Source organism: Ovis canadensis, chromosome 2 (assembly GCF_042477335.2).
Source record: "Ovis canadensis isolate MfBH-ARS-UI-01 breed Bighorn chromosome 2, ARS-UI_OviCan_v2, whole genome shotgun sequence".
NCBI lineage: Eukaryota > Metazoa > Chordata > Mammalia > Artiodactyla > Bovidae > Ovis > Ovis canadensis.
Window position 1 is genome coordinate 135,346,077 of NC_091246.1, and position 144,179 is coordinate 135,490,255.

At 38.5% G+C, this 144,179-nt stretch overlaps 1 protein-coding gene across 5 annotated transcripts; it reads left to right on the forward strand.

Annotated features, from left to right (window-relative positions):
• Positions 1–55,240: 55,240 nt before the first annotated feature.
• Positions 55,241–121,162, forward strand: CWC22 (CWC22 spliceosome associated protein homolog). Of its 5 annotated transcripts, none has more exons than XM_069574263.1 (20): positions 55,241–55,452; positions 75,095–75,230; positions 79,928–79,995; positions 81,355–81,465; positions 83,952–84,191; positions 89,680–89,808; positions 92,693–92,861; positions 93,126–93,179; positions 95,328–95,463; positions 95,554–95,760; positions 95,854–95,916; positions 100,631–100,735; positions 102,012–102,093; positions 105,613–105,673; positions 110,313–110,390; positions 110,998–111,150; positions 112,705–112,832; positions 114,523–114,624; positions 114,721–114,941; positions 119,701–121,162. In XM_069574263.1, the coding sequence occupies exons 2-20, from the start codon at positions 75,204–75,206 to the stop codon at positions 120,267–120,269; spliced, it is 2,703 nt and encodes a 900-aa protein (XP_069430364.1). In that variant the 5' UTR covers positions 55,241–55,452; positions 75,095–75,203; the 3' UTR covers positions 120,270–121,162. The 5 variants fall into 5 exon arrangements, with proteins under 5 accessions (XP_069430364.1, XP_069430369.1, XP_069430366.1 ...); XM_069574265.1 differs by having other exon boundaries at positions 55,438–55,564; XM_069574266.1 differs by having other exon boundaries at positions 55,440–55,575.
• The last annotated feature ends 23,017 nt before the right edge of the window (positions 121,163–144,179 follow it).

Sequence of the window (144,179 nt, forward strand, 5' to 3'; positions counted from 1 at the left end):
AAAAAAAGACTGGGAGCTGACTGTGGCTCAGATATTGAACTCCTTGTTTCAAAATTCAGATTTAAATTGAAGAATGTAGGGGAAACCACTAGACCATTCAGGTATGACCTTAATCAAATCCCTTACTATTATACAGTGGAAGTGACATATAGATTCAAGGGCTTAGATCTGATAGCCAGAGTGCCTGAAGAACTATGGACAGAGGTTCATGACCTTGTATAGGAGGTGGTGATCAAAACCATCTTCAAGAAAAAGAAATGTAAAAAGGCAAAATAGTTATAAGAGGCCTTACAAATAGCTGAGAAAAGAAGAGAAGTGAAAGGCAAGGAGAAAAGGAAAGATATACCCATCTGAATGCAGAGTTCCAAAGAAGAGCAAGGAGAAATAAGAAAGCTTTCCTAACCCATGGCGGATTCATGTTAATGTATGGCAAAACCAATGCAATATTGTAAAGTAATTAGCCTCCAATTAAAATAAATAAATTTATATTTTTAAAAAAGAAAGCCTTCCTAAATAACAAAGCAAAGAAATAGAGGAAAACAATAGAATGAGAAAGACTAGAGATCTCTTCAAGAAAATTAGAGATATCAAGGGAACATTTCATGCAAAGATGGGCTCAATAAAGGACAGAAATGGTATGGACCTAACATAAGCAGAAGATACTAAGAAGAGGTGGCAAGAATACACAGAAGAACTATACAAAAAAGATCTTCACAATCCAGATAACCATAGTGATGTGATCACTCACCTAAAGCCAGCCATCTTGGAGTGGGAAGTCAAGTGGGCTTTAGGAGGCATCACTATGAACAAAGCTAGTGGAGGTGATGGAATTCCAGTTGAGCTATTTCAAATCCTAAAAGATGATGCTGTGAAAGTGCTGCACTCAAAATGCCAGCAAATTTGGAAAACTCAGCAGTGGCCACAGGACAGGAAAAGGTCAGTTTTCATTCCAATCACAAAGAAAGACAATGCCAAAGAATGCTCAAACTACCACACAATTGCACATATTTCACATGCTAGAAAGATCATGCTCAAAATTCTTCAAGCTAGGCTTCAACAGCATGTGAACCAAGAACTCCCAGATGTTCAAGCTGGATTTAGAAAAGACAGAGGAACCAGAGATCAAATTGCCAACATCTGCTGGATCATAGAAAAGGCAAGAGAATTCCAGAAAAACATCTTCTTCTGTTTCACCGACTATGCTAAAGCCTTTGACTGTTTGGATCACAACAAACTGTGGAAAATTCTTCAAGAAATGGGAATACCAGACCACCTTCAGAGAAGGCAATGGCAACCCACTCCAGTACTCTTGCCTGGAAAATCCCATGGACGAAGGAGCCTGGTAGGTTGCACTCCATGGGGTTGCTAAGAGTCGGGTACGACTGAGCGACTTCACTTTTTTCACTTTCATGCATTGGAGAAGGAAATGGCAACCCACTCCAGTGTTCTTACCTGGAGAATCCCAGGGATGGTAGAGCTGGTGGGCTGCCGTCTATGGGGTCGCACAGAGTTGGACACGACTGAAATGACTTAGCAGCAGCAGCAGCAGCAGACCACCTTACTTGCCTCCTGGGAAACTTGTATGCAGGTCAAGAAGCAACACTTAGAACCAGACATGGAACAATGGACTGGTTCCAAATTGGGAAAGGAGTACACCAAGACTGTATATTGTCACCCTGCTTGTTTCACTTATATGCAGAGTACATCATGCAAAACACAAGAATGAATGATGCAAAAGCTGGAATCAAGATTGTCAGAAGAACTATCAATAACTTCAGATATGCAAATGACACCACCCTACGGCAGAAAGCAAAGAGGAAGAAAAGAGCCTCTTGATGAAGAGTGAAAAAGCTGGCTTAAAACTCAACATTAAAAAAACTTAGATTATGGCATCCAATTCCATCACTTTGTGGCAAATAGATGGGAAACAATGAAAACAGTGACAGACTTTTTTTCTCTTGGGTTCCGAAATCACTGCAGATGGTGACTGCAGCCATGAAATTAAAGGACACTTGCTCCTTGGAAGAAAAGCTAAGATCAACTCAGACAGCATATTAAAAAGCAGAGACATTACTTTGCCAACAAAATTCCATCTAGTTAAAGCTATAGTCTTTCCAGTAGTCACATATGGATGTGAGAGTTGGACTATAAAGAAAGCTGACTGCAGAAGAATTGATGCTTTTGAACTGTGGTGTTGGAGGAGATTCTTGAGAGTCCCTTGGACTACAAGGAGATCCAATTGGTCCATCCTAAAGGAGATCAGTCCTGGGTGTTCATTGGAAGGAATAATGTTGAAGCTGAAACTCCAATACTTTGGCCACCTGATGCGAAGAGCTGACTCATTGGGAAAGACTCTGATGCTGGGAAGATTGAGGGCAGGAGAAGGGGGCAACAGAGGATAAGGTGGTTGGATGGCATCACTGATTCAATGGACATCAGTTTGAACAACTCCGGGAGATTGTGAAGGACAGGGAAGCCTGGCATGCTGCAGTCCATGGGGTTGCAAAGGGTCAGTCACAACCAAGAGGCTGAACAAGAAAGGAACAATTACTGTGATGCTAAGATTGAATAAGATAGAAAAAGAGAAACTGCTTTAATTGACCTCCCTGCAAATGTGATAAATTATTAGCAAATTAAAACCAAAAGTATAGATTAAAAAAATTTAATCTTGATCATTTGGGTTTTATCCCTTAATGCTAGGGTGATTCAACTTAACAAGTATATTATTGTAATCCTTTATGTTATCATATTATAGGATCCAAAATACAATCATGAATCTTGTAATCAAATCAAGGAAAGACCTAAACAAAAGGTCTCAGAAAAACTCTTGCTGTTGCTTAGTCTCTAATTCATGTCCAACTCTTTTGAGACCCCATGGACTTAGCCCACCAGGCTCCTCTGTCCATGGAATTTTCCCAGCAAGGATACTGGAGGGCTTGCCATTTCCTTTTCCAGGAGATCTTCCTGACCCTGGGATCGAATCTGAGTCTCTTGCATTGGCAGGCGGCTTCATTACCACTAGGTAACCAGGGAAGCCTGTAAAACTCTTAGTAAAATATAAATTGAAAGTCCTTAACAAGGTGAATTACATATGAATATATTATATATAACATATATGTATATACATGGAAATGTAATGATAATCATTAGAAGCATTCTTATTAAAGTCAACAATAATACATGAATGTCATCTAGCAACTCTGCTTTATAGACTGTAGTGGAAGTTGTAAGTGCAATAATTTTTTCTTTTAAAAAGACATTGTGAAAAAGAGACAAGCATCATTGTTTATGGAAGAAATAATTGATTCTCAGAATATCAACTGAGAAATCATTAGCAGTAATAAAAGGTCTGTAGGGGGTCAATATAAGATCAAAATAAAAACACTAATTGATCTCTAAATACAACAATGATCAGTTATAAAATAACATAGAAAAGTAGATTCCACTAATAATAAGACAAATACAAAAATAAGATATCTAAAAAGATTCTAATAAGAAACACAAAGACGTATCACATTTATATTTACTTCTCTGTTATATCTAAAATTTAATTTTTAGTGTGACATGAGGTTAATACCTAACATTTCTTTACAATTGGATATTCAGTTACATCAGAAACATAAATGGATTGAAATATGCAAAATTTTTAAATGGAACAACTCCTAATGTCTTAAATATGTAATGTCTCACCAAATTGACATAACAATTGACGCAACAGCAGTAAAATTTCAATAAGATTCTTTGTAAAACCAAATAGTCTAAATGCAAGATTCATGTTGAAAGAAAAAGGTAATAAGCTTTTGAAAATATAATACACTTTTGAAAAAGAACAGATAATACGGATGTGCCAGATATAAAAATCTATTTTAAAACTACGATAATTTAGATCTTGAGACAATGGTACCATATTCAAGTCAGTGTGGGAAAGGTAAGCTATTTAGCAAATATTTGGCCCATTAGCCTTTCATCAGAGGGGAGAGGAAGCAAATAAAACCATAAAATATAAAAACACCGGATAATAGTTCTATAGCAAGGGAATGGGGAGGACTTCTTTGAGGAAGACAGCTTTAATAAAGGGAAAGATTAACATTTTAAAATATAAAAATATGTGAAAGTGAAGTCGCTGAGTCGTTTCCGACTCTTTGCAACCCCATGGACTGTAGCCTACCAGGCTCCTCTGTCCGTGGAATTTTCCAGGCAATAGTACTGGAGTGGATTGCCATTTCCTTCTCCAAGGGATCTTCCCAACCCAGCGATTGAACCCGGGTCTCCTGCATTGTAGACAGACACTTTACGGTCTGAGCCACCAGGGAAGTCCCTAAAACTCATTCAATTGTGTTTGACTCTGTAACCCCATGAGCTATACAGTGGATGGAAGTCTCCATGTCAGAATACAGGAGTGGGTAGCCTTTTCCCTTCTCCTGGGGAACTTCCCAGTCCAGGAATCGAACCCAGGTCTCCAGCATTGCAGGCAGTCTAATAAAGACCACAAAAAACCTTTTTAAGTAGACAAAGAAAATATTTACTATGTATAAAACACAAAAAAATTAAAATGTAAGTATAAAAAGAATTCAAAATCAAAAGTGAAAGACAAGAAAGCTCAATATATAAAGGGACAAAGCTATAGGAATAAGCAATTTGTAGAGGAAAAAACATAAAAGATAATTAGATGTTAAGTTTCTGGACCTCTCCAGTAATCAGGAAAATATAAATTAAAACTACAAGGAAATAAAATTTTTCATCCAACAAATTGGCATGAAGTATAATATTAATAGGAGAAGGCAATGGCACCCCACTCCAGTACTCTTGCCTGGAAAATCCCATGGATGGAGGAGCCTGGTAGGCAGTAGTCCACGGGATCGCAAAGAGTCGGACACGACTGAGCGACTTCACGTTCACTTTTCACTTTCATGCACTGGAGAGGGAAATGGCAACCCGCTCCAACGTTCTTGCCTGGAGAATCTCAGGGACAGGGGAGCCTGGTGGGCTGCCGTCTATGGGGTCCCACAGAGTCAGACACTACTGAAGCGACTTAGCAGCAGCAGCAGCATAATATTAATATGATTTGACTTTGAGGAGAGTATTGGGAATGGACATGCTTTGTCAAAATACAAACATGTAACAGCTTTTAGGTGAAGGCAATGGCACCCCACTCCAATACTCTTGCCTGGAAAATCCCATGGAGGGAGGAGCCTGGTAGGCTGCAGTCCATGGGGTCACGAAGAGTCGGACACGACTGGGCGACTTCACTTTCACTTTTCACTTTCATGCATTGGAGAAGGAAATGGCAACCCACTCCAGTGTTCTTGCCTGGAGAATCCCAGGGACGGGGGAGCCTGGTGGGCTGCTGTCTATGGGGTCACACAGAGTCAGACACGACTGAAGCGACTTAGCAGCAGCAGCAGCAGCAACAGCTTTTAGGAGGTGATGTAAATTGCATCTATCAACGCTATATATATATGCATACCTTTTCATGCAGTGGTTCCAAATTTTAGGCACCTATCTTAGACAAAATAGTCATGAATGTGCTATAAGAGTTATATAGAAATAAATCATCCTTGTATCCATTGTCACAGTGAAAAAGAAGAAGTATCCTAAAGGAACACCAATAATGCAAGAATTAATCATAGTATTAAATAATATCATGAGCGGCTTTGCAACAACTAAAAAGATGTAAGGAAAATCTATACACACTTGTCTGGAAAGATTTTCAATATACTTCTAAGTGAAAAGAAGCAGTCAACAAAATACTTACAAATCTACTGGTCAATATGCATACAAATATGTATAAATCGATAGAAAATAGAATAAATGTATATATAACACACTGTTAACTGTTTATTTCTGGAGAGAAAATGGGATTTGATCTGGGAAAAATACCTCTAACCTCTTAATTTCTCATACGGTTGAAAAAAATTAATGATGGAAATTTATTTATTTATTGCTCAAGTTAAAAAAATCTTAACTATGTAACGCTTGATTTGTGTCATATTTAGCATACTTTATACTTACATTTCCCTCTGAGTAACTTCTTCAGCTCATGTACTTCCAAGTACAGAGTGCAAGAAAACTCATTTGACTTTTTTCTCTTTTGGGACTCTTGCACAATGCTTCCCTGGTAACCCTAGTGGTAAAGAACCCACCTGCCACTGCAGGAGATGTAAGAGACTTGGGTTTGATCCCTAAGTTGGGAAGATCCCCTGAAGGAGAGCATGGCAACCCACTCCAGTATTCTTGCCTGGAAAATCCCATGAACAGAGGAGCCTGGAGGTCTACAGTCCATAGGGTCACAAAGAGTTGGGTACAACTGAAGCAACTTAGTATGCACGCACAATTCTAACTCACAATTTAAATTTACCAACTTAAATGAATATCAGTATAACATAGGGAAGTGGATGGGGAAAGAGTGGAAACAGTGTCAGACTTTATTTTGAGGGGCTCCAAAATCTGCAGATGGTGATTGCAGCCATGAAACTAAAAGACGCTTACTCCTTGGAAGGAAAGTTATGACCAACCTAGACAGCATATTCAAAAGCAGAGACATTACTTTGCCAACAAAGGTCCGTCTAGTCAAGGCTATGGTTTTTCCAGTGGTCGCGTATGGATGTGAGAGTTGGACTGTGAAGAAAGCTGAGCACCAAAGAATTGATGCTTTTGAACTGTGGTGTTGGAGAAGACTCTTGAGAGTCCCTTGAACTGCAAGGAGATCCAACCAGTCCGTCCTAGAGGAGATCAGTCCTGGGTGTTCATTGGAAGGACTGATGTTGAAGCTGAAACTCCAGTACTTTGGCCACCTCATGCGAAGAGCTGACTCATTTGAAAAGACCCTGATGCTGGGAAAGATTGAGGGCAGGAGGAGAAGGGGACGACAGAGGATGAGATGGCTTGACGGCATCACCAACTCAATGGACATGAGTTTGGGTGGACTCCGGGAGTTGGTGATGGACAGGGAGGCCTGGCGTGCTGAGATTCAAGGGGTCGCAAAAAGTTGGACACGACTGAGCAACTAAACTGAACTAAACATGTTTCATGAAACAAAGATGTAAATATAGAATATGGAGCTATGAAGTTGCCATAAAGCCCAGTTTGATTACTGATTTGAAAATTCTAGTTCTACAATTTTGGTAGTGTTACTGCTCTACTGACTTCTGAACATCTTACTAGTCAGTACTATATAGTAGAAAGGGCTCAGCATTTAAGCTCAGAAGAGCTTAATTGTACAAGTTTTTGTGTACATTACTTAGCTTTCTTTATGTTCTTACAACTGTACTTTCTAATTGTATTAACTTGGGTAAGTTATTCACTATTTCTTACATTCCTTTTTTTTCTTCTATAAAATGGGAAGAATAACAATAATACGTCTTCTTACACAGTTAATCTGAGGACTGAATGAAGTCCCATCGTCATCTTTAAAGCACTACCATGGATCTATTAATATTATAGTAGCATTTCTTCCAGGTAAATGGTGTGCAAAGACCAAAACAAAGTCACAAAGAGCTTTTCACTAAAGACAGACTAAAATCTTTCTAAAATGCAACATTTGTGTTGCTCCTTATAATACTAGATGAAAGAAACAGTAATACTGTCTGTATTTTTCTGTTAACAGTTGCTAACGTGTAAAGAAAAGTATTATACAGAATCTACTATTTTGTGTTGTCTCTAAAAAGGATCTGTTATGTTTAAAGAGAGTTCAGAGAATTTACAAGATTTTCTTCCTAAAAGTACTGTTGTAAAATTACTAAAATTTAATTCTTAAAATTACTGTTGTACCACATTACAACACCAGGGGGCAGTATTTCTTTTAAAAAATCCCTTTGTCAAAGGCATACTTTATAATTCACTGAGGTGGTGCAATGGAATATTTTGTAATAAAGCGTTAAGATTAAAATAATTCAGCATCCATGTCAACTGTAACTCATAGCCATTGGGGAAAACATCATAGTATTACATTTCTGGAAATACTTGAATAATTCCTAAATCAATAAGCTCGTGGGTTAACAGATGAGATGAAGTGTCTGCCAACCAGAATAGAAAGAACAGATACTGCGTTCCAATCCCAGCCACTCAAGCTGCCTTCATACTAGAAGCAGATCAGCGATCACACTGCGGTTCTGGCAGTAGCAGCAATCAGTAGGTGCAAGAGAAACAAGGTAAAGTTACTTTTCCCCTCCAATAGGGTGCATTTGGGAAAGATCAAATAAATGAAATGGCTGTTTCCCTGGAAACAGACAGCAAGAATCATCCCAAAGAATTCTCTACTCTGTGCTTACAGGACTGACTTATATGAACTTCAGTTTAATACATACAAACTACCAGAGATATACAGGCCAGTGTTTCTTTTCACTGTGGACCTAATGGCTTTTTACTCATGGGTCAAGTCAAAGGTCAACAGGAATAACCTCCCTAATGGTCTGAAAAACTAAAATATAACACTATAGCATGGGCTGAAACTCCTAATGGCCGCAATAATTCTAAATATAGGTCAGGTGGCAGAGGAGACCAGCCTCCTCAAGGCCAGAGGTGTTAATAATATCTGTGGAGTATTCACAAGCCAGGCTATCTTAAACTTCATTTAATTTATTTAATCTTTTAATCAACACTGTTTGAGATGGGTACTGGTACAGAGGTTAAGTAAATAGCGAGGGCTGGGTTGAAGCCAAGATTAAACCCAGAAGGACTAACTCCAGAGCCTGTGCACTTAATCAACGCATGATACACTGCTTTTCACCAGGCTGAGTTCTGCACTAGCTTTCAGGCAGCCTGGACTTCAGTCTTCCACTGACACTACACCTGTGATGCTGGGAAAACTGCATCATTTCTGGGCCTCATTCATCCCTGCCCACCAACCACCCACTACCATCACATCCATAAATAAAGGAACTGGGCTAGGTAATGTACAAGGTTTTTCTTCGACTCATAATTCATGATGATATTATGAAAGCAGCTATTAAGTTGATGCAAAATGTGAGATCTTATATGTTTAGCAACCTATGTGCAGGTCAAGAAGCAACAGAACTGGACATGGAACGATGAACTGGTTCAGAATTGGAAAAGGAGTATGTCAAGGCTGTATATTGTCACCCTGCTTATTTAACTTATATGCAGAGTGTTGTGTATATGTGCGCTCAGTGGTGTCTGACTCTGCAACCCCAAGGACTGTAGCCCACCAGGCTCCTCTGTCCATGGAATTTTCCAGGCAATAATACTGGAGTGGGTTGCCATTTCCTACTCCGGGGGAGCTACCCTACCCAGGAATCAAACCCATGTTTTTTGCATCTCCTGCATTGGCCTGCCTTCTGTGATCTTTGATAGCAGCAAAGAAAATTTGTTTTCCTAACTTTTCATTCAAAAGCGTACAGGCAGTCAGTCATCAGTTTACCTGTCTGAAAAACTTATGGCTATCTCTTATCTACTCTTTTTCTATAAACAAGTTTTGACACAAAAGGCTATATATGAACAGTGTACAATATATGAACACTGTATATCTATAATTAAATGACAACTGAGGGGTACTCACCTCAAGAATATAAAAAGGACACTGAATATGGAAGTTCTGGACAATAAATATGAATTTCACCCACTATACTTCAAAACACCAACTATACCTGGCTATAATCCTTCCACTGAGAATTAAACAATTGGCAGCTTTGAGAAGCTAAGCATAACATAACAGAAATTATATGAGCTTTAAAGATCCTCTGACTGCAGTTGCTGAACTTCTCATTAATATTCCCAGAAATTTAATGCAAGACACCAAGGTCCTATTAGGTAATCTTACAATCATTTTAAGAGGTCTTTAGATATTCTGATAGAATATCAATTCAGCATTCAATTATACTGTTTCACATTCATCATGAATATTAAAATCACTTCTTAAAAGCATAATTTCAAACTGACCATTCTTATAAACTGAAGGAAATATTTCTTTTAAAGCATTTTGGCTGTGAGTATTTTAAATACTTTGAAATTTTCAGACATGAAGTCAATTTATTTCTGCTGTATTCTCAGGCTGATCTTGCCAGAGACTTATTGGGGAAAAAGTTATTATTTTTAAATATAAAAAAATTAGAACTCAACTAAATATCAAAACTGCTAAATTTTCAGATTTGAAAAAAAAAATGCCAGAAGCTAAAAAATTCAGAGAGTAGTTTTCTAATCAAATTTAAAATGCATTGTATTTAGTACTCTGTTTATTAAATAGCAATATCATCCTTGGAGATTTTATAATTCTTGATTCATGAATTAATTCTGCCCTTTTCTCCCATAAGGTAAGTGATACAGAGACATCTATAAATTTGAGAATAAGCTTCATTAAAGCTGACTGTGTGGATCACAACAAACTGTGGGAAATTCTTAAAGAGATGGAAATACCAGATCACCTTACCTGCCTCCTGAGAAACCTGTATGCAGGTCAAGAAGTAACAGAACTGAACATGGAACAAGGGGCTGGTTCAAAATAGGAAAAGGAGCACGTCAAGGCTGTATATTGTCACCCTGCTTATTTAACTTCCATGCAGAGTGTTGTGTGTGTGTGTGTGCTCAGTTGTTTCCGACTCTTTGTGACCCCATGGACTGTAGCCCACCAGACTCCTCTGTCCATGGAATTTTCCAAGCAATAATGCTGGAGTGGATTGCCATTTCCTACTCCAGGGGATCTACCCCACCCAGGAATCAAATCCACGTCTCTTGCATCTCCTTGACTGGCTTGCGTCTCTTGCGTTGGCTGACAGATCCTTGACCGCTGTGCCGCTTGGGAGGACCTATATGCTGAGCGCATCATGCGAAATGCTGAGCTGGATGAATCACAAGCTAGAATCAAGAGAAATATTTGCTGGGAGAAATATCAATATCCTCAGATATGCAGACGATACCATCCCAATGGTCGACAGTGAAGAGGCTCTCGATGATGGTGAAAGAGGAGAGTGAAAGAGCTGGCTTAAAATTCAACATTCCAAACACTAAGATCATGGCAAATAGATGGGGAAAAAGTGGAAGCAGTGACAGATTTTATTTTCTTGGGCTCCAAAATCACTGTGGACAGAGACTGCAGCCATGAAATTATAAAATGCTTGCTCCTTGGAAGAAAAGCTACGACCGGCCTAGACAGCATATTAAAAAGCAGAGACGTCACTTTGCCAACAAAGATCTATCTAGTCAAAGTGAGGTTTTTGAGTAGTCATGTACAGATGTGAGTTGGACCATAAAGACTAAGCATCACAGCCCTGATACTTTGAAATTGTGGTGCTGGAGAAGACTCCTGAGAGTCCCTTGGACTGCAAGATCAAGCCAGTCAAGCCTGAAGGAAATCAACCCTGAATATTTACTGGAGGGACTGATGCTGAAACTGAAACTCCTATACTTTGGCCACCTGATGTGAAGAGCCACTCACTGGAAAAGACCCCACTGCTGGGAAAGACTGAGGGCAGGAGGAGAAGCAGATGGCAGAGGATGAGCCGGTTGGATGGCATCATTGACTCTGGACATGAGTTTGAGCAGACTCCAGGAGATGGCGAATGATAGGGAAGCCTGGTGTGCTGCAGTCCATAGGACCTCAAAGAGTCAGACACGACTTAGTTAGTGAACAACAAAAGCTAAAGAACACTTCTTTTCTTAATAATTCATTTCTTGTTATCTAGTACCTACACAAATCAGGAACTCAGGTCCTGATAAGTTGAAGGACTAAAATTATTATTTCAGAGGCTACGCATTGCTGATAGAAATTTGCCTTTCACATTAGTTATTATAATTAAAAAATACTTTTTTCTAATCAGATAGATGAGAAATGATATCTCACTATCATATTACTTTTATTTCTCGCCTACCACCAACATTTTGCTCATAACATTTGTCATATATAGTTTGCCCATCTTGCTGTTTTCTTTCAATTTTTTTATAGAATTTTGCCATAATACTTTACAGTTGTATGAATTAAGTCTACTTGATATTTTGCAAAAAAAAAAAAAAAAAAAGTTTTGCCATTCAGCCTATTTTGTCTTTTCCTACCCGGAAGTAAGCAAGTTAGCATGGTATCTATAGCATAAAAACTGGTCATTATATCATATATATCATTACCATTATAATCTTGCGGTAATGCTACAAATGTTAGAGATAGTGAACATAATTCTAATTATCTTAAAGACTTACATATATATCAGTGTATTTTTCAGAGTAATAGAGAGCTAAAATAATAGTCCAGACTTTCATAGAATTCTTCCTTGAAATCCACTCAAATCTAATATTTCTCAAAAGGCACATTAGATCAAACCAAAAACTTCTTCCAGAGTCATAAACAGACTACAGGAATTCAGACAGTAATAACATAATGAGCAAACCAGCTCTACCTATGCCAAAGTTAATTTTAAAAGTTGTTTGGATTGATTATTAACTTGATTTAAGCTACGTTTAAATAACAAAAAAAACACCCAAAACTATATCCAGTCAAGAGTACTCAACTTCAATAAACTTCAAAAGCGATTTTGAAGTTTATTATCTTATTCTCAATCTGTAGATTTTTATTATATTTTTTCTTAAGTTGCCATGTTTGAAAGGAGAAAAGGAAACTACCATTTATTATGTTACAGTAAAATGCCTTTAGAAACTGTGAATTATCTAATTTAACCTTCATAACTTCTCTGGAAGGAATACATTATTTTCCAGAGAATTTAGCTGAGGGCCTTCAGACTTGAAAATAATGATACTATGCTATTTATCAATGTGCACAAAACTACTGACTTGGGAGCAACAGTCTTTCCATAGCATGCTTCTAATCTCTTTATGTGGAAAAATACTTGAACTCAGTGATTAATTTGAAGTTTAGAAGACACAGGATTGGTAGGCAAGAGCTGACCATTCAACAAATGTATAGTGAGGGCCTACGGAGGCCACGGCTGGGACCTGCCTTTAAAGGGCTGAAAACTTAGGGCATCTATAGAGTTACTTAAGAGCCAAACACTTACTTGGGTTTCCATAAAAATCTGGTCCCATTCTCTTTCTAACCCAAACTTTTCCCAAGTGCCTTGTAAATATAGGTAACTCAGACAAATCCCTGCCATGCTTCTGGTATTTGATGACAATAACTAGATGTCTTACATCCCTACATGAAGCAGCTTCTCTTTGAGCATGGTACTATTCTTCAATAGCACATTTTGGACCTCTTCCCCAATTGCATATTGGCAGGATCCAGTTATAAGAAACCTAGACTTTCCAGACTAACTGCAAGAAGGCTTGTGCTGCTGCTGGTACTACACACAGTGTGGAGATTACATGTAATTTTGACTCTATGGTACCATTTGAAGGTACCAGAATTGGTTTCTTTCCAGTTCCCTAAAGAGCTCCTTTATTTGCTTTTAACAGCGCTTGCAACTGCAGTCATAATCATTCTTTCACCATACGGAGCAGAGATACCCCCAAGATGTGTGCCTACTTGTTTCTCTTGTGTGATGTGTTGCTCTTGGTCACTCAACCATGTCTGACTCTTTGTGACCCCATGGACTGTAGCCTACCAGGCCCCTCTATCCATGGGGATTCCTCAAGCAAGAATACCAGAGTGAGTTGCCATGCCCTCCACCAGGAGACCTTCCTGACTCGGGGATCGAATCTAGGTCTCCTGCATTGCCGGAGGATTCTTTTTCATCTGAGCCACCAGGTCTCAATTGTCAATCAGAATATCTCTCCAGCATCTTTGGGTGTTTCCCAAAAACAGCATTACAGCCCACGTACTGAAGGAGGCTGGCAGGCACACCCCTCTTCTAGAGACTGTATCTGCGTACCACCTACTTACTGGTCCTGGCTGAAAAAGTTCTCTTAAAATTCAAATATCTAAATTCAAAATTGAATTGCTGTGGTAGATTCCAATCAATTCTGTTGCCAATTAAGAGTAAGAAGTCTCTGATGTGAAAACTGATCCTGGGGCAACTTTGGATGGGTGGAGGCAAAGATCAACCTTAGAACAAATTCCAGTGAGCACATTGGGAGCCATTACAAGAAGCAGTGACCCCGCTTTTGGAAAGCAAAGAAAAATCTCATTTGCCATAAAAAGTAGGCAATGCATTGTAAACAGTTACCACCTACTCCCAATTCCACCCTGCTTTACAGGCAATAAAAACTTTAATCCATCAATATAAAAATGTTAAAAATGTAAAATTTCTCCTTCGGGACTAAAATTTTGATTAGAAAGTCATGATATTTTTGCAGAACCAATTGCAATTCCCACTAATAGAAATCTCCACATAAGGATAAGCAAAGAACAAAATAGCATATGAAAATCTTCAGTAAATGAAAATTCAAGTTGCTGTTTTGATTATCTCTCTTAATCTTTCCTGTTTGCTCCAGCAACATTGTTCTCCTTGTTCTTTGAAAATAATAGAAACCTTCCTGCCAGAGGCCTTTGCACTCTGAGTGTTCCTCTTAAGCCAACTCTCTCTCCAGGTATTCACATGGCCCACTGCCTCACCTCCTTTCTGCCTTTGCTCAAATATATCACCTTCCCAAAGAAAAAGCTATTTAAAATAATAATCTATTTGCCAATTACTTCCCCACCTGGCACCCACAGTCCCCCTTACACTGCTCTATTTGTTGATGGTATTTATCATGTTATATTAAACTATGAGATTTATTTGTTTACTCTTGTACAAGAAATTGTTCACATAGAAGGTCTGATGTTGGTCTTTAAAGAGGCCTGCTTAGGGGGCGGTCCTTGGCTGGGCCTGAGATGTTTAGAATCTTCCGTTTTACTTACTAATAAGGTTGGTTGCCAAGGCTACAGGCAAACCTCAGAGATATTGCCAATTCATTTCCAGACCACAACAATAAAGTATTATCAAAACAGTGAGTTACAAGAACATTTTGGTTTCTCAGTGAATATAAAAGTTGTGTTCACACGATACTGTGGTCAAATTATGTGTGTAACAGCATTGTCTAAAGAAAAGTACATACTTTAAAAATTCCTTATTGCTAAAAATGCTAACCATTCCCTAAGCCTTCAAGCAAGTTATAATCTTTTTGTGATAAAAGCATCAAAGATTATTGACCACAGGTCACCATAATAAGTATAATAATGAAAAAGTTTGATATATTGGATAATTACCAAAATGTGACACAGAGACATGAACCAAGCAAATCACAATTGGGAAAATGAGGCTAACAGGCTTATTCCACACGAGGTTGCCACAGATCTTCAATCTGTAAAACACGATTATCTGCAAAGAGCAATAAAGTGAAGCGCAATTAAACAAGGTCTGCCTGTATTTGTGAAAAACAGCGTGATTTACAATGAACACCTGCTTTCCTTCTGGGAGAATGGAATTTGGTAATATGATGCTGGTTTCACAGGCACAGAATGCCTATATGACTGGCCCCTAGTTATAACTCTGGATGAAGTCTCGAGTGGACTTCCCTGGGCAGAATCCGTGGCATTGCACACATGTACTTCATTTGATCACTGGAAAAAGCAGCCAGTTCTCTGCAACGTGCCAATCCCTGGGATGAGAAAACTTCAAAGGCTGTGCCTGGAGCCCTCCAGACTCTGCCTGAGGAGTCTTTTCCCTGAAGATCCTGATGTGTGGCCAGACCTGTGAGTACAAACTCCTCTGAGTCCAATGAGTATTCCCAGCAAGTCACCAAACATGAATGATCATGTGACCTTCAAAATACTATGTTTGCTGTTGATCATATTTCCTTCCCCTAGAATGTAAGCTCCCCAAGGCAAGGGATTTAAAAGTCCCTTTAGCTCACTGATGTATCATTTATATATATACAGTCTCTTTAGCTCACTAACATATGCCCAGTGCCCAGAACAAGGCCTGTTGCATAGCAGGCATTCAGTTAATACTTATTGAATGAATGAGGGATAAAGCAAATGTCCTGAGAGATTTTTTAAAATAACTAAAATATCAACCTATATTGTCAAAGATCTTTAAGAGAACATTGTATTTATAAAGAGGGAAAACTACCTGCTAGCAGGAAATACTGCCTTTATGTGAAAGGAAGGAGATGAATTACAAACATTAAGTTGATAACAAATAGCAGACTGCATACTGCAGAAATATCACAAACGTGAATGAGAACAGCTCAAGAAATTCTCCTCAAATTCAGAAGAAAAGGATAAAGAGGTAAACGTAGCAAGTGAAAATGAATTGAAATTTCAACAGTCAAAATTATAAACACTCAAGCAGGAGAAATCAAGTTACCTACGTTGCATATAGGATGCTTCCTGTAACTGTTGAATGAATTGAGTGAATAGAAATCATATTGGTATCAATATATCCTCTTCAGGTTTTCAGTGACAGATACAGAGGTGTAATGAGCTCCAATTTGTCCTCCTCCTCTTTTGCTCCATGTCTAGCACTTTTTCCTGACTGCTAACCCATGCTAACCAACACTGGTTCTAGCCCATTACCAGACACCCAGATCCTCCCCTCCCTGGGTATACATGTTGCCCCTTCCATCAAAAGGTGGAATATGTTTCTCCTTCCCTTGACCCTAAGCTAGACTTGTGAATTGACTAACAGAATGCAGTGGAGGTGGCTTCCACCGCTGCAGTCTTGGAAGCATGCTTCCATGCTAGAAACAAGTCCAAGCTTTCTACCTGGAGAGAAAGGCAATGTGGAGAAGACCCGAGGCATCCAGACAACAGTGAGCACTAAGGTCTCACACATGAGAGACCTTCTCGGACTATTCTAGCCCAGTTGCCACAGAACTCGCAGGTGAATAGGATGACATAAGCAACCTCAGCCAATACTACATGGAGCAGAAGAACAGTCCTACTCAACCTAATTGACCTACAGAATTGTGAGAAATAATTCACTGTTTCTGTTTCAAACATCAAGTTTTATGGAAGTCTGGTGCACAGCAGTGGGCTTCCCAGGTGGCTCAGTGGTAAAGAACCCACCAGCCAAGGCAGGAGATTCAGGAGATACGTGTCTGATCCCTGAGTCGGGAGGATCCCCTGGAGGAGGATATGGCAACCCACTCCAGTATACTTGCTGGAAAAATCCCAGGGACAGGGGAGCCTGGCAGGCTACAGTCCATGGGGCCCCAAAGAGTCAGACACAGCTGAGTGACTGGGCACACATGTTGCACAGCAACACGTAACTGAGACAGAGGGGTGACTTATACTGCAAACATGATAGTGTTATTCTCTTTTCCTTATACCCTTTGGGCCTTAACAAAAGCATATTAAGGTCATCTTCGTGAATATTAAGGGATAATAGATAATTTTTTTAATTTTTTTTAAATGAGGGGATACTTGGCCTACCAAACACTAAAGCACCTCTAGACTTTAATAATCAGAAAAAGAATAGCAGTTATCATTTATTGCATGCTTACAGTGTCTTGCTGCTGGTGCTGCTGCTGAGTCGCTTCAGTCGTGTCTGACTCTGTGCGACCCCAGAGACGGCAGCCCGCCAGGCTCCGCTGTCACTGGGACTCTCCAGGCAAGAACTCTGGAGCGGGTTTACAGTGTCTTAGGCATCGTTTAAAGAATTGCCATGACAAATAAATAATGCTATTATTCTTCACATTTCCAGATAAAAATCTGAAAGTAACTTTCTAAGCTTTTACAGTAACAATTATAGGGCATCAATGCTAAACCAGAATAACAGGAAAGATAGCCAACAAAGCTACACATGTATCAAGATAGAGTAGGACAGACTGTCTGAGGTTATTAAGATGAATTACATATGTAAAAACATTGGGCCTGCCCATGCATTGTACTGAATAAATAATCATTGGAACTGAAAAGCCTTTGGCCTTCTGAAAAGTCTCCTAAGGGGTCTGAGACAACCATGACTCTCACCTACGGGAAAGAAAGGTCATGAGAAAAGAAGGAATGCTCCATGATTTCAATCACTCTGTCATCTTGCTCTGTATAACTGGGTGTGGCAGGGAGAGAATTATCAGGGGAGGGTCAAGTAAGACCTCTGCTTGGCACAGAAACTTTGTTTGGGGAGGAAAACTCAACCCTTAGGGAAAAGAGCAGGTCTCCTTCATTTACAAATTAAAGCTGAATTGCAATCAGAGAGCAATACCTTCATTCCACAGAAGAAAATGAGGCCCGGTGGCTCATATCATTTGCTCAGGGTCGTGTTTTGGTGCCAGAGCTGTTCCCTTTTCCCCTTGGAGTAATTCTTTCCCTATATCCTTTCCACTCCAAACCCACCTGAGAAGCACCATCTCCAGCCCCAACCCCTTCACTTTCATGAACTGATAGCAACTTACAGAAGCAATAGCACCAAGGCAGTGTCTGTCTCGTTCACCTGTGTCTCAGCACCCAGCGCTAGCCCTCTCCAGGAGCATTGAGCTAGGGAAGAATGGGAAACACATCAGTCAATAGTTATCTCCACCTCTCCTCAGCAAAGGCAAGCTACAGCATTTATAAAAGTAATTTTGTTGAATATATCAATCATCCATTAACACACAAGTATTCATTTCTACCTATGATTTCTTCCTGTAAGCTCTGTGGCAAAATATTATACTTTGAAACCAAAGATTTGTTCTTCCAGCATAATCATGTTTTGCTTTCACAATGAATATAGTCATTAAATAAGAGTTGATTCTTTTCATTTCTCACCAAGAGGGCAAGATGTTTCCTTATAATTGATGTTCTGAAGTGGGCAGCCTGCACTTTGCCTAAAGTGCCGTTTCATCTGCAGTAATGAGACTCTCGGTCCATAAAGCCACATAAAAACCAAATGTTTCTTTATTTAAAGACAACTGTTCACCAAAGGCTATGCCAGGATGATGCTGAAATTCAAAGGAGATCAGAATGTATGACTAATGAAAGGATTCGTCAGGATCATGAGTTTTTACAACATTCTAAACAAAGAAAACTCTCCCTGAAGCCTTCAGACAGGTTGAAATACATACCATGTCATAATACTTTCTTCTCCAAATAATCCTTAAACTAAAGAATTAATTGAAAAATAAATAAATAAAAATTTAAAAAATGTTAAAAAAAAAAGAATTGATGGTATGCTGCTCATGTTTTCAGGAATTGTTGTATCATCAGCATTCCAGTGTCCTTCCAGTAGAGAGTCATGAATATTCCCTCACCCATTCTTGGCAGAGATCACCCACCAATATTTCTCCTCAGTGCCACTTGCACAAATTGACTAGGAAGAGTCTTTGTTCTTCAGGAATTTCTCATCAACTGCTGTCCTTTAGATTTCTACAGCATCCCTGGCCATTTGTTGTTGTTTTGTCACTAAATCGTGTCCAACTCTACTGTGACCCCATGGTCTGTAGCCCACCAGGTTCCTCTGTCCATGGAATTTTTCAGGCAAAAATACTGGGGTAGGTTGCTATGTCCTTTTCCAGGGGATCTGCCCAACCCAGGGATTGAGCCTGTGTCTCCTGCATTGCAGGCAGATTCTCCACCACTGAGCCACGAGGGAAGCCCATAGAGACAATAAAAACATCCTCATTTTTCTCAGCTTAGACCGTCCACCAGCCTACTCTTGGGTTCTGCCTGCCAGCACACCATGGTCTGGGAGCTCTCTCAGTATAGTCAGCTAGGGCCATAGCAGGGCTCATCTCATTTATTCTCTGTTTCTTGAGGATTAGTGTCCTTCACTGTCTGATATTTTGAAAACTACTGTTTCATGTATTTTGTCCACTTTTTGGTTTGTTTCAGGCAAAGCAAAAGTCAATATTCAGGGGTATTTTTAAGTTTAGTGTGGAGGTATGATTCTGACCTTTTTAAAATCAAGATACAGACTTTGATGGGTAAAAGAAAGAAAAGTGACCTGAGGGAGTGTCTGAGAGGAAGAGGGCACGAGGGGTGGAAACCAAGAACAGGAAGGCATCAGACACTATACCTACTCTACCTTCCAATGTGTCCTAGGGATGACCTGAGAGAAGAGTCCAAGAAACTCTAGATCCCAGTGCTATGTCTAGGCTTATATTCATGATTCAGCATTTACAACAATAAAGAGGCAATTCTTTACTCTTTAAGGTGACCTAGCCTATGATACTTATGATTCTTGAGAAACCTGTATGCAGGTCAGGAAACAACAGTTAGAACTGGACATGGAACAACAGACTGGTTCCAAATAGAAAAAGGAGTACGTCAAGGCTGTATATTGTCACCCTGCTTATTTAACTTCTATGCAGAGTACATCATGAGAAACGCTGGGCTGGAAGAAGCACGAGCTGGAATCAAGATTGCCAGGAGAAATATCAATAACCTTAGATATGCAGATGACACCACCCTTATGGCAGAAAGTGAAGAGGAACTAAAAAGCCTCTTGATGAAAGTGAAAGTGGAGAGTGAAAAAGTTGGCTTAAAGCTCAACATTCAGAAAATGAAGATCATGACATCTGGTCTCATCACTTCATGGGAAATAGATGGGGAAACAGTGGAAACAGTGTCAGACTTTATTTTGGGGGGCTCCAAAATCACTGCAGATGGTGACTGCAGCCATGAAATGAAAAGATGCTTACTCCTTGGAAGAAAAGTTATGACCAACCTAGAATGCATATTCAAAAGCAGAGACATTACTTTGCCAACTAAGATCTGTCTAGTCAAGGCTATGGTTTTTCCAGTGGTGATGTATGGATGTGAGAGTTGGACTGTGAAGAAAGCTGAGTGCCAAAGAATTGATGCTTTTGAAATGTGGTGTTGGAGAAGACTCTTGAGAGCTCCTTGGACTGCAAGGAAATCCAACCAGTCCATTCTGAAGGAGATCAGCCCTGGGATTTCTTTGGAAGGAATGATGCTGAAGCTGAAACTCCAGTCCTTTGGCCACCTCATGCGAAGAGTTGACTCATTGGAAAAGACTCTGATGCTGGGAGGGATTGGGGACAAGAGGAGAAGGGGAAAACAGAGGATGAGATGGCTGGATGGCATCACAGACTCGATGGACGTGAATCTGAGGAAACTCCAGGAGTTGGTGATGGACAGGGAGGCCTGGTGTGCTGCGATTCATGGGGTCACAAAGAGTCAGACACAACTGAGCGACTAAACTGAACTGAGCTGAGCCTATGATACGCAAATAAGAAGCTTACATAAAGCCATCTTCTTACAACTTGTGTTCCGTAAACTATCCTTAAGTCTATACTTGCTGATGGGCAGTTCATTGCAAAGCATTAGGACTCCAACATGGAGATAAGGGCATCAGCTCCCACAACAGACAAAATCTACAGGAACACCTGTGTTGGATATCCCATTTCCCCACCACTCCTCCCATCATCCTCTTCAGTCTCATTCAAGTCACAGAGCACCTAATAGTTATCTGACTGACCAGAGTCAATCCCTGAAGGATGCCTGTCGTTCTAACCTACATAATCTTTTACATCTCTTGAGGAATGAAGCAGCTATGTGGATGAATTTAGGCAAACTTCGTGATTTTCAAAGAGATTTTTCCAGTGCAGAGAGCAGAGGAGACACTTACTGAAGTTTTTCATTATTATCCCAGTAATAAGAAACAGTATAATTTGCACGTCCAGTGATGTTTTCCTTATAAAGGTACCAGGACGCTGGCCTGAACATATGGTAGGTTAGATGGAAAACCTTTCGTATAAGAAGTCACTGATTCATTCCAATGAGATGTGAATCTTCTCTAGTGGCTGCTCATGGTTAAAACTGTTGTTTCTCAGTCACCAAGTCATGTCCGACTTTTTGCAACCCCATGAACTGCAGCACACCAGGCTTCCCTGTCTTTCACTAACTCATTGAGTTTACCCAAACTCATGCCCATTGAGTCAGTGATATCATCTAACCATCTCATCCTCTGTCGCCCCCTTCTTCTCTTGCCCTCAGTTTTTCCCAGCATCAGAGTCTTTTCCAATGAGTCAGCTCTTCACATCGGGTGGCCAAAGTATTGGAGCTTCAGCATCAGTCCTTTGAGTGGATATTCAGGGTTGATTTCCTTTAGGATTGACTGGTTTGATCTCCTTGCCATCTAAGGGACTCTCAAGAGTTTTCTCCATTACCACAATTTGAAAGCATTAACTCTTTGGTGCTCAGCCTCAATGAACCAATCCTATCTCTTTATTTGAATAAGAATTAGAATTCTGTCCTCTGAATATTAATCCATGCAAATCTCACAGACATTATTTGAATGAACGGAAACTGTCAGCATGGCTCCATTTAAACAGCATGTTGCTTGGATTTTTATGCATGACAGAGCAGGGCTGAAATGTGGCAGGTGTGAATAGGCCAGATGACACACTGAGTCAGACTGTGCTCAGGGGGATGAGTCTGATGATGCAAACTATTTAGAGGGAGGAAGAAATACCAAATAATAAATATGTTCTCCTTAAAGCAGAACCTCATTTACTGATTTAGAAGGGAGAAAATAAAATAATGCTTAAGAACTGGGTTGACACAGAAAGTCCACTAGGAAACAGCATAATATAATGAGATCTAATCTGCCCTTCACTGAAGAACAGCAGTGCTTAAGGTATCATTTCTATATGAAGAGGCTTTTGTGTGGTCTTCGGTATAAATGGTAATTGCTATTGCCACACCTTCTACATACTTCTGTCCAAATTCATGTCCAGAAATAAAATGTGCAGGCGCAGATAACTTCACATTTTTAGCCATACCTAACTACAGTCTCTTTATACACAAGTTTGTGTTCAGAAGTTTCTAAGACAGTTATAGCCAGGGTATTAACTACAAAAAAGAATCTCTTTGATGGTTATAAATTTAGTCTGATGCTAAAGGTATGGTGTTTGACAAGCATGAGCTCTTAGCTCCAGTAGGCCCTCCGAGTAGCATATACTCTCCAAACCCCTACTGGGATAGCTAGCCCAGGCTAGAAGTTGTTGTTCAGTTGCTGAGTCTTTGCAGCCCATTAAACTGCAGCACACCAGGCTTCCTTGTCCTTCATATCTCCTGGAGTTTGCTTGAACCCATGTCCACTGAATTAATGATGCCATCTAACCATCTCATCCTCTGTCGCCCCCTTCTCTTCTTGCCCTCAATCTTTCGCAGCATCCAGGTCTTTTCCAATGAGTCAGCTCTTCGCATCAGGTAGCCAAAGTATTGGAGTTTCAACTTCAGCATCAATCCTTCCAGCGAATATTCAGGGTTGATTTGCATTAGAATTGACTAGCTTGATCTCCTTGTTATCCAAGAGACTCTCAAGAGTCTTCTCCAGATGTGCCTCAATTTCTTGTTCAGTACTCTAGTCTGAAATTATGGCTGTTTTGTTTAATAAGGATTGTGATCCTTGTTAATTATTTGAAACTGCTCATTTATGGAGAGATGGAGCCCTCTCTCCTGTAGTCTCAGTTGTAGTCTGGAGTCTGATTTGGAATAATGTGATGATCTGGAGAATTGGTTACCCCTAGCTTTGCATGTCAGTTTTGCCTAAATTACCTTACTTCTACCTATCATCTTCCAGATTGGGCCACCATCAGGCCAAAGTTGGTTCTGGACATTATTGCTAATTACCCAACTTGAAGGAAAACCTTAGAGACAAAGCTCTTATCTCTATGCCCACAGAACTCTGGGTAACACATGGATGAGGTTCTGACAGTCTATGAACCCTCAACACTAGTTTTATGTATAGATAGTTTTGAATATATGCAAATGAATTTTCTTCAAAGTTTCAAAGGATCCATAGCCCAGAAGTTTAATATCCACCATCCAGAAGAGAAGCCCATTCTTCCTGTTCTGGTCTCTCATAGTTTTAGTTTCTTTCTGCTCCCTACTGATGCCGCTGCTGCTGCTAAGTCGCTGCAGTCGTGTCCGACTCTGTGCGACCCCATAGACGGCAGCCCACCAGGCTCCCCCGTCCCTGGGATTCTCCAGGCAAGAACACTGGAGTGGGTTGCCATTTCCTTCTCCAATGCATGAAAGTGAAAAGTGAAAGTGAAGTCGCTCAGTGGTGTCCGACTTTGCGACCCCACGGACTGCAGCCTACCAGGCTCCTCCATCCATGGGATTTTCCAGGTAAGAGTACTGGAGGGGGCTGCTGTTGCCTTCTCCGCCCTTCTGATGAGTGTCACTGAAATCCAGAATTATAACTACTTCAGAGCAGTTTTATAAGTCAACTACAGCATTACAAAATGTCTTCTTTACTCCGATTTCTTCTTCACATATCCCATTTGCGGTTAAGCAAAATCAGCAACTTCTATTACTTCATGATACAACATTATAAGACAACTTCTTAATGGATATTTAATTGATTTTCATCCAATTAAAACATTTGTTCAAATTGCACAGGATGCCAGTGGAGGGTATCAATTTCCAAGACTATTCTCTGCCACAAGTTTCATTTTTGTTTTTTTTTTCCTTTGCTTGACTGTTCCTGCTGTTTTGATTAAGCTATCATGGTCTAAAGGGGTATTATCCAAACTTATTCACAGTTGACATTGAAGAACTTAAACACATACTAATTAGTTTCTTCATTTGAATATCCTCTCATACTGACTTTGTGATCTTCTGAAATTAAAACTCTCTTATCAAATCACAGTTCCTGGCTTGTCTCATTTTTTTACTGATTCCTTTTTTTCTTCCACTAGTTTTTTATTGCAGTAAATACAATAATGTAAAATTTAATATCTTGACCATTTTTCAGTTATTACTGGTGGCTTCTTACAATTCTTACTATGGCTTTCCAGGTGGTGCAGTGGTAAAAAAATCCATTATAGGACATCACTCATTAAGTATTAAAAAATACACTATTTTTCCATCAGATTTCATTTTCACCTCAAATAAAAAAACCTATTGATATATTTTTATCTGACATTTTTCTTCACACTGTGTCCAGCTCTTCCCCACTCCTCCCTGGAGGTGAAGTTAAGACAGTTCCCTGCTTGGTTGATTCTGCAGGGAAATTACAAAGAAGGAAGAAAGTCTTCTTTTTAAACTTTTCTAAGATTTTTTTTTCTTTCAGTTTTTGATTCTTTATAGCCAGAGAGTCAAACTATCCACAGAACCTACCAGTAAAACACAGCAGTAAAAAGAAAATGGATTTCATTGCCAGTTACAAGAATGAGGTCAAGGTTTGAAATTCCTTACAATAATACTTTTCTATTTCTTTATATCAAAAATTATTGGCTATGCATTAAGATAAGCCATATGTATCTGATTCCTAATTAATAAACATTATCTTTTCATTTAAATTAAATTTAAAACAGTAACTTTCAACAAATGAATTTCGTCTCAATTGAGCTATTTTTGCTGGAGAGAAAAATTACCAAAGTCAAGGGTATATGGGTACATGTATCAGAATTTTGCTCTATTTTGTTGTTATTGATTTGTCAAGAGAACAAAGAATATACACACATACATTTATATTGCTGCAGGGAACTGTTCAGTATTTCAGCATGAACACTGTCAGCACAGAGCAGAATGGAGGTTTATGTGTGAAAGAAGGTAAACAGTGGTGGGGAAGGCAAGTCTGCGGGGCTAGCTTTAAAAGTGAAGTTCAAAAAAATTAAAAATAAAACAAATAAACAAAACCATTACAGAGCTTCAGAGCAACCCAAGATCTGGCCATAAAAGACGTTAAGAAGGCCCCAAGTCCTGGGAAGAAGTAAGAACACACCTCTGCATGCTCCATTTCCAGCGATGGAATTTTAATCAAGATCATAAATGACTTTAAGCTTGAGTAGCCACGTGAATAACCGAAGCTGTGTGCATTCAGTAACCAGGAGTGGCGGCAACAGTAGCAAACTGAAGATCCCCATTTGAAAGCCTTCCAGTGCAAAGGCAAAGGTGAAACGCTGAAACACTCAGTTATAGAGATAAGGACAAACAGCACAGGGTGCCACCTACACGTAGAGTCTAAAACACGACACCAGTGAACTCACCTATGAAACAGGGACAGACGCACAGACATAGGGAACAGACTTGTGGTTGCCAAGGTGGGGGTGGCGGGGAGGAGTGGACTGAGAGTTTGGAATCAGCAGTTGCAAAATATTGTATATACAATGGATAAACAAAGTCCTACTGTATCGCGCCAGGAACTCTATTCAACACCCTGTTATAAACCATAGTAAAGAAGAATATGAGAAAAAAGTGTGAGTGTGTGCACGCATAGCTGAATCACTTTGCTGTACAGAAGAAATTAATACAACATTGTAAAGCAACTATATTTCAAAAAAATGAATTTTTAAAAGAAAGAAGAAAAGATACGGATGATATAAGTGATAGAGGCAGATTTACGCAGTAAAATTTGCCTTGTATTCAAAAGAACTCTGAAGCATTTCATAAGAGCCTATGGGGCATAGTCTTTTGGTAGGAAGCTGAACAGAAAAAGGGGTATGTTTGGGGAAATGGTGGGAAATATTCAAACAATCTGAGATAAGCCCTGAGGCTGAGAGATGACAAGGGTAAGAAAGAGAAGAGGAGCTCCCTCTGAAGCATATAGCCTTACTCTCTCCACCTCTCTTCAATCGTTACCCTCCTATTCCCATAGAATCTGTATTAAAAGATGGTGAAGGAATGAGCAATGGATGAGAAGGTTTTGAGGAAGCAAGAGAAAAGGAAGCACACTGGTGAGAAGATCCTGGGCTGGAATGGATAAAAGGAAGGGTGCAGCCTGAGGCCAGGGAACTCTCTGTATGATCATTCTGATGAAAGGGAGATCCATTCATTACCTGTTGGGGCCAAGTGTCAGCCAAGCAACTCCATGGTCTATCACCTGTGTTCATGGAGGTTACTCTGTAAATATCATAGCAGTGACGTGAACTAAGAATTTCCAAAGAAATATCCATGGTTAGCCATTATTTTAATGATGGTTTCATCCTACTTCCTGCCTTTGTTACATAAGTTCAGTGTCATGTAATACTAGACTCAAACAACTGAGAAAATATTTTAAATACTCACTTGGTTTCAAATACAAGGCTATGTGTGTGTGTGTGATTTCTGGTTGGTTTATGTTACTGAAATCAAGAGGAGAACTTCTGTGTTCTTTAAGGAAAAAAAAACAAAAAACGATTAACTAAAAGGCACACTCTGTTAACCAATAAACAAATGAATCCAGAAAAAAAGAAGAGAAAGAGAGGGCAGAAGTTGGTTTCTAGCATTCATTTTTGTAAAACAACAAAATCATGTTAACTGAAACCTGTGACCTTCACTATTTCAACACAGAAAAAAGAAGTCAGCATCACTAATTGACAATTCTGCTTGGAAGTCTCTCTTACGATGTTTAACTTGGTTGGTACAAATGTTTTTTGCCAATTAATGTTGTGCAATATTCTCAGAGACTAATATATTCTCAGCAACTACATCTTCTTGGGAAAAAAAATAGTTGGGTTTTTCAAGTTCTTAATTTAAGAACATTTTAAGAAGGGCTTGCCACTAAGTATTCATTTTTTTAATATCATAATTATTTTCTAAATTACTATTTGGGGATGTTGAGAATGAAGACCCAGAAATTTCTCCATTATCAAAGCATGAAATGTATTAAATAGTTAGTAATATTTTGTTGCATAATACTTTCATAAGCCTGAGAATTTCTGAGTCATTCAAGCTATTCCTGTTGCTCTACTACAAGCTGGTCTTTTGATCTGCTGCAAGCCCAAGTCAGTAGAAACAATCAAGAAACATCAATCTGATTTAAATTAAATAAAATTGCATCTAGTAGCTATGTAAATAAAAGAAACAAAATGAAATGTGTAGATTACTCACATAAGAAGAAGTGCAAATGGACAATAAACATATGGGGAAAAGACAGCTTAACCCATAGCCCTTAAGAGCATGGGGCTCTAGACTAAGGTTACCTACATTTAAGTCTAGACTGTTACTCCTAGCTGTGACCTTGGGAAGTCACCGATCTATGCCTTAGTTTCATCTGTAAATATAATCAGATAACATACCTCACAGGGATACTGTCAGAAGCACAGAAGAGAACTCACTTAAGGGATTTAGCAAATAATTACCATGGTGTATATACTTCATAAGTATTGGCTATTATTACTATTATCAAGAAATAAACTCACACTGTTAGTAAACAGGAAGCCACCAATTGAAATAAGATTCTATTTTGCCTTATTAGGGTGGCAAAATTCTGTAATGGAATTGGTGGTACATAGTGTTGGCAAGAGAGTAAAGAAAGTGGTACACACATACCCAATTAGTGGGAATGTTTATTGGTTCTGCTTCTCTGGAAAGCAACTGTAAGTGAAGGCAGAAGTGAGTTGTAGGAGTAAAGAGAGGCAAAATACACAGGTGCAATGTACCAAAACCACCTCACTGAGGACTTTTTAAATCATCACCTTCATTTGTTACACTCTACTCTTTGAAAAGGCCTCCCTGGTGGCTCAGACGGTAAAGCATCTACCTAAAATGCAGGACAGCCGGGTTTGATCCCTGGGTTGGGAAGATCCTCTGGAGAAGCAAATGGCAACCCACTCCAGTATTCTTGCCTGGAAAATCCCGTGGATGGAGGAGTGTGGTAGGCTACAGTCCATGGGGTCACAGAGAGTCAGACACGACTGAGTGACTCTTTGCAAGGCATTTACTGGAAGTTGTTCATTTAGGTATTATACTTGACAAACCAAGATAAGATCAAAATAAACTGAATACAAAATTTCACTGCATATTTATGGAAGTGCTCTTTTCTAATCCAATGATAGACAGCACCTTTCTTTTAGTAAATCCCTATAGATCTTTAAGTTGAACCTATATTTAATAAAAACAACCATGTGGCTTCTATTGAATACTGTAAATAGTCTTTGATATATAATACTTAATCTACACTTTTTTTCCTTTCTCTTTTCTTTTTCTGTTGAAAAATGTTTCCAAGACTTCATATATTTAACCTGAACCAAGCTAACTTCATAAATTATGGTTGGGAAATTCTCTTAGTCACAACCTTTTGAAAAAATAAATAAGGCATAAAATAATAAACTGCTAAGTAGCAGCCATGGCATAGTGGAAAGAGAACTAATCCAGTCAGGAAGCCTGAGCTGTGCCATTTTGAGACCTCAAGCAAGTCTCTTAACATGGCCAAGACTCCAATTTTCTCATCTGTAAAGCATAAGACTACTATGACTTGCTTCATAATTCAGGGAAAATATATCACCCCCAAATTGCTGTTTCAATTTCTGAAACAGTTTTCTTCTCCCAGTATCTATGGTAATAGAGATATGGCCTTGCAGAGGCTTATCTTGACATCTTCTTAGTCTAAGGTGGGAAAGACCATCTATGGATCAGTGCCAAAATCAAATCCTCCAGTATTCAACATTGCCACCACTGTGGGGAAGCGCTGGGAGGGAAAAGAGGGTTGAGAGAGGGAAAAAGGTATGATTTTTAAAGGGCACCCAAGTTCTATCCCCTCCATTTGACCTTTACAAGGAGCAGGAGAAACAAAGGATTATAAATCAAGCCAGATGAATCAGGTCTCTCTTTACTGCCCCTGGAGGAACAAAATCAAGAATGACAATGGGAAGTCTGAGAGTGGGAGATGGAGGAAAGCTCAGGCTCAGTCCTTTATCTTAATGTAGCACAAAAATGACCCTCTGATCTTGGGTATAGGGAAATAGGAATGAAGGACAATCACGTGCAGGGGTAGAAAATTTGCCATGACTTGTTCTTGATGTCCTAAGCATGATCCCAAGTGACTCAAAGGGCATGTGAGAAATACAGGTTGAAGATTTGGCTCTAACTTGCTTTAAAAAAAAAGATTCAAGCTCTGAAGTCATGCAAGACCTAGAAACTTTCCCATTTTTCTTCCCTCCTTGCTTCTCGCTTCCAAAACATATGCACATACATTTCCACATATATTTCCTGGGATAATCTTTAACTCCTTCAGTCTTAATGTAAGTTCGGACTTCGGGAGCAGTGTTCAGGAGCATGGTCTTTCACTCTTTGGGGCCTTCAGATATATGACAACCTGATCCAGTTAGAGTTTGGGGCTTCAGGAACAGAGCTCTAAGGATGATGTTTACGTCCATGATCAATGTCACTTCTTTGATGCACTTAGAGCCCCCAAAAGGATACTACCTCCAGGAATTATTATTTCAGTTGGAGCACTGAAATTGTTTTATAAAGATCCTACATTTCTAAAGACTTATTTCTTAAACCAAGATGTCCTATGAGCAACTTAAAGTGAGGGTTCCTTAGAAAATCTCATTCCCAAGCACTTATTCTGAATAACTCTGGGGACCAGTATGGGAGGTACAGGGAGTGCTCATTTGGATCATTAAAAGTGATAAATGTGCTCCATTTCTTGCTGTAATGGATTGATGCAATCTGAGAAAGTGTCCCAAAATAATAAATGGTGTTATTTAAAAATTAATTAGCTAATATATAACATTTTGACTTTTATATGTTTTAAGATTCAGAAATTGGTGATGCCCAGTTTGATGTCAACAGGGCAGAATTAGCTGTAGGCAAATTTATGAAAAAGTGAAAGTTTCCTTTGGCACCCTCCAAGTATCATTTTTCATTCTGCACTCTGTCTCTTATGAAGGCCCCTCAGCACTCAAATTTCCCTCAGTGTCTCCCAGTGGGCTGGGTACTCCCATGCAGTGTCCTCCTCTGACCGGCCCACCCCAAGCAGGGCCTCATCAAGTCCTTACTTCACACTAGCTTCTAATCAAAACTTAGCTTGTCATATATTCTACTCTTAGTACATTCTTTTAGCTTTAAAAACTGTTTATTACTAAGAAGTTAAAGTTCATTAGGTATTATTAGTCATTAGATCTGGTTACATTATTAAGTATTACTATATTAAAAGTAAATTCATAAAATCCACATTATTTTTTCACAAAATGCTTTGCAAGAATTTGGAGTAGAAAACGGCAACCCACTCCAGGATTCTTGCCTGGAAAATTCCATGGACAAAGGAGCCTGGCGGGCTATGGTCCATGGGGTCACAAAGAGTTAGACACAACTAAGCACACGACTTCCCTTTGCAAGAATTAGTGTCAAAGCAGTCTTCAGCAGTATCCCTACTTCAGATGCCTCAAAGCTTCTGTTATGAGTCAAGGCATGATGCCATGATAAGAGTGAACAGTAAGGCCACCACAAAATGATCCTCTGAATTCCCCTGTGTTTTGTCAGTATAAACAGATAGAACATTTTATGGATGAAATTAAAGGATCATAGAAAAATAATATTACATCCTGCATTGTTTTCTTCTCTTTTGGGAAACTTTTGGTGATCCAGCCTTTTATTTCAGGGTACCTGTATCATTAGCTAAGGGGACCAGGGTTCTACCCCAAAGACAGAGAAGACTAATCTGGATGCCAAGACCCAGTTCTTGTGGTAATTTTAAAGGATTTTCATAAAAGAGATACCTAGATCTCTCATCCTGGAAGAAAAGTGGGAGAAGATTTCAGATGGAAGCCTTGGCTAGGAATAAAGGTTGCATTCAACCAGAACTGTCTTCATTATTGTATCTCTTGAGAATCTAATTACAGCAACAGTGACTAAGTCTGATGGAAGCAAATGAGGTTTCTGAGTGAATTACCCAGTTTTTTCCCTAACAATAAATTACATCATTCTGTAACTATTTCTTACTCCTTTCTTATTTTGTTGCTTTCACACAGAATACCTAAACAAGAAATCAGCCTCTCTTTGAACCCCCAGTTCACAAATTAAATTTCTCCTTATTTTAGCTTTTTAGATAAGCTAAAAAAAACTTTCTACCTCTCTTCTTTTTGCAACCAGAATTCAGCTCTCCCAACAATTTTTGACCATTGGAAATCAGATCACTGGAAATCCAGAGGTTTTGGTCCCAAATAATCTTCACAAAAATAAATTTATAACTGTTGAGACAGTCAGACCTTATCAGTGAAGATCTTTCAGCTTGTGCCATTTCACATAATGGTAAAAGACTAGATCCTTCCCCCTAAGATCAGGAATTAGACAAAAATGGCCTCTTTTGCAACTTCTAGAACATTCAAGATTATAACAGAGGTTTAAGCCCAGATGATTAGGCAATAAATAAAAGACATCCGGATTGAAAAGGAAGTAACTCAGCTCATCTCCCATCTTTCCCTGAAAGGGATTTACTCACATAACTTAGAAGCAGATGCCTGAGAGTCAGGCTTCTAACTTTAGTACAGAACTTAGGCTTAGCTGCATCATCCTCAGAAACTGAGGAAACTGGCAGACCTCTCTAGCCTTCTCCCTCCATTCTGCTTTGACAATAAAACCAAGTTGCTAGTATCGCTCTGGAAAGAGCTAGTATACACATAAGAAACCCAAGCTTTTGCATCTGCCACCAGGGAGACAGGCCTCCAGATTGCTTGGGTCTCATAGCCAGTGGAGCTTGAATTCACAAGTCCCACACTAGCAAACAAAGAAATAGTTCTTAACGGGCACAGAACTACCCCTTGTCTTCTTGGATATATCAGCAATTATCTCAATAAACGCAGAAAACTCATTTGATAAAATTCAAATATTTTCTGATAAAAATTCTCAATAAACTGGATATAGAGGGATCATACTCCAGTATTCTTGCCTAGAGAATCCCGTGGACAGAGGAGCCTGGTGGGCTGCTGTCCATAGGGTCGCACAGAGTCGGACACAACTGAAGTGACTCAGCATGCATGCATGCATTGGAGAAGAACATGGCAACCCACTCCAGTATTCCTGCCTGGAGAATCCCAGGGACAAAGGAGCCTGGTGGGCTGCCGTCTATGGGGTCACACAGAGTCGGACACGACTGAAGCGACTTAGCAGCAGCAGCAGAGGGATCATATGTCAGTATGATAAAAGCCTATATAACAAGCCCACAGTTAACATTATATTCAACAGAGAAAGGCTGAAGCTTTTCCTCTAATATCAGGAAAAATACAAGGATGTCCACTTCCACCATTTTTATGCAACAGTAGTGAAAGTACTAGCCAGAACAATTTAAGCAAGAAAAAACAAAAGCAAATTGGAAAGGAAGATATAAAATTATCTCTATTTGCAGATGATATCATATTATGTAAAGACTCCAGAGAAAATTTAAAAACTCAATAAAATTTCAGGCTACAAAATCAATATAAAGATAAGGGTTTGTTTTTTTTTTTCCATACACCAATAATGAACTATCAAAGAGAAAAAAAAATTTTTTTAATCCCATTAATAATAGCATAAAAAAGAGTAAAATATTTAGGAACAAGTTTAACTAAGGAGGTAAAAGTTCTATACACTGAAAACTCTTAAGACTTTGATGAAAGATATTGAAGAAATCATACAAAATTGGAAAGATATTTTATATCTCTGACTGAAAGGATTGCTATTGCTAAGTCACTTCAGTCGTGTCCAACTCTGTGCGACCCCATAGATGGCAGCCCACCAGGCTCCTGCGTCCCTGGGATTCTCCAGGCAAGAACACTGGAGTGGGTTGCCATTTCCTGATTGGAAGGATTAAGAGTGTTAAAATGTTGATACTACCCAAAGCAATCTAGAGGATCAATGCAATCCCTATAAAAATTTTAATGACATTTTTTCATAGCAGTAGAAAAAAAAAACAATCTTAAAATTTGTTTTGGAACCACAAAAATCCCTGAATAGACAAAATACCTTTGGGAAAAAAAATGCCTCCAGCATCACACCTACTGATTTCAAACTACATTACAAAACTGTAGTAATCAAAACAGGATGGTACAGGCATAAAAACCAATATATAGCTCAATGGAACAGAACAGGGAATCTAAAAATAAACCTCACATATATGGTCAATGAATTTAGGAGAAAGTCAAGAATATACAATGGAAAAAAAGACATTTTCTTCAATAAAAGATGTTTGGTAAACTGGACTGCCACATACAAATGATAAAGTGGACCCCTCTCTTACATCATACTCCAAAATCAACTCAAAATAAGTAAGACCTAAAATCATAAAGCTTCTAGACGAAAATGTTGAGATAAACTCCTTGACTTTGCACCTGGCAAAGGTTTTTTGGCTTTGACACCAAAAGCAAAGGTGACAAAAGGAAAAATAAGCTAATGAGACTACATGAAGCTAAAAAACTTCTGCACAACAAAGGAGACCATTAACCAATTAAAAGGCAGTCTATGGGATGGAAGAAAATATCTATAAACCATATATCTGATAAATAATTGATATCCAAAATATACAAGTAAGTCATACAACCTAAAAGCAAAATAAATAAGTAAACAATTTAAAAGTGGGCAAATGACCTGACTAGACATATTTGTTTTTCAAAAAACACATACAAATGTCCAACAGGTATATGCAAATGTGCTGAACACCACTAATCATCAGGGAAATGCAAATCAGAACCACAGTGAGCTATCACTTCATACCTGTCAGGGTGGCTATTATCAAAAAGATAAGAGATAACAAATGCAAGAGGGGACATGATGAAAAGGGAAACCCAGGACATTGTTGGTTGGTGGGAAAATATTGCCACTGTGGGAACAGTGTGGAGTTTCCTCAATAAGTTAAAAATAGAATTACCATATGACCCAGTCATTCCATCCCTGGGTATACAGCCAAAGGAAAAACAACATTATCTCAAAAAGCTTTACTCCAGTGTTCATTACAGCATTATTTACAACAGCCAAGGTATGAAACAACCAAACTACCCATTGACGGATGAACGGATAAGGAAAACATGGCATAGGTATACAATGGAGCATAATATAGGCTTAAAAGGAGATCCTGTCACTTGCAATAACATAGATGAACCTGAAGGGCATTATGCTAACTGGAATATTGCAGAGAAAGACATAGTATCACTTACAAGTGGAAATTTTTTTAAAAAAAAAAGGTCATCAAAACAAAGTAGAAAAGTTACTGAAAGATGGAAGAAATAGAGGTTGGCAAAAAGTACAAACTTTGAGTTACAAGGTGAATAAAATCTGAGGTTCTAGAAAAATAAACAAACAAAAATAATCCGAGGTTCTAAAGTAAAAAATGGTGCCTATGTTTAACACTATATTATACAACTGCAATTTTCTATGAGAGTATAATTTAAATGATGTCACCAAAAAAATGAGGTGATGGTTATGTTAATAAATTTGATGGGAGAAATCCTTTGATGAGTATATATTTATATCAAATTATCAAATAGTATATTCTAAACATCTTATAATTTTGTCAATTATAACTCAATAAAGTTGAAAAAAAATTGGAATAAAAGCAATCCTTCCTTACCAAATACTGAGCAATCCTTCATCCAGCGACAAAAACAACATACGAAGCTAATTTTAGTAACAGGCAACCAAGTAAACACCATCTCTTTTTTTCTCTCAGATTTTGAATAAAAATTTCTCTACCTGGATAACTATCTTAATCTCCATTCTATAGTTTAATATACTATCACTATCCCTTACCACTCAAGAATCTCTCTGCCTCTCTTCTCGCTGAAGAAGGATGAGTATAGCTTAGAGCAGGAGGAGAGCCCTAGTTAATTCCTCAAGAAACTGGTCATCACCCATGAGGTTTAGACATGAGGCATGGTGGAACAGAGATGGAAGAAGCAGGATGAAACTGAACTGAAAAGGAATAAAACGTGCTGCTGGACCAGGCTTCCTGGTAGGAGGTAGATCTCCTGTTCAGTCGCTAGTTCGTGTCCAACCCCCTGTGACCCCATGGACTGCAGAACGCCAGGCTTCCCTGTCCTTCACTATCTCCCAGAGTTTGCTCAAACTCATGTCCTTTGAGTTGGTGACGCCAGCCCTCCTGCTTGAGGCCAAATCCCAGTACTCGGAGGAGTTGACAAGCTCTCAGTAAGTCAAGGATGGCATCATTACTCAAGGGAGCTCTACTGGTGGTTTGGCATAGCTACAGCAATGTCTTCTGTGAACATTTTTGAGAGACCGTCAAAATGCAGTACTCATGAGAGGCCTAGTCAAAACAGTTCTCCAATTATTGGCTTCCTGTCGGTAAGTGGCCTTCAGTTTCTGGGAAGAAGGTATTGCCACGTGGGCTTAGGAAGAGCCTGGGATTCCCAGCCAAGGGGACAGAGTTCAAGGCAGAAAGAAGAGAAGCTAGAGTATGAAACCAAAAATCAAGACAGAAGTCTCCTCATGTGGACTTGGCAGATACAATTAGGAGATGGAGACATTGAAAAGTACTGTAGTTCAGCAGAAAGGCCCACTCCAGACTTAGTGCAGAGAATTCTGGGTCAAGTAGCAAGGGTAATGTGAAAAACATTTAATGGCTAGGAAGGAATGAGCCCTGACACTCGAAACAGATGTAGTTATAAACACACTGATCAGAGGTACCCGTGCATACCCCTTAATAGTACCCCTTCAAGGCAGAATATCTTCAGTTCAAAATAAGTATACATTTCAATCCAAACCTAGAAAACTAAAACTGTTTCTCAGTTGGAGAGATGGCACTGCTATTGGCATTTTGGCTGGGACAATTCCTCATTATTATTATTATCAATTATTCTTTATCTCACAAAATGCTTATCATCCTTGGCTTTAGGAAATGCCAGTAGTCATAGCTTACTAACAATATCCTCTCTTACAACCTAATGACAATATCATCTGTTTCTTCCCACAGTAGATGGTACAAATCTCCGTGTAGAACTGCAGCTACACAGCTCAAAAGTAAATGTCAGCTCAGGCTTAATCTAGACATTTATAAAGTCAATAGTGTATCTGTTCCCTTCAGTTTGTTCCACTGTTTCCTCCACCAGCCAGCTCTGGTCTCACATTGGCCCCTATAGAAACAATGGCTCCTGCAGTTCCAGATTTCACATTCCCAGAACATTTTCCAGAATGAAACAGAATCCTTACCCTAGTACTCCCATCAAAAGTCCCCAGATCCCACTGTAATTAGACTGTTTCGGTCACATCCCATCCTGAAATAATACTGAATCCAGAGAGACGCAATGCTTTTATTGGCTTAACATTAATCACATGCTGCTCTGGTAGAGGGAGGGGCTGAAGTGGATTTCCCCAGGTTGAGATGCAACCTCAAAGTGGAGATTAAAGGCTGTTGTGAAGGGGACAAGTTGAGAAATGAACACCGGGAATATAGTCAACAAATGTACACTGTAAGGTTGCTACTGAAAGTGTCAGTGCGTGAATTGTTATCAACTAATGACAATATAAAAATATACTACATTTGCATAAGGTCTGTAGATTAGGTAACAGTATTCTGTCAATGACAATTTCCTGATTTTAACTGTGTTGTGGTTATGTAAGAGAATGTCCTTGTTTTTGAAAAGAAGTGCTAAAATGTTTAAAGGTAAAGAGACATTTTTACAACTTCCTTACAAACTTGTATGTACGTGTGTGTATATGAGAGTGTATGCGGGAGGGGAATGGAGGGAGAAGAGAGACAGAGACAAAGAGAGAAAGAGAGAAAATGATTAAGCAGATGTCGTAGAACATTAAGTTCAGGAAATCTTGCTTAAAGGTATAAGATTCATTGTGCTATTCTTATCGTTTTTCTGTAGGCCTGAAAGTATATTTACTTAAAATTAAACTAAAATAAAGTTGACTCATTGGAAAAGACTCTGATGCTGGTAGGGATTGGGGGCAGGAGGAGAAGGGGACGACAGAGGGTGAGATGGCTGGATGGCATCACTGACTCGATGGACGTGAGTCTGAGTGATCTCTGGGAGATGGTGATGGACAGGGAGGCCTGGCGTGCTGCAATTCATGGGGTCGCAAAGAGTCGGACATGACTGAGCGACTGAACTGAACTGAAACTAAATTAAAATTTCAGAATCCATAAATAGCAGCAAAAATGAGGATGTTTCTATTAAAATATTCACCCAATTTGGTTAAAATACAGATGCCAGTTTTTGGCTACTGTCTCAAGGTTTAATTCTTATTTTTTGAATGCATGATCATAACTATGTGCATGTAAGAAGAAAATCAACTATTTAAGATATAAATGTTCTTTGTTTTTTCAGGAAGCCAAAAAAACAGATACATAAACACAATCCAGTGTGAAAAGTGAAAATTTTGTGCTCATTTCATGAAATCTGAAATTCTTTAAAAAGTCCACCCATTCTTCCAGAAAATCAACTGCAAACTCTTTAGAGATAATGTTGACACTTTTAAGAAATCAACCAAAACAAAAAATACCCTGCAAATTTGCTAGAACCCTGGGCCCTGCAAAAGTGGAAGAGTCTCACCCAGACTGTATCTCCAGGGAGGCCCCATCAAATCTTTGGTCCACATTGATCACTGCCAAGATGCCCATTGGTACATGGCTTACAACGACCACCACTTCCATGCCAGGCTTCAAGTCTAAGAAATTTCGGCTAAACTCTTTCTGGGGTTCCATCACCTTGGGTAGTCATTTTTGCCATTTTACCATCCCCCCAACCCATGCTAAGGTATTGCCATTGAATGAGGCCCGAGTTCCCCCTACTTGTAGACTTACTCAGCTCTATTAGTCTCTCTCACCGAGTGATTCTTTCTTCCCCTCTGCTACAATATACCCCATTCCAGAGGTGCCTGACTTCAGAAGACGAAAGGCAGGGAAGACTGGGAGTAAGTTGTTTCCATTTTCAGATTTATCACAAATCTTCCCTGAGGCAAGAGTGGTCTCTATCTATTAATAACTGCAGGCTTGAAACAAAGGAAATATCAATGGAAGATATAGAGGGAATAAAACAAATGAGACATAATTTCACATTCACAAGAGAAGAATCTCTTTTGAAGAGAAAAAAAAAGGAACATTTGTTTAGTAATTTTCCTAGTACAATACCCTAATTTCATAACCAGTTGGTCATTGTTATTTAGCTCTGGAATGGAACGGTAGCAGCTACTGCTTTAGGTGGTTGTAGTGAGCACTGTGGGCTTCCCTGGTAGCTCAGCTGGTACAGAATCCACCTGCAATGCAGGAGACCCCAGTTCAATTCCTGGGTTAGAAATTCCCCTGGAGAAGGATAGGCTACCTACTCCAGTATCCTTGGGCTTCCCTCGCGGCTCAGACAGTAAAGAATCCCCCTGCAATGTGTGAGACCTGGGTTTGATTCTCCCGTAGCCTCTGCAGAGATCACCTGCAGCTTGATTCTTCAGCATAGAATTCTTTGCCTGAACACTTTCTCTGGCTGCAAGAGCCATTGTCCTGTTAGGGGCACTTCTGAGGTACGTTCTCCATGCAGTCCAATATGATTACTAGCAAAGGTAACTATTGACCAATTGAAAGTTCAGTTCAGTTCAGTCGCTCAGTCGTGTCCGGCTCTTTGCGACCCCATGAATCGCAGCACGCCATGCCTCCCTGTTCATCACCATCTCCCGCAGTTCACTCAGACTCATGTCCATCGAGTCCGTGATGCCATCCAGCCATCTCGTCATCGGTCGTCCCCTTCTCCTCCTGCCCCCAATCCCTCCCAGCATCACAGTCTTTTCCAATGAGTCAACTCTTCACATGAGGTGGCCAAAGTACTGGAGTTTCAGCTTCAGCATCATTCCTTCCAAAGAAATCCCAGGGTTGTTCTCCTTCAGAATGGACTGGTTGGATCTCCTTGCAGTCTAAGGGACTCTCAAGAGTCTTCTCCAACACCACAGTTCAAAAGCATCAATTCTTCGGCGTTCAGCATTCTTCACAGTCCAACTCTCACATCCATACATGACCACAGGAAAAACCACAGCCTTGACTAGACGGACCTTAGTCAGCAAAGTAATGTCTCTACCAATTGAAAGTCGCTGTTGCATAACAGATATGCAACTTACATGTAAAATATGCACTGGATGTCAAAAACATAGTATGAAAAAAAGATACACTATCTCATAATGTATTTATTGATTATATATTATTATAATATTTGGGGCATGTAAGTAAAATATAACATCAAAATTAATTTTACCTAACTTTTAAAACTTTACTTATTAGAAAATTTAAGATTACATATGTAGTTTGCATTACATTTCTGTTGGACAACATTGTATGCAGTTTATTAAAGGTTCTCCAGCAGAAATGAGCTACAATTGCCCACCCTAAAAACCTGATCATTTTGATTCAATATTTTCCCCTTTCCTGAAAACATTAATTTGGGAATTGGGGATTCTAAACAGATTTTTTTTTTGGATGGAGTTTGGTGTAGGTGAAATCATACTGAAATTTGTGCCTTTTGTTCTAGGGGTAGCAGAAAATTTGTATTTGGGAAAAGGCAGGTCTTTGGTTACATGCATTTTTATAGACTTGGGGTTTTACAAAGCAAAGGAGAAAATGAGAAGGGACATACTCAAGACATCGAGAAGGATGAACTCTATTTGTGTGTGTGTGTGTGTGTGTGTGTGTGAGCATGTGTTCTCTCTGAACAGATTATGATGGCGTAGATGGTTTTTGCTTTCTTTTGAGACAGCTAGAGATAAAGTGAGGTGTGGGCCCTGGACCCTGAGAAGAAGGACAGGAGGAGGGGATTATCCACCTGGAGAATATGAGTCAAGCCTCAGATTATGATATCAAGTCAGAAAAGGACAGAGTTGACCGGCCAATGAGCCCCCTTGGAAGGGCATGACTAATGGATTCCAGGAAAAATGGCACCTAATGTTTTGTCTTAGGTTTTCCTTTAGATAATCCTATTCACGTATGCATTAGTAAAGTTTTACCAAATGCCACAGCTGTGCTTTGAGTAATTAAAGATTAGGAGCCATGTCTAATGTCTTTGGGGCATAACTAGAAGGGGAAGAAAATAGCAACTAGACGAAGTGCTTGTAAGATGGCAATAGCCAGTGAGCAGAAAAACCTGAAGCAGTTATTTCAAGGGAAAACGTAATCAACAATCAGCTGTTAATAGTAAGAATATGCTCATGTTTATTGAGCCAGACACATCTGAACTAACATGTTCTCAGTATTTTTGTGGATTAGCTCATTTTGTTCTCATGATAACCACATGACATGAGTCATATTATCACTGCTTTATGGGTAGGAAAACTGAGATACAGAGATGCTTAAGTAACTTGATCAAGATCAAACAGCTACCAGGCGGCAGAGCCAAGGTACAAATCCTGGCAGTCACTTTTGCTTCAGGGCCAGTCAGCTTAACCACTATAATATCCTGTCTCTTGTGACAGGTTTGTGGATCAACGACCTGTTCCCTGGAGATTTTCGAAAGTCAGATGGGAAACCTAATAAAAGACACCGTATGTAAGGCTGTTTGCAGAGGCTCTTACTTAGCTTTTTAAAAATCAGCTTTGACAAAAGCTCTCAACTAGATAGAAAGTTTGAAAGTAGAGAACATATTTCATAAACTTCATATTCCTCGTATACCTCTTATTATGACCTGTGCTTGGTCATATTTCCTATTTATTGATCAAACACATAAATACGAGAGATGTCCTTCATTTCTTTTTATCCCTAAATGTCTCAATATGTTGAACACTGACTTTTAAGCCATCCAGTCAGCAATTTTCTTAGCACAGCTTTGATTGTATGATAGAATACTAATAGTATTCAAAGATAATGTTAACTAATTTGCTGATTTCAGATACACAACTTTTAAAATACTACCAAATGATATTAAATACTAACTAAATCTAAACCTAAACTCAAGGCAGTGAAATCCCCTTTATTGCTTTTTCAAGATACTGTCATTTTACTTAATCCAAGAATTACAGAACACAAGCTGCAGGGTTCAGTAAGACTGTGGAGATCTTCCCTCTGCACAATGTAGTCTGGTCATTTTCCTTCACTGAATTGCTTATTCGAATGTCCTTAATTCTCATCAAATTGCTTATTCAAAAGAAATAGAAAACAAAGATATTTCTAATATGTGGTGCCTGAGTGAAGAAGGGGATAGCTCAGCACTGGATCCACTATTCCTTCCCAGGACCTGCTCTTTCCCTAGGGATTGCCCCATTTATTTGATATCCATTCCTAAACTTTCTGTTCCAAGAGGTTCTAGGCTTTTGGAAACCAAACTGGGAAGACCAGCAGGACTTCAACTACCCATTCAGCCATATATCCCTCCTGAGGAATAAGCAAAGGAAACTCTCTTGTATGGGAGAAAAGAAAGGGAAATTCCCTGGGAGGAAAAAAAAAAATGGTCACTATTTCAAAAGTAAGTGTGTAAGGCATCATGTTTGGCATTTTACATAGATTATTTTAGTTCATCTTCAACCAACATGGACTAAAAAAAGTCTTTATTTTATTGTTTAATGTTGTTAATGCTATTATCCATCCTCATTTTAGAGTGAAGGAATGTGAAGGCAAATTGGGTTACTTAGTGGGTATGATAAACAAGCTTCTCAGATGACCTTCTGGTCTTCACACCATCATTCCCTATCCTAGTGACTTGATTCTAACAAAAGGGATAGACAAGATGGTGAGATGTCATCTTCAAGATTATATGTGCCCTCTCTGATGCTTTCCCAGTTGTTCGTTCTGATGGAAGCCAACAGTCATACTGTGAGCTGCCCAGTGGAGAGGCCCGCATCGGTGGCAAGGAACTAATGTCGCCGTAAAGGGCGGCAAGGACCTGAGGCTGCCAACAGCCATGTGAGGAATCGTGGAAGTGCATCTTCTCTCAGTGGTCTCTGAGATGACTGCAGCTCCAGCTAGCATCTTGACTACAGCCTTGTGAGGGATCCTGAACCTGAGACAAAGCTAAGCTGCACTTGAGTCCTGACTCCCAGAAAATGTGAGATAATAAATGTAGTTTTAAGCATTAGCATTAGAGTAATTTGTTATGTGACAAACTATTATATGTGGTAAATTTAAACTTAGACAGGCTGGCTCTGGGCATCGTGGTCCAGCCAGTGTGCTCTACCACTCCCTGGTACTGGGCATCATCCTCTCAGCCTCTCTCTCAAAGGCCAGCATTTGCAACCAAGCTCAGGGCTTTCCCTCCTGCTTCCCAATGGCCCAGGTAGTGTTGAGATTCCAGAAGAGAGCACAGACCATCTCCTTCTCTTGTACTAAAGGAAGAGTTCCTGTCTGCTCGCTCATACCACAAGGTCATTACCAATCCCTCCTGTTGGATTATGACTCGGAAATACCTGCTCTTGTTATCATTTCATTTATTCTGTGTCTCTACTTTGTGTTTTTTAAGTGCTTCTATGTTTCTTTTTTTGCTTTCCTTTGCTATTAGACCCCATTTTTCTTTTCATCTCCACTTTCTCCTGTAAACGGTTTTCTTCTGCCTCTGCCTTCATTTACAGAAAAAGCCACTATGTAACTTCTGGAAACTTTAACATTTGTCTGAAAAGGACAGCTTTCTGGAAATATCGTTAGGGAAAAAAAAACACAGGTGGAGGGGGTGGGCAAACCCTCTTGGGCAAACCCTCTTCTTCAGCTCCTCCCTACTTCCCATATCAAAACATCCCTGATGGCAGTTAAAAGCTGTTGGCCACCCCAATTAAAATGTTTTCATAGAAACTGTCAGAAATAGTTCCAAGAGCACTTTTAACTTATTACATGTGGGTTACATAAGCACAGGCAGCTTTTTAAAATGTTCAAAATATGATATGAATTGAGTCACACAACAGTCAGTCAAAGCTTTGGCTTTCCAGTGTGACTAACAGGATCATCTGAGAATCAGGCATTCTGGACAAAGACATAGCTTAAAGAAAATCAATTAAAGAATATCTTTTGTTCCTGCCAAGAATTTGTACTCCTAGCTTTTCAAAATATTGCTATAATTACTTTGCATTTAGATTAACTGTTTTTAAGGATAGCTGTAACAGTACCAATCACATTACAGACTGGTTAGGGGAAGAAAAAGTAGTTCTTTATTTGATTTAAATTAATCTTACCTTCCTCAAGAGTCCTCCCCACTGGATTGTGTGGGGAAACAAAACAAAACAAAAAAAGCTATTAAGACACTTCTTTTTTTTCAATTTTTATTTTTACTTTATTTTACTTTACAATACTGTATTGGTTTTGCCATACATTGACATGAATCTGCCACGGGTGTACATGCGTTCCCAGTGTTGAACCCCCCTCCCACCTCCCTCCCCATACCATCTCTCTGGATCATCACCGTGCACCAGCCCCAAGCATCCTGTATCCTGTATCGAACATAGACTGGGGGTTCGTTTCTTATATGATAGTATACATGTTTCAATGCCATTCTCCCAAATCATCCCACCCTCTCCCTCTCCCTCTGAATCCAGAAGTCCATTCTATACATCTGTGTCTCTTTTGCTGTCTCGCATACAGGGTTATCATTACCATCTTTCTAAATTCCATATATACATGTTAGTATACTGTATTGTTGTTTTTCTTTCTGGCTTACTTCACTCTGTATAATAGGCTCCAGTTTCATCCACCTCATTAGAACTGATTCAAATGTATTCTTTTTAACGGCTGAGTAATACTCCATTGTGTATATGTACCACAGCTTTCTTATCCATTCATCTGCTGATGGACATCTAGGTTGTTTCCATGTCCTGGCTATTATAAACAGTGCTGCGATGAACATTGGGGTACATGTGTCTCTTTCAATTCTGGTTTCCTCAGTGTATATACCCAGAAGTGGGATTGCTGGGTCATAAGGCAGTTCTATTTGAAATTTTTTAAGGAATCTCCACTTCTGTAAACCCAAAGAGATGGATTTAAACACCCCCATTTCTGTATTTCTCATGATAATTCAAATGGTATGCTAAGGAGATAGTGCTAGAGCTCTGCAGACATTTAGCACCCCCGCCCCTCCTCACCCCTACCTACGTAAAATGCCAGGAGTAGCTTTAATTAGCATGATGACAACCTTCACTGCCCTTACATAGTTCTAAACACCTCCTTGAAGGTTAGTACTTCCCACCCCCCCCCCAAAAAAAAGCAACCTAAGTATGCTCAGGTACTTAGGTAAACCTTCCCTGGTGACTCAGACGGTAAAGAATTTGCCTGCAATGCAGGGGACCAGAGTTTGATCCCTGGGTCAGGAAGATCCCCGGAGGAGGCATGGCAACCCATTTCAGTATTCTTGCCTGGAGAATCCCATGGACAGAGGAGCCCCGAGGACTGCAATCCATGTAGTCACAAACAGTCGGACATGACTGAGTGACTAAAACTTACTTTTTTAACATATTAGATCTATCCCTCCCCCACCTCCTCTTCAAGACGGCACCTGGGCTTTACAGAAAAAGGGATTAGCAAGGATCCTCAGATCAGCACAGTGTTCCCAGGTCCTCTGGTCTCCATGGCAATGGTTATCAGTCAGCTGGTTGGCCTTCACTGCTTTTAAAGTCAATAGCTAGTGTCATTCATGAGTTGATCTGGACAAGTAAAGTTAACCCCAGTAACCTTAACCCTGGTAAAGTTAACCCTGACACACAATGGAATGAGAATTATTCTCAAACATAACACTTTTCAAACATGACATAGTTGCACAGTTGATTTGCCCAATTATAATCATGTAAAAATGAGGAAATACTCTTAATGAAAAAGAAAGAAAAACTGAAAGTAAGGAGCCTCAGTAAAAATATCTCTTTCTCAATGCTTATGTATCAGTGGGAATCAAATCCCAAAGGCAGAGTTTACTATACTGAAAATTTGAAATAGCTTTAGAAGAAAAGGAAATGGCTCTTTCATATATCTACAAGAAATAAAATGTTAAAATAATGCCAAAATATTGTGAATAAATTACTAAATTAATATTGCCCTTAATAATTTATTAAGTCTTCTGAAATAACTCGTATTTTGTTGGGCCTTGGATCAAGTAGTTAGCTTTGATGAAATACGTCTGCTTTTGGACAGAAAAGAGTCCTGGGAATTCTGACTTGGTACACTGGTACAATCCAAAAGTTTCCTAAGTCATTTTACCTTGGAAGAGTTGTGCCCAAGACTCTTCTTTGAAATACCTGTAGTTCAGACTACTTAGTGCAATGTTTTTCACTGAGATTACATTTTGTTAATGACAGAATCACTAGCCTGTTGTCTAAAACAGAGTTTCAGGCAAACTTCAGAGAGAAGCAGAAACCTGTTTAATAATGAGACTGAATTGCTGTGGAATTTACTATAGTACCAATAACATCAAAACAAAAGAAAGAAAAATTCTCTATTATGTATTTCATAAGAGTTTAGTCAGTGTTTCCCATGAATCTATTATGGATGTGAGGGCAATGACAAATTTCCAGATTTTTCCTTACAATCTCTGAAATTCTTGTATGAACTTAACCCAGGGAAGGATGAGACCTCTTCTGACCTGCCAGTTCTTCCCTTGCAATGCTTGCAGTGCTGTGCCCAGTTGCTCAGATGTGTCCAACTCTGCAACCCCTGGACTGTAGCCCACCAGGCCCCTCTGTCCAAGGGTATTTTTAAGCAAGAATTCTAGAATAGGTTACCTTTCCTCCTCCAAGGGGTCTTCCTGACCCAGAAATCAAACCTGTGTCTCCTGTATCTCCTATTTTGGTAGGCAGATTCTTTACCACCAAGCCACCTGGAAAGCCCCAATTTTTACAATAGCGGTGAGCTAATTAAGAAATACAGAACACACCAAACAAACTTAATTATTTCTAGTGTTAGTACTTAATGTAGCAGATATTGCATCTTTAAGATGTTCAGATTCCTCTTCAAGAAAGGACTCGTCGCCTCTAGTTATTAACTCCTTCAGGTTTGGCCTCAGCTTTGGAGTTCAGGTCATGCCCTTCTTTGGGTGTCCTCAGCCAATGACCAAGCAAAATGTGCTATAAAGGCCTAGGCTTTCACCCAATGCAACACTCTTCTAAGAGCTAATCTTCACTTTGGCCTTTACTGTTGGGCTTTCAGAGACTTCGTCAGATCTATGTTGTGATCTGTTGACCCTTCTGTTCAGTCTTTTTTCCTGCCCTTTCTTTTCACAGGTGTTACTCCCCCAACACACCTTTTATTCTCCTTTCCACTTCTTAGAGGACCCAACTGGCGCATTAGTAGCAGGAAGGACCCCAAAAAGCAAGTGGTAAATTGAGAATTTGAAACCAGACCCCTCACTTCCTGACTGGCCAAGAAAAAAAAAGGAGTCCATTCCAGGTGGTATATGGGGAACAATTAGTACTTGGCACAATATGGCAGGGTGAGAGCTAAAACTTTTCACTGGTAGAGAGCACTGGAATATAATACTAGAGGGGGAGAGTTTGTGGACTTGGGGACATCCTCTTGAAATATAGAACTGAACACTCTCTATTCTGAACGGAGCAAATGTGCTGCTAGGATAACTCCCAGACAGCTGGAGAAAGTAATGGCTCATGGCGAGAAAAGGAAATGCCTGACCTGGCGGAGCTGACTCTGGAGGAAAGACATAAAAATACTCAGGGAAGTGGAAATGCTGGAATGAATATATTATGTGAGGCCAGAAAACCCGCCAGAAAATTATTTTGCACAGGAGGACCCAGAGGACACATCAATCCAAAATGCCAACAGGATGGTGCTAGTAAGAGAGACACCAGCATCACAAAGAAAGACATCCGAAGCGGACTTCTATTTACAGCACAGGGTTGCCTATAGGAGAGCCTTCCATGGAACTTGGTTAATTAGTAGCAGTGAGGATAATGGGGCCCTGAAGCAATAGAGGATGAGCAACACTTAGCCCTCAGAAGCTAGGAAGTCACAATTATAGTGACAAGAATGTGAAGGCAGCAGCCCAGAGGGAATTGTGAATATGGTTAATAGAATATGGTGATAGTAAAGGCAAAATATGGGCTTCCCTGGTGCCTCAGTGGTAAAGAATCTGGCTGCAATGCAGGAGACACGGGTTTGAGATGGTGGGTTCAATTTCTGGGTTGGCAAGATCCCCTAGAGAAGGAAATGGCAACCCAGTCCAGTATTCTTGCCTGGGAAATCCCATGGATAGAGGAGCGTGGTGGGCTACAATCCAGGGAGTCAAAACAGTCAGACACAGTTTAGCAACAAAACCACCACCACGAGGGGCAAAATATTTGGGCAGCCAATGTGAGTGTTGCTCAAGGCTGAGGGTGGTTGTCCCAATAAACACTTTGTCACACTTCCTTGCCAAATTCCTGTACCTGTACCAGTTTTCAAACCACTGGCTGAAGACTTAGCTGGGTCTCATGAAGAAGCACCCTGCAATACCATATCAGGTATATATTGTAGAGACTCCTTTGACCTTTTCTCAAAGGGACTCACTTGCACTTATTTGAATGACTGTACACAAGGGAAATAGCCATATATTTTGAGGATTATTAGATACAAGTGAGAGTTGACACTGATACCTGACGATTTGAAGCAACATCATGTCTTTTCAACCCCAATTATATACTTTGGAGTAATTTTCACATATTGTTCTTGACCTGTGGAGTAAGAGCTATCATATTTGGGGAAAGTCAAGTATAAGTGTTCAAAACTGCCTCTTCCGCCCAAGAGAGTAAATCTAAAACAATAAATCACAATGCTAGGAGATGGTGGCAATAAAAGATACAGGCACAATAGCTTCCATAATATCTCCATTTCACTTGACAATCTGGCACCTTCAGAAACCAGATGAACTAGCAGAAAAACTGTAGACCACCACAAGTTCAACCAAGGAGCAGCCCAGTTGCAACTGCTATGCCAAGCACAGTAGTACTGCTAAAGCAGATAATTAGGTAGACTTCAGATGGTATGTGGGCTTCCCTTGTGGCTCAGCTGCTGAAGAATTCACCTGAAATGCAGGAGACCTGGGTTCAACCTCTGAATTGGGAAGATCCTCTGGAGAAGGGAAAGGCTACCCACTCCAGTTTTCTGGCCTGGAGAATTCCATGGACTTTATAGTTCATGGGCTCACACAGAGACACAATTGAGAGACTTTCACTTTCACATGGTATGTGGCCATTGATTTGGAGAAGGCTTTCTTTTCTACCTTGGTCAAGAAAAACAATTAGAAATAATTGTCCATATGAAATTGTTAATTATTAATGTCCACATGAAATAAACTGACAATAACATGTACAGACAGTCTAGCCCTATTAGCTCTCCTCTTTCATATACAGTCCAAAGAGATCTAGGTGATCTGGAGATTCTGGATAAGTCCTTAAGATCCATTATAACAATGAAATCATGCTGATATAACAGACTGAGCAAGAGGTGGCTAGTGTGCTGGAGGTTTGTGCTATAGAGAGTAGGAAATGAACCCTATGAAGAATCAGGACCCTGTCCTTACTTATTTCTTTATTTAAACCTCTTATTTATTAGAGGTTTTAAGAGTGCAGTATTCTGGGAAGTGCTAGAACATCCTTTTCAAAGTAAAAGACAAACTAACATCTCTTGCATCCCCTACAATAAAGAAGAAGGCACAAGACCTAGGAGGCTGCTTTGGGTTCTGCAAACAATGTACTCCAGACCTTGGACTACATTCCTGGCCCATAATACCTGGTGCAACTTGGCACAAGGAAGGGCTTTGCAGCAGTTACGAGTTCTAGTGCAGGTAGCCTAAATTTGACTATAGGATCTGGCAGATCCTATGGCATTAGAATTGTCAGTTTCCAGAAAAGATGCAGTATGAAGTTTATAGGAACCTTAGAAGGAAAGTCATGGTTCAGGTTTCTGGGGTTCTGGATCAAGGTTGTACAACTTTTGAAAAATAGGTCCTGGGATGCTCTGCTAAAGAGGGAGTACTTGATCATGACACCTGCACTGTGCTTAGTCTCTCAGTCATGTTCAACTTTTTGCAACCCTTGCATCTCCTGTTGTCTCCTGCATTGCAGGCAGATTCTTTACCCACTGAGCCACTGGGGAACCTCCTGAGATACTTAGTGGTACAAAGTGAAATATATCTTGCTGAACATACTATGTCATAAATTCTGGAGACCCAGTCACAATTCGTCATCAGATGAAAGTATTATACTTGGTGTACGAGGGTGCCTGTGACGATGGCTCCACTGGTTGCACCACACGCTGCATGTCCCAGAAGCTGGTGGCCTAATAAAACCCTGGAATGGCCTGCTGAGAGTGAAGTTCAAGCAGTTGCTAAGAGACAATACTCTGGAAAGAGGAGATGCTGTCGCGCAGGATGCAGTTGACCTTGCTATGGCTCAGGGTCCCAAAAAGAAACAATACATGGGACCAGAAAGCAATGGATTAAAACAGGAAGAGCCCCATTTATCATCTTCCCAATTATCCACTAGTGGACATAGTGTTTCCCATTTCTGTAGTTCTAAATTTTTGGAATTGGAAGGCCTAGTCCCCAGAGGTGGCGTCTTCCTGCTAGGGGGCTGAGCAAAGGTCCCACTGAACTAAGCTTCATCTGCTGCTGGGGAACTTTGGCCTTTTTGAGTTTAGGGACAAGTAGGCAGGAAGAAGAGTCAACACCCTGGCAGAAGAAGCTAATTCTGACCAACAGGAGTAAGTAGGCTTCAATGAGGGCAAGTAAGAATATGCGTGGTACTAAGGTGACCCACTTGGGAACCTCTGTTTTGCCCAACAGTGACTATAAATGGACAAGAACAACAACATCTGCCTGAGAAAGGGATTGTTACCCGAGGCTCAAGTTTCTCAGCACTTAAGGTTTTCACATTACCAATTTAATCATTGAGACCAGCGGAGGTGGTAGATGAGAGAGAGGGGAATTTAGAATAAATAGTAGAGAAGAGAATTAAGTAATGAGTTCAGTTGTGGCTCCTGCACAGACCAGCTGCAAAGATGGAAACTGCAGTTTGTCCCACACATTTCTGTCGTTGAAGTTTCTGTTCAGGAAGAAAACAGTTCTGTGAATGTGTATGGAGAGTGAATCTACATGCAAGGGGTGGACTGTGACAAATGCAGAAATATGCTGCTCAGATATCTCTTCAGTAAAAGGCCTTTTGCCTGTGTACAAAGAGTGTGGTTGAATGACAGCCTCAGATTTTGAGTTGAGGTCCCAGGCTTCTTGGGGAGACTCCAGCCAAAGGCTAAGCAAGACTGTGCTGCAAAGGCCTTGCCATTTTTGTTCCAAGTAGGGCCTCTTCCTCTTTGCTCTGAGGTACCTCTATCCCATCTATTGATAGTTTTCTCCTTTTACCTTTTTTTTTAAACATTCTTAATTCTATCACTGTTTGCTTCCTTGACGATACAAATGACAAACCTAATCTTTCCCAGTTCCATCCAGCTCCCCTTGGTTCTTTCCTATTTCTATCAATAATTGTAGGGATGGTATTGGGCTTTTTTCAGATACGGATACAAATGTTTACCATTCTCCTATGCCACGTATTAGTAGAACTGAAATCTATCCACTTAAATATATTAAGACACCAAAATGTACTTTCAGTTCAGTTCAGTTCAGTCGCTCAGTCGTGTCCGACTCTTTGCGAGCCCATGAATCGCAGCACGCCAGGCCTCCCTGTCCATCACCAACTCTCGGAGTTCACTGAGACTCACGTCCTGAGTCAGTGATGCCATCCATCCATCTGAGTTCACTCAGACTCACGTCTTAAGTCAGTGATGACATCCATCCATCTCATCTTCTGTCGTCCCCTTCTCCTCCTGCTCCCAATCCCTCCCAGCATCAGAGTCTTTTTTATGCCAAATATCCTAAATATAAAAAAGGATAGATAATACTATTATATAGTAGGAATTATAACAAATGCATCAAAGGCATCAATTAATACAATCCTTAAAACTATTCTAGGGGGTGGGGACTAGTATCCTGCCAATCTAACTGATCAGGAAATGGGCACACAGTGTGAACTAATGTGCCTGCGGGCAATCGTCCATGAGTGTATCAATTGATTCATGATGGAAATGGAAGCTGTTCTGCTCCCCAGTCTTCATCCATAATCATTTTACTTTTCTACTTCTAGAAAGGCTTGAGGAGTACCAGAACTCTAAAATTATAACAGTTCAGTCTTGGAGAAACCAGGCCTGGCTTATACACGGTTGAGGAACTTAAAGATACAGTTGTTTTAAGAGAGGTAAGTTTCCCCCGGCCCCGCCTCAAAAAAAATATGCAAAAAATCAAAATGGCTCTGTGAGGAGGCCTTACAAATAGCTGTGAATAGAAGACAAGTGAAAAGGAAAGGAGAAAAGGAAAGATATATCCATTTGAATGCAGAGTTCCAAAGAATAGCAAAGAGAGATAAGAAAGCCTTCCTTAGTGATCAGTGCAAAGAAATAGAGGAAAACAATAGAATAGGAAAGACTAGAGATCTCTTCAAGAAATTTAGAGATACCAAGGGAACATTTCATGCAAAGATGGGCTCAATATAGGACAGAAATGGTCTGGACCTAACAGAAGCAGAAGATATTAAGAAGAGGTGGCAACAATACACAGAAGAACTGTACTAAAAAGATATTCATGACCCAGATAATCGCGATGGTGTGATCACTCACCTAGAGCCAGACTTCCTGGAATGTGAAGTCAAGTGGGCCTTAGGAAGCATCACTACAAACAAAGCTAGTGGAGGTGATGGGAATTCCAGTTGAGCTATTTCAAATCCTGAAAGATGATGCTGTGAAACTGCTGCATTCAATATGTCAGCAAATTTGGAAAACTCAGCAGTGGCCACAGGACTGGAAAAGGTCAGTTTTCATTCCAATCCCAAAGAAAGGAAATGCCAAAGAATGCTCAAACTACTGCACAATTGCACTCATCTCAGACACTAGTAACGGAGAAGGCAATGGCATCCCACTCCAGTACTCTTGCCTGGAAACTCCCATGGACAGAGGAGCCTGGTAGGCTGCAGTCCATGGGGTCGCAAAGAGTTGGACACGACTGGTGACTTCACCTTCACTTTTCACTTTCATGCATTGGAGAAGGAAATGGCAACCCACTCCACTGTTCTTGCCTGGAGAATCCCAGGGACGGTGAAGCATGATGGGCTGCCATCTATGGTGTAGCACAGAGTCGGACACGACTGAAGCGACTTAGCAGCAGCAGCACAGCTAGTAAAGTAATGCTCAAAATTCTCCAAGCCAGGCTTCAGCAATACGTGAACCGTGAACTTCCAGATGTTCAAGCTGGTTTTAGAAGAGGCAGAGGAACCAGAGATCAAATTGCCAGCATCTGCTGGATCATCAAAAAAGCAAGAGAGTTCCAGAGAAATATCTATTTCTGCTTTATTGATTATGCCAAAGCCTTTGACTGTGTGGATCACAACACACTGTGGAACATCCTAAAAGAGGTGGGAATACCAGATCACCTTACCTGCCTCTTGAGGAATCTGTATGCAGGTCAGGAAGCAACAGTTCGAACTGAACATGGAACAGACTGGTTCCAAATAGGAAAAGGAGTATGTCAAAGCTGTATATTGTCACCTTGCTTATTTAACTTATATGCAGAGTACATCATGAGAAATGCTGGGCTGGATGAAGCACAAGCTGGAATCAAGATTGCTGGGAGAGATATCAGTAACCTCAGATATGCAGATGACACCATCCTTATGACAGAAGGTGACGAAGAACTAAAGAGCTTCTTGATGAAAGTGAAAGACGAGAGTGAAAAAGTTGGCTTAAAAATCAACATTCAGAAAACTAAGATCATGGCATCTGGTCCCACCACTTCATGGGAAATAGATGAGGAAACATTGGTTGACTTTATTTTGGGGGGCTCTAAAGTCATTGCAGATGGAGACTGCAGCCATGAAATTAAAAGATGCTTACTCTTTGGAAGGAAAGTTATGACCAAACTAGACAGCATATTAAAAAGCAGACATTACTTTGCCAACAAACGTCATCTAGTCAAGGCTATGGTTTTTCAAGTAGTCATGTATGGGTATAAGAGTTGGACTATAAAGAAAGCTGAGCACCAAAGAATTGAACTGTGGTGTTGGAGAAGACTCTTGAGAGTCCCTTTGACTGCAAGGAGATCCAACCAGTCCATCCTAAAGATCAGTTCTGGGTGTTCATTGGAAGGACTGATGTTGAAGCTGAAACTCCAATACTCTGGACACCTGATGCAAAGAACTGACTCATTGGAAGAGACCCTGATGTTGAGAAAGATTGAAAGTGGGAGGAGCAGGAGATGACAGAGGATGAGATGGTTGGATGGCATCACCGACTCAATGGAGATGAGTTTGAGTGAACTCCTGGAGTTGGAGATTGACAGGGAGGCCTGGTGTGCTGCAGTCCATGGGGTCGAAAAGAGTCCAATAGGACTGAGTGACTGAACTGAAACTTCCAAAACAGTAACAAGTAGTTTAACATTTATGTTTTGTATCTTTTGAAAAGTCATGATTAAGAAAATGCTTCCACTGATTACCTCAGACTTCTATTTCCAAGTCAGTCAGAAAATTTTCTCCTGTGTCTCAACAGCTGGTTGGTATCTTTACCTAAAAATAGAGGCATCATCTTATCTACAGAGTTAGTTTCTCCTCATTACTTCACTCTGTTGTGGCTGCTGCTGCTGCTAAGTCACTTCAGTCATGTACAACTCTGTGCGACCCCATAGGCGGCAGCCCACCAGGCTCCCCCGTCCCTGGGATTCTCCAGGCAAGAACATTGGAGTGGGTTGCCATTTCCTTCTCCAATGCAGGAAAGTGAAAAGTGAAAGTGAAGTCGCTCAGTTGTGTCCAACTCTTCCGGACCCCATGGACTGCAGCCTGCCAGGCTCCTCCGTCCATGGGAGTTTCCAGGCAAGAGTACTGGAGTGGGGTGCCATTGCCTTCTCCGTCACTCTGTTGGTGGTCCAGTATTTTCCTATTGACTTAGGTTTGCAATCTTGGAACCTGGTAGGCACTTAATATTTGTTACAGTTGGTAACATTTTTGTTTTGGTTCTTGGTTTAACTATTGTAAAAAGTCTAAAAGGTCTGGTTTCCTTAAGATTTTCACAGAAAAGTGGCTACACTAAAGTCTCCTTTTTTTGTCAACTGCAGAGAAATAAGTTTATAGTAAATTTTAAAAAAATCTTAAGACAGAACCAGGTTGCCAGTGAAATTAAAACACGCTTACTCCTGGAAGAAAAGTTATGACCAACTTAGATAGCATATTCAAAAGCAGAGACATTACTTTGCCAACAAAGGTCCGTCTAGTCGAGGCTATGGTTTTTCCAGTGGTCGTGTATGGATGTGAGAGTTGGACTGTGAAGAAAGCTGAGCGCCAAAGAATTGATGAACTGCGGTGTTGGAGAAGACTCTTGAGAGTCCTTGGGCTGCAAGGAGATCCAACCAGTCCGTTCTAAAGGAGATCAGCCCTGAGATTTCTTTGGAAGGAACGATGCTAAAGCTGAAACTCCAGTACTTTGGCCACCTCATGCGAAGAGATGACTCACTGGAAAAGACTGATGCTGGGAGGGATTGGGACAGGAGGAGAAGGGGAAGACAGAGGATGAGATGGATGGATGGCATCACGGACTCGATGGACGTGAGTCTGAGTGAACTCCGGGAGTTAGTGATGGACAGGGAGGCCTGGCGTGCTGCGGTTCATGGGGTCGCAAAGAGTCGGACACGACTGAGCGACTGAACTGAACTGAACTGAGGTTGCCGGTGAGCTTCTAGAGCGAACTCTATGCTTCTTATCCAAAAGAACTATAATTCCCGTCGTGCATTGCTGCCTTCTCAGCCTACAACTGAGTGCGCCATTTCCGCCCACATTGGCGGTGGGTTCTGGGTTTTGTAGTTTGTTGTCTCTTTTGTCTCCGTCTTGGGAAGGAAAACGTGTGGCCGGATCCACGGCTCTGAATCTGGTATTACAAAACAATGTTTAAAATAAGTTAATGCAACAACGTATCACAGTCAGTTTAGCGTCAGGTTATTATGTGTTTCACGTCCGTCTTCTTCCTACTGCCGGGCCGGGAAGGGGAAGTGACGTGCTTCCGGTGTAATGGCGGCGCGGTGGAGCTCCAGGTAATTACCGAAGTCCGTAGACTTGCTGCAGGCAGCGAGCTGGAGTTGGGGCGGCAGGCTGCCAGGCCGGGTGGGAAATGAAGGGGCCCCAGGAGTAGGTGCGGGCTCGCTGGTACGGCCGTGGTAGGTTTTCGGGGGCGTTGGGGTCTCCCGCCGCGCGGTGGCCCGCGAGGTTGGACCGTGAGTGTCGGTGGGGCCGAAGAGCCCCAGTGAGTGGGATGGGGAGTGCGCGGTGGGATGGAGAGTGCCTGCGCGGACCGGGGGGGTTCCTGGAGCTGTCTCCCCGCGGTGGCTTTTATTGTGGAATCCAGCAGCAGCGCGGGTACCCTCTCCTTTAGTGTGGGGTGTGTTTTTTGGCGCGGATCGCTTGGAGCCTCTCGAGTTCTTGGTTCTGGGCCCCAGGCCCCTTTCTTAGTGCCTGGGCCCCGAACCATAGGTGTGAGATTAATAAACCCTGGTTTATTAAAAAGCTGTGAAAGTTCTCTCATTCCTCTTTCCGGCGAAGTATTTTTGTGACTCGTTCAAAATTTCATGAGTCGTTTCTTTTTCATCATTTACCGTGTAGTTCTGCGGAGTGTTCATTCATTATTACTCGTGTTCTTCCTCTTGTTATCCTTTATCCCTACATAACTTGTTTTTCAGTCCTTCCGTCGTGTCCTACCTACTCTTTGCGACCCGATGGACTGCAGCACGCCGGGCTTCCCTGTCCTTCACCACTCCCGGAGTTTGTTCAGACTGGTGTCCATTGAGTCAGTGATGCCATCCAGCCACCTCGTCCTCGTTCCTTTCTCCTCCTGATTTCAGTCTTTCCCAGCATTAGGGTCTTTTCCATTGAGTCGTCTCTTCGCATCAGGTGGCCAAAATATTAAGAGTTTCTGCTTCAAGGTCAGTCCTTCCAATGAATGTTCAGGACTGATTTCCTTTAGGATTGACTGGTTGGATCTCTTTGCTGGCCAAGGGATTCTCTAAAGTCTTCTCCAACACCACAGTTCAGAAACATCAATTCTTTGGCGCTTAGCTTTCTTAATGGTCCAGTTCTCACATCCATACATGACTACTGGAAAAACCATAGCTTTGACTAGACTGACCTTTGTCGCCAAAGTAATGTCTCTGCTTTAAATATGCTGTCTAGGTTTTTCATAGCTTTTTTTCTAAGAAGCAAGCGTCTTTTAAGTTCGTGGCTGCAGTCACCAGCTGCAGTGATTTTGGAGCCCCCCAAAACGTGTCACTGGTTCCTTTGTTCCACCGTCTATTTGCCATGAAGTGATGGGACTGGATGCCCTGATCTGTGTTTTGAACGTTGAGTTTTAAGCCAACTTTTTCACTCTCCTCTTTCATCAAGAGGCTCTTTAGTTCTTCCTCACTTTCTGCCATGAGGGTGGTGTCGTATTTGAGGTTATTGGTATTTCTCCCAGCAGTCTTGATCTCACCTTGTGTTTCATCCAGCCCTCCATTTAGCATGATGTACTCTGCATATAAGTTAAATAAGCAGAGTGACAACATACAGCCTTGAGAGACTCCTTTTCCAATTTGGAACCAATCTGTTGTTCCATGTCCGGTTCTAACTGTTGCTTCCTGACCTGCATACAGATTATTCAGGAGGCAGGTAAAGTGTCTAGTATTCTCATCTGGTTCAGAATTTTCCAGTTTGTTGTGATCCACACTGTCAAAGGCTTTGGCATCATCAGTAAAGCAGAAGTAGATGTTTTTCTGGAACTCTCTATTTTTTTCTGTCATCCAGCAATTTAATCTCTGGTTCCTCTAAATCCAGCTTCGACATCTTGAAGTTCTCAGTTCATGTACTGTTGAAGCCTGGCTTGGAGAATTTTGAGCATTACTTTGCTATCATGTGAGATGAGTGTAATTGTGTGGTAGTTTGATCATTCTTTGGCATTGCCTTTCAGTAAAGCAGAAGTAGATGTTTTTCTGGAACTCTATTTTTTTCTGTCATCCAGCAATTTAATCCTCTGGTTCCTCTAAATCCAGCTTGAACATCTTGAAGTTCTCAGTTCATGTACTGTTGAAGCCTGGCTTGGAGAATTTTGAGCATTACTTTGCTATCATGTGAGATGAGTGTAATTGTGTGGTAGTTTGATCATTCTTTGGCATTGCCTTTCTTAGGGATTGGAATGAAAACTGACCTTTTGCAGACCTGTGGCCAGTGCTGAGTTTTCCAAATTTGTTGGCATATTGAATGCAGCACTTTAACAGCATCATATTTTAGGACTTGAAATAGCTCGGCTGGGAATTCCATCACCTCCACTAGCTTTGTTTGTAGTGATGCTTCCTAAGGCCTACTTGACTTCACATTTCAGGATGTCTGGCTCTAGGTGAGTGATCACACTATCATCAAGTTAGGTATATCCCTAACTTGATGTAAGTCACTGCTAGCCTACAGCTAGTTTAAGAAAGAAGTGGATTTTGCTAATATAGCTGATCTCACTAGTGACTTTGAGGGCTTTCTTGTTGCATTTCTCTACTTCTCGGTTTAAATCTGAGAATCCTAGCATGGGAGAGTAATGGAACAAAAAGGCCTCTTGGCCGATTAGTTTCAACAACCTCCAGACTTTTTAATAAGCCTGCAGCCTAAATATTTTATCTCAGTATATTCATTTCCCAAGCGGACATTGAAAGAGACATTTCAAGGCCTACAAGGAAGTTCATACTTTCAAAGCCTTTTCTTCATGAGTAATATACCAGGGAAGGAAGCAGTGATTAAAGCAAGGCTTTGCCGTTTGTAGCCAAGCTAAATCGTTTCCCAGTGAACAGATACCCAAAAAACTAGTGTGGGCTGCCTCAGCCGGGGGACCTAAGGGTTCCTTGATTATGAAATAGGTTGGCTAATGGGAGGGTGAGACCCTGTGGAGGTTCATCTTTAATTTGACTTTGAGCTTAACTCATAAGTGGATCAGACTAGAGTTCAGTCCTTTCACCTTGAAAGCTACCCTGTGAGTCCTTTCCTGAATTAGTTTATCAGGACAGGTTTATTCTAGACATGACAGGAGCCTCTGGTCTAGAATGTGGTGCTGTATTCAGGGACTACTTTATAAACTTCTCTGTAGAGGCCACTCCCTCAAATTGTCTTTAAAATTTGGAATATGATGTACTAAGTGGCTCTATCAATTAATCATCAGCAAGCCCACCTTCAAAGCTGTACTGTGAGAGTTGAGAGAAATATTTGGCCCTTATGCTTAAGTAAGGCAAGCTGATGAACGCATTTTGGGGAGGGGGGAGCAAAGTGGCATGAATGAAGGTGTGCGACGTCAGCAATTAGACCTGTTTTAGTAGGTTGAAGTAACTACACCTTGAGGGTCAGATTTCCCCTTTGATTGGAACTGGTAGGAAAGGAACTGATACTTTTTTCATCTCAATAGGGAAGTATATTAAAGCTACTCTCCAGGTTAACTGAGGGAGGGTGGCGGCAAAGACAAGTAAGGTTTGGCCCCTCATGGTTCTGTCTTGATACAGTAGATGACAACAGCTTGGCCATTCGTAGAAGTAGGGGTTGATATGTGGGACAAGACTGTTGTGATATTCCATGGTAAAGAAGTTGTCAGATATCATTATAGGGAGTTCTTCATAGGAAGAATTAGAAACAGTCATCAAAAGCTTACACACCTGCTTTTATATTTGATTTTAGAATTGGAGCCTATTAAGTAGCACGCACCGTCCTAAGTTCTGGATATATAGCAGTGACCAAGAACTTCCAGGGTCCATTGTTCTACAAGGTCTTTCGTGCCTCTGAGCCCTTATATGTGCTATCTCATTGCCTGAATGACCTACTTGTCCTTCAAAAGCCAGCTTCTAGACTGATTTCTTTCTGTGTTCCCCAGACCCACTTACTTGCCCTTCTACTTTTCTAATAGTATCGTGTTTATAACATTGCTGTAACACTTAGATTTCTCTGCTCTGCCTGATAATAGGAACTCTGTCTCATACCTCAGAGCCTTGTGTGCAGCTTAACATATGTCCCCCCTCACAAGATACAGACACTGCCTTTGACCCTCTGTTCTTAACTTGCTTCCAGAGAATTGGGGGTAAAGTAAAAAGAAAAAGACCATGACCATCTTGCCTTTTCTCAACCTTTTACTTTGTCTAAGTGCTTTTCTGAACCACTTTTTAATATAAATATCAGTTCTTTTCATTCTGTTTTCCTCTTTCTCCCATACAAAATTTTTCAGTTATAAAAATACCTCACAAAGGAGACTTTCCTCACAAATGCAAACTTTAAAGACAAAATGAAAAAAGTACTGTTCAGTGGGTAGTTAGAAGCGCTGGAGCTGCTGCTTTGCCACACAGGTATATATTAAGCGGTGAGGGTTATGTAGGTTTTACATGTAAGGTTTTTTGTCTTTTCTTTGTTGTCGTGACAATGGGTATAAATTTAACTTAATCACAGATCAGTAAAACCCATACTGATAATATTTGTTCAGTGAATCAGGTGCTGGGATTAGTGAGGAAAGTTGAATTCTGCTGCCGGCCACTTGAGCTGTGAACCAAGTGTGGGAAACTAGAAGGCAAGATGAGGTGGGCTTTACAAGGTTTGAGTGCAGGTGATTACAGGCATAGTAGCAGTGGAGATGTCCCTGTGTGTGCTCAGTCGTGTCTGACAGTTTGTGACTCCCTGGACTGTAGTCCACCAGGCTCTTTTGTCCATGAAATTTTCCAGGTAAGAATACTGGAGTGGGGTTGCCATTTCCTGCTCTAGGAGTATCTTCTTGACCCAGGGATCAAACTCATATCTCTTGCATGGCCTGTATTGGCAGGCGGATTCCTGACCACTGCACCACCTGGGAAGCCCCAGAGATTTATTTTTATTCAGTTAACGAGAAGAACTACTACCAAAGAACTCTTTTCTATTAAAGAATAATATAAGGAGGCTGATGGTAGATACAGTAGGCATTGAGACAGAATTTTCATTTTAAAAACTTAGAAGAAAATTTCCAAAGTGTGAAATAATACAGTTATAATGTAGAGGGATGTGCTTTTAATTTAAGGCCTGGCTTTCTCTCCAGGCAGCATGGCAGGTATTTCCAGAATCCTTTTGCTCTGTGTAGACAGAATGCAGTGGCGCCCTTCAGGTTAGTAGTATGTTTTTTAGAAGCAAGTTGGGAAAGTCCTTATAGTCTGGAGATAAAGAAGACCTATGAGAAATCTTATTAGAGAGGTGAAAACTATTTTGCCTTCTAAAATGAAACCAGGGGATTATCTTATAGGATCTTCCCTAAATGGAGCCTTCCCCCTACTTTTCTTCTGTATACAATGGCTGAGAGAATGGTAGGAAATGGGCAGATTTGATTCTGTCTTCTGTTAACTGAGAAAGTAGGATCAGTTAGATTTCATGACTGACTGGGAATGAGGAAATTGTCACTTGGCTAGTTTTACAGGTAATAATTTAGAGGAAGTGTTGATTTGAGGAGAGGAGGAAATGAGTTCCAGCTTGGACTTCTGTAGTTCAGCGGGCTTTTGGTGCATCCACACGGAGGTTTCTATAGGCATTTGGAGATAAAGATTTGGAACACTGTAGAAAAGACTGGATGAAGTAAAATCGTTCTTATGAATAGTAGCCTAAGACGTGGAAGTGGAGATGGTCTTCCAGAGAGAATGTGGAGAAAAAAAAGAAAAGGACTGTTCATTTATTCATTTAACGAGTAGTGAGAGACTTCTTGGATTATAATAATGAACAAAACAGACAAAACTCGCTGATCAAAGATTAACCTCTGTGGAATGGTAAAATTTTAAAGGATTGGACAGAAGAAGAGACAGAAGCAAAACCGGATGAACTTGGTGTCTTTGTTGTAAGTTGAGAAATGAGAACTTCAAGAAGGTGGTTAGCAGTACCAAGTGCTAGACACAATGTCATAAATGAAGGAAGTGGCCCCTGGATTTAGCAACAAGAAAGTCATTCTGTAACCTTGATAAGTTCTGTGGAATCCTGCTGCTGCTGCTGCTGCTAAGTCACTTCAGTCGTGTCCGACTCTGTGCAGCCCCATAGACGGCAGCCCACCAGGCTCCGCTGTCCCTGGGATTCTCCAGGCAAGAACACTGGAGTGGGTTGCCATGTCCTTCTCCAATGCATGAAAGTGAAAAGTGAAAGTGAAGTCGCTCAGTCGAGCCCGACTCTTACCGACCCCATGGACTGCAGCCCACCAGGCTCCTCCGTCCATGGGATTTTCCAGGCAAGAGTACTGGAGGGGGGTTCCATTGCCTTCTCTGGTGGAATCCTGAGTGGAAACCAAATTGTGGTAGAGGGGTTAATGGGAGATTAAGAATTAGAGGCACTTCATGTGAACTCATCTACCAGAAAAAGCTTGGTTGTGTAGAGAAAGAGATGGAATTAGAGAGGGGGCAGCATAAAGGGAATTTGCCGCATGTATGTCATAATTTATATTTAAATGAATCAGTAAATAAGTTCAACATATAGAATTTTTCTTTAAAACTAACTCATTAGGAAATCAATGCTGTAAATCCAGAAGTAGCTGATAGAGATTTTGAAACAAAAATCAACAACTTCCTGCTCTCATAGAGCCTGCATTCTAGTGAAAAGACTGGATCTTTCTATGTACCAAAGAAGACTTTTTTAAAAAGTTGAGGTAGCATATTCATATGATCATTATCATTTTAATTTCGTTGGTAACTTAAATAGAGACTAACATGGATTGGCTTCATGATGTGGGAAGTGAATGGGGGTTAACACTTTCTCTCAGTTTATAATGAGTGATTTGGGGTATGAATATTGGTCTTAGAAAAGGAAATGGCGGTCCACTCCAGTATTTTTGCCTGGAGAATTCCATGGACAGAGGAGCCTGGGTGGCTACATTCTGTGGTGTCGCAAAGAGTCAGACACGACTGAAGCAACTTAACACACAACACACATTGTCACTGAGTTCTTAAAAAATGACAGGAACTTTTAGATTTTGTCTTTTTTTTTTCTACTCCTCTGAGTCTCACTGTCTTAAGAAGTCCCTAAGTTGGTGCTGTCTTCCCTACATAGAGTCAAAGACCAGTCAGAAGTGTTTATGTTGTTTATTCCTCATCACTTAAAAACCCAAACAATATCTAATACTATCTACACAGCTTCTAACCCTGTTACTTCTACGTGATAACCTTTAGTCATTCAAATGGTTATGCGACAAAGCACACACTTGGTATACTGTAGTGTACCAGAAAGCAAATAGGGAGGACAGATCTGCATTTCTGCATTTGTATCGATAATTCTGATTTGACATTCAGAATTTGTTCAGATTTTACAGAGGGAATACAGTGCAGATATATTTATTCAGTAACCCCCCTCTTGGGATCCCAGGGCAACATCATCTAGTCAAATACATGTAATATTTCTATAGTACATCATGTGAAGAGTCACATGAAGCCTCAAGTTAGTGCATGTCAAATTTTGCTGTCAAATGAGTTTACCAAAAATCTGTATTTTTAAGACATTTTGGATTTCAGAATTTCAGGTAAGGGATTGTCACTCTTGTGACTTTTCTTGAAAAGTTTTGGCCCTTTAATTTTCTTGATATTGTGAACCTGTGCTGAAGTCAAATTACAATATCAAAGTTTTTCTTATGTGGTATATCATGGGGCAGATTTCTTGCTAATATGTATGTATTCAAAAAAATAGCAAGAAAAAATAAGGAAGCAGTTTTCTTAATTTTTTTTTCCTTTAGTACAAATAGGGAAAGGCCATGGCAATCTTGTCATTCATGCTTAAGAACTGTGGCCAGTCTGTTATTCCTATCTGTTCCCTGGAAAGGAAAAAAACTATTTGGAAGGGTCATCGGTTTGTGTCCTATTTGGAAATTTTTCCGAGGATTCCATCAACACCACCTTTCCATTACATTTTTGTATTAAGAACAGATTTGCACTAGCTTTTAATTTGAATGCTATTCACTATTCCATTTTATTTTGTTTTTTTGTTTTAAACTCTGTTATAATGTTTGGAGTTTGCCATGCTTACTGTTACTATGCAGAATGCAAAAGAGCAAACTATAGGAAATCGACTTCTTTGACTTTCTGTTAACAATTTTATGATAGTATATTTCCACAAGTTCCTCGAACATGGGTTGAAGATACCTAAGGGACAGTGGTAGATGTTTTATTTTGAAATAATTGAGAAAGTAGTGCATTAATTAATTGAATATTTTCCTGTTTTTTTGAACTTTTGAGATAATCGCAGAATGTATAGTTTTATAGTTTCCAGTTACTAGTCTAAAGCAATATTCTTACAGATCTTATTAAGTATTTTGCTTCCTGATGCTTGCTGAAACAGCATCTTATAAAATATTCTTCTTGCTCAGGAGAGCAGGTGTGGTTTTGCTGAGTGACTTACTTGTGACAAGGAGAGAGAAATTTAATAATTCATCGTGAAATCCACACAGTGATGCTAAGAAGAGCAGTGAGAGCTATAAACTCTAGATAAATTACTCTTGTTGCAGGAATTTCCAATTAGTCTATGTATCAAGCATGCACATACTGAACTCTCAGAATTTCCCTGCAGGCATATTCTGTATAAATCTGGACGATGATAGTACTTTATGCATTTTTTGTTAGAACTGGGATAGCAGTCTACAGTATTATCAAGTTCACTCTGATGTTTTGGGACATAGAAATATAACAGATTGTACTTGATTGCCAGAAAAGTATTTGGTGATGACGGTTGAAGGGTAGAAAGGTAAAAGATGACACTGATCAGAAAGAAAACTCACTAAACTTAAATGGGTGAGATAATTTGAAATTAAAGGCATTTGTAGGATGAGAAGAGAAACCAGGTTGTGTGTGTGTGTGTGTGTGTGTGTGTGTGTGTGTGTGTGTGTGAGATGAGAAGAGGAACCAGGTTTTAGACCCAAGAGGGATCATCAAGGAAAGTACTAGATATTGCACAATAGTCAAGTGATTTATTTGCTCATATTGTACCTGGTCACAGTGAATTCTTGGTATGCAAATTAAATAAAGGAATCCTTAACATTATTATTCATGTTTAAAAAAAAGGGCCTCATTATATTAACATCAAAACCATTACTATCTGAAACTTTTAATAGATGAGTTTAGGAAAATTTTATGCATAGTATATATAGATTGTGTCTTTCTACATTTTATAATTTACCAATTTGGCATCAGCTTACTAATGTTGGTGTTTTCCTTGGGATGCAGTATCAGATGGTTTGGCATCAGATAAACTTTCTTGAATTTTAGCTCTGTCACTTACTGCTGCTGCTGCTAAGTCGCTTCAGTCATGTCTGACTCTGTGTGACCCCAGAGACGGCAGCCCGCTAGGCTCCCCCGTCCCTGGGATTCTCCCGGCAAGAACACTGGAGTGGGTTGCCATTTCCTTCTCCAATGCATGAAAGTGAAGAATGAAAGTGAAGTTGCTCAGTTGTGCCCGACTTCGCGACCCCATGGACTGCAGCCCACCAGGCTCCTCCATCCATGGGATTTTCCAGGCAAGAGTACTGGAGTGGGGTGCCATTGCCTTCTCCGCTGTCACTTACTAGCAGTGATTTATTTATACGCATTGCTTCAACTCTCTGTACCTCAGTTTTCCCATTGAAAAATAAGGCTTAAAAAAATCATAAAAGTAGGGTGACCATGAAGGTTGAATAAGAATATAGAAATGAAGTGCCTGGTATAGTGTCTTTGTGACTATAACAATTTTATTTGTTGCTGTTGCTATTGTTATCTGACTCTAAATTAGATGTTTCTGACTTCTGACACAGGGAATGTAATTAGTTCATCTCGTATGTCTCAGCAGAGAAGGCGGTGGCACCCCACTCCAGTACTCTTGCCTGGAAAATCCCATGGACAGAGGAGCCTAGTGGGCTGCAGTCCATGGGGTCGCGAAGAGTGGGACATGACTGAGCAACTTCCCTTTCGCTTTTCACTTTCATGCATTGGAGAAGGAAATGGCAACCCACTCCAGTGTTCTTGCCGGGAGAACCCCAGGGACAGCGGAGCCTGGTGGGCTGCCGTCTATGGGGTCACACAGAGTCAGACACGACTGAAGTGACTTAGCAGCAGCAGCATATATCTCAGAAACATCACTGTAATGTGCTGTAGAATTGTTAGTGTAGATGGCAAATTAGTGTGTTGCGGAGCTACTACATACAGTGGCATTCTTCGCTTTGGCTGGTTTTGAACAGCATTGGGCAAGCTGTGTTCACCACTGTATCATTCCTGTCAGCCATGGGTCACTAACCATCACATCATTTTAAAATGACTTACCTCATTGGAAAACATGTTTTACAGTTGAGAAAAATGCTTTTTGAATATTTATAAATTATTGATACCAGAGCTTAGACTATCTCCTTTATTATCAATTTGGGTACACTATATAGGTAAAAATATCAATAACCTCAGATATCCAGATGACACCACCCTTATGGCAGAAAGTGAAGAGGAACTAAAAAGCCTCTTGATGAAAGTGAAAGAGGAGAGTGAAAAAGTTGGCTTAAAGCTCAACATTCAGAAAACGAAGATCATGGCCTCTGGTCCCATCACTTCATGGGAAATAGATGGGGAAGCAGTAGAAACAGTGTCAGACTTTATTTTTTTGGGCTCCAAAATCACTGCAGATGGTGACTGCAGCCATGAAATTAAAAGACGCTTACTCCTTGGAAGAAAAGTTATGACCAACCTAGATGGTATATTCAAAAGCAGAGACATTACTTTGCCGACTAAGGTCCATCTAGTCAAGGCTAACGTTTTTCCTGTGGTCATGTATGGATGTGAGAGTTGGACTGTGAAGAAGGCTGAGCGCTGAAGAATTGATGCTTTTGAACTGTGGTGTTGGAGAAGACTCTTGAGAGTCCTTGGGCTGCAAGGAGATCCAACCAGTCCATTCTGAAGGAGATCAGCCCTGGGATTTCTTTGGAAGGAATGATGCTAAAGCTGAAACCGCAGTATTTTGGCCACCTCATGCGAAGAGTTGACTGATTAGAAAAGACTCTGATGCTGGGAGGGATTGGGGGCAGGAGGAGAAGGGGAAGACCGAGGATGAGATGGCTGGATGGCATCACAGACTCGATGGATGTCAGTCTGAGTGAACTCCGGGAGTTGGTGATGGACAGGGAGGCCTGGGGTGCTGCGATTCATGGGGTCACAAAGAGTCAGACACGACTGAGTGACTGAACTAGAACTCGAACTATATAGGTAAAGGCTATATAGGTATATAGTATACACTATATAGGTATATAGGTTAAGGCTGATTTTGAAATACATTTTATTTTAGTTACATGTAAGGTAAGTACTCTTGGGTTGAAAATATGTTTATCTGTGTGGATTTAAGTATTTCTGAAAGTCCAGATCCCACTCTGTTCTCATTCTTCTACCCAGAAAACCATGATGTGCATATAATACTTTTCAGCAAGTTCATAGTATTAAAGTGGACTAGAAAGTGTTCTCTTCCATTATTTTGTTCCCCATTAAGGAAAGAGACCTCCAGTCTGCCTCCTTTATTTGGAAGAAAGACTGCATAGAGGATATTAGTCAATTGAGTTAGTGTTCTTTTCAAGTTAGCATGGATCCTACTATATAAACACACCCCATTATAGAGTAGGGCAAATTGTTCAAGTTTGGATCTAAATACAGTCCACATATTACATGTGTTAAGTCTGTTAAGCCTCTTTTAACAGTTGTACCACCCATTTCTTTCTTTTCTTGTCTCCCATGTCATCGAATTGTTGAAGAAAGTGTTTCATTTGTCTTGTATGTTAAAGCCCATCAATAAAAAATCCCCAATAATGTACTTAGTGCTCATCAGATATCTGGTCTTGGCAGGCATTTGTAGACAAGACAGAATTTGTAAACTAGAGAGTTGGTGGAACAGTAAGTGGGCATATCTTAAGAACGCATGAGTGCATGCCCACAGCATTCTGTGCAGGTCAGATGGGACTGAACAGAATTTGACCTCAGATAATCCATGTTCTATATGATGACTTCAGTTCAGTTTAGTTCAGTCAGTCAGTCGTGTTTGACTCTTTGTGACCCCATGAGCTGCAGCTGAGAGTGGCATAATTTTTCCCTTTGGCAAATTGGTGGAAATCCATTCTAGAAGTTGTGGTTTCTGTGTCCGTGTCAATTCTTGGCTGTCAGCAGGTTGTTTTTTTGTTTTCTTCCATTTTATCAATACCCCTTCTGGTTACTCAGTCTAAGCTAAAGGATAGATCATTTATCTTATGGCGATGTGATCAGTCACTTTCTGTACTGTTGTTCAGTGGCCCAGGATGGTATATGAAGTTTGTGATGGTAATAATATCTCTAATGCCAGGCTTTTCTTGTTGTTTATGTAAAATGATTATTTGTCTTCATAGCAGCTGCAAAGCAGCATTTAAGACTGTGGAGATCACACATTGATGATTAAAACATAGACAAACTCTAGGACAAGGATTATTATATTCCTTATTTCTCATAATCTGAATCTGTCATGGAAAATAACCAAATTGACTTTTCCCATTAATTTGGATATGAGGGTTTTTTTTTTTTTGAGACTTTTGCCAGTATCTGAAGAATTAATTAGTATCATATCTTCAGTTCAGTTCAGTCGCTCAGTCGTATCCACCTCTTTGCAACCCCATGGACTATAGCACGCCAGGCCTCCCTGTCCATCAACAACTCCAGGAATTTGCTTAAACTCACGTCCATTGAGTCAGTGATGCCATCCAACCATCTCATCCTCTGTCGTCCCCTTCTCCTCCCACCTTCAGTCTTTCCCAACATCAGGGTCTTTTCAAATGAATCAGTTCTTCACATCAAGTGGCCAAAGTATTGGAGTTTCAGCTTCAACGTTGGTTCTTCCAGTGAACACTCGGGACTGATTTCCCTTAGGATGGACTGGTTGGATCTCCTTGCAGTCCAAGGGACTCTCAAGAGTCCTATCCAACACCACAGTTCAAAAGCATCAATTCTTCGGCGCTCAGCTTTCTTTATAGTCCAACTCTCCCATCCATACATGACCACTAGAAAAACCATAGCCTTGACTAGATGGACCTTTATTGCAAAGTCACGTCTCTGCTTTTTAATATTCTGTCTAGGTTGGTCATGCTTTCCTTCCAAGGGGTAAGCGTCTTTTAATTTCATGGCTGCAGTCACCATCTGCAGTGACTTTGAAGCCCCCCAAAATAAAGTCAACCACTGTTTCCACTGTTTCCCCATCTATTTCCCATGAAGTGATGGGACCGGATGCCATGATCTTCATTTTCTGAATGTGGAGCTTTAAGCCAACTTTTTCACTCTTCCTCTTTCACTTTCATCAAGAGGCTCTTTAGTTCTTCGTCACTTTCTGCCATACAGGTAGTGTCATCTGCATATCTGAGGTTAGTGATATTTCTCCTGGCAGCCTTGATTCCACCTTGTGCTTCATCCAGCCCAGCGTTTCTCATGATGTACTCTGCATATCAGTTAAATAAGCAGGGTGACAATATACAGCCTTGATGTACTCCTTTTCCTATTTGGAACCAGTCTGTTCTATGTTCAGTTCTAACTGTTGCTTCCTGACCTGCATACATATTTCTCAAGAGGCATGTCAGGTGGTCTGGTATTCCCATGTCTTTGAGGATTTTCCACAGTGTGTTGTGATCCACACAGGCAAAGGCTTTGGCATGGTCAGTAAAGCAGAAATAGATATTTCTCCGGAACTCTCTTGCTTTTTTGATGATCCAGAGGATGCTGGCAATTTGATCTCTGTTTCCTCTGCCTTTTCTAAAACCAGCTTGAATGTCTGGAAGTTCACAGTTCATGTATTATTAAAGGCTGGCTTGGAGAAATTTGAGTATCGTATCTGGAGATTGTCAAAACAAGGATTCAGAATGCCCTAACTAAAAGCCTCCAGTGTCTGCTAATCATTTAGAATTGTGTTGTTTAGTATGGTAACCAGTAGCCACATGTGGTTGCTGCTGCTGCTGCTAAGTCACTTCAGTCGTATCCGACTCTGTGCGACCCCATAGACCGCAGCCCACCAGGCTGTGCCGTCCCTGGGATTCTCCAGGCAAGAACAGTGGAGTAGGGTGCCATTTCCTTCTCCAGTGTAGGAAAGTGAAATGTGAAAGTGTGGCTATTCATGTTTAAATATAATTAAAATCATATAAAATTAATTTTCTCATTTCCACTAGGTATATTTGAAGTTCTCAATAGCCACATGTGGCCAGTGAGCACGCATTGTATTGGTCTAGTGGCTACTGACAGTACAGAAAAAGAACCTTTCCATCAGTGCAGAAAGTTCTTTTGTATAGTGCTGATTTAGAAGTGTCAGCTAGCAGAGAGGGGAAAAAAAATAAGAGGATCAAGGACAAAAATAATGCAAATGAGTCTGTGACAGTCACTGGTGTCTAGCGTCCGTTGAAGGAGGGCCTCTTTCTGTCTTCTGTGTTTTCTCCTTCTGGATCAGAGAAGTCCTGAAAATTAGTCACAGATGATTGATGGCAGCAGTATCCACCAGCATATTCCCTGCGAAAAGTAAAGAGTACCAGGCAGTGTCTTTTACTTAGATTAGATTCTTTTGAGGTTCATTTGGACAATTCAGTTCTTGAGCCTAGTTCATAGAGGGAGTTTTGGTGAATGTAAGGAAGGAGCAAAAGCTCCTATGGACAAAAAGTGACTCAGTTAATTTGTGGTGGTGGCGGGGTGTCTTTGTGTGTGAGTGCCCAGTCGTACCCCATGGACTGTTGTTCTCCAGGCTCCTCTGTCTGTGGAATTTTCCAGGCAAGAATACTGGAGTGGGTTGCCATTTCCTACTCCAGGGGATCTTCCTGACCTAGCAGTCCAGTTCGCATCTCTTGTGTCTCCCACATTGGCAGGCAGATTCTTTACCACTGTGCCACTGGGGAAGATGCCCCAATTAATTTGTACAACAACATTATTAAAATAGAAGAGAATGGAACGCTCTATTGAGGTATCGTATAGTGTCATCCCGGGAGTAGGGACAAATTATGAATGTAAGGACACTAACAGTTCTCTAGGCTTTTAATTTTTACATTAAATATGTTCCAGATCTCACAGTTAATAAGCATATTTAAGCCTATGGGCAAGAAAAGTTTTACTGTTTACTCCAGTCTATGTATATGCGTTTTTTAACTTGAGAGGTACATAGTCATTGAAACAATTACTGTTATCAGATACATATCTAGTTTACACAGGAAGACTGAATTTTGATGCAGGTTTTTTTTCTTGCCCTCTCTCAATTTTTCATGTTTTATTTTCATTTTAAGGATAATAAAAGTGTTTCATGAACATATTTTGTCATCTGGATGACTCCAGTTCAGTGCTTAAATTGGTGTTTGTGATCATGTTATAGCAGATACGTGCGTGCTAAAGTCATTTCAGTCGGGTCCGACTCTGCGACGCTATGGACTGTAGCCTGGCAGGCTCCTCTGTCTATGGGATTCTGAATACTGGAGTGGGTTGATCTTCCTGACTCGCGGATCAAACCCCGCATCTCTTATATCTCCTGGATTGGCAGCAAGTTCTTTACCAAAAGCACCACCTAGGAAGCCCATTACAGTAGACACTGTTACTTTAATTATCATGGCTGATGTCCTAAGCTCCAGAAAGCCTGTGCTCTGGCCATCAGTGCATTATGAGTGAGAATTTTCTCCCTGTAAATTGTGCCCAGAATTTCTCAGATTTAAAAAGGACTGATACTGGTTTTTGTTTTTTACATACATGTATGTGCTTTTTATCAGTGAGTTAAGGATTAATGTTTGAAATTTATGTTTCCCTTTTCAAATGGTTTATGTCTTAAGTTCTTCACTATAAAGTAGATAAGCTGTGGAGTCCTGTATTTGACTCATGATTTAAGACAAATTGATAACCAGTTTCTCGTCCAGAATTGGAAAGCTGAGAAATCTTGAGAGTTGGATATTGGAATTACCTTGGGGATGCCTTTGTAAAACCAGTGTGCCTAGGTATCCCGCCCTCCACCTCCACCCCTGTATACGGATCTTCTAAGTAAGTCAGGTGGGCCCCAATATATGTATAAGTAATTCTCCAGCCATGCAGGTTTTCATATTCCACTTTGTTTTTTTTAAACATAGTGACTTCGGGATCTTGTTTTACAGTATTAAGTAATGATCTGAAATGACATGTATAAAAAAAAAAACCCAGCCAGCCACTTTGCTTTATTAGCAGCTGAGTGCTTTGCTTATCATTATAGATTTACTTTTTGTAAATAGAGTAACTTTACTTTTTATAAGTTAATCTATAAATAAATTTATAAGTAAGCTCCATGTGGGCAGGGAATTTTGTTAGGATTGTTCATTGCTGTCTACCCAGTTCTTAGAAGGATGCCTGGCAAAATACAAGTGCAATAAATGTTTGTTGTTATTGAATAAATGTATATATAAATAATACTAGATGATAAGGATATACTAGAATATAATGATGGTGCTAGTAGAGGTTAGAAAAAAATAACATTACCTTTGGGCAAAAGTTTGTTGAATAAAATTTTTTTTTTATAGCTGTAAAAACAGGATCTTTGAAAAGAATCATGTGATCTGTGTATGGCAAATACACATTGTGTAAGTCATTTTAGGAGGCAAGTGGGACCTACAATCGAGACAAGACTAGGTTATAGTCTAGGATATACCTTCAAGGCTGTATTACCTGAGGTGAGGGAGGAGTAGCTTCTGTGTTTTAATTAGAAATGTTTGTTCATTAATATTTGACATAATTCATAGAGTTAGTTAAATTTGCCATCTTATTTTTTTCTTTTTGTCCTCTCTGTTTTTTGTTCTTCTGTTCCTTCTCTCCTGCCTTTATAAATAATTTTTTTAAATTCTGTTTTAATTTATCTGTAGACATTTTAGTTGTATTTATTTACATTTTTTTTTGGTCATTTTCTCTAGAGAGTATAATGTCTATCCTTAACTTTTCACAGGCTTCTTAGAGTTCACATTGTACTGCCTCAGAAAAAAATCAGAAACCTTGCCTCATGTAGGTCCATTTTAGTCCACATATATCTGCATACATACACTATGCCCTCTCAAGACATTATAGTTCAGTTCAATCGCTCAGTCGTGTCCAACTCTTTGTGACTCTGTGGACTGCAGCACGCCAGGCCTCCGTGTCCATCACCAACTCCAGGAGTTTACTCAAACTCATGTCTATTGAGTCAGTGATGCCATCCAACCCGTCTCATCCTCTGTTGTCCCCTTTTCCTCCTGCCTTTAGTCTTTCCCAGCATCAGGGTCTTTTCAAATGAGTCAGTTCTTCGCATCGGGTGGCCAAATTATTGGAGTTTCAGCTTCAACATCAATCCTTCCAATAAATATTCAGGACTGATCTCCTTCAGGATGGACTGGTTGGATCCCCTTGCAGTCCAAGGGCCTCTCAAGAGTCTTCTCCAACATAGTTTCAGCTTTAAACAGATCTGTGTATTTTAGATAAAGGAAAAAGTAATTTTTATATTTCTTGAGAAAGTTACCATTTCCAGTGTTATTCTTTCCTTTTTGAAAATCCATACTTCTCTCTGGTATTATTTCCCTTAGCATTTCTTGGAGTGCAGGTCTGCTGTTGATGCATTCTCTTGGTTTCTCTTAGTTGTTTTTGTTTGCTTTGTTCAGTCAGAAAACATGTCTTTATTTCATCTTCATTCTTAAGATTATTTTTGCTGGAAGCTAACAGTTTCTTAATCTTTTAGCACTTTAAAGATTATTCTACTGTCTTTCGGTCTCCTTAGTTTCTAAAGAAAAGTCAGAGATAATTTGAAGTATTCCCCTTATATAGTGTGTTGTTTTCTCTTCTTGCTGCTCTCAGGATTTTCTCTTTATCTTTAGTTTTCAGCAGTTTGATTACTGACTACTATATATAACTCGGAGAAGGCGATGGCACCCCACTCCAGTACTCTTGCCTGGAAAATCCCATGGATGGAGGAGCCTGGAGGTCTGCAATCCATGGGGTCGCTAGGAGTCGGACACGACTGAGCGACTTCCCTTTCACTTTTCACTTTCATGCATTGGAGAAGGAAATGGCAACCCACTCCAGTGTTCTTGCCTGGAGAATCCCAGGGACGGGGGAGCTTGGTGAGCTGCTGTCTATGGGGTTGCACGAGAGTCGGACACGACTGAAGCAACTTAGCAACAGCAGCATATTTAACTGTTTGTGTAAGTGTGGTTTTCTTAATCCTGTTGGCGAGTGTTCATGCTTCTTGAATCTGTAAATTTGTGTCTTTCGTCAAATTTGGGGATATCTTGGCTGTTATTTCTTGAAATATTTCTTCTGTCCCATTCTTTCTCTCGTTCCTTCTTGTACTTTAATTACACAGTGCCCATTTATATTGTCCCACATATCCCTGATATAGTTCATTAAAATTTCTCTCTCTATTCTTTAGATTGGATAATTTCTAATGATTTTACACAAACTTATTGGCTTTCCTTTATCTCCATTTTGCTCTTAAGTATGTGCAGTGAATTTTTTTGCTTCATGTATTTTTCAGTCCTTGGATTTCAGTTTGGTTCATTTTTTGTTTCGGCGTTTTTTTCCCTGAAATTTTCTATGTTTTTCCTTACAAGCACGTTTTCCTTTTCACTTTTGACTACGCTTTGAAATCCTCTTATGCTAATTTCAGCATCTGGGTTGGTGTCTCAGTATTGGCTTTCTTTGATTGATTGTCTTTTTTCTCAAGATTGGGCCACAGTTATCTGATAAGTTATTTTTAAATTATATCCTGGACATTTTGCTATTCTGTTAAGACTTTGGATTCTGTTGTATTCCCCTGAGGAATGGTGACCCTTTAGGCAATTATTTAATAAGGCTTAAGTTGCAAATTCTGTCTCTTGAACCCATCTGTCTCTTGAGTTGTTCACATGTCTGTTCAGTTCTGTGATCCTGAGCAGGACTCTGTTCAGTGTGTGTGGGTTTAGTATGTGTGTGGGTGCAGGTGTAGTCAGAAATTTGAGAGAGCATATTGAGCACGTGGGACTTCCCTTCTCTGGCTCTCTCTGCTCTGGGAGTCCCTGAGCAATGATATGCTTTAGATTGCAGTTATACTTTGTAGATTGACACGTTTGTGAAGAATCAGCTATATTTTGTTTTTACTAATCTAGATAGCATGATAACCATGGTAAAGGAAACTTTTCTTTACTTAGTGATTTATATACCTCCCCAACTGCATTAAATGATGGCAACTCTGTATCACTGTACTTTATAGCACCTAGATTATTTGTATGTGTGGTTCAGTGAAAACAATACCCAATCAGGTGTCCTTAAGCTAGGTTTCTAGTCCGCTGCCAGCTTGTTTTATAGCTTAGAACACTGTTATAACTTAGAACATTGAAATGACTTATCTGACAGTGTTCTTATCCTTAAAATGAAGGATTGGATGAGATAATCTGTATCATCTTTTCTCCAATTCAAACTAGATTTATTTAAAATTGTTTTCAATTATTTTGGTGCTGAGCACAGTTTTTACTCTATATTCTCTACCTCTTTTAATTTTTTTTTTCTATTTCACTTTTGTGATTTCATTACCTTACACCATACCATAAATTATAAACTATTGATACACAGTTCTTATAAAATGCTTGAATGGCAGTCGTATATGAACATAACTATGAGGTCAGCATTTTTCAAAAATTACCAAAATAATGACATATCGTCATTTTACGCACTTCTTTTTAGTGTTAACAAAAGTTTATTTTGGTATATTTTATAGGTGACATTTGCAGACAGAAAGGTAAACTGTCAAGGAATTCATCCTGTTTGGTATTTATTTGGGCTGACTTAAGGAGTCTTTGACATATCAGATCAACTGGCAAAAGAAAATGAAAAGTAGTGTGGCACAAATAAAGGTAAGTGTTTGAACCTTATAATAAAGAACATAAACTTGTCGTCGTTTATCTACCCTTTAAACAAAAATGCGTTTATATAATTAGGACGGTAGGACCAGACAGTAGAGTTGTGTCGCACACACATTGAACTTAACACAGTTTCAACTCTAGATATTTGGCCAGATGCCACGTGGTAGGTTGAGAGAACATACAGGGGTGGAGGAGGGTGTATGTGTGTGTGTGTGCACACGCATGTATATGTGTGCATGTGTGTGTAAATCAAGAAAGTATATGTGAGTGAGCATGTGTGTATAAACGAAGAATAACAAACAGCAGGAAATTGCGCCATTCTTTTTAAAGAGCTTTATTTCCTGCATGAGTCTAAAATGGAAGATGATTGTCTTCTTTCTCAACTGGTCACAGTTTTTGCATGCCTGTCTACAAGTGAGCCTCTTGTTGCATATTGCAGATGCATAAATGGGCTACTTATTTTGTGCTGTAGTTTATAGACATTATACATTTGTTTATTCACCAAATATTCGCTGAATTCTTACGATGTCCCTGTGATTGTTTTGAGCACTGTGGGTAAAATGGTGAACAAAACAGGATTCCTTGGTCTTACAGTTTGCATTCTAGTGGTGGAGAAAGCAAATAGACCATACACTTAATATGTAAGTGGATTATATAGTATTTTCAGTGTTAAATGCTAGATTGTGTTATGGAGAAAAGAAGTAGGGTAAGGTTGATCAGTAGCAGTTGGATGATGCAGCTTTTAATAGGGAGGGCCCAGTGAAAGGGGGCCTTTTTGAGCACACACTTGAAGGAAATGAGGGAGTTAGCCCAGTAGGTGTCTAGGAGAGGAGTGTGCTAGGCAAAGGGAACAGCAGAGGCAAAACTGAAGAGTCCAGTGTGGCTGGAGCAGGTTGTGAGAAGAGTAGAACAGTAGAGGTAGTCAGAGTGGTCACAAGGATTGTGACTCCGTCTTCTTCAGACCTGTTCCTCTGCCTCTGAGTGGACTTGGCAGAAGAGCAAACCATTATCCTTCCTTTTCATTTCAGCTGCACAGATCTACTTGCCAATGTGTGTAGTCCGTAGATCTACAAGCAGGCAATTACTTCCTGTATCTTGGAGTCAGTAAAGGGGAAGGTGGATTTTTATTTGATTATAAAGGCAGACACATCTCCTTTCCCCTCCACCACCTCTGCACCCCGAAACCGACTTTAGTGTGAGATAGGAGCTCCTTAACAGCAGGCACCAGGTACCACGCTTGAGGTGTGGTAAATGCTTAATAAAATGAATTGATGTGCTTACGGACCGAGACAGGCTCTGTTGCCATCTCTTCAAACCTCTTTTGAGTATGAGAAGACACTCTCCAGGCCTCCGTCCTAGGTAGACGTCCAGCCTGTGCTTACATATTTCCTTTGGCAGGGAGTTCGCTGTCCCGGAAGCTGGCGCTGTCTGTCAGTAGATGCCTGCATATAGTGTTCAGAAACCTGCCTCTTTGGAACTTGTATTTATTGCTCCGCTGACAGTTAAACACTTAATTGTGGGCGTAGTAGGTGGCAGACTGTGATAGGAGCTGGGGACCTAAGGAGAAAGGAGACCTTGTGCAGAACTGGCTCTTGACTGAGCCATGTTAGACAAGAGCAGTCAGCTCAGTCTCTGCCTTTAACACAGAGTGAGAAGTGTTCAGTCTTTCTGAGTCCTCTTCTGTTTCTCTCAGACTGGGCCTCTCCACGTGTTCCTTTTGTCGTCCACATGGGTCTTCTGGGGTATCACCCTAGCCTGGGAAATGTCCCCAGCAAGGTGTTCGCACTTAGTGGCTCAGCCCTCTTCAGCCAGTTTTCAGTTTCGTTTGCCTTCCTGTCTCCATCTTGTTGGCCGCTAGCTGGGTTGGGCCCATTCTTATCTCAGATCCTCTCTTCATGTTCTGAGGCCTCGTCTGTAAGGTTCAGGAGGCTTCAGCTGAGGATCCCTTATTTTTCCACTGACTTTACGTAGCTTCCTTAGCCAGTTAGAGGCAAGCTCTCTAACTCTTCCAGCCTCTCCTCGCTTTTTGCTCTAAAGACTTGTTCCCTGAGCCTAAGGGATGTTCACAGCCTCTGGTCACAGGCTTCCTGCTCCTGTTACCTCCTCACACTGCTGTCTACATTGTCACAGACGACTGCTCAGTGTACCATTATTTGCTTTGCTTAAGGAAAGATTTAGAGAATTTTTAAAGGTAATTTCAATGATATATTGCCATCAACTACTGCTCTGACTTCAAATCTAACCTCTATAAATAAGGGAAAGAGGGAAATTCAGGTTCTTATTATTTGGATCAAACTCTGAAATTTTTCACTAAGTAAAATGTACTGAAACCCAGTTCACGTTCCCCTTAACTCACTGTCACTGTGGTACCGTGTACCCCAGTGCTTGTTCCGACTTAAGATCTCCTGTTAGCGCTGGCTATATGTGCCAGCCATTGGTTAACTTGATCGCATTTATGAAATCCTGAGTCACGACTTCAGTATTTTTGATTTCTCCCTCTTGCTCACAGCAGATGTTGTGGAGATGTGTTAAAAAGCATTAGCACGGAATTGAGGCCTTCTCCCTAATGTAATCAAAATAATTGTCATGTCCTATAAAAGAAAAGTAGAGAGTGCAGTTTTATTGTTTTCTCTCTCTCCCCGCTCCTCCCTCTTCTCCTCCCCATTCTCTATCTGTCTCAGTTATAATCTGATGTTTTTAACTGTAGAAATCTTTCTAATCATCTCTCCTCTAAGATCCTAATCTCCTTGAAGGTTTTTCCTATCTTTTATATCCCCCAGAGTATCTAGGCTGGAGGAATGGGTGTGTCTTATAAAAAATAAGTAAATACTGTGTTTGACGTTACCATGAATTGCATGAATCTTGTGCTCCATATTTGGTTTAGTATCTTGATGTCAAGTTTTATGGAAGCCTGTGTCATATGTATTGAACAATTCTACTTAATTTTGCTGCCTGCCCAGTGAAAGAATTTTTAAAAGTTAAACATATTAGAAGCCAGATTTTAAGATGTTTGCATCAGTATAAAATATAGCCAGACTGACTACCTTAAATTATAAATTTTGATCACATGTTTGTTCACCAGCACCCATTAGTCTAATTAGTATATATTAGTCAAAAAATTCAATACTTAAGGAGATTGTATTAGCAATTAATTTACTTGTGATAATAGACTCCAACTGCTGCTAATTAGTCATAACATAAGAGCGAGGCTGCCCTGGTGACTTGGACAGTAAAGAATCCACCTGCAGTACAGGAGACCCAGGTTCAGTCCCTGGGTCAGGAAGATCCGCTGGAGCAGGGAATGGCAACCAGTATTCTTGACTGGACAGAGAAGCTTGGCTATAGTCAGTGGGGTCAAAGAGTTGGACATGACTGAGCCACTGACAGCAGTAACATAAGAGGATGTTGGAGCTTGTTTACATTTCTTTGCAGTATAATTTTCAATTTGTGAATGTATATTTTTCCCTTTAAGGAGGCAAGCATGTCAGTTTGTGGAACAAATTACTCATTATTTGAGTTATTTTTTTCTTAGATTTCAAGATTAAGATTCTTTGAAAACATACTGTATTTCCTTTCAGTTAATTAAAATCATTTTAATTCTTAAAAATAAGTTTGTCAATATGAATATTTTTATAGCTGGTTTAAAAATTTACCTGTTTATAAATATTTTGGCATCTTAAGTGTATTTGGATTTTTAAATTAGAATATGTTCTTAAACTGGATAATTCATATCTCTCTCTCATTGTGACATGTATCTTCAGCCTCATATTACATTGAAGTTATCTTTTTGTATGTTATTTTTCAAAGGATTTAGCTTAGGAGCTATATTTTACAAGTCATATTTTTTAAATCTTTACAGCCTACCATAGTGTCATACATGCTGTATCAGACACTTAAATATGTTTGCTGAAAACCAAAATGAATTTTCATAAATATGTTAGACAGTCTCTTTTGTTTTGTCCAGATTTGGTAACCTGGACTAATGTGGTTTTCTTAACCCAAAGGAGATAATAACATAAGTGCAGTGTTATGAAAGACGTGGGCATAACCACAGAAGTGAGTTCTTGCAATAAAACCTCCATCCTTTGGTCATGGTTTTCACCAGGAAAGACCTTTATAAAAATGGTGTTCTATAAATTTAAATCTTATTGAAAGTAAAAGTGTTAGTAGCTCAGTGGTGTCTGACTCTTTGCAACCGGTGGACTGTAGCCTGCCAGGCTCCTCTGTCCGTAAAGTTCTCCAGACAAAAATACTGGAGTGGGTAGCCATTCCTTTCTTCAGGGGATTTTCCCAACCCAGGGATTGAACCTGGGTCTCCGGCATTACAGGCAGATTCTTTACTATCCGAATCTCATTTCATAGAAATAAAATATTAGCTAAGTGGCATCGAAAATTTGAGAATTATTTTCTCCTATTAAACCTTGAGTTTTTTGTTGTTGTTGTTGTTTAAAGACAGTATTTGATCTATAGTAAACAGATAACTGCGACAGACATTTACCTGGGATGGCCTGAAAATTTTGTTTTATCTTATATACTATTGAGGTAGTATAAATTATTTTTATGTTTAAAAGCATATTTTGAAATAATTTTTAAAGCACTTCTCATTTCCAAGATACATATGTTGTTGTCTGTATGTTTTTTTAACAGAATTTTAAAATTTCTCTTCCCCTCTTTTTTTCCATTGAAAGCATTCTTCTGGTCATGACAGACGGGAAAATTATAATTCATATCAAAGGACCTCCTCTCCAGAAGACAGGTAAACAATTTTATGTGTTCTAAATACCACTCAAGATTTTAATGACAAGTTTAAGAAATTATTTAGCTCTTAGATTTCTAATTTTAGGGTTAATAACTTTCTTTGATGGTTTTACAGGAAATGTTACTTGAGTGGGGTTGAGAACAGATCATCCTTGAATGACTATTCTAGGAATTTCTAGTAAATAATTCTAGATTTTTTTGAAATTTTTTAGGTGCAGGAGAATAATTTTAATATGTCAAATACTGCATAGAAGTTTATAAATTGGAAAGTTTAGTTGAAATCACATTATTTTAAAGTGCTTTTACTGTTAATACTAATCCTTTATATTTACACGGCTCTTTATAGTTTTCAAAATGTTTTTATATGTATCTTATCGTAATTGTGTTAAGTTCAAAGGCTCAGAAATGTTACCATTAATGTTCATCATGCCTTCATAGTATGACTTCAGTTATTTCACTTAGTAAGCTATAACCTTGAAAAAGAGTTTATGAAAGGAGAAGCATCCTCTAAATTTTCTTTCAGTTGTCTGATCTCTTATTCCCTATGTACTTTGTTCATATTCCGTTCTGCTGTCTCAAAAAACCTTTGCTTTAGACACAAGTTAATTACTGTGTTCTGCACCTACTTATCGTCTTTCATGGATCACTTCCTCCCTATATATATATTTTAGAAAATCTCTCTCTAGACATACGCACACATATGTGTATATGCAAATAAATTGTAGATATGCATATGAGACATAGATTATGTTACTGTGTATATTTATCATGTGTGTATGTATTAACTTCTGTTAAGGTTCTCTGATTTTATTGACTTTTGAGTTTCAAAAGGCAGATCTTATACTAACTATCCCTGTTTGCTGATCATTCAGTCCATTGTCACAGATATCTAATAATATGATTTTAAGAATAGGAGCTGATAAAGATAGCCTTTTGGAGTGGAATAACTGGATTTTACGGAGGCCAACCAATGACACTAGTGGTTGACAACCAGTGGAGGACAACCAGTGACACTATTCAGTACTTTGATAAAATGAGCCAGCTAGACAGCAGGAGGATAGCTTTGTCCCCACTAAACTGTATATGATATGCAAATATGTATCTTCTGCTAAGGACAGTATGCCCAGGATGTCAAGCCTGGTTAAGTGAATTCCAGGAGTTGATTTGTTGCATACCAGCGGGAAGCTTTTATAATCATGACGAACTGAATAGATGTCAACAAAATAATCTGTTAAGATCCACTTGATAGACTTTGTACAGTCACAGAGTTATATCACCATTACCAATATATGACTTTTCTAAGTATAACATCATTGTTTTCAACTTGTAACTTTGGTTTTCTTATTTTATGTGTTAGGTACATAGAACAAGAAAGATCTCCTCGGGATAGAGGCTACTTTGATTCCAGCAGGTCAGACTATGAGCGTTCAAGGAGAGAGCGTTCTTATGATAATAGCATGGAGTCACGGTTAGTATTGGATATTTTAACTATAGAACATACTTGTTTAAATTTTCTTTGTGCATAATAATAATCACAGCTAGCATTAAGTGGATGTTTTTATGTGCCAGGCTTTCTAATAAGGACTTAATGTGAATTAACTTCTTATTGCAATAAATATATGACTTTTGTAGATGAAGAAAATTAAGCTTAGAGAAGTTAATTCATTTGTTCATGTTTTAAAAGTGTGTCAGTGACAAGTCCTCGTCTGTCTGACTCTAGGTCTCAAGCTTTTATTCATTATACTGTTCTATATGAGGAACTGGCTTATATGAGTTTCTGAGATTTTTTACTGAATGAAAGTCATTTATGATATTGAGTGATCTTAATTTCCATAATGGCAGAGGGACATTGAGAATGAAGTTACCATTTTCTAAGTATAAATTATTCTTACTTGAGTCTTAGAGAACTTGACTGCCCACTTTATTAGTCATCTGGTTTCCAAAACTTGCCTACCATGTACTGTTGCTCACGTAGTTCGATATCCTTTTTGATGTCTCTCTCATATTGTCTATTCTGTGACTACCCAGACTATACCACACTAGAATTTTAATCAGATTTCTCCATAGTTTGGAACCAAACACATTATTTGATATCTGCAGCCAAAATTTCCTTTTCACTGCTTACTTTCTAACATGTAACCTGTCCTTATAAATGTCAGATTAAATTAATCTCCAAAAGACAGGTTTATCTGCTGTCACCTTTAAAAAGAGCAGCTGCTACCACCATAATTGGTGAGCTAGGCATTCTCATACCTTCTCAAATGCTGTCAAAATTCTTATATACTAGATACTATATCTCACAATTTACATATAAAGAAGTGGGTTAGAACTGATTGTTACCTCAGGTTGCTGTTACCTGTCTAATAGATAATGAAACTGAGATTTGAGCTCAGTTCTGACTCCAGAGCCTGTGTTTATATCCGTACCCATGACTGTATTACATCACTGTAATTCCTTGCCTAGCCCAGTGTATGTATACAAAGTTTGATTTGATCCACACACACTGTAAAGTAAGCACATTGTTTATTATGTAGACTATAAAGGCCAACAGTACAAAAACACTGGAAGAGAAATATTTCTGTTTAGACTGAGAAGACTATTACTTCTGCACTCTGAAGGAGAAACACTATAATTGTATAAGGACACAATTTTACCAGCCAACAAGCAGTCTTACCTGGTGTTTCTCAGAAGAATCATAACCAGTGTCAGTAAATTCCTTCTGTAGCTATTCTCTACAGAGAATAGATGTAAAATGAGTTGCTTTTTCCTGTAGATGTAAAATGTTCAACTCATTTACAAAGCGGTGGCTAGATTTCAGAGCACCTCTTTGACTAGTTAGGGTTTCTATTTGGAACCACCTTCCCCGCTACCACTGTTCACATTGTGTTGGTAGGTACAGACTGTGTCTTCATGGGGCAGTCACTCAGGTGCTTTAGCTGGAAAACAGTTTCTCCACGGCTACCTGGGAAGGTGACCAGAAGCACTCTTTTCCATGTATTAAAACATATTATTTCAAATATACCCTCTAGATTTAGGTAAAATCTACTAAGTGCTTTCCTGGTAGTACAGTGATAGTTATTCATATAACTCATGGTTGCACAAAGCATGAGCAGAATAATCTGAGCTTCTAGGCAGATGTATGTAGCAAGCAGCCAAGTGGACAAACTCTCACTGGGGAAAGAGAGCAGACAGCAAAGATTCATTTTTTCTTGCTATTTCTTAATAGTTTGAAAACATTAAATAATCATTTTACAAAGGATAGTCACCTGCATTAGTAGGGAAGAGTTTTTGTGGCTAGAAAATGGTTTATTTTTTCACATTGTCTAAAATAATCAGAAGCTTCTGATATTTTGAGATTTATAATTGTCAGTTCTATCAGGAAACAATTTCAAATTACAATTTATGATAACAGTCTCACTCCTAAATTGCTATTATTGGAGGTTAACCCTGGTTTCTCCTTTATACAACTTATCACATACATCACAGGCCAATTTGTCTTTGGAAAACACTATTTTCATGTTGCTATCCCACTCAGAAATTATTAATGATTTCTTATCACTTGCAGGATAAAAATCTTAGTCTGTTGCTTGTCTTTTAAGATTTTATAGTCTGACTCGAACTCATCTTTCCAACTGCTGTTATACATTATTCTTTATTATTTCGACTTATTCTGGCCTAGATAACCTTGCTCAGTTTTTTAGTAGTTATTCTGTCTTCTACTAGTTGCAGAATGCCATCCTCCCTTCTCCCCACCCACTCGCCACCTTGCCCCCAACGTAAATCCTCTTGAGCCTTGATGACCTAGTTTAAGTTACATTTTGTCTGTGAGGCACTGCCAAACCCCTTTTCCTTATCTGAATCTGTGGCCCCCAAATGGTCTCACTCATTTGGTATGCAGTTCATTTAAGAATGTATTTTGTGTCATCTTTTCTCCATCAAAAAAATGTATTACAGAGGTAGAGACCGAGAGAAACGCAGAGAAAGAGATGTGGATCGGAAGAGGTCCCGGAAATCACCATCTCCTGGGAGAAGAACCCCAGAACCATCGGTAACCCAGAGTTCCTCTGCTCAGGATGAACCTACTGCAAAGAAGAAGAAAGAGGAGCTGGATCCTCTTCTTACTCGCACTGGTGGAGCGTATATTCCTCCTGCCAAACTCAGAATGATGCAGGAACAGATTACAGATAAAAACAGGCATGTCAATATCACTAAGTATATAAGGCGGTGACACTCTCTCTGAAAAAAGTCATCTGTGTTCCAATTAACCTTGACTCTTGAGAATTTACATGCAGGGTCCCTAATGATAGAGACCGCAAATTATGCTTCTTTCCTTCCTGCCTTCAGAAGCTCCATTGGAGTGGTGCTTAATATTTTCCTTGACAGTAGCTCTTAACGTCTTTAATTTTTGCATGAATGAGTGGAAAAGTCTGAGGAAAGGTCACTTATCTTTTTTTTGTTTTTACTGTTTTCAAACCATTCCTTTTGTAGTTGTATGCTTATTAGTGATGTCCATTTTTCATTGATAATCAAGAGTACTATTGATATTTTAGAACTAAAATGGATCTTTCTAGTTATACCAAACCAGGAATCGGGAAACTTTTTCTACAAAAGAGCAGAGAGTAAATATTTTAGGCTTTGTGCATTATCCTGTCTGTTGTAGCTACTCCCCTTCACCATTACAGGGCTTCCCAGGTGGCACAGTGGTAAAGAATCCACCTGCCAGTGCAGGAGATGTAAGAGACGTGCGTTCAGTCCCTGGGTCGGGAAGATTTCCCGGAGGAGGAAAGGGCAACCCACTCTAGTATTCTTGTCTGGGAAATGCTAAGGACAGAGGAGCCTGGCGGGTTACAGTTCATGGGATCTCGAAGAGTTGGACGTAACTTGAGGATGCATGCTTCACTATTATATTGAATATAGCCATAGATAAAACATGTACACAAATGAGAATGGCTGTGTTCCAGTAAAGCTTTATTTGCAAAAACAGGCTATAGGCTAAATTTGGTTCTTGGGTGTAGTTTGTCAGCCCTTGTACTAACCTGTGAAGCAGTTGACGGTTTCTCTTTTCCCTACTTTTTTTAGAATATAACATCTTATAGTTTTTGCCGCATTGAGGCAAATAATCAAAATTCATATGTGACCATTCTCTCTTTAAGTACCTTTCCTTCCCTTTTCAAAATAATTGAAATGATGAGAAACTATGTAGAAAAGTGCAGCTGTTTTCAAGGCCTTTTTCTCTAGTAAAATGAGATAATAACCAGGAAAACTATGGCCCAAGATTGAAATGGTCACTCAGTTGCCAGGTAGTCAAGAAAAAGATTGTGATAGAAGGTAGGTATACTTATAAGAAAACCAGATTCCAGGTGAGTCAAGAAAGTCTTCTGTATCTTTCTTGTGTATTTTCATGCAACTTGAGAGTACTTGAGAACCTTATAGAAATTAAATATAAATTTGTTGTAAGTATTAGCTTGAGGTAGAAATGTCATTTTTATAAAATAAGTTATAAATATTTGAAATAAAATATTAAAAATTTATGAGCTAAAAGGGGACATTTAAATGACATTAAAACAATAAGTTTTTCTTAATGTTTCATAGACTAGCACTTGGTAGTGATGCCTGCAGTGTTATGTAGAGAAGGGATTTGGAAGTTGCTTGTGTGGGTTTTGGGAGCTTCATGATGATGCAGGCATGCTGCTCTTATAGGAGGCAGTAGTGGAAGTATTAGTGAAAACTATTTACTGTCTCTGACCCCATTCAAAGCAATCCTAACGGTAAAAGATTGAAAGCATTGTCATTAATCTCCGAGTCTTCTTTGTAATGTGGTCAGAATCCATAATATATGCAATTTTAAGCAGATTCTTAGAAGATAATTTTATATACAGTTGAACTCTGCCTATAGGCTATAAAGGAAACAGAAGTAGAAGTGTAGTCTTTCCTCAGTAGATACTAAATCAGGTTCACTGTAGGTTTCCTAATTAAGAAGTACAGTGTACTTGATTATTGTCTGTTGATCAGAGTTTAATGGAAGAGTTTGTGATTATGTATCAGCAGTATCTTATTGATCAGGCTAGTTGTTAATCCATAAATCTTACTACTCTATATAGTAGCATACCAAAGGGTTGGGTTGAGGCCAGGAGTTCCACCTCAGATGCAGGCAGAAAGGGAATGTGCAATCTATAGAGAATTTAGAGACAGTAATGAAATTAACTGCAGTCTGCTCTTCATCTTCAGTGTCTGCTGATGACAGTGTCGGTGATAAAATCAGGTTTCTCACCAGTGTGGACAATTACCACCACCTCCTGATACACCTAGCACTCTAAAACAGGAGTTCTTTTTTTTTCTCTGTTTTTGATTTCATTAAAGTATTTTGGGACTTCCCTTGTAGCTCAGTTGGTAAAGAGTCTGCCTGTAATGCAGGAGATCCAGGTTTGATCTCTGGGTTGGACAAGATCCCCTGGAAAAGAAAATGGCAACCCACTCCAGTAGTCTTGCCTGGAGAATCCCATGGACAGAGGAGCCTGGCAGGCTACAGACATGGGGTCGCAAGAGTCGGACGCAATTTAACGACTAAACCACCACCACCATAGTTAATTTATAATATTGTGTTAGTTTCAGTTATATAGCAAACTGACCCAGTTACATATTCTTTTTCAGATTCTTTTCTTTTATGTATTACAAGATATTGAATATAGTTCCTTGTGCTACAGAGTAAATTCTTGTTGTTTACTTTATGTGTATCAGTTAATCCCATAATCCTAATTTATCCCTCCCTTGGCTTCCACTTGGTAACCATAGATTTGTTTTCTGTATCTGTGAATCTGTTTCTCTTTTGTAGGTAAGTTTATTTGTATTATTTTTTTTATATTTCACATGTAAGCGATAGAATATTTGTCTTTCTCTTACTTACTTCACTTAGTATAATAATCTCTTAGTTCATGCATGTTGCTACAAATGGCAATATTCCGTTCTTTTTTATGGATGAGTAATATTCCATGGTGTAGACATACTGCATCTTTTTTATATGTTCATCTGTTGATGGACACTTAGCTTCCATGTTTTAACTACTGTGTTAATAAATAGTGCCACTGTGAACATTGGGGTGCATGTATCTTTGCAAATTACAGTTTTTGTCTTTTCTGGATATATGTCCGGAAATAGGCTTGCTGGATCATATGGTAACTCTATTTAAGGAACCTCCATACTGTTCACTATAGTGGCTGCTCCAGTTTACATTCCCATCAACAGTGTCAGTCAGTCAGTTCAGTCGCTCAGTCGTGTCCAGCTCTTTGCGACCCCATGAATCTCAGCACGCCAGGCCTCCCTTTTCAACTCCTGGAGTTTACCCAAACTCATGTCCATCGAGTTGGTGATGCCATCCAGCCATCTCATCCTTTATCGTCCCATTCTCCTCCTGCCCACAATCCCTCCTAGCATCAGGGTCCTTTCCAGTGAGTCAACTCTTTGCATCAGGTGGCCAAAGTATTGGAGTTTCAGCCTCAGCATCAGTCCCTCCAATGAACACTCTGGACTGATCTCCTTTAGGATGGACTGGTTGGATCTCCTTGCAGTCCAAGGGACTCTCAAGAGTCTTCTCCAACACCACAGGTCAAAAGCATCAGTTCTTCAGCGCTCAGCTTTCTTCACAGTCCAACTCTCACATCCATACATGACCACAGGAAAAACCATAGCCTTGACTAGACGGACCTTTGTTGGCAAAGTAATGTCTCTGCTTTTGAATATGCCATCTAGGTTGGTCGTAACTTTCCTTCCAAGGAGAAGCATCTTTTAATTTCATGGCTGCAGTCACCATCTGCAGTGATTTTGGAGCCCAGAAAAATAAAGTCAGCCACTGTTTCCACTGTTTCCCCATCTATTTCCCATGAAGTGATGGGACCGGATGCCATGATCTTAGTTTTCTGAATGTTGAGCTTTAAGCCAACTTTTTCACTCTCCTCTTTCACTTTCATCAAGAGGCTTTTTAGTTCCTCTTCACTTTCTGCCATAAGGGTGGTGTCATCTGCATATCTGAGGTTAGTGATATTTCTCCTGGCAGCCTTGATTCCAGCTTGTGCTTCTTCCAGCCCAGGATTTCCCATGATGTACTCTGCATAGAAGTTAAATAAGCCGGGTGACAATATACAGCCTTGACGTACTCCTTTTCCTATTTGGAACCAGTCTGTTGTTCCATGTCCAGTTCTAACTGTTGCTTACAGACCTGCATATAGGTTTCTCAAGAGGCAGGTCAGGTGGTCTGGTATTCCCATCCCTTTCAGAATTTTCCACAGTTTATTGTGATCCACACAGTCAAAGGCCTTGGCATAGTCAATCATCAACAGTGTAGGAGGGTTCAAAACAGGGAATCTTAACCTATAGACTTTCAAGAGATCATTGGATAAAATTCAGGCAGTCCATGAATGTAAATTGGAAATAATTGCATCTTTTAAAATTGATGTAGTTTAACATTTCTATCAGGAATGTAGGCAGCAGACCATAGTATTAACAGACTATTTGTTACAAATACCTCAAAATACCGTTTATGCTACTTGTGAATTAAAGAAGCTGTTATGCCTACTACTACTTCTTGCTATATAATGTGTTAAAAAGCACTTGGAATATCAAACTTTTGTTCTTTTCATCCTTTGAAAGCTCTATTTTAGTATGATTGGTATCCTTTGTTATCCTATATGTTTATACACATTATTTTAAGAAGTTCATTACCTTCACCAGACTGCCAGAGGAATGAAAGGTTGAAACTTTTTGTACCTGAAATCGTATTCCACAGAGAAATAATTATAAAAACTGTAGAATTTGAGCTTTAAAAGACCTTAGATATTACCAGTTCAACCTAAAGGAACCCATTTAGACTAAATAATTTACCTGGGCTCTAAGTTAAAAAAAACCAACAGTGTAGCCGTCTAGCATTCAGCCAATAAGCCTGTGGGACTACTGCATAAATATAGCGATGTTCTTTAATATACTTAGTACAGTCTTTCAGTTCATGATTTTGTATGACTTTCCATTTTTCTATAATTAATACTATTTCTTTATAGTTTAAAACTTAATTTTTTTCTTCTGTCATGCTTTTATGAGAAGGAACATAATACCAAATTTCCTTTTTACAGCTTGTATTTAGGTATTATATATTGTAATTTAAATAAAAAATTGTTGCTTTTACTTTAAAACATTTCCTTTAAAGGCACGTTTAGGAAATTAAGTGTTATAAAATAAACATGTACTGAATCTAACTAATAAATGTTTTAAATTACAATATATATGGACTGGAGAAGGAAATGGCAACCCATTCCAGTACTCTTGCCTGGAAAATTCCATGAATGGAGGAGCCTGGTGGGCTACAGTCTATGGGTTTGCAAAGAGTCAGACACTCCCAAGGAACTAACACACATATACATGAACATAAGAACAATGTTATCCTTACATATCCTTGTTTTATTTTATTATGTTATTAAAAGGAATTTGTACATGAGTATCATGTATGGAGAATAAGATATGGTTTAGGTATAATCTCTATATCCATATGGTCATATATTTTATTGTTCTTTTGGGTCGTTTTGTGAAAATTCTTTCAAAAATAAAGGAACACTAAGTATTTTTTGTGTTCTTATAACCTCTTGTTACTGTAATTGTTGACTGAGATTTCATCTTTATTAAAATCACTTCTTTTTAGCTTAGCATACCAGAGGATGAGCTGGGAAGCCTTGAAGAAATCTATCAATGGCCTGATCAACAAAGTCAACATTTCCAATATCAGTATTATTATTCAAGAACTTCTTCAAGAAAATATAGTTAGAGGAAGGTAAGCCTTGGCTGTTTTATTTGTAATATTTCATAGCACTTTTTCAATGGAAAATAATATCTACATGAAAAATAATCATTTATTATGCTACTTCATTTCAAAGAAAATTTCAAGGAGTATTTAAAATGCAGTTGATATAAATATGTAAGCTACTAACAAATAACTTAAACTCAACTGTTAGAGCTTATGTGGCGTTTTTACTGTTTGAGAAGCTTTGATGTCACATAATGATTTTGGCACAGTTATTTATTGACTGAATACATCCAATAATTTAAACTCATGAAGAAAAATAAATATTTAATTTCTTTATATATACACAAATTGCTCCTCACACCAGTTTAATTTCTAATGAAAGCAAAGTGGGAATGTGAAAGAAATGAGAAAGATAAGTAATGAATTTTACAAAAGCAGAAGGGAATAACAACCATTTTCTGTGTGGTTTTTAAGTAGTTGTGATATTTTAACTCATCAGGAAATAGAAATATTCTATGTTCTATTTATTTTAAAATCTGAGGACTATTTTCCCATATGACCTAGATCATCAGTGCAGAAGTGTGGGATATATATGTAACGTAAAATGTAGCACGTTGTGGGGGTTAGTAAGGTGACCGGGAGGCAGCCACAGGAAAGCACTCTCATTTTATTCAGGAAGAAGCAGACTCAAAAGTTACAAGGGTAATTTAAGATGTTACAGTTTATAAGCTGAGTTCTCTTTTTCCATTTTCCACTCTAGTGATTCAGATGTCATGCCTAAACCTGATAACTATGAAGATGTAGTTTTTCTGCCTTTTGACAATTGAATAACTATCTGTTATTACATTGGTAAAAATAACTCTACAGTTAGCCCATTTTGTATCTCTCTTCTTATCAAATGTATACATTGATAGAAACATGTCCATTTCAAAATGAGTTGGAAGGTAGGACCTTTCATATTCCTGTCCTTGTTTTAGCATTATTTCTGCAGTGCTTACGTTATGTCTTTATCTCTCTTAGGAATATTGTTTTCACTTTTATTTTCATGAACAATAGACTTAAGCCTGTCTTTTAGGTGGAAACCACCCAGATTTGTCTTTAATCACAGAATTAATTTATATGAATGATGGGCTTATAATGGAAATTTTAGTTTAAGTCAAAGTTCAGTACTTTTGAAGCAGGTCTTTTCTCCCTTCACTTTTGATAATGCTAAGTGAATTAATATAAGAAGTTAAGAACTTAAATTCATGAATAGATATAATGAACAGCAACTGGAAAAGAAGATTTATATTTAGAGAAAAAAATTTTTGAAAAATATTATATTAAATCTATTTTATATAAGTACAGATTGAAATTTTATTTCCTCAAAATCAGTTTTATTAGACAATTTCTTCCTTTAGATAAGGGTAGTGAAAATTTAGTTCTTATTTAGCTTTTATGATGATTTACAGAGAAGTAATTAAAAGACGCTTACTCCTTGGAAGAGAAGTTATGACCAACCTAGATAGTATATTCAAAAGCAGAGACGTTACTTTGCCGACTAAGGTCCGTCTAGTCAAGGCTATGGTTTCTCCTGTGGTCATGTATGGATGTGAGAGTTGGACTGTGAAGAAAGCTGAGCGCCAAAGAATTGATGCTTTTGAATTGTGGTGTTGGAGAAGACTCTTGAGAGTCCCTTGGACTGCAAGGAGATCCAACCAGTCCATTCTGAAGGAGATCAGCCCTGGGATTTCTTTGGAAGGAGTGATGCTAAAGCTGAAACTCCAGTACTTTGGCCACCTCATGCGAAGAGTTGACTCATTGGAAAAGACTCTGATGCTGAGAGGGATTGGGGGAAGGAGGAGAAGGGGAGGACAGAGGATGAGATAGCTGGATGGCATCACTGACGTGATGGACGTCTGAGTGAACTCCGGGAGTTGGTGATGAACAGGGAGGCGTGGCGTGCTGCGATTCACGGGGTCGCAAAGAGTCAGACACAACTGAGCAACTGAACTGAACTGAACTGCATATAGCTAGAATCAAGATTGCTGGGAGAAATATCACTAACCTCAGATATGCAGATGACACCACCCTTATGGCAGAAAGGGAAGAGGAACTAAGAAGCCTCTTGATGAAAGTGAAAGAGGAGAGTGAAAAAGTTGGCTTAAAGCTCAACATTCAGAAAACTAAGATCATAGCATCTGGTCTCATCACTTCATGGCAAATAGATGAGGAAACAGTGGAAACAGTGGCTGACTTTATTTTTCTGGGCTCCAAAATCACTGCAGATGGTGATTGCAGCCATGAAATTAAAAGACGCTTATTCCTTGGAAGGAAAGTTATGACCAATCTAGATAGCATATTAAAAAGCAGAGATATTACTTTGCCAACAAAGGTCCATCTAGTCAAGGCTATGGTTTTTCCAGTGGTCATGTATGGATGTGAGAGTTTGACTGTGAAGAAAGCTGAATGCCAAGAATTGATGCTTTTGAACTGTGGTGTTGGAGAAGACTCTTGTGAGTCCCATGGACTGCAAGGAGATCTAGCCAGTCCATCCTGAAGGAGACAAGTCCTGGGTGTTCTTTGGAAGGACTGATGATGAGGCTCAAACTCCAATACTTTGGCCACCTCATGGGAAGAGTTGACTCATTGGAAAAGACCCTGATGCTGGAAGGGATTGGGGGTAGGAGGAGAAAGGGATGAGAGGATGAGATGGCTGGATGGCATCACCGACTCGATGCACATGAGTTTGGGTGAACTCCGGGAGTTGGTGATGCCAACAGGGAGTCCTGGAGTACTGCAGTTCATGGGGTCGCGGAGTCGAACATGACTGAGCGACTGAACTGAATATAGCTGGATTTTAGGTGAATTTTTTTCCTTCTGATGAAATCAGTGAGTGTTGCTGACTCCTTTTCTTTTCTTTTTTAACCAGAGGCCTGCTATCCAGATCTGTTTTGCAAGCACAGAGTGCTTCTCCAATCTTCACCCATGTTTATGCAGCATTAGTGGCAATTATCAACTCAAAATTTCCACAAATTGGAGAGTTAATCCTCAAAAGATTAATTCTTAATTTTCGAAAAGGCTATCGGAGAAATGATAAGGTATATGTGATGGACTTGTAAGTAGACTGCTACAGATAACAGGCTAATAAACCATAAGTATCAGCCTTAGTAAGCGATGTTGATTTCTGTTCATCCAGAAATGGCATGTTTCCACATATACTAATTTTTATTTTATAACACATTAAAATTACCTTGCATGTTGCATATTTTAAGGAGAGTGTGTAAGTAAACTGTAGACTCTGTAGAAAAATGAAAATTGGTTTTAGTTTATAGATTAACTTTGTCTCTAATTTCCCTTTTCAGCCACTTTGTCTGACAGCTTCAAAATTTGTGGCACATCTTATTAATCAAAATGTGGTAAGTAATTATTTTCAAAATTTGGTGCCATTCAGTGGCATTATACCACAGGCTTGATGCCACTTCAGTGACATCTTTGTTTTGACTTACAGTCCTTCAGAAAAGTGTCTTGAATGATATTTTAATTTTAGAACTATAATAAATGCATTTTTTAATGTAAAGAGGAACCCAGGACAAGTGTTAGTAAATTAATCAAACTCTTAATATTCTACATGGTTACTTAACTGCATATTTTTCCTTCAAAGACTATAATGTGTTTTTATTTAAAAGTTACTATTTCTTCTCTTTTCCCTGTACCTAGTGTTCAAGAAAACCTAACAGCTGATATTCTTTAAAAAATGCTATTCCCCACAACTGCATATATACGTGTATATTCATATGTATAACTACATGGTATATGTATATACTCATATATTCTTAGAATCATTTTATAAAATATTATGTACTAAATAATTTTAATCTGTTTTAAATGCAAAATTTTATCATTTTATTGTTTAGTTTTTGTGTTTATTTTTTTATTTATCCACTGTTCGAGAGTTTTGATTTGTTATGTTATATGTCAGTTGCTCACTACCGTCTGACTCTTGGCAATCCCATGGACTGTAGCCCACCAGGCTCCTCTCTCCCTGGCATTCTCCAGGCAAGAATATTGGAGCAGGTTGCCATTCCCTTCTCCATGAGGAAGTGAAAGTTGCTCAGTCGTGTCTGACTCTTTACAATCCTGTGGACTGTACAGTCCATGGAATTCTCCAGGCCAGGATACTGGAGTGAGTAGCCTTTCCCTTCTCCAGGGGATCTTCCCAACCCAGGGATTGAACCCAAGTCTCCTGCATTGCAGGTGGATTCTTTACCAGCTGAGCCACATGTAAAAAATGAAAACAGTAAGATTGCTCTTGTCCATACTCACAGTTTTCCTTCAGATATGTATTATTTTTAAAAATTATATCTATAAATAAGAGGAAGAATTTTGAAGACACACTTAATCTTATTTCTCTAACATTTAATAATATTTTAATTCTTTGCTACATGAAATTCTGGTACTCACTTTAAGAAACCTTTTAGATTTTAACCTGGTCGTATTATTACAATGATAATTTTCTACTTAAGATCACAGCAACATAATTTTACATGTCTGTAAACCTAATTTCACAGACTACAATAGCACAGATATGTTTCAGTTTTTGAATATATATTATACTTGGAGATATTTTTGGCATTTACATAAACCAGTTAAAATGATAAGTATTTTGCATCTTCAAACTGTGGTACAGGGCAGTATTTTCTTGTCCCTATTTTCTTGTTCAACCTTGCCTGTCTTCCCAAAATAAAAGCAATGTGTATTTTTGATATTGTGCTAGATGTGAAGAGAATATTTTCCTAAGTTGTCTCTCCATCGCAAGTAAGAGTCTAGTTTTTAAAAGGCCTGTGTATGGTCTTTTAAACGTGCTTCCTAAGTCCATTTGCTTTTATAGCAAAGCTTCTCAATGTACTTCTTTCCTTCTCTATTTGGTGGTGTTTATAAAATTCTAAACTTTGACCATGGCCAGTGTAGAGTGATTTAAATAAAAATAGAAGTATTCAAAACTGTCGTTGTGTGCTATAAACTATAGAAAGAAATTTTCTGAGAAAATTAGTATTCATGTAATTTAAGAACTATTTCCTAACAGAATTGCTGAGAGAATGAATTGGGAAATGGATATAGAATTGTGATCATGGAGAAGGATATTATAAAAAGAATCATGTTACTTTTCTTCATATAGTAGTTATGAAAATATCTCAGGTTAAAAATTAGTAAATGACTTTAACTTCTATTTTGTGGTTAATTACGACATTTCCTAAAGATAATGTATCTTTCTATATAGAGAATATAAGAGGAATATTTCTGCTAGAGATAAATCATCTAGTTCTATCCATGTAGTAAATTAAGATTTATGGAAAAATCATCAGGAAATTCTTAGCAGATGCATAATGGAAGTAGAAGAAAAATTGTATCCCATATTTGGAGTATTTTTATGTACATTATGAAACTTTGCTCATCATATGTACAATATCATCACTGTAAAAATTAGATGTACTAATTTTTAAAATTACCATCAGTAGTAGATTAATACATGTGAAAGCATTTTGTGTGTCTTCTTTCTATTCAAGGCTCATGAAGTTTTATGCTTAGAAATGCTCACTTTGCTTCTGGAAAGACCAACAGATGACAGTGTTGAAGTAGCTATTGGTTTTCTTAAGGAATGTGGTCTCAAATTAACACAAGTGTCACCAAGAGGGATCAATGGTAAATATATACCCTTGGTTTGAGATTGAGCTTTTGTTTGAGTATTATTATATGTAGTGCTTATGTTATTTTCTTTGTGTTTAACTTTAGCTATATTTGAACGCCTTCGAAACATTCTCCATGAGTCTGAAATTGACAAAAGGGTTCAATATATGATTGAAGTGATGTTTGCTGTAAGGAAGGATGGATTCAAGGACCACCCTGTTATCCTAGAAGGACTTGATTTAGTGGAAGAAGATGATCAGTTCACTCACATGCTTCCTCTGGAAGATGACTATAATCCAGAAGATGTTCTTAGTAAGTCAGGGGCGGGCATTGGGAAGTGGCATACAAACAAATGTCAGTATCGAAAATAAACACTAACTTAACTTGTGTTTATTTATTTTTGAGATGTTTTCAAGATGGATCCTAATTTTATGGAGAATGAAGAGAAGTACAGAGCTATAAAGAAGGGTATGTAGAACTTTAAAAAATAATTTCCTTTTAAAAGAAGAAGTTTACTTAATTGTATGATACTGATAGAATGGTATAGATCACTCTGACCCCTGCCTACTGAGATCTTTGCTATATGAAGCCATTCTCTTTTCACCATTTGCCCATGCGTTATTTTTCTTTCTAGTGCTTATCCACGGTATTATTGCTGTTGTTTAGTCTCTAAGTCATGTCAGAATCTTTTGCAGCCCTATGGACTATAGCCCACCAGGGAAGTCCTATCCATGGTACTACTTCATTTTAAGTATTTAACTCATTTTCCTTCTCCTCTTTCTCTATTTAATTATGCAGCTCTTCAGCTTCATCCCTCTTAAGAAATATCCATGTATTACAATGGCCGTTATTTAACCTCACTTCCAGTTAAGAGTTGCTGCTTAAATTGCCACCAGTTTAGTATTTGATTAAGTGCTATACTGTATTATAAAGTTCTATACTTCATATTTCTTGAGGGCAGGATTTTATCTTCTGATAAAATCAGTCATGGTAGCTTAATATACTTAATGGATAAACTGATTATTATCACTTGTACAGCATTAGTATACCATAAGCACTGTTTGTTTAGATATTGGTTTGTATTTTGTTTCTGCCATTACTAGCTAAGTCACCTAGAATAAGTTACTAGCTAAGTCACCTAGAATAAGTTACTTGTTTGATATAAGAGTAAATGTTTGTATAAGGATAAATAAAATACAGTACTTTATCTTACCACAGAGTGTGTATTTAGACACTGGTACCAGGTTTTTTTTTAATATGTGTGTCATTATTTTTCTTCTAAAGCTAATATTCAGAGCTACTTACATCATTCTAATATATAATTGTTTATATTATTTTACATATTATAGTTCTATAATAATTTTATAAGTTTATTTCCCTTGAGTTGTGATTTCACCTAACAAATACTGACAGCTCTGAAAGCTCCTTGGAAGAGAGAGCAGAGTTATAGAGCTCTGTTATTGCTGCATCCTGTGCTTTAATCATGCTTAGAAGTAGAATGTTGAAGGGGAAGTAAAAGTGTAAGAAGCCTCCCATTTTATACATTATCCTAAAATCTGGTACAATAAGGACATTTCACTGCAATAGCCAGATTCCTTTTTCTCTAATAAATTTAGTTTCCAAACATAGAGAAACCCCTTCAGTCTATTTCCTTCTTTTCGTATGAATTTCTTTTTCTATAGCCTCCCTGCTATGCAAGCATGCTAAGTCGCTTCAGTCGTGTCTGACTCTGTGCGACCCTATGGACAGCAGCCCACCAGGCTCCTCTGTCCACAGGATTCTCCAGGCAAGAACACTGGAGAGGGTTGCCATTTCCTTCTCCATAGTCTCCCTAGAAGATACCAATAATTTTGTGAATTCTTATTATACCTGATATAGAGGGGTTTTTTTTTTTCCCCCTTTTTTTATACTTGGGAATTCCCCATCCATTTCTTTATTAGATTCTTGGCAGTTGGCCAAGAAAGTAGTGCTTTTCTTTACTATGCTAAGTCACTTCAGTCATGTCTGACTCTGTGTGACCCCATGGACTGCAGCCACCCAGGTTCCTCCATCCATGGGATTTTCCAGGCAAGAGTACTGGAGTGGGTTGCCATTGCCTTCTTTACTATAGCAGTCCTTAAACTCTGTAGTCCCAAGATCCCTTTATACTCTTAAAAATTATTGAGAATTCCAAAGAGCTTTCATTTATGTGGGTTATATCTATTGACATTTACTTACTAGAAATTTAAATGGAGACTATAAAAAAAATACTAGGTCATTTCAAAATAACAATAATAAACCTAGTACATATTTGCAAAAATTACATGTTTTTATAAAAATAACTATGAACAAAGAAATTTAAGAAAAAGAATGGTATGTTTTAAATATTTTGTGCAATTTAGTGTCTGGCTTAATCGGAAACATTTGAATTCTCATATTGCTTCTGATTTCAGTGTGTTGCAGTAGGCTGTTTTGATTGAAATATATAAAGGAAATTTAACCTCACCATAGACCTGTAGTTGGAAAGGGAAGAGTACAGCCTTTTCAGAATTATAATTGTGTATATTTCTGTTTGACATTATTCCAATTAAATATTTAATAGCTAGTAGTTTCTTAATGATTTAATTGCACTGTGAAACCTGAAATTATATCCATTAATTTTCCTATTTTGTTAACATTAAAATCTGTTGGCCTGTCAGTTTGAATGGATCTTTTACCCAAGCATGATTTTGTAACATGTTTCCTCAGTCATTTGGAGAATACTGATGCACCAAGTTATTCACATCATCCAAGTATTAACATGTTAACGTTATCAAAGTTAAATTGACAAATTAATATGTTCTCAAAAAATCACGTTTATTCATATTACCACCTGTCTTTATCAGAAAAATCTTAATGTTTTGGGGAAGCTGTAAGGCTCATGGGAATAAATACGTGTTTTCCACAATTCTGATTTTCTCTTGAAAACTCATTTGATCATTGTGGCAAATATCTGAAAATAACTGTTGGTTATTTTCCTTGAAATAACAGTATTACTTTGTTTATATCTTAGAAAATATCTAGTAAATACCTAATAACTCTAGTTTGTTTGCCATTCTTTCTTTCAAGTAAAAATTAAAGTAATTCATCTTGCACCTCCGTCACACAAGTGTTTTTCCTTGAAACAACCATCACCATTGTGCATTTGTCTTTTAACAGAAGTGCTATATATAAACTTCGTATTTTCTTACTCAAACTGCTATAAATGCCTATACTCGAGGGCTAAGACTTAACAAAATTAATAATTTTATGTTTTTTCAAGGGCGTTCTTAAATGAAACTTGTTTCCTATTGCATTAGTGTGGCGGTAAAAAGTGCAGTGAGTGCTTGTGCAGCTTGATCCCTTGATTGTGCTCGGTTTAACTCCTGTTGCTTTTGCGTCTTTATTTCAGATGTCAGCACAGTGAAAAGGCAGATAATATTTCGGTATTACTATGAAAGTAGGTTGACCTGCAGACCACCTGGCAGGTCTCAGTGATTTCCTCCAGAATTCACAGACGATACTTGGAAACCACTGCTCTATTTAGTTAGTAAAATCCAGTTGTCATTGCCTAAATGATTTTAGTAAGTAGATCCTAAAGTGAAGGGATAGGAGAGGATGATGTAAACAGCTAGACAATCCATTTGACCTTCATTCTTTCGTAAAATGTTCTTCTAGAGTCGGCATTAAAAAAAATGACCTCGGCAGGAAGTGGGCACAGCTTTAGTAATTAGCACCTTAGAGTGACCCAGGTGTACTTGTGTTTTAGGTCTTACAGCATTTGGGAAAACAGCAGGAGTGCCGGTCTTCCTCCTGTTGAATACTAAATAGTTTCCCGTTTTAAAGGTCTGTCTGAACCGTATTATGTAATAATAAACTAGACACTGCAGATCGATCATTTCTGGAAGTCACATTGGTTAGAAATATTCTTGAAGAGATTTGTATGTCAGCTAAGGGCTGAATGACAACTCTCCACTTTTGTAGAATGACTTGTTTCTCTAGTATGTGGGTTTCTGCTAACATTATTACGTGTGGCTCCTGATTTATACTATTTAGTTAAATATAAGGAAATTAGAATTTTCCTAAAAGTTAATTGCTCCCAAAACTATATTAAAATCTGTCTGATTATAATAAAAATGCAAAGGGGGATTGTTGGCCAGATTTGTAAAATCTTTTGTCAGACTGATGGAACACATACCACTGGACAAAATATGATTCTAGTTTTTGTCATTTGTTTATTACTGTTAACATGATGATAGACCTCATGTAGTCTTTTACATCACAATTTGAATAGTTCTGAATGTGAGTTGTATTTTAAGAAATGACAGTCCAATGAAGCCCTTATTTTTCCTTTTTTTTTAAAAGGTCTGTAGACTTCCATTTCTATTGCACATATGAAAATTCTATCGATTAATTATAATGTTCTACTTAATAGGTATACATTTTAATAAAAATCTCACTACTATTTAAATTTCATTCACTACCTAAGTATGTTAGTCACTCAGTCGTGTCCAACTCTTTATGACCCTATGGACTGTAGCCCACCATGCTCCTTTGTCCATGAGATTCTCCAGGCAAGAATACTAGAGTGGGTTGCCATTACCTTCGTCAGGGAATCTTCCCAACCGAGGGATCGAACCTAGGTCTCTCTCATTGCAGGCAGATTCTTTACCATCTTAGCCATCAGGGAGTGGATTCTAAATTATGCATTTTTTTTTTCTTCTGTCTTTTTTGTCTTTCAGAAAGCTTTCTTAGGCTAAATTCTTGTTTTCTATTGCTCATCTTAGCTTTTTATAGTAGACTTATCTTCTTGGTGATGAACTAGTAATATTTTGACTACATTCTCCATTATGCTAGTTTCTCTTCCTAATTTATCGTTCCAGTGCTCCTGCTCTTTTGGAAAACTTTCATCTACTTTTTCTTTGTTCTTCTCATCCCTTGCTTATTTCATGGCTGCTTTCCATCTGGCAGAAGAATTATACATATGGTTTTCTCTAGTCTAATTAGTTATAATGCTCTCTGAATACCTAGGTAATAACATGAGACCTGTGTGGTCATCTTTGTTGGTTGATAAACTCTTACACCACTGTGGGTTGTAGTGAACTGAGAATTATCTTCCCAGAATGAGATACATTTATATCCCTTGCTCATTCATGTTTTCCTAAACTTAACTTTGTTCTTTTAGAAATTCTTGATGAAGGAGATAGTGACTCAAACACAGACCAAGATGCTGGAAGTAGTGAAGAGGAGGAGGAAGAAGAGGAGGAGGAGGGAGAAGAAGATGAAGAAGGTAAAAGTGTAGCTGCAGATAAAATTGCAAAATATACTCCCAGAATAATCTGATGTAATCCTCTAAACAGTGATTCTTAATCTGTGGAGTACTGGGAGAGATGCTGCTGTTATCTAGTGGGTGAAAGCAAGGACTTATAAACATCCTATGAGTCACAAGATTGCCCCTCACAGCAAAGTATTATCCAGCCCAAAATATCAGCACTGGCAAGGTTGAAAGAGCCTGCTTAAAAGTATGAAACAAGGAAATTCATTTTTTAATACCAGCATAATTTAAATTTTATGTTTTATGACTTTGATTATGAACTATGAAAAAGCTGCATTCATGTTGAGCGCATGTGATTTATGTTGCTGTGGCATGAATGTGACAGCTGCGAGTGACTAGATATTTGCTCTTCATTTTGGAAAAATAGATTGGGGAAGCCAAAAACTATATTTGTACAAAAGCAGGCATGATGTCCTTCCTTTTCAGCTTTGATTATATTATTTCATAGGAAAATAAGCTCAGAACTTTACTTTGGTTAAGTCTTCATTAAAACATCAGAATATATATACCCTGGTCACTATTTGCTTATGTTACATATTTGAAAATATTAAAAGTATAACTTTCCCTTCTAAGGCATAATATATTTTAGTTCTGTCTTAGAGTATAGTAGATCTTCTACAACATAATTTATAAAAATATGTTTAATTTTTTCTAGTGTCCTTTTCATTTAAAATGTCTCCTAACCAAGTTAACATTTAACTTTAGAATTTGTTTTATGTGAAAATAAACAGTTCAAATAAAAACTATTAAATGTTTATAAAGTTTTCGTGCATTAGATAAGATAAAACTTTAACACATATTCATATTTCTTCTGGACCCATCCAACTTGTCATGATGATTCCTGAATTTCTATCCATAATTTATAGTTCTTCCAAATTATCAAGGTAATTGTTTATAAACAGAGAAATAATGTTTTCCCTAACACCAGCTTAAGTTCAGCCTTTTATAATGTCTACATGAGCAGGTGACCCAGAAACAAAAATAGTTTTCTTGGTTTGGCTCTGGACGTCTTTGAGCTGACAAAACTTTTCAAAATACTCTAAGATATGGCAAAAGACTAGAAATAGTTATGTTGAACTCTAAATGTCAATGCTAACTTATACTGTAGAAGAGAATCTTATATTAAACTCATAGATTCTAAAAAGATTATGAAAACATTACTATAAAGGGATACATTTTCAGTTCTTCATTTATTTTTATAGTCTTGTAATTTTGTTATGTTTAATTTCAGGACAAAAGGTGACTATTCATGACAAAACAGAAATTAATCTAGTCTCATTTCGCCGTACCATTTATCTTGCTATTCAGTCAAGGTAAGATACAGCACAGTAGCTCAGTTGATCCTAATTTTTGACAGGGGATGGGCAAGAAGATGGGATTGTTAGAATCTGGTAACAGAAAACTGGATATTGTTTCAGGGATTCTCCAACTGCTTGCCTCTCCTCCACTATCCCAAGTCCCAGATTGTAGATTGCTACTGTTTTTAGGAATCTACAGGAACAATTTGTCTTTACTTTCAACTGTTTCCTAATTAAAAATTTTTTTAAGTTATATCATTTCTTATAATTAAATATCACTAGCAATCTGAAAACATTTCTGTATTACAGAGTTAGCACAGTATTGTGTAGTGGAAGTTTAATGTTTTTATTTTTTTCTAATTTGCTTTCTAACTCTGGCTCTAAGCAGAGAAACTCTTGTGATATTTGGACACTGATATGTTGTGCAGATGGAAATGAATGTGAATGGAAGTAGGAAATAGACTTAGGAAGGTTTTAAGGACTCTTTGAAATAATATTAAGCAAGAACTGCTATGATGTCATGAAAACAACCTTTTCCCTTTGAAGGCTGTGAGGTTAGTTTTAAAGAGAAATAAATGAAAATATTAAATGCTGAGTACATCTATTTTCAATGGGAATCAACCTATTGATTTAGTGGGTACCATGTTTATATTTTACAGTGGAGAAGGAATATTTTCCCTGTTTTGTTTTGTTACTAGGTTTTGTATATTTCCATTTACTATGATGTAATAGCAAAAATGATTCATAAGTAGGAGTCATCTTGTTTTCAGTCTGTCTGAAAAGTTTTTGGCTTAGATTCATCTTCAAAAACAGAAATGTTAAACAGCAAAACGTTAGTTAGAAATTTTTTTGCTTTACCCTTATGTGTTTCTTGGCCTTTCACATGAAAGAAAAAAACTAATATTTTCTTATACAAACTTAAAAGTAGATAATGAAAAATTTTTGTTATAAGTAGCTATTCTTAGAGTTTTAGAGTTTGACCTTTTGTCCTTTTTTAAGAAATTCAATGGTAATCAGTTGTAAAGAGCAGATTCATTATTTTAATATTGCTGTTAACATTAACTTTGAAGAGTCACAGTGGAGCTCTTTGCATGATTATTGTAAAGAAACTTTATTTTTTAGGTGACCTAACCTTGATAATAATAACCTCTGAATCACACAAAAATGTTTGAAAAACTAAAACACTAGACAGGTGACTGACACTGATATATAGTGGTACCAATTCTAGTAATAGTACAATAAATATGTCTTATATGTTATTTGTCAAATGTTCTCAGCCCCTAAATGCCTAGTAAAAATAATTTTAGGAAGTAAACACAACTTTGATAAAAAGGTATTTAAAGGACATGGTTGGGAGACTCAGGTAATGGGATTATAAAACATAAAAATGTTATCAAACAAATATTCTAGATGAATAAGTAACATTGTTGGTCATTAAAACAGCTAAAGTGGGTTTTTGTTTTTTTTTTTAAGTAACAGTACTCAGTAGTAATGATGATTTCAATTAGATACACAAAAAGATTTTTGGTGAAAATTTAAATTGGTGCATTCTTTTTAGAAAGCCTTGAATGAGTAGCGTGAATCAGTGGCTTAGTTTGATTGCCATTTGACCCTTCTTTTTCATTATATTTCTTAAAGAAATACATATTGGCAGAGAATTATACAGAGAATTGTTCAGTGCAAAAAAGAGAGAAAAATCATATTGCTCAATATAATCAAAGTGTTTTCATGTTTAATGCCTCTATTAAAAATTAGGTTAATGGAGAATTAGTGGGCAAGTGGTCTGATTTAATGTTAGTTGGGGATAAAAAACTAATAATATAGAATGTATGGCACCATGCTGATAGCATTATCTTAATTGTATAAGTAGGTGTGCAGGTTCTAGAAATAATACACTAACGTATCAACAGTGATTATTTTGAGAGGAGATTGGATTATTTATATAAACTGTTCACTTTTGGAACTCTTGTGAACAAAACCCAGTTCTGGTGACTGAACTATTTGGGGATTTTATTTTTTAAATTTTCTTTCCTTTTATACTTATTGACTGACCTCACCAATACTCTGATCTTTTTACTATTCTGACTCCTTAAATAGTCTTCTTTTATTTATGCAAACACTGAACTACACAGTTAACTTTGCTATTAAAAGTTGGACAGTCCGGGTTGTTTTTGATTTTAAGTGATGTTCCAGTCTGATGTTATATTACTGGAGTAATGTCCTTAACAATTTGAAGTTTCTTAGATTGGAGACATCAACAAACTATTGAAAACTGGCATTATGTAAAATCTATTTTCTTTACCCTTCCCTCAATCACTTTTAATTCTGGAATATGTTTGGTGTAAAATAGCAAGCAAAGTTAATAATTTCTTTAATATTTACATTTAGGTCAACTTCAAAACAATCATGGTAGGGAGTCACCAAATACTTTTCAAGTAAAACAAAAACAAGGAAAATTCTGTCATACTTTCTCTTTGATTCTTCACTTAATTAGACAAAAGGAAAGTTGTAAAAATTTTCCATGAACTACTTGACTTGTTTTTCAGAAATTATAGGATTTTTTTCCTAAATACTAATCCTGTTTTTTCAAAAATAAAAACTAGAAAATGTCACATTTTTAAAAATACTTTTTGGTATTGCTGTATTATTGAAGTTTATCAACTACAGTTAGCTATTTTAATCTTAGTGCCAGTTATTATTTAATATTGTGTGTTATGAAAGCTCTCTCTTGATTTCTTAAAGTTTTTTTTTTAATTCCATTCTACCACCCTGAATTATTTTTTGTGCTTGTGAAACCCAATCAGTAATAGAAGCTGAGGATTACTGATGAACTATAAAGCTAAATTCATTATCATTATATTTCAGTGGGTGATTATTTTATATTGCTGTTATCAAACGATACTGGCATTATTCCTGAATCAAGTTCACACTGAGTTTGATAATTCTCTAAGCAAAGCTTATTGAAGATATTTTTCATGCAATTTATATGAATGTTGTACAAAAATAATTTCTTTTCTTTGTAAGTGATTTTAGTTATTTACTGATTTTATACTAACTTTTTATATAGTGTAAGAGCCCTATGTTTGGGTATGACTCAAGATAACTTGTAAGTGTGGTGATTAAGCTCTGGATGTCATGCTGGGCTCTTGAAACATCTTTTACCTCTTCCTCACTTGGATCAAGGAGAAGGGGAAATATTCAGCAGTATAATAAAGATTTGTCTGCTTTCTATGTCTATTAATTTGTACATACTGGACTTTTTATATAAATGGAATCATGTTATATGTGGTCTTTATGTCTCACTTCTTTCACTTAGCATCAGTCACGGTCCCCCATGTCATAGGATGTATCAGTACTTCATTCTTTGTAGAGTTAAAAACCTTATCTTTTTTATATTTACAATACAGTAATATGAAAATATAGAAGAAAATTTTTAGCAATTGTTAGGGTAAGATTCTTGTATATGAAAGAGTGCTACAACTTAAATATGCTGCTATTTTTAACCTAACTATTGTGACCATTTTATCCCTACAGTTTAGATTTTGAAGAATGTGCTCACAAGTTGCTAAAAATGGAGTTTCCTGAGAGTCAAACAGTAAGTTAGTACTTTTTTTCTATTAGGAAATATGTATATGTATTATAAAAAATAAGTATGTATGTTATAAAAATGTTTAAGATAGTTAATAGGTTTCATGAAATGAAGCAGTAACTCAGTGCTTCATATATGCTGCTCATTCCAGTGATTTAAATTAGCTGCTTGTTTGAGGTGTGAGAAAAGGAGGAAGTTTCTCTGAACCACCACACTTTACACAGGTTTCTGAGTGGTTGCCTATGAATCAAATGGTGCCTTAAATACAATAGGAAGTTTGTTCTTTAGTAAAGTACCTGGTCCATCTACTTTATGCACTAAAGCATTCTTGTGTCATAGAAGCTGGAAAGATCACCATACTTGTTGTTACATTACTTGAATTAGATATAGATGAACCTGTTCCATTTTTTTTCACTCATTAATTCATTTAACAAAACGTATTCAGCATATAGGGAGAAGGAAATGGCAACCTACTGTGTATTCTTGCCTAGGAAATCCCATTGACAGAGTCTGAGCCTGATGGGCCACAATCCATGGAGTCGGACATGACTTAGCAACTGAGCACATTCAGCATATACTATATGGCAGGCATTCTGTAAGGTGTCAGGGATTCAGGTATCCATAAAGTACATTTTTGCTCCCTCTTAGCCCATGGGACTCATAGTCTTATAACTCAGTACATAGACTTAACTGTTCAAAATATCACGGAACCCTAATACCAAGAGGATAATAAAGGTTAGATTGAAAAGATTAGCTTAGGTTTTTGTTTTTTTGTTTTTGTTTTTCCTAATTCTTTCCTTATGTATTTTGCTCTGTGCCCATCTATATTTTGGATGCTTGAAATCTGAAGCAAAGGCTTTCAGGGTTTGGTTTTTCACATCTTAATGTACATGTAGTAGACTCAGCACAGGTCCAGAGTGAATGTATCAGCTCTAATAGGCTGTTTGATTTCTGGTTCTTCTAAAAGATCTTGACTGTCTGAGCTAAGCTAACATTACAAGGAAGTCCTTTGACTTAAGGCCTTAAATATGTTCTATTACAGGGATTGGCATACTGTGGCCCAGGCCCACTGCCCATTTTTGTTAATAAAGGTTTATTGGAGTACAGCCTTACACCATTGGTTGATGTATTGTGTGTGACTGATTTTGCCCTATAGCAGCAGAATTGACTAGTTGCAGCAGAGAGTAAATGGCCACTAACATCCTGAAATATTTGCTGTCTGGTCTTTTCCAGAAAAAGTGTCCCAATCTTTAAGAATGTAGATTAGTTCTTGAAATGCCATGGTATGGAATTTTGAGATTATTCTTTGCAAATTAAAAAATATTTTTTCCCTCTTAAAATTTATTTATTGATATACTAATAATAGTGTCTTTATATGTATTATGGGTATACTTGATATTATTGTAATTGGAAGGGAATAAATTAGTGAATTAACCTTTAAAATTATAAGTAAAACTAAAGTTATGGTATGATCTTGTCACATTATTTGCTGAATATAATTGTTATTAAAAATGTTATTAATCCAGAGGATAGTTGTTCTAGAACTTAACTTCACTGTTTTTTTCCCTTGAAACCACAGACCAGAATATTTATTTTTCCCTCATATTTGAAGGATTATTTGCTGCATAAGATCATTCTTGCTAGAAATTTTTTTTTTAATTTCATGTCGAATATGGCTTTTCACTCCCTTCTGGCCGGTAGCATTTGTCCTGAGAACTTCAACATGCTTTGATAACATTTGGAAGAGTATCTTAGTGTGTCCGTTTTCATGCACTCAAAAGAATCTCCTAAAATCACTATGATATTTAATTAAAATATTAAAATATTTAATTATTTTATGCCACAGGGAATAACTCTTATAATTGTATTTAGTCTCAGAAAGAAATTAATTTGTTTTTGCATGTTGTTCTGACTTTATTAGCAATGCTATCAGCATATTACCATGTTATATTGTTTAAAACCTGATTAAGTATTAGGTTATTATAAGATGAAGTGTTGGTAGAAGTTGAAAATACATTTTAATATATTGAATTAATGTTGTGTGGCAGAACTCAGAAAAGGTCATTTAGGTTTTTTTGGTCCTATATTAAATTTTGACGAAGTACATCTCTTCAGAACTTAGACATTTATAAACATTTTAATTGAGGCAACTTGTGACTAACCTTTAAAAAAAATAATAATCTAACAGTATAATTACATCTAAAAATAACCTTGTTTTGTGAAGAGAAGCCTTTCATTAGATAGTTTTATAAGTAGATTATCAGCTTCTTGAATAACACTGCCCCATAGAACATTTTGCATTGATGAAAATATTCATATTCTTCCCTTTTTAGTACAGTGGCCACTATACTGGTCACATGTGGCTTCTGAGTACTTAAAATGTGACCTATGACTAAAAAACTAAAATTTGAATTTTACATAATGTTGAATAATTTAAATGTAAATGACTATGTATTGCTAGGGGCCAGCACACTGGACAGCACAGTTGTAAAGTGTTCTATGCTTCTTCAGGGTCCCCCTTCCTTCTTGCTCATGGATCAGTCAGTTCAGTTCAATTCAGTTGCTCAGTCATGTCCAACTCTTTGCGACACCATGGATTGTAGCTTGCCAGGCTTCCCGGTCCATCACCAACTCCCAGAGCTTGCTCAAACTCATGTCCATCAAGTTGGTGATGCCATTCTACCATCTCATCCTCTGTTGTCCCCTTCTCCTCCTGCCTTCAATCTTTCCCAGCATCAGGGTCTTTTCCAAAGAGTCAGTTCTCTGCATCAGGTGGCCAAAGTATTGGAGTTTCAGCTTCAACATCAGTTCTTCCAGTGAACACTCAGGACTGATTTCCGTCAGGACTGACTGGTTGGATCTCCTTGCAGTCCATGGGGCTCTCAAGAGTCTTCTCCAACACCACAGTTCAAAAGCATCAGTTCTTTGGTGCTCAGCTTTCTCACATCCATATGTGACTACTGGAAAAAACCATAGCTTCGACTAGGTGGACCTTTGTCGGAAAAGTAATGTCTCTGCTTTTTAATATGCTGCCTAGGTTGATCATAGCTTTTCTTCCAAGGAGCAAGTGTCTTTTAATTTCATGGCTGCAGTCACCATCTGCAGGGATTTTGGAGCCCCCCAGAATAAAGTCTGTCACTGTTTCCATTGTTTCCCCAACTATTTGCCACGAAGTGATGGGACCAGATGCCATGATCTTAGTTTTCTAAATGTTGAGTTTTAAGCCAACTTTTTCACTGTCGTCTTTCACTTTCATCAAGAGGCTCTTTAGTTCATCGATTTCACCATAAGGGTGGTGCCATCTGGATGTCATCTGGATGGTGTCATCTGGTGGTGCATGTGGAGATTTCCAGTAAATGCATATTGACCTAATTTTTTTTAATATATATAATAATTACCTATTAATAGATTGTATCTCATGTTATCAGAGGACAAAAATGTCAGAATTCCTAATTGAAGATATAAAGGTACAAAATAAAAGTGAACTGAAAGAGTATATAGTATATTTTATAGCGTTGCTTTCTGTTTATAGAACACGAATACATTGCAGTTAATGTATTTTATTAAAAATTACTTTTTGACTTTCTAATAAGAAATGTTTTGTAGAAAAAGATCTTTAGTCAGTTTAGCAGTACTCAGAGTTAGGGTTAGGATTATTCTCTTTTTCATTTTGTCTCCATTGATTTGTCCATATTTCCTGAGTTTCTTGATCTATGAAATTGCTGTAATTGATATGTATTTCATTAGGGTTATTTCAGGAATTAAATAATATTTATTCATTATAAGTAATTTGTGATGTTGGTATTTCCCGATCTTGGATTAACTCTTGCATTTCATAGCCCAACAGAATTTTCACAGAGGAGTTTTCAAGACACAAAAATAACTGATTGGACAGTCTGTGGAAAGAACAGTTATGGAATGATTCCATCTATTTATTTAGATTCATCTGTGGACAGATCTATATGAGTAGCATTTATTTTGAGGCTAAAAATCTTGGCCACAAAGGTCTTTTTTGTTGTTGTTCTTTTAGATATATTTTCTTATAAACAAGGCAGTCATTATGTTAGCACTGAAGTTGTGCCTACTTTATGCTCTGTAAAGACTCACCACGTTTTGCCTTTTCCATACTAACAAAATATATTCTTGATAACTCAGTTTAAATGTTGTATTGGTGGTCTGTATTTAAAAGATTTCTGTATAGAATCTTTTAGAATGTGATATATTTAGTTTCTTTTTGTTGATGTATCTGTTTCCTTGATAGTTCTTTGATATTACGTATCATTCTTCCAGAACTTTGAGGCATTCCATAACAGTTTCCCAAAGAGAACAATTAAATGCTGTCTTTTCAAAATTTCACAGCAGGTTTTCTTGAAGTGGCTCATACTTACATGAGTTTAGAATTTTATAAGCAATCTAATTAGCATAAATGACATGGAATTTCTATTAGCCAAACAGAAAACTTTAAAAAACTATAGTCTTGACAGAGATTGAATTTTTTGTTTTGTCTTCATAACTCAACTTCACAAAGTTTTATGTTTTTGAAACCTTATTTAAAAATTCAGGCTATCTTTGTCATATTGGTAAATTATCACACAGCATAGATTCATTGTGTTTTGAATCATTAATGTAATTTTTTTCCGAATAGAAAGAACTCTGCAACATGATACTTGATTGCTGTGCCCAACAAAGGACATATGAGAAATTTTTTGGCTTGTTAGCTGGGGTGAGTTCCGACCTCATTTTTCTTGTTGGATTTTGATGAAATCACAAGGGTAATTCTGAACATGAGTACTGTGAATTAATGTGTCTGCTTTGTTGCCTGGTCTAATGTACTAACATATCTTTGCTGAAAAACAAATCATTCTTCCCTTCCACAGTTTTCCCAATCTCTGTAGCTTCCTCCCTTCCCACTTCCTGTTTGTAGTTCTTTGATATTACATATCATTCTTCCAGAACTTTGAGGCATTCCATAACAGTTTCCCAAAGAGAACAATTAAATGCTGTCTTTTCAAACTTTCACAGCAATTTCTGGTCAAGTACATGTTCAGACAACATAAATAAAGCATGAGCTAAATCATTTTTTTAATCCAAACTTAATCCATAGAGAAGTATATTTATTTATCTTATATAAATATGTGTATCTGTGGTTAGCCATGTGTATAACTTTGTTTTAGCATATAAATCCCAGGGGTGGTATAAATTGACTTCTTTTTTAAGCATCCCATTATACAACAAAGAAGAGTGATATGATATACAAATATTTATTAACATTTGATTGAATAAAATTAGGATTTAATATGGTGTTGACATTTTTATTTTTAATTTATTAGCGATTTTGCATGCTAAAAAAAGAATACATGGAGTCCTTTGAAAGTATATTCAAAGAACAATATGATACCATCCATCGCTTGGAAACAAACAAATTGAGAAATGTTGCTAAGATGTTTGCTCACCTTTTATACACTGATTCACTTCCATGGAGCGTAAGTAGATGAGTCAATATTTGTACTTCTTTCCTAATCCCCTGTTATTCTGAAATAAATATTAAGTATAACATAGCCATACTCTTCCAATGTAGGCAGTGTACTTTAAAATGACATGTGGAGCGAACGTCCACTATAATGGCACTCTTTGAGGTTATATTCATATCACGTGGAATCAAGAAGCTAACTTAGTGAATGAATGTAAGAAATAACATTTTGAATGACATTAATTGTCTAACTGTTACAGTGCCTTTTGAAGGCGATACCTAGGAATGTTTTCAGAACATAGTTTTTTATCTTCTCTGTGTGCATGTGTGTGCACACGCTTATCCATGTATAGCAGAGTTTGGTGGCACATGATCCTCTGAGTTACTGCCTGTTTCCTGATGGGGTAACCATCAGAAGTTCCCCTGGTAAGAACATGAGAGAAATGACTGTTCTGGCAGGATGTATGTTTCTTAGGCAACACTGAAGTTGGATAAGTGTTTGGGAGGAGTTCCTGTAGTCATAGTTAGAACAGGGAAAGATACTCTCGACGGGGAAATTAGACTGGGCTGGAATTTGAACTGCATTCCTTAAGCTGCCACTTAATTGTACAACTGCTGTTCATTCAACAACCATTTGTTTGGTCAACAACTCTGTGCCCAGAAAGAGACACTGGGCTTCCAAAATGAATTATATATGGTCCCTGCTTTCAAGGAGTTTAATACCATGTAACAGAAGAGGTAAGATGCCCATGGTAATAATACAGAATAAAAGTGATAGGTTAGGCTGAAGGAATTGAAAAATTCGAAAGAAATTATATCCAAGAAGAAAGAGGATCGTATTGTAGAATACCACAACCCAATGGTAGAATGAAACAACATTGTTGAGCTTATAAACATTGAATAGATTTTTGTAATACTCTTAAGTACTAAGTGTGTCCCACTACTTTAATGGGCATTTATAAGCTAACCCAGCAGGCTATTAAACTTTTTTACTTTGCTTTTTTCTTCCTTCTCTGGGAAAATGAAACCAAAGTTTTAAACAATTGAAATAGTAAGCTCCTGGAACACATGATCCATTAAAAACTAGAGGTTGCTTTTACTTTTTTTCACTCTAAAATATCTCTCTATGAGCTTCAGTTTTTAAGCCTTAGTCTTACTATTCAGAAGAAGCCATCGTTCTTGGTCTTTACCCTTCTCACGTATTGTATGCGCTGGACATACAATATGATAACATCTGTTTTGATAACTAGGTTTTAGGAGCTAGTAATCTTAGCATTATATGCTAGAGACAATATTCCTCCCTGCTATAAAAAGCACATTCCTCAGGAAAGAGAATGAATTTAACCTCTGTAGCATCTTAACATTTTGAAAATTTGTATAGAAAAGCAGTCTTAAACTTTCCCAGGTACTAATGTATATCAGCATAATGAAAGATATTTACAGATAATTCTTATTAAAGATAACAAACCATAATTTCAGAGGACACTGAAAGTTAGAGATATTGGTCACTTTGTCTTACCATTTGAATACCAAAATAATAATGTCTTTTTTAAATTCTAATTTTCAGGTTCTTGAATGTATAAAACTGAGTGAAGAAACTACTACGTCATCCAGTAGAATTTTTGTGAAAATATTTTTCCAAGAACTGTGTGAATACATGGGTCTTCCTAAACTTAATGCAAGATTAAAGGATGAGTAAGTTTACTATTTTAAATTAAACACTTTTTATTCTTACTCTTATTCTCCTACTTTAGCAACCGTAAGTCCACTCTTAGTTGTAAAAATATGTGTTAAGTCCTTAGGACATTCTTTATCTCTTAGTCACTCCTCTTGACTCTCATGTTCTTTGTGACAGGGGACAACATGAAACTTTTAATGGTCATTTAGTTCAAGTAGACAAAATGCAGATTTCATGCCTCTTTTACTTTAGTTAGAACATGCAAAATTATTTTCCCATGCTGACTAGAATTTTCCAGTAATAAGTATTTGTAGTTTTATTTCATTTTTACCCTAAGGTGGAGGCTTAAAATGATAATGTTGTGTTATCAGGGGATAATTGTAAACATATACTGGTGAAGGTCAGTCCTATAAGTCATATAACTGTTTAGATTATTATGCTGAACTCGGGCTTTGTTCCAGGACTATTTTGTAATCCCTATCCCAGCTGTCTTTCTTTGCAGGTATTCAGATTGCCCATTACCACTTACATTGACTTCTGCTCCATTCATACTCCTGAAATCCTTTCAAAGTTTTCTCAGTGATCATCTGCCAAATCCCCCAGTCTTGCACAGTCCTCATGCCTCTTGACCTCTTGGTCTCACTTACACTATTGACCACTTGCTCACTGACTCCTCACTTTATTCTCATTCTGCCTTGCTCCTCCCGATCTCTGTTCTTCGGCCTGCCTCGCTTATATTCACCAGAGGTCTGTCCTGAATTCTACATGCTCTGGCCCAATCCATTTGCTTCTCTTAGCTTCATATACTTATTGGCCCTTGTCTGCTTGCCAGGCTGTGGGACTCCTTCTCCAGCAGGATGCATTCTGGCTGCTCAAACATTGCCCAGCTTATTAAACAATAATAGTAAGCTGATTCATGCCCCCTTACCTCTGTTTCCAGAGCTGGGAATTCCTTCTCCTGTTCTGTCCAGCAAACTCTTAATCATTCTTCCTATATTGTCACCTTTTCCTGTGAAAGACGGTTTTTTCTAACTCTGCTGCTTAGTCCACTGAGTGTGTCACTCAAAACCACATGATGTTGCCTTTTTTCTGTTTGTTCCCCTCCCGAGAAGTAGCGATTCCATACAGTCTTCACCCTTGATTCCTCTTGACTGCTTTTCCCCTTCCGCCAGTGCCTTGCACAGTACTGTGTAGACATGCGTGTGTGTATGTACAACAAAAGAGGGCTTTTTTTTTTTACTTTTCTGTACATACACTCAAATATAAATACACATATGTATCCATAGATTTATATGTGTTATATAAGTATATCTATTCTGACTGTATATGAAAGTTTTTTTAAAAAAACCTCCTCTCATATAATTATAGAAACCAATTTAATTTCTTTATTTTGGGCCACACCTCGTGGCTTGCGTGATCTTAGTTCCCCTATCGGGAATTGAACCAGGGCCCATGGCAGTGAAAGCACTGAGTCCTAACCAGTGGACCATCAGGGAAATTCCTGGAAGTCAATTTTAGTAAACTATCACTTGACCCTACTCATATCATTAGATAGCATGTAGCCTGCCCTAATCAGTGATTTTTAAATCACTTGCTTATATTTCCTTTACTAATTTAATCTATAGAAATTCTGAAAAATGACTGTATGTGGATTTTGCCTTTTTATCTCCAAGCATTCTGTTCTCTTTTGTTCATTTTCTTTTTCAGAACTCTACAGCCATTCTTTGAAGGATTATTACCCCGAGATAACCCAAGAAACACTCGATTTGCCATCAATTTCTTTACTTCTATTGGTCTTGGAGGTTTAACGTAAGAATTATTATCAGAGTTTTATTCAACTTATCTCAAACTTACCTCACAGTTCCTTCGAGGCAGAATCTAACAATGGGTTATGTTTTTAATTAGGGATGAATTGCGTGAGCATCTCAAAAATACACCAAAGGTCATTGTGGCACAAAAACCAGATGTTGAGCCAAATAAATCCTCCTCCTCTTCAAGCTCTTCCGAGTCCTCCTCCTCAGAGTCTGACTCCTCTGCCTCTGATTCAGACAGCAGTGGCAGCAGTTCAGAGTCTTCTAGTGAAGAAAGCGACTCTTCGTCCACCAGTAGTCAGAGCTCAGCCTCAGGTACTGAAACTCGTTTATAATTGATCGTGCTGTTTTCTAACAAGTATGTTGTTGGTGGTGTTTATAAGCGAAGAGAAAATTTGATTGCTTATTTATTTTAGAGTTCGCTTGTTTAAAAGCCACAATTAATAATATAAATGATCATCTATCACTGTTGCAGTCTATACTGAATTCAATATTTATAATGTTAGGATTATCTTTTGGAATCCTCTTCATCAAAATGAAGATACTCTGTTGGCAAATATTTGTTTGAGTGCTGACTGAAATGCCTTTCATAATGTCTGTCATCTGCTTTGGAGGAGCTTTCCTGATGGTTGTATTTTCAAGAGATTTTAATTTTTTAGTATTAACAGTGAAGCCCTTATGTTAGTAATTGACACATACCACATATTCAGTGCATGTCTTATGGCATTCAGCTGTGTAAATTTTCATAAACCATATCCATGTATCCAAGACCCAGAACAAGAGCAGCCAGTACCCCAGAAGCCTTCCCTTGTTCTCTCCCCTGCTAAGTACCACTCCTCCCATCCATTGGCTCATGGCAGCTCCTGTTCTGATTTGTAATTCTCTAAATGAGTTTTGCCTGTTTTAAACTTTGGAATTATGTGTTATGAACTCCTTTATGTCTGGTTTATCTTTCAACTTTATGTTTGTGAGATGCAGCCATACTACTGCATTTAGTTATTTTTCATTCATTCTCACTGCTGTATAGTTTTTCAGTATGTATAAGTATTTCATAGTGTATTTCACATTTATCCTTTTCACTCAGTGGAAATTTAAATTTATAAATAGCGTTTCCAAGAATGCTATGATACATATCTTTTAGTGACATATGTGTGTATGTGTACACACATTTCTGTTGAATATGTTCCTAGAGGTGGAATCCCTGGGTTGTAGGGTGTGTGTAGAGACTGCTGAACAGTTTTCCGAGTGGTCATTCCAGTTTACACTCCCACCAGCCATGGATGGGGCTTCCCCAGTGGCTCAGGAGTAAAAAATTTATGTGCAGTGCAGGAGCTGCAGAAGAGGTGGGTTTGATCCCTGGGTTGGGAAGATCCCCTGGAGGAGGACATGGCAACCCACTCCAGTATTCTTGCCTGGAAAATCCCATATACAGAGGAGCCTGGCAGGCTACAGTCTATAGGGTCAAAAAGAATTGGACACGACTGAAGCAACTTAACATGCAGGCAGCCATGTGTGAGAGTTACGGTAGAGTAGCTTCCATCTTCACTAACGTTTTAGCCATCATTTTCATTTTAGCAATTTGGTGGGTATGCAGTGGCATTGCATTGTGATTTTAGTTTGCATTTCCTTGATCACTAGTGAGGCTGAGCATCACTTTGTGTATTGTTGGCCATTTGAATATTTTCTTTTTGTTAAGTGGCTGTTCCAAGCTTTTTCCCTCCCCCCACCCTTTCAAAATTATGTTGTCTTTTCTGTTTATTTATAAGTGCCTTTATGTATTTCGGATATGTCTCTTTTGTCACATGTATATATTGCAAATAACTAGCCCCATTCTTGTCTCTTAAGCCCTGCGAGGCAACCAGAACTATGCTGGTTTCTTCCCTCAGCAGCAGCCCTGAATCAGCAGATGCTTGCAGGAAGAAGGTGACATCGGCTCACTTCTCTGTGGTTCTGCCTTCTCTTGAATCTTGGCCCTTCTAATCCTCCTTTTGTTTTGCCAGCTCACTGGGGTCTTCTTTATGTTTTATTTAAAATAATTTTGACTTGTAAGAAAATTACAAAAATAGTACAGAGAATTTCCATATAGCTTTCACCCAATTTTCCCTAATGTTAGTATCTTCCATAGTTTAGTTATCAAGATCAGGAAATTAACATTGGGAAAAGACTGAATTTCACCAGTTTTTCCACTGATGTCCCTTTTCTTGTTCAGGATCCTTCTTGCCTTTAATTGTATTTCTCTTTAGCCTTCTATATAACCCACGATAGCTTCTCTCAGGCTTTTGTCGGTTTGAATGGCTTTGACACTTTTTAAGTCTTTTGGTCACTTACTGTGCACAATGTCACTCAGTGTGAATATCTGTCTGTTTTCTCATGATTAGAAGGAGATTATTCATTTTTGGCCAGAATACCATAGAGATGATGTGTTATTCTTACTGTGCCTTACTGAGGAGTTGATAATGTCTTATAGGTGATATTAACTTTAATCACTTGGTTATGGTGTTATTTGCTGGATTTTTTCATGGAAACTGTTTTTCTCTATAAATTACTGTTCAGTTCAGTTCAGTCGCTCAGTCATGTCCGACTCTTTGCGACCCCATGAATCACAGCACGCCAGGCCTCCCTGTCCATCACCAACTCCCGGAGTTCACTCAGACTCACGTCCATCGAGTCAGTGATGGCATCCAGCCATCTCATCCTCTGTCGTCCCCTTCTCCTCCGGCCCCCAATCCCTTGCAGTATCAGGGTCTTTTCCAATGAGTCAACTCTTCACATGAGGTGGCCAAAGTACTGGAGTTTCAGCTTTAGCATCATTCCTCCCAAAGAAATCCCAGGGCTGCTCTCCTTCAGGATAGACTGGTTGGATCTCCTTGCAGTCCGGGACCCTCTGAAGAGTGTTATAGGCCAGTATTTCAGTACTATGCAGATCTCTTCCTTCTCCTCTTTCAGTCTTCTGTTTTTGCACCCATCTTTGGATCTTATCTGCAACACTTGTGACTATAATGTTTGCCAAATGGTGGTTTTTCTATTTGTCTCTTTTTTTCTACATTTGATAATGAAATTTCTCTTGTAAAAAAAGAGTTTGTGCCCCCTGCATTTATTTATTAATCGTGTTGCATATATCAGTGTAGACTCATGGATATTTATCTTATCCTGTGGGTTAAAGTCCAGTGCTGTCATTTATTTTCTTGTTCAGATCATTTCAGCTTTGGCAATTAGAAATTCCTTCAAGTTGACTCCTCTGTTCTTTTGACACATTCCCATCGTTTTTTTCTTGAGCACTTCCTTCCTTATAGCGTGTCAAGTTGTATCAGATCTTTAGTGCCTTTAAATAGCAGATGTTAAGCTTTTATCAGGCATTTCTAGTTGTTTTCAGCAACATTACTAGTCTTTCACAATCTTCTTCATCTTCCTTGGAAGAGGGCGTGCTGTAGTAAAGTATTTTTTCAAATATGCCATTTTCTGAAAAGGTCTATGTTGTTTTCCCCAGGGCCAACTCTGCCTTCTTTCACCATAATATCTTAATTTAAATAAAAGAGAGCCTGATTGCCCAAAATGCATGTCATTTCTTGTTTTTTAATGTGTATTTCAGAGAGGCAGCACTTCTCTTCACAGCCTTTTTAGTAGGTTGGTGAGGCTAGTCTTTACACACTTGTTTCTCTTCAGAGTGTTTTACATACTATGTGGCATCCAGAATTAGGGGACTCAGTGATTTATATTGTTAGAGCAAGACTCCATTTACTCACAGGAAGTTTTATTCTTAAGTTGAAATATACTAACATTGTTCATTTACCATTCACCTCTAAAGAATTTATTTCATGGTATCTGTTTTGAGAACAGATGATAACACAGCATGAACTGCTGCAGTAAGGAAGCTTGCTGATTCAAAATTAATTTGCCTCATCATACAATTTCAGTAGAGAGCTTTCAGTTTTATTAATAACATATTAAATAGCATAAAAGCAGTATGAACTTATACCAAATTAGAAAATTGTAAAGCAAACACCAAAGAGAGAGGAAAGTGCATATTATTGTCAGGCTCAGGTTTTGGTATCAGGAAGCACCAAGTGTGGGATACAGAAGGGTCAGAGAGGCGTTGATTCTGCACAGAGCCAGATGGTTTCTGCTTGGGTGGCTGTAGTTCAGCTGGACTGCTTGATAGGAACCAGAGAAACGGGTCCTTTGTGGCACCCAGGACCCGTGGGTTTGCCATGGGTAGGGATTTGGCAGGAGAAATAGATGCTGGTACATTTGAGTGGAGGCAGGACGAAGATAGGCCGCTTTCCGACTTTGACGGAAATTGTGGTCATCTCAGTGCTTTTGGTTATGTGCCCGAAGCAGATAACACAAAGTGGCTAAGTGTGTTTTATAGCTTAAAATGGGTAAGATAGTTCATTCTAAGTGATATTTATATTTGTGGACAAACTGATAAAAGAAAAGTTTCAAGGCCTTAGAAGAGTTTTCTTAGCAATCAAGCCTTTGCAGCTCTCATAAAGCCTATGATTAGATTTCAACATAGTTTCTCTTTGCATAGTTACTACTTCTCTGGTAGCAGGACTCTTATTTTTGTAGACAGAGGTTTGTATTTGAAAAATATGTATTCCTGTTTTTACACAAACCCAGTCATCCCATTCAACCCACCTTTTAGGAAGTAATGTTGCTGGCACGTAGGATCATTATATTTTAATTATGTATCATCTCTGGCATTCTGTTTCATATGACATAATAGATATGGGCTGAAATTTATGTTTTGGATAAAATTTGTAAGTGGAAATGTACCACTTTAATCACTTCATTAAAACTTTTACATTTGCTATATACCTTATTTTAAACATTTATTTATTTTAAGGATCAAAGCAGTTACTTCAGTAACTAATATATTGTATATTCTTAAAAATTACATTTTTTGTATACTGTTCTGTCACCAGATTTTGCATTCAGTCAATTTGACTCTTTATCCAGTTTGTCTGAATTAGTAAACAAACCTATAATGTATAAATAAATAAGATTTTTTTTCAGTTGTGAAATTAAGATTAAAATATAAGCTGACTAACTATATTTCATTTTACACATGCAGCTAAAAATGTAAGAAAGAAGGGGCATGGGAACCACAGAAGTAAAGAAGTAGATAAATTGATCAGGAAACAAGAAATGAATGATAGAAAACAAGAAGAAAGAAGGCCAGAGCATCGGCACCAGGAGACAAGGACTGAGAGAGAAAGGAGGTCAGAGAAACCCAGAGAGAGAGATTCAAGAGGCTCTGGAACAAAATACACTTCAGACAGAGGGATTCCTCCTGAGAGAAACAGCCACAGCAGAGCCGTGCGTGACAGAGACCAAGAAGCACGCATGGGTTTGGAACATACTCATGGAGATCCCAGAAAGAAACGGGAGAGGAGAAATTCTTTCTCTGAAAGTGAGCACAGACATCGAAATAGGGACAGTGAGAATTTTAGAAGGAAGGACAGATCCAAGTCAAGAGAAAAAAATAAAAAACATTCAGGTTCGAGAAGCGATGAAGATAGGTATCAGAACGGTGCTGAGAGGCAATGGGAAAAATCTAGCCGATACTCTGAACAATCCGGAGAATCGAAGAAAAATCAGGACCGGCGAAGAGAAAAGTCTCCAACAAAGCAAAAAAAATAATTCTGCAAAATCATAGAAACTGAACACGCCTTATATTCAGTTGAAACAAATTATTTTTTACATCGATTGACAAACTTTGTAGAGAATTATTGTATAAAGTACTGGTTTGTATTTGTACATTAAAAATGTTTTCTTTTTAATATGTTTTATAACTGATACATCTCAAGGCCTTCTACAAAAAATTATTTGAGAAGTTTCACCAGAGAGGGTTATAATTCTTGCCTATATTTTGTTAATAAAACAATCAAAATGTTCATTGAATTGATGATTTTTTTATCAACAATTTTTTTTCTGATAATGTTTCTGATTGTTTATAGGATTATTATAATGAATTGTTAGTGACTTTTTATTTGTAACTGAAGACCAAAATGGATGAACCTTTTTAAGGTTTTTGCTTTGTTAATGAGATATTATAAACTTTTCTTAGGAGTCTTGCTTTTTTTAAGTAGAGGAATTATTTTAAGTTTTATTTTATGTTTTTAACAAAATATGTGTGTATAATTTTTTTTCAGAAGTGTTTCAGTGAAGCTAGGTGTATGTTAGTCTTTAAACAAATACACAGCTATCTTATTTAATAATTAGGACTTCTCTCATTGACAACATTTCTTTCTGGACTGTTAGGTTAACTGTTAATTGAAATTCTTTGTGATTAGTGCTTTTTCTCAGCCTTGAAGTTCTATCACTGTTGGTAAGTTACTATGTATTTAAGTTTTAATGTAGATTAATAGGTTATTGAAAAACATGCAATCATGAGAAATATATGCAAGACCAACTGTGAAATAATTTTAGGGTTTTTTTATAAGAATTTTAAGGGTTGCTATCCTTGTAACTCTCACCAGTTACTATGTGACCATATTATTTATTACTTTTGAAATAAAATATTGCCTCTGAAATTTTAGATTTGCTGACATTAAACCGCATTTACTAAATGAGCCATTTGTACTTGCTCACCTTAAGAGCATATAAAATCCATTTTAGGCAGTGTCCAGATTCAAGAATAATCTTAAACCATTTTTAAAAACCATTTTAAAGTTTGGCTTTTGGGCACACTCTGATTTATGTAAGAACTTGAGTATAGGGCTTCGCTGGTGGCTCAGGGGTAAAGAATCCGCCTGCCAATGCAGAAGATACGGGTTTGGTCCCTGGTCCAGGAAGATCTCACGTGCCACGGAGCAGTTAAGCCTGAGTTCTAGAGCCCACAGCTACTGAGCCTGTGATGTGGAGCCAAAGAGCGGCAACGACAGCCCACGGGCCGCAGCTGCTGAAGCCTGCGCGCCTGGAGCCTGTGTGGCACAGTGCTCGGAGCCATGCAGTCAGCGGCCCCCGCACCACGGCTGGAGAAGAGCCTGTGCGGCAGCCGAGACCCGCACAGCCAAAATAGATAAGGTTACATATTTTAAAAAACTTGAGCATAACTATAACACAGTCCATGTCGATAAAGGCATACTAGGTTCTCTTCCTCTTCTCCCCCTGTCCCCCGAGTATTAATTGAATATGGCAGTTTGGAAAAATTAACTGTGGTGGTTAGAAGGTGGTAAGTTATGATTAGACCATCACAGATGTAGTACATTTCACAGAACTGTGAAGCTCAGCAAATAGGATTTAAGGAACATACAGGCTGTAAGCCCTAAGGGAAATAAATGAGTTAATTCTTTTAACTTTATTATCTAATTATTATCTAATTAACATTCATCTTTAGAGGTGTTAACAAGGAAAATGTACTAGAAATTTTATTTTCTCAACATTATTTCATAATTTCTAAATGTAAAAATGGAAAACCATTCTTTTTATTGAGTACCTTAGACGTTAAAGAGTTTTTAAAGTAGATTTTTTTTTTTTTTTACTGTAACTTTTATTGAACTTCTGTGTTGCCAAGTCTATTCTAGGAATTAGAGATAAAACCATGAAGAAAACAAAGTCTCAACTCTTAAGATAGTATGGTTGGGAAAGAGACCAGCGAAAGACAATGAACAAAGATATGTAAGTGTACCCGGTGGTAATAAATGCTATGAAGAAAAAAGGAAAGGAGAAAGTGTGATAATGGAGGGGGACAGAGGGTGATGACCCTACCTAGGGAAGTCGGAGAAGATCTCTCATAAGGTGGCATTTAACTGAGGCAGAAGGAACTGCTGAGATATAGATATTTATTTATAGTAAACATGGCCTGGAAATTTTTGTTAACATTTCCTGTTCTACTTAGTTCAGCTTTTTTTTGCTCCTCAGTATTTTATTAATATTTACTCTTACAAAAGCAATTAATGAAACACCTAACTGCCTTCAAGCAGAGGTTTTTAAGAGGAAGGGAGTCCTATCAGGACATAGTAAATAAGAGCCTAGGCGAAGAATACACTGTCTGCCTTCTGGACGCATTTCTGTAGCATCAGATATTTGTTCCCGTCCACTGCCTGCCACTGAGGCAGATTTCTCACCTTCATCCTTTTTAATATGCCGATGAGAAATTTGTTTGTTATTCCTAATTTTTTATTTCTTAGGATTCGTATTTTGTAAGGACCAGCTGAGTTCCAGGTATTTCACATGCATTGCTCAGTGTTTTCCAGTTTCTCAGCTTCCTTGCTCCTCATCCATCCCTGCCTTTCACATCCCTAGCCACCCACTCTCATGGTCATCTCCTTCATGTTGACTTCAAAATCCACAGAACCTCTGCAATCTCTCCTTCAAGCCTCACACTTTGACCACTGCCCATCCAGCTCCTCTGCTCGAATGCTGCTCTCCTAGCAATCTTTTCACTTTATCACAGCATTAGAGTTACTGACTTTGGTATCACGTTATCCCACTCCCTTATTTCTTCACTTCCTTGTTCTGTAGTCCATCATTTGATGGATGAAGTAATGAATAAACCGATTTTCACAGAATAACCCTGTGAGAATTGGTTTTGTCTCCCCATATTACAGAAGAGAAGAGTGAAGTCCAGAGAGGTTAATTAGGTTTGAGCCAGAAAGCTAGGAAGTGGCAGGCCAGATTTTAACCCAGATCAGCTTCATTCTAGTTTGAAAGAAGTGTTTGAGTACCAGCTCTGCCACCTAACAGCTGTGTGGACTTGGGCAAGTTATTTCATCTCTCGAACCTTCACATTCATCTTTAAAATGCTTATTGTGCCCACGTTATACAGCTGTAGTCATGATTAAATGAAATAAGCAGTCAAAGTTATATAGTAATATATAGTGCAAAGTGGGCATTCGACAAATACTGGTTTTCTTTTTCCCCAGCATCTAGCTGAGACTTAGAAAATTAAGATTCATTGATTCTAAGGTTCGTGATTGCTCTGTTATATCACTGTAATGTGTGTTCTTAGTTGCTCAGTTGTGTCTGACTCTTTGCGAACCCATAGACTGTAGTCTGCCAGGCTCCTCTGTCCCTGGGGATTCTCTATCAAGAATGCCAGAGTGGGATGCATACCCTCCAGGGGAATCTTCCCAACCCAGGGATCAAACGGAGGTCTTCCACTTTGCAGACAAATTCTTTACCATCTGAGCCTCTAGGGAAGCCATAAAAAAAGGAGGAGGGGTTGTGTTAGAATAGCAACACAGGAAATTAATGGATTTTTCTAGAGTCAAAGTGCAACAAAGAGCAATTCTCTGTCGCTTTTCTCCTGCGGTAGTACTTCTTTCCCAGATGTATATATTCTTTCACTTTAAGCAACCAGCTTCTATTACCCCTGACTGCACATTTCCCAAACATGTTGTCAGAAAGAGGGGGGAAAGTTTTGGTTATCTCTGGGTGATAACGAGTGACTCTTTTTTTAATGAGTGAATTTTTTGTTCTTGACTTTAATACTTTGTTTATGCCATTGTCACTGTGTTATTTTTACTCAACTGATGCATTTTTTTCCCTAATTCATGTCTGCCTTATAATTGTATGCTTTCATGCACCAAGATCTTTTAGAATCCTGATTTTTTTTCCTAATCCTTTTCTCACTTTTTCCAGTGTAATAATCGGATGTCCTTTCTCATCTTTCAGATTCTTTCATTCTGTTCCATGTTTATTCCACTGAATGTTTCTTATATCAGGCAAACTTTAATGTTGGCTGATATTTTAGGAGAGAACCCAGAGTGCCTATGAGACCTGTAAGAAACCACTGTCGATTCACTGAAATACTTCCAAATGGTTTTCCTGGCTCTCCTAATTCTCATCTCTTGTGTCCCCTACTCCAGCCTTTTGTCTCTGGATCTGCTCTACAACTTGTATTTATACCCACCCTCATGTTTCTGTTTAAATGTCCTTTAAAACTTTTGAGTACCTTGCATATCTCCATTTAGAACATGATTTCTTGAAGATAGGCCTACCTGTGCATTCTGTGTTTTCTAGAGATAAACGTGAGGACATCTCTCTACCACTATGACTTGCCCTCCTTACCATGCTTTGTGGTGTGAAATGAAACTTGGTTCGCCTTTGGCCAGCTTTACACAGGTAGACGAAGAAAGGAGATAGCTGCCCAAAGTCATGTAGGGTGTGCGTGTCTGTTGTGTATGTACAGAGGAGCACAGGCTTGCCTTAGAAAAAGATTCCGGTTCATAAAGAGTAATCTATTACCATTTAAATTAAGTACTCTTTGGCAAATTTAAATCTGACATTTATTTCACCTCTGCCACTTGCTGGTTGTTGACTTTCAGACAGATCCTTTAACCTCTGTGTCCCAGTTTTCTCCTCTGTAAAATGGATTCATAATAGTAACTCCCTCAAATAGTGAATGATCTCTGTGGCATTCTTAGAATAGGACCTGGAACTAAGTGCTCACGGTCACTGTTTGTATTGTTATTGTCACTAAAGCTGACATAGTAGCAGTTGACCAGGAACTGCAAAATCAAGAACCTACAGGAGCCAGGAGGGTCACAATCAAATGTGGGAAACAAGTCATTTAAAGGCACAGCAGGTACTTAGCTCCAGTGTGCCAGTGGGAAGGAAGACCAAAGATTGACGCGTCTCCCTGGTTTTGAAGAGAATAAGAATTGTGTATGTAGCTCTTGAGTGTTAATTGTTGATGGTGACCTCATGTAAATTTAAAATAGCCCAGATTTTTGAAAGTCCAAACAAAGCTTTTGAGTATCTGGTTTGTGATTCTGCTGCAGTCCCTCAATAACAATGTGTTACTTGATTTTGAAAAGACATTACTTACTGTACAAAAAAGATCATTGTTTCCGTTTTTGCTGTCAATAATGTTGGGAGAATAGGCCCTTCATCTTCCTTGAGAAACCTCATCTGCTTTGCTAGCCTCAGCAATCTCCTCTAGATAAAATTTTTGTTAAGTTTCAGTTCCGCACATCACTGGCCTACTGCCCACAATGTCATGGATCCAAAATACAGTTCATTTTTCCTCAGATCTACATCTTTTCTAACTTAACTGCAAATGATTTCACCCATCTCCCATCACCTTTACATTTTCAAAGCAGTTCTCCTATCCTCAAATCACCCAAATTTTATCAATATCGCTTTTGGAAATCTTTGCCAATATCACACCCAAACTGCCACCACTGTAGTCCTGGCCCTTTTAACTTTGTGGCTGGACTTGGAAAATAGTTTACTGATCATCTACTGTGTGCCAGGTACTATTCTGAGGATATTTGTTTTTGTTTGGTCTCTAGGTCATATCCAGCTCTACCACCCCATGGATGGTAACCCGCAGACTCCTCTGTCCTGAGGATATAGTGAAGAGCAAACAAACAGGGGACCTGTTTTCAATTGAGCCTAAATTCTTGCAACAGAAACCAAAGATAAAGTTTGAAAGTAGAGACTTGTGCATAGAAAACTGTTAGCTATTCAGAAAAGTCAAAAGAATAGTATGGTGGCCACTTACATACCACCTACCTAGATTCAGATTAATCTAAAGCATTATTTTTGTCCTGTCCTCCCCTTAGGCACTAAAGTCCAATGACTCTTCTAGTATTTCGGTACAGTTCAGTCTTCCTCAAAGTTTGCTTTAGGAGCTGACCATCACTTGAGCACTACCATGTGGCAGGCCAGGCCTAATTTTGACAACCGTAAGGTAAGGGCTATGACAGTTTTATAGTTCACACACTCAGCTGAGACATCACAAAGCCAGGGCTCCATCCACCACGTGACCACACACACCAGATGAAATAATTGTTTCCTTAAGGTTACCCTGCCACAAAAACCCTGCTGTAGCCAAGCTGGTTATTTTAAAATACTACCCTTTCTCCTCTCTAGACTTCTGCCTCCCTCCTACCCTCCACCTAAATTATCCCTGTCAGTCCATTCAAATTTTTCAAGATTCAGCATACATCTGCTTCGCTACTAAAACGAAGGTTGCTCTGATAAAGAACCCAACAATGGCTTTTCCTTCTGTACAGCCTGATACAATTCAGGCACACATAGTAAAGGGCTTATAATTAGCATTTATGTATTATAGAATGAGATCATTTATATTTTTTGTCTTATCTCACCTAAGTAGATTGTATGTTTGTCAGTGACAGATATTTTGTCTTAAGCATTGCCTTTTTGCCTGAACCTTGCTATAGACCAGTGTTTCTTAACCTCAGTATTATTGGCTTTTTGGGTTAGTTAATTAGTTAGTTACTTGTGGGGGCCTGTCCTATACATTGTAAAGCATTTAGCTGCATCCTGGCCTTATCTGTTAGATTCCAGAAGCACAAACTCCCAGTCCTGACAGTGAAAAATATTTTCAGACATTGCCAAATAGGCCCTTGGAGGCAAGATCATCTCTAGCTGACTACCACTGCCATAGACATATCACTTAAAGAAATAATCTTCAGCTTAGTTCAGTTCAGTCACTCAGCTGTGTCCAGCTCTTTGCGACCCCATGAACTGCAGCACGCCAGGCCTCCCTGTCCATCACCATCTCCCAGAGTCCACCCAAACCCGTGTTCATGGAGTTGGTGATGCCATCCAACCATCTCAGCCTCTGTTGTCCCCTTCTCCTTCTGCCTTCAATCTTTCCCAGCATCAGGGTCTTTTCAAGTGAGTCAGCTCTCCGCATGAGGTGGCCAAAGATTGGAGTTTCAGCTTCAACATCAATCCTTCCAATGAACACCCAGGACTGATCTCCTTTAGGATGGGCTGGTTGGATCTCCTTGCATTCCAAGGGACTCTCAAGAGTCTTCTCCAACACCACAGTTCAGAAGCATCAATTCTTCGGTGCTCAGCTTTCTTCACAGTTCAACTCTCACATCCATACATGACCACTGGAAAAACCATAGCCTTGACTAGACGGACCTTTGTTGGCAAAGTAATGCTTTTTAATAATGCTGTCTAGGTTGGTCGTAACTTCTCTTCCTAGGAGCAAGTGTCTTTTAATTCCATGGCTGCAATCACCATCTGCAGTGATTTTGCAGCCCAGAAAAATAAAGTCAGCCACAGTTTCCATGTTTCCCCTTCTATTTGCCATGAAGTGATGGGACCAGATGCCATGATCTTAGTTTTTTGAATGTTGAGCTTTAAGCCAACTTTTTTACTCTCCTCTTTCACTTTCATCAAGAGGCTTTTTAGTTCCTCTTCACTTTCTGCCATAAGGGTGGTGTCATCTGCATATCTGAGGTTATTGGTATTTCTCCCGGCAATCTTGATTCCAGCCTGTGCTTCTTCCAGCCCAGCGTTTCTCATGATGTACTCTGCATGGAAGTTAAATAAGCAGGGTAACAATATACAGTCTTGACGTACTCCTTTTCCTATTTGGAACCAGTCTGTTGTTCCATGTCCAGTTCTAACTTGCTTCCTGACCTGCATGCAGATTTCTCAAGAGGCAGGTCAGGTGGTCTGGTATTCCCATCTCTTTCAGAATTTTCCACAGTTTATTGTGATCCACACAGTCTTCAATGGATCACAGTGATAGTCCTTATACTGGGAACCTCACCATCTTCCTCTTATTTAAAGCTGTGTGTACTTATACTGCCCTCTTATTTTTATGAGTGCAAGATTTGTTTTAAATGGGGAACTCACCACTAATAAAGTGGTAGGCAGCAATATTCTGTTTTTGTTTGGCAAAATATTCTGATTTCATTCTAGCGAACACATCTGGTTGACATTTTAAAAGGCAGATTTTCTGCAAATGGAAGCATGATTAGCCTGTTAATATAGTTATCTCATATAGATTATTTTTTTTTAATTTTAAAATCTTTAATTCTTACATGCGTTCCCAAACATGAACTGTAGCTATTTATTATTAACCAACACATTTTAGAAATGGAAAGCAGTCAGCTGTTAATATTGTATTATTTCTAATCCCATATTAGAGAATTGTGCATACTAAGTTGCTTCAATTGTGTCTGACTCTTTGTGACCCTTTGGACCATAGCCCGCCAAGCTCTCAAGTCCTTGGGATTCTCTAGGCAATACTGGAGTCAATTGCTGTGACTTCCTCCAGGGGATCTGCCTGACTCAGGGATCAAACCTGCAACTCTTATGTCTCCTGCTTTGGCAGGTGGGTTCTTTACCACTAGCGCAAACTGGGAAGATTATCCAAAATCCAAACACCTCAATTTTTGATCAGGCATTTCAGTGACAGTCAAATGGTTGTTTAAAGTGAATTAACTAGTTATTTAATCAGTCATTTCATGCACTATAAGACCTAAAAGATTGAGCAAATTGAAGTTGAATCTCCTGTGCATTAGCTTCCTTCGTAGAAAAAATCCTACAGTGAGAAAACTTGCTATGAATCAGTCCTTTTGAGTTCCATACTTTACATAGCAGCCTGTTTGCTCAGTCAGAGATGCGCCCTTCTCGAACACTGTTTTCGTGGCCGACGCATGAGAAGCCCCTTTGAGGGCCCTACTGAACATTTGCTGCTGTACAAGGGTTATTCCTTCTCTCTGATCAGATAATTCTGGTGAACGGCCAACAAGAGAACTCCCTGGCCCAGTCATACAGAATAACTGAAGCCCTGGGCAACACCATTGGTTCACAAGTGAATATGTGACCTAAGCTGGGCCACTCAGAGCATTCTCCAATGGTTTCAGCTTGGAAGGGCACACAGAGCAAGGAAGGTGTTTACTGAAGCTGGAGCATCCACTGCCCTATGGAAGAAGCCACCCTGCAATAGAGGATGAGTACAGCTCAAAAGCAAGCAGCGCACAGACGGAAGAGGAGTCCTAACAAGTTTGAGTCCTTAAATTTAACTGTGGCTGACACAAGACCTCCCAGTTACATGAGCCCAAAAATTCCCTTTTCTACTTTAGCTACTTTGATTTAATGTGTACCACTTGCACTAAAAGTGTGCCAAATCGCTTTGGTCCAGTCTGACTGTCTGCGACCCCATGGACCATAGCCTGCCAGGCTCCTCTGGCCAAGGGATTCTCCAGGCGAGAATACTGGAGTGGCTTGCTGCGCCCTCCTCCAGGGCATCTTCCTGAACCAGGGATCGATCCTTTGTCTCTTACGTCTCCTGCATTGCAGGTGGGTTCTTTACCACTAGCGCCACCTGCACTGAAAGCATCTGTATTAATTCAGGTTGACTGCTGTTGATGGGCAGGCTTAATAAGGACAGCTCTTCCCACTATACTTTGCTTACATACTTCTGCTTCATATCCTCTCCTTCTGAGTATAGATGGAAATAAATATACACTCAATAATGACAACCTGTGAAAAAAAATATAACAAAGGACCTTTACGGAAATATCTAAATGAGTGATTTTAAATGAGGTTAATTTAAAATGACATTAATTTTATTACTAGTGCTCTATTTTTATAACAGAACCTCACTTTTGCTATAGCACTCATCTTGGGCTTTGAAATGTATTGCACAGATGTAACAACTCAATTCACAAATGAAAATTGGTTTCATATTACTAGTGAAAAGGACTAACTGCAGCTATTTTGGGAGTTGTAATGCCTCCTTTAAACCACAAAGATACTTGAGCATATCACCTTTACAACTAATGTATTCTCCCGATCATTTTACAAAATGAAATACTGAATAGTAAAGACCTCAAAGGTTTTCAGTCTTCTCAAAAAATATAAATGCAGCCTGAGAATCCCATTATACATAAATACATGCAGATAAACTTCCTCGAAATACAGGAAAAAATGTAGAAAATAAAGATTTCCATTCCACAAGTTTGAGAACAATTTTGCTTATGTTCTTAATATTATTTTCTGTCCAAAAATGAGAAAGTGAAGTTCTTAAGGATAGTTTTCCAAAGAGAGGAAAGAGAGGAGGGGAATTTGTGTTTGAGGTTAATGAATGGTGCTGTATTGCTCACCTGGGCTGGAGACAAGTATTGGAGAGTCTCTAGGAGACATGGGAGGCACTGGAGAAGAACAAGAACTAATGAATAAGAGTCTTCTACTAGTGTAGACACTTTTTGGAGGTCAGAAGTTCATTTCTACATTCCTTTGTAACCCCAGGTCTCTCTATGTATTATAACTATATTCAGTTCAGTTGAGTCGCTCAGTCGTGTCCGACTCTTTGCAGCCCTGTGAATCGCAGCACACCAGGCCTCCCTGTCCATCACCATCACCTGGAGTTCCATCAGACTCACATCCATCGAATCAGTGATGCCATCCAGCCATCTCATCCTCTGTCGTCCCCTTCTCCTCCTGCCCCCAATCCCTCCCAGCATCACAGTCTTTTCCAATGAGTCAACTCTTCGCATGAGGTGGCCAAAGTACTGGAGTTTCAGCTTTAGCATCATTCCTTCCAAAGAAATCCCAGGGCTGATCTCCTTCAGAATGGACTGGTTGGATCTCCTTGTAGTGCAAGGGACTCTCAAGAGTCTTGTCCAACACCACAGTTCAAACGCATCAATTTGTTGGCGCTCAGCTTTCTTCACAGTTCAATTCTCACATCCATACATGACCGCTGGAAAAACCATAGCCTTGACTAGATGGACCTTTGTTGGCAAAGTAATGTCTTTGCTTTTCAACATGCTATCTAGGTTGGTCATAACTTTTCTTCCAAGAAGTAAGTGTCTTTTAATTTCATGGCTGCAGTCACCATCTTCAGTGATTTTGGAGCCCCAAAAATAAAAAAGTCTGACACTATTTCCACTGTTTCCCCATCTATTTCCCATGAAGTGATGGGACCGGATGCCATGATTTTCTTTTTTTGAATGTTGAGCTTTAAGCCAACTTTTTCACTCTCCTCTTTTACTTTCATCAAGAGGCTTTTTAGTTCCTCTTCCCTTTCTGCCGTAAGGGTGGTGTCATCTGCATATCTGAGGTTATTGATATTTCTCCTGGCAATACTGATTCCAGCTTGTGCTTCTTCCAGCCCAGCATTTCTCATGATGTACTCTGCATAGAAGTTAAATAAGCAGGGTGACAATATACAGCCTTGACATACTCCTTTTCCTATTTGGAACCAGTCTGTTGTTCCATGTCCAGTTCTAACTGTTGCTTCCTGACCTGCATACAGATTTTTCAAGAGGCAGGTCAGGTGATCTGGTATTCCCATCTCTTTCAGAATTTTCCACAGTTTATTGTGATCCACACAGTCAAAGGCTTTGGCATAATCAATAGAGCAGAAGTAGATGTTTTTCTGGAACTCTCTTGCTTTTTCAATGATCCAGTGGATGTTGGCAATTTGATCTCTATATCAAAACTATCTCTTATAGTTACTCAATAGGCATTTGATGAGTGAATGGGCAGATTATTTTGACTATTGCTAGGCAGAATGATTTGATATGCTTTGGGATTCTCAGGTTTTTATGAAATTTTAAAGCAAGATCAGCTACTGTTAACCTATTTTGGAGTCCAAATGTAAGTATTTCATTTGGTAGAGCAAGAGAAAGTAGAAGGTGAGGATGCATTAGCTTAAAAGGCGTGAAAAGTCTTATCATTGGGGCTTAGAGTCTCATGATCCTGGAAATCCTTTTTCCACCGAGTACATGAGTCCAGGCTAGTTTGCTGGGTAATGAGAGGCCATGACCGCACCCCTAGCCTCCAGTGAGCCCTGCCCTGGCTGTCACAGACCAGAAGAACCACCCAGCAACCCCTCAGAACTTTAAGAACTAATAAATGTTTGTTCTTTTAAACACTGGTTTAAGAGTATTTTGCTTTGCAACAAAAGCAAACAGATACTTCAACAATGATCTGAACTTTTTGCTCAGCAACTAGTATAATAAATACATTTCACATACTGTTGCTGCTGCTGCTGCTGCTAAGTCGCTTCAGTCGTGTCCGATTCTGTGCGACCCCATAGACGGCAGCCCACCAGGCTCCCCCGTCCCTGGGATTCTCCAGGCAAGAACACTGGAGTGGGTTGCCATTTGCTTTTCCAATGCAGGAAAGTGAAAAGTGAAAAGTGGAAGTGAAGTGGCTGAGTCATGTCCGACTCCTAGCGACCCCATGGACTGCAGCCCACCAGGCTCCTCCGTCCATGGGATTTTCCAGGCAAGAGTACTGGAGTGGGGTGCCATTGCCTTCTCCGTCACATACTATTACACACTTAACAAATGTTCTAATAATGAGGACAGTTTCCTCTTGTTCTTCTAACCTTTCTCCTAAGTGGTTGATTTTACAACATAAACGCCCCAATGTTTAGCTTTAGAAATGTTAAAATATTTTAAATGTCTATTGCATTGTTTTTATCATCATTTTGTTTTGTTTTACTATACCAACCTTCTTGAAAGCTCCAGGAATGATCTTAATATATGTTAAGGTTTTTCCCTTAAACCATGCTAATCACTGTTTTTTCTCTGTTTAGAAAATAATAATCAAAGCTGTTTTTCAGCAACTGGATGATTTTTTTTTTTTTAAAGGAATGTGTTTCCTGTCAGAGAAATGTTGGACAAATTTTCTATGGAGGGTTGTGGGATCTACTGTAAACTTTTGAAGGAAAGACTTCTCTCCTTTTGGGACATATCTAAAGGTAATCTTTTGATCCTTTCCAACCTCCTGATTTTAGTTTATGCCACAGATGCAACATAAAGAAGCAAGCCCAGGAAAGTTGGCTTGTATCTCTGTGCAGTGTAGTGGGACTGCTGATAATTTTTATAATGGTCCTAACTTTGAGGCTTGTTGCTTCTAATTTGGGTATTTAGGAGGCTTCTATATAATAAATGATTTCTCTTAGCTGTGCATGGTAGTTCCCTATCTCTTAGCTGCTATCTTTCTGATATGTATTGCTAATCAGAGGTGCAGGATGAGGGAAACTCTGGTGAATAATTAACACAACTGTATGGCTACGATAAGAAAACTCACCCAAGTATATGTGCTACTGAGAGAGGCACCATCATTAAACAGCTATTAGGGAGCATTGCAGAGAATTCTATCTCTTTTCTTGATGTTTCTACTGGTCCCCACTACTTTAAGTTTAAAAGCGGATAATAACAAGTTTATGTGGCAGACGTTTTGAAATATTAACTGGTATGTTTTCGCTCTCATCTCCCTCCCATCACTTTCTGTTACCCAGTTTACCCTTTTCAGAATTTACATCATTAGGCAGGTGACCTAGCATCCTCAGTGGGAGTTGCCACAGTAGAGTCAGAGAACAAAGATGTCAGGTCTTGGCTTTTGAGTTTCAAAAGAGTAAAGCCAAGACACTTGGAAGCATTCGTGATGAGGAAGGCTTGATATTTTATCACTGCCTTCTAAGTTCAAGATTCTCTGAATTTGAAGGGAGGATAGACAACACCATGTAAGTCTGAAATTCTGATAACTCTGAGTCCTGTAACCTGCTGCCCTTTTGGGTTTCCTGGGAAGGTCACAAACCCTGAAGAATTCTTTGTATCATCGTAGCACTGGAGAATACATTAGAAATGTCTAAATGCAAAGAAGAGACAAAAAAATCTTAGGAAGCCTTACAGATTCCTCATGAAACCCAACCTGCAAAGGGAAGTGAAAGTGAAGTGTTAGTCGCTCAGTTGCGTCCAACTCTGAGACTCTGTGGAATGGACTATACCCCTCCAGGTTCCTCTGTTCATGGAGTTTTCCAGTCAAGAATACTGGGGTGTGTAGCCATTTCCTTTTCCAGGGGATCTTCCTGACCCAGGGATCGAACCCAGGTCTCCTGCATTATAGGCATATTCTTTACTGTATTTTTCTATGAATATGACACTGAGAACCTGTGGACTGGTGGTTTGAGGCCTTATAAGAGGGAGAAGGCAGAGCAGCATATTTAGTGTGAAATTTGCGGTAGAAGGTATATGAGCACTGAGACATCACAGGATTTGCCAGTGTAGAAGAGTGGAGATCACTACAGTGTTCCAAGGTGGATCCGTAACACTAAAGAATGAGACACTCAATCCAGGGGAGAAAACGGGGTGCAAGAAAACCATGACTTCATTGGGTTTACCCTAAATTGGCTATGTTAACTTTTCTGTCACTAAATAAAATAGAGTTCAAAACTGAGGGTTGTTAGATGAGAATAAAACTGCACATCCTGTGATGTGAAATGAGGCTGTAGGTATCAGGCAGCACCGGGTCATAACGAACACTGTCATCTGTGCTGCGGGAGCCACTGCAGGGCTTCGAAGTTGGCTACAGAATCAGCTCTGTGTCTTAGGAATTATCTCTCGGCAGCGTACACAGTACACTGGAGAATAAGCAAGGTTAGAGGAAGGAGCTTTGGTGACCAAGTAGGATGGTGGAGAGGCACCAGAAGAGGAGACTCCATTGTTGAGAGGCTTGATTAGGGAGCGGTTCACTTGTGTTAGATATCATCTCCAGGATGGTACATGAAACTTCAATTATATTGAAAGTAACATCATACAAGAAAAGATTGAGGACCTCTGGGGTAAAGTCTAAGTTAATGTGATCATGGTCCTGCCTGGGGAAAGGGGAAGTAATAAACTTATACCAAGAACTTAATATTGTATAAGATTTAAGAGGGTGCTAGTGCTGAGTCACTTCAGTCATGTCTGACTCTTTGCGACTCTGTGAACTGTAGCCCACCAGGCTCCTCTGTCCATGGGCTTCTCCAGGCAAGAATCCTGGAGTGGCTATGGAGAAAGTGTGGAGATTCCTTAAAAAACTGGGAATAGAACTACCGTATGACCCAGCTAACCCACTGCTGAACATACACCCTGAAGAAACCAGAATTGAAAGAGATACATGTACCCCAATGTTCATTGCAGTACTATTTACAATAGCTAGGACATGAAAGCAACTTAGATGTTCATTGGCAGATGAATGGGTAAGGGAGTCGTAGTACATGCACACAAAGGAATATTACTCAGTTTTAGAAAGAAATGCGTTTGAATCAATTCTAATGAGGTGGATGAAACTGGAGCCTATTATACACAGTGAAGTAAGTCAGAAAGAGAAAGACAAATACTGTATATTAACACATATATAAGGAATTTAGAAAGATGATACCAATGATCCAACATGCAGGGCAGCAAAGGAGACGCATGTAAAGAACAGATTTTGGACTCAGCAGGAGAAGGCGAGGGTGGGATGGTTTGAGAGAACACCCCTGAAGCAAGTACATTACCATATGTAAAATAAACGACAAGTTCAAGTTCAATGCGTGAAGCAAGACTCCCAAATCTGGTGCCCTGGGACAACCCTGGGGGATGGGGTGGGGAGGGAGGTGAGAGGGGGGTTCAGCATGGAGGTACACATGTACACCTGTGGCCAATTCATGTTGACATATGGCAAAAACCATCACAATATTATAAAGTAATTATTGTAAAGTTATGACCAATCTAGACAGCATATTAAAAAACAGAGACATTACTTTGGCAACAAAGGTCTGTCTAGTCAAAGCTATGGTTTCTCCATAGTCATGTATGGAGGTGGAAGTTGGACTATAAAGAAAGCTGAGTGCCAAAGAATTGATACTTTTGAACTGTGGTGTTGGAGAAGACCCTTGAGAGTCCCTTGGACTGCAAGGAGATCCAACCAGTCCATCCTAAAGGAAATAAGTCCTGAATTTTCATTGGAAGGACATGCTGAAGCTGAAACTCCAATACTTTAGCCACCTGATGCGAAGAACTGACTCATTGGAAAAGACCCTGATGCTGGGAAAAATTGAAGGCAGGAGAAGGGGACAACAGAGGATTAGATGGTTGGATGGCATCACCGAGTCTATGGACATGAGTTTGAGTAAGCTTTGGGAGTTGGTGATAGATAGGGAACCCTGGCGTGCTGCAGTCCATGGGGTGGCAAAGAGTCAGACACAACTGAGCAACTGAACTGAATTATTCTCCAATTAAAATAAATTAATTGAAATTACCAAGCCCAACATTGGTACAGGGGAGGGGGCTGGAGATTGAGTTCAGTCATGTGGCCAGTGACTTCATGAATCATATCTAGGTTGTGAAACCCCAGTAAAAACTCTGGACATGAGGCTTGGTGTTAATGAGCACCAACCAAGGGCTTCCTGGTTGGTGAGCACATTGACATCCCAGAAAGGTGGAGCTTCCTGACACCATGGGGAAAATGCACGGGAGCTCTGCCTCCCCCCTCCCTTCGGTCCTCACCTATATGTGTCCTTTATAATAAACCTTTAATTGCAAATCTAAAAAAATTAATGCTAATAATTGAGTGGGTTGCCATGCCCTCCTCCAGGGAATCTTCCCAACCCAGGGATCCAACCTGAGTCTTATGTCTCCTGCTTTGGTAGGCAGGTTCTTTACCACTAGTGCCACCTGGGAAGCCCAGGATTTAAGAGTCTTATTTAAAGACTGGTGCTGGCCTTTCACATCTAGTTATGATGTAGGCTATAGAAAGTCCTACATAACAAGAACAATCTAGATAATGTACAGATTCATAGTTTTTTTGTTTGGAGGGCAAAGAACCTAATAAACTACAATGAGAGAAGAGATCCACAGATGCCTCATTCTTGGTGGAATAGCTGGAGGAGGAGGAAGCTGATACAAAAGTGTGTAAGAAGAGTATGGTTGGGTTTTTTAACACATTTTTAAAGTCTGAGTAAAGGCCAGTGTGATGATTCAGAAAGCCTGAGATCTCCATACACAAAGACAATTTGCTCTCACCCATCAGAGTGGGACTGTTTAAAATATCCAGCTCTTCAAGAAAAAGAGTATTTATAGATGGGAGTGTGACATTTCATAATAATAAACCAGAAAACAATATGCAGGCTCCTAATTAAGCTCTTAAGTGCTTGAAGTTATTAGTATGATAGGAGACAAATTTAGTGAGAGATGTTAGCACTTCAGTAAATGACAGAGCAAGTAGAAAAAAATAATTAGCAAAGATATAGAAGACTGGAAAAATGGTATCAACTAACTGGATTTACACATCCCTTTCAAAATAGTACCACCAAAAACAGGAGAATGCAAATTCTTTTCAATTGCATATGGGAAACTTGTCAAGATAGACTGTATATGTACCCTAAAGCAAGTCTCAATAATTCCAAAGATTGAAATCTTTGGAGTATATTTTCTGACCACAATAGTATTTTTTATTATTATTATAGTTGATTTACAATATTGTATTAGTTTCAGCTGTAGAATATAGTAATTTAATATTTTATAGATTATATTCCATTTAAAATTATTATAAAATAATAGCTATATTTCCCAGTGCTGTGTAATATATCTTCTTGGCTGATTTGTTTTATACATAGTAGTCTGTATCACTTAATCTCCTATCTTGCCCCTCTCCGTTTTCCCCACTGATAACCAATAGTTTGTCCTCTCTATGTCTGTGAGTCTGTTTATCTTTCTTTATATATGTTTTATGTTTTTTAGATTCCACATAGGAGTGATAACAGAGTATTTGACCTTCTCTGTCTGACTTACTTCACTTAATATAATACCCTCTATTTGCATCCATGTTGTTGCAAATGGCACAATGTCATTTTTCATGGCTGAGTAGTATTCTATTGTGTATATACACCACATATTCTATATCTACCCATATCTTGTTTGAAGCCTAGTTTGCTTCATAACTTGGCCATTATAAATAGTGCTGCTATGAAAATAGGGGTTCATGTATTTTTTTGAGTTAATGTTTTCTTTTTTTCAGATATATACCGAGGAGTAGAATTTTTGGTAGTTCTATTTTTAGCTTTTTAAGGAAGCTCCATACTGTTTTCCACAGTGGCTGTGCCAATTTACATTTCCGTCAACATTTCAAGGGTTCCCTTTTCTTCAGATTCTTGCCAACATTTATTATTTCACAATATAATTAAATTAGAAATTAATAACATTAAGATGTCTAGAATATCCTCAAATATTTGGAAAATAAACAACTTATTTCTAAGTAACTTATGAACCAAGGAAGAAATCACAAGAGAAGTAAAAAACTAAAATATGTCGCATGCAGCTGAAGCTGTGCTAGAGGTAAATTTCTACTTCAAATAGAAATGCTTATATTAGAAAAAATAATTTATAAAAAACCTTCTTTATATTATAAGCTTGCATTTTATTTCTTTACTTTTTATATTTTAGGAGTGGGTTGCCATTTCCTTCTCCAGTGCATGAAAGTGAAAACTGATAGTAAAGTCTCTCAGTCGTGTCCAACTCTCAGCGACCCCATGGACTGCAGCCCACCAGGCTCATCTGTCCATGGGATTTTCCAGGCAAGTGTACTGGAGTGGGGTGCCATTGCCTTCTCCGATAATATAAGTTTCACTAAAAGTTATGTTAGGGAAAAAAGATGTAGATTTCAGTTCAGTTCAGTCACTCAGTCATGTCCAACTCTTTGCAACCCCATGAACCGCAGCACACGAAGCCTCCCTGTCCATTACCAACACCCAGAGTCCACGTAAACCCGTGTCCATTGAGTCAGTGATGCCATCCAACTATCTCATCCTCTGTTGTCCGCTTCTCCTCCTGCCCCCAATCTTTCCCAACATCAGGGTCTTTTCAAATGAGTCTGCTCTCCATATCAGGTGGCCAAAGTATTGGAGTTCAGCTTCAACATCTGTCCTTCCAAAGAACACCCAGGACTGATCTCCTTTAGGATGGACTGGTTGGATCTTCTTGCATTCCAAGAGACTCTCAAGAGTCTTCTCCAACACCACAGTTCAAAAGCATCAATTCTTTGGCACTCAGCTTTCTTTATAGTCCAACTCTTACATCCATTTAGGACCACTGGAAAAACCATAGCCTTGACTAGACAGACCTTTGTTGGCAAAGTAATGCCTCTGCTTTTTAATAATGCTGTCTAGGCTGGTCATAACTTTCCTTCCAAGGAGTAAACGTCTTTTAATTTCATGGCTGCAGTCACCATCTGCAGTGACTTTGGAGCTCAGAAAAAAAAGTCAGCCACTGTTTCCCCATCTATTTGCCATGAAATGATGGGACTAGATGCCATTATCTTAGTTTTCTGAATGTTGAGCTTTAAGCCAACTTTTTCACTCTCCTCTTTCACTTTCATCACAGGCTCTTTAGTTCTTCTTCACTTTCTGCCATAAGTGTGGTGTCATCTGCATATCTGAGGTTATTGATATTTCTCCTGGCAATCTTGATTCCAGCTTGTGCTTCCTCCAGCCCAGTGTTTCTCATGAGGTACTCTGCATAGAAGTTAAATAAGCAGGGTGACAATATACAGCCTTGACATACTTCTTTTCATATTTGAAACCAGTCTGTTGTTCCATGTTCAGTTCTAACTGTTGCTTCCTGACCTGCATACAGATTTCTCAGGAGGCAGGTCAGGTGGTCTGGTATTCCCATCTCTTTCAGAATTTTCCACAGTTTATTATTATCCACAGTCAAAGGCTTTGGCATAGTCAATAGAGCAGAAATAGATGTTTTTCTGGAACTCTCTTGCTTTTTCCATGATCCAGCAGATGTTGGCAATTTAACTCTGGTTCCTCTGCCTTTTCTAAAACCAACTTGAACATCTGGAAGTTCACATATTGCTGAAGCCTGGCTTGGAGAATTTTAAGCATTACTTTACTAGCATGTGAGATGAGCGCAATTGTGTAATAGATGTAGATTAAGTGACCTATGTTTTTAACTTAATAAGGAACTTGAAAAATCAGAGCAAATTTAGCCCAGTGTAAGTAAAAGATCTAATAGGAGTTGAAATCGTTGAAACAGAAAATGGACAAACACAAACAAAAAAAAGAATGATTTCAAAATTTGGTTCTTTGAAAAGATTAATAAAAATTGTTAAATATCTAACAGAACTGATCAAGAAAAGAGAGTAAGTGCAAATAGCCAATACTAGGAATGATGGAGGGGATATCATTACAAATTCTGCATGTATTAAAGATGAAAAGGGATATTATAAACAACCTTATGCCAGTAAGTTAAAACTTAGATAAAACAAGCAAATTCAATATAGATACAAATTACAAAAACTAACATGACAATATGTAGAAAATCTTGATAGACTTACTCCTGTTAAAGAATTCAAAACGTCTGTATGAAAATTCCCAAAGTTTCAGAAAATACAGAAAGAGGAAACACTTCCCATCTTGTTTTATAAGGCCAGATTTCCCTAATATCAATCAAGACCAGACAAGACTATTCCAGTCCACACTCACTAAAATGGCTAAAATGAAAGTGACTGACAACACCAATGTTGTTAAAGAGTGGATCAAACAAAATCCACATACATTCATGGTGGGAGTGTAAAATGGTACTTTGGAGAACTCTTCGGCAGTTAAAAACAAACAAAAAATATACATTTATTTTGTAATCTAGCTGTCCCACGTCTAAGTATTTAATCTAAAAGAAATTAAAAGATGTTGTTCACCAATACCTTATACAAAAGTATTCATAGCAGCTTTATTTGAACAGTAATAACTAAAGTCTGGAAACATCCAGGTGGCCAATAAGAAAATGGATAAACAGTCTGTGGTATACAATAGAATAAAAAGCATGAAACAGTTTTTAATTTTGCTGAACAAAAGAAGCCAGACACAAAAGAATGATTCTTGAAAAATAAAATCTGATCAATGATAGTAGAAATCAGGGCAGTGGTTGCATGAGGTTACAAGTTGAGAAGGTCTGGACACAAAGGAAAGTTCTCAGCTAATGATAGTGGTTTATAGCTTTATAGGTGTTCGGGTTACTCAGGCATATTCATTTGTTTAGATTGGATTGATGTGTATATTCAATGTCTGTGCCTTTCATTGTATACGATTATACTTTAATAAATATGACTGCAAATTAAAAGAAAACTTAGAAGCAATTTAGGCCACTTAAAAGTGTTAAAGAGTCACAAGCTAAATTAAAATTTTCAAATAAGAAACAGTATTCACCCTTAAGAATCAGTTAGCTTATTTTTTTAATGTTAGAAAAACTGAAGCACCTTTCAAAGAGATTTTTTAAATCTCATTGTCTCCTTGCATGATTTTGCAAACTGTAATTTTTATGAAGTGAAAAGTCACTCGTTGGTGTCTGACCCTTTGCCACCCCATGGACTGTACAGTCCATGGAATTCTCCAGGTCAGAATACTGGAGTGGGTAGCCTTTCCCTTCTCCAGGGTATCTTCCCAACCCAGGGATCAAACCTAGGTCTCCCACATTGCGAGCAGATTCTTTACCAGCTGAGCCACAAGGGAAGACCAATTTTTACAGTAAGTTGAATTCAGCACATTAAAGAAGTCTTTTTCCCTTCTCTTTAGGATTTGATTATTCAACTAGTTATTAAAAATTCTCTATCTAGAAACATACCACTGTCAGTGTTTCTCTTAACGATGGGCCATATTCTAACCTTTTCTTTCTATAAACACATTAATTCAAAATTAAATCAATCTTATTTTTGCCACAGACTCTGTTTGCAGCAAGTTTAATTCTCAGCAGTCTTATAATTTTATCAGTCTCAGATCTCTAGTTAATTTGTCATTAAATATAATTAAGAAACTGAAGTAATTCAGTTTAAGAATCTTCATAAGTTCCAAAGTAATTTAAAAGCTTCCTTAATTCATTGGAAATTTGATATTATGTTTTTATTCACCAGAGAAAAAACAGAACCCAAAGGAGTCTTCCCACTCTGTAATATTTTAGAACATTATCTATTTATCTGTAAATGAGAGAAAATTCTAGGTAATAGGATTGTCTGAGTTTGGTATTGTATGCAAAGAGATTCATCATGTTGTGAAACCGCATGCTTCTTTTCCTGTATTAAGTATGTTCATCATTATAGTTTTACTATAAATTTAATATAGTTTCAAGAAAAAAGTGAAAGTATCAGAAAATATGGGAAAATAAAAATACTTGTAGTTGCATGATCCAAATGCAACTATAGGTAACACTATGGAGTATTTCTTTTTAGGCTACTTTAAAAATAGGTTAATAAAATATTTTATTAAATATTGACAATATAAAAAGGAACACTTAAAATGTATTTTAAGGCATAAAGAGTAACAATAAAAAGGAATACCTGTGTATCCACTGCCAACGTTAAGAAATAGAATGTTACTAGTACAATCATCCCATGAACAACATGGGTTTAAACTGCATGGAATCCACTTATACACAAGTTGGTGGTTGGCTGAATCTCTGGATGCAAAGGAACTCTGGATATGGAGGGTAGACTATTATGAATTAACCTCTCATTGTTCAAGGATCAACTATTTTTAAAGCTGTATGTGCCCCACATGAGCCAATGCTTCTCTCCATCCCTCTGATAACCATTATTCTGAATTTAATATTTCTTATTCCCCTGCCTTTATTTATGGATTCACCATGTGTGTCTTCCCCTCCCCAACATTCTACCGCACTGCTTAACCTCTCTCGCATATTTGCCACTCCTTCTGACACTTCTTGCTGCAACTTTGATACTTGCTTTAGAGCTGCCTTTTGATTTTTCTAATGCTTTTTTCAGCTGTGTCTAATATTCTATTTAACTTGTTCAATGGGTTTTTCATTTCCATTACTTATTTCTAGAAATACTATTTGTTTTCCTCAAATCTGTTTCTTTCTTCTATTTTAATAGACCTTCACTCTGTTCTCATATTTATATTCTCCATTTAATGTCTTCAAATATATTAAACTTGTTTTCTATTTTGTGCCCAATTCATATATTTTAAATTTTTGCAAATCTGTTTTTGCTGTTGTTTTTTACTGTCTCGTTTTCTTGGATATTTAAAATGTAGGCTTATATTTTTTTCCTTGTGCTAATTTTTGAGTCTTAGATGTCAGTGTATTTCTACAGAAAGGGTTTCCATTTGAATCATCCAAAAGTCTGGGAATGCTACCAACTGGGGCCACTTTTGAACTTCAGTTCAATATAGGTAGTATGAGTTTCAGGTCCTAACATTTTCATAAGGATAAGCTTGCAGTTAAATTTTCAGGGAAGATATTTTATCCCCCACCTAGTATGAAATTTGTTTTCTTTCTTTTGAAAAAATTTTATATATCTTGTTTATTTTTGGTTACACTGGGTCTTCCTTGCCATGTGATGGCCTTCTCTAGTTCTGGCGAGGGGAGGGCTCACTACAGCGGCTTCTTTCATCCGAGCACCAGCTCTAAGTCGTGGGCTTCGGTAGCTGCGGCATGTGGGCTTAGCTGCCCAGCAGCATGTGGAATCTTACTGGACCAGGGATTGAACCCGTATCTCCTGCACTTGCAGGTGAATTCCTAACCAATTGTCCCCCAGAGAAGTCCCAAGTTTGTTTTCTTGATGATTCCTACTGTGGAATAGGCTTGTTTCTGCTCTCTTTTACACTAAATATGCTGTTCTCTGGAACCCAGCTTTACATGGGGTCTAAAATTAGACTCCCTATGGAAAATTCTGAAAGAGATGAGAATACCAGACCACCTAACCTGCCTCTTGAGAAATCTGTATGCAGGTCAGGAAGCAACAGTTAGAACTGGACATGGAACAACAGACTGGTTCCAAATAGGAAAAGGAGTACCTCAAGGCTGTATATTGTCACCCTGCTTATTTAACTTCTATGTAGAGTACATCATGAGAAATGCTGGGCTGGAAGAAACACAAGCTGGCATCAAGATTGCCAGGAGAAATATCAATAACCTCAGATATGCAGATGACACCACCCTTATGGCAGAAAGTGAAGAGAAACTAAAAAGCCTCTTGATGCAAGTGAAAGAGGAGAGTGAAAAAGTTGGCTTAAATCTCAACATTCAGAAAACGAAGATCATGGCATCC

What these genes read in the sequence shown, in the direction of transcription:
- CWC22 (XM_069574263.1), top strand. Translation starts at nt 75,204, where the DNA reads ATGAAAAGTAGTGTGGCACAAATAAAG. An exon ending in CAGATTACAGATAAAAACAG is followed by an intron (nt 84,192 to 89,679) that starts GCATGTCAATAT and finishes ACTTCTTTTTAG; the next exon opens with CTTAGCATACCAGAGGATGA. An exon ending in GGGAGAAGAAGATGAAGAAG is followed by an intron (nt 100,736 to 102,011) that starts GTAAAAGTGTAG and finishes GTTTAATTTCAG; the next exon opens with GACAAAAGGTGACTATTCAT.